A 144,179-nucleotide genomic window follows, 5' to 3' on the forward strand; every position below is an offset into this window, starting at 1 on the left:
GGGGAACACTTCAGCAGTCAAGGACATTCAGCCACCGATCTTCGGGTAAGCATTCTCCAAGGCGGCCTTTGAGACACACGACAACGCAAAATCGTCGAGCAGAAATTGATAGCTAAGTTCCGCACCCATGAGGACAGCCTCAACCGGGATCTTGAGTTCATGTCACGCTACACGTAACCCCACAAGCAAAAAAAAAGTTATCTGTTTTTAATACAACTGGTCATTCTCTCTCTTTCTCTTCCTTTCAGATGTCTCTCTCTCTCTGTCTTTGGGTTCTGACCGTTTGTATATTCAGTAGTCTTGTATGTAATGTCTCTCTGTCTGAACACTATTCAACTCCTTTGATTGCCTTGATAACGGGCAGTTGGAAAGATGATCTGTAATCACCAGGCATTGTTCTCTGACTATATATGCGGTACCTTTCATGGAATCCCACACTCACCTGATGAATGAGGAAGCCTCCGAAAGCTTGTGATTTTAAATAAAGCTGTTGGACTATAACCTGGTGTTGTAAGACTCCTTACAAATGACCATTGCCTGGCACTTGCCTGGTGGGAATGTTACTTGCCACTTATCAGTCCAAGCCTGGATGTTGTCCAGGTCTTGCTGCATGTGGGCACAGACTGCTTCATTATCTGAGGGGTTGTGAATGGAACTGAACAATGTGCAATCATCAGTGGACATCCCCATTTTTGACCTTATGATGGAGGGAAGGTCATTGATGAAGCAGCTGAAGATGGTTGGGCCTAGGACACTGCCCTGAGGAACTCCTGCAGCAATGTCCTGGGGCTGAGATGATTGGCCTCCAACAACCACTACCTTCTTTGTGCCAGGTATGACTCCAGCCACTGGAGAGTTTTCCCCCGGATTCCCATTAACTTCAATTTTATTACGGCTCCTTGGTGCCACACTCAGTCAAATGCTGCCTTGATGTCAAGGGCAGTCACTCTCACCTCACCTCTGGAATTCAGCTCTTTTGTCCATGTTTGGACCAAGGCTGTAGTGAGGTCTGGAGCCGAGTGGTCCTGGCGGAACCCAAACTGAGCACCGGTAAGCAGGTTGTTGGTGAGTAAGTGCCGCTTGATAGCACTGTCGATGACACCTTCCATCACTTTGCTGATGACTGAGAGTAGGCTGATGGGGCGGTAATTGGCCGGATTGGCTTTGTCCTGCTTTTTGTGGCCAGGACATGCCTGGGCAATTTTCCACATTGTCGGGTAGATGCCAGTTTTGTAGCTGTACTGGAACAGTTTGTCTAGAGGCGCAGCTAGTTCTGGAGCACAAGTCTTCAGCACTACAGCCAGGATCTTACAGAATCTGCTAGATAAATAGGAACATGAGTAGGTCATTCAGCCACTCAAGCCTGTTCTACCATGCAATTAGATCATGGCTGATCTGTACCTCAACTTCATTTACCTGCCTTAGCTCCATATCTCTTGATACCCTTACCTAACAAAAGTCTACCTATCTCAGTCTTGAAAGCTCCAATTGACCCAGCATCCACAGCCTTTTGACAGAGAGAATGACAGATTTCTAGTACCCTTTGTGTGAAAAAGTGCTTCCTGATTTCCCTCCTAAATGGCCTAGCTCTGATTTTGAGATTATGTTCTTCATTCCCCCATCAGAGGAAATAGTTTCTCGGTATCTACCCTATCAAATCCTTTTAACATTTTAAACACCTCGATCAGATCATCTCTCAATCTTCTATATTCAAGGAAATACAAGCCAGGTTTATGCAACTTGTCCTCATAATTGAACCCTCTAAGGCATGGTGTCATTCTGGAATACGCCTTTACACTGCTGTTGAGCCATTTTCTACCACAGTCCTGTGCTCCAGAGTTGGATTCTGGAAAATTTGGATATTTATCTGGGTTAAGTGCATGGCTAATTGCTTGAAAAGCACGAAGATATCATTTTTGCTGATGTATGTGATTGACTGATCCTTTTTTTTGCTGCCGTTTATGAATTGGACTTTTCCTCACGCAAGGAGTGCTGCGTGTTCCGCTCATTTAATTAGTGGATTCATTAAAGTCGTTAACCACATTATGTCTTATTTTAACGGAATGAACAATACCAGGCGTGTATGTTCAATACAGCCCAACACCGCAGTAGAGTGGGGTTTGAGTGACAGTATATCACCATGTTTAAAAAGAATAGACATAATATGATGTAAATTAAAATTACATCATGCGATGCTGTGTTTTAATTTGCATGATGCCAAGAACTGCTGAGTCTCTTCGGAATCAGGAATGAGTGGATCATGTGAGCCTCATTCCCAAAGGTCACATTAGTATATGCATAAACATTAGCTCATACATTTATAAAGATAATAAAAGTGAGTAATTTTTTTCCTCAAAATCGCATAAATATTAAAATCCCCAGTCACGAGATGTCTGGCTCGCCGTGATCATTGTTGTACGGGGAAAGTGCTCAGGGAATCAGTTCAAAGTCTGGTGGATGTGAGCTCCACACTAGCGCCCTTCAGAAGTGAATCGAAACTTAATGATGCTCGCTTTCGCTGCTGGTTTCATAATTTAAGGCGCGTTAGCAAACAGTAAGGAAGTGCATAAAAATCACAGTACATGTTCGCTAATTTTTACAATACTACATGAATCCACATTGCATGAGCAGAAATATAAGTGGGAATTAATTCATAAACTGCACAGTTGTTTCCCCCACCGGACTATAGCACCTAATAATAGGAAATTATATTTTGGTTACAATATTATAACGAAGTTCACAGTTAATCCATCTAAGTGAAGGAAAGCATATCTACGATAGTGATGAAGTGGTATTTTTCTCATGTACTTCCCCCGCTATAATATGGAAAATGGGAAGCCCCTTGTTTCGTTTCTGCTAAACCTAACACCCTTTAACCTACATTCCACGTGGGTTTCAATAAAACATGAAAGAATGGATCATTGCTTCAGATTTGAGTGTTTCTGAAGGATTGATAAAGGTGAGGATTGTTGGTACTCGAAAACAGAACGTTCTATATTGCACCAAGTCACAATATGGGTTAAATACAAAGCCAAAACAATGTAGCTCTCACTATATTGCCCAATATACCTGAACTTCAGCACCTTGCAGCACATTCTGTTCCTACAGCATCTCAGGGTTTCATTTATATGACGGCCAGTGTGCTGAGGCCAGTACTTGTTTAGAGATGGAGCCTGCCTGATCCAGCTTTGTAACACGTTATGGCTTTGGGTAATGAAATCCCATGAATCCTATGCACAGAGCTCTCGTGCACTGACATCTGCCTGCTAGTTATTTTTACTGTTAACAAAGAGTCAACATCCAGTCGGTGTTTTGCTAACATTAAAAAGATTTCAGAAAAATGATTTTTACAAATTCCTAGGTAGTTTAATGCACTGCCTGGGGATTTCATAAAGTTTGCTTTGTACCATCTACAGTTACATGACAGGTAATGCACAGGCCAAGCAGGGCGAGACTACAACTTGAGATAGCAAATCATATAGACTGCTTATGTAAGAACCACATAAGAACATAAGAACATAAGAAATTTGAGCAGGAGTAGGCCAATCGGCCCCTCGAGCCTGCTCCGCCATTCAATAAGATCATGGCTGATCTGATCCCAACCACAAATCTAAAGAACACAAGAAGTCGGAGCAGGACCCGGCCACATAGCCCCTGGGCCCTCTCCGCCACCCACAGGGCATTGACCGATCCGAACTCAGCTTCATGTCCAATTTCCTGCCCGCTCCCCATAACCCCTAATTCCCTTTACTTCTAGGAAACTGTCTATTTCTGTTTTAAATTTATCTAATGATGTAGCTTCCACAGCTTCCTGGGGCAGCAAATTCCACAGACCTACCACCCTCTGAGTGAAGAAGTTTCTCCTCATCTCAGTTTTGAAAGAGCAGCCCCTTATTCTAAGATTATGCCCCCTAGTTCTAGTTTCACCCATCTTTGGGAACATCCTTACTGCATCCACCCGATCAAGACCCCTCACAATCTTATATGTTTCAATAAGATCGCCTCTCATTCTTCTGAACTCCAATGAGTAGAGTCCCAATCTACTCAACCTCTCCTCATATGTCCGCCCCCTCATCCCCGGGATTAACCGCGTGAACCTTCTTTGTACTGCCTCGAGAGCAAGTATGTCTTTTCTTAAGTATGGAGACCAAAACTGTATGCAGTATTCCAGGTGCGGTCTCACCAATACCTTATATAACTGCAGCAATACCTCCTTGTTTTTATATTCTATCCCCCTAGCAATAAAAGCCAACATTCCGTTGGCTTTCTTGATCACCTGCTGCACCTGCATACCAACTTTTTGATTTTCTTGCACTAGGACCCCCAGATCCCTTTGTACTGCAGTACTTTCCAGTCTCTCGCCATTAAGAAAATAACTTGCTCTCTGATTTTTCCTGCCAAAGTGCATAACCTCACATTTTCCAATATTATATTGCATCTGCCAAATCTCCGCCCACTCACCCAGCCTGTCTATATCCCCTTGCAGGTTTTTTATGTCCTCCTCACTCTCTACTTTCCCTCCCATCTTTGTATCATCTGCAAATTTTGATATGTTGCACTCGGTCCCCTCCTCCAAATCGTTAATATAGATTGTAAAGAGTTGGGGACCCAGCACCGACCCCTGTGGAACACCACTGGTTACTGGTTGCCAGTCCGAAAATGAACCATTTATCCCAACTCTCTGCTTCCTGTTTGATAACCAATCCTCCACCCATGCCAGAATATTACCCCCAATCCCGTGATTTTTTATCTTAAGTAATAATCTTTTATGTGGCACCTTGTCGAATGCCTTCTGGAAGTCTAAATACACTACGTCCACTGGTTCCCCTTTATCCACCCTATACGTTATATCCTCGAAGAACTCAAGCAAATTTGTCAGACATGACTTCCCCTTCATAAAGCCATGCTGACTTTGTCCTATTAAATTATGCTTATCTAAATGTTCCGTTACTGTCTCCTTAATAATAGACTCCAAAATTTTACCCACCACAGATGTTAAGCTAACTGGCCTATAATTTCCAGCCTTCTGCCTACTACCCTTTTTAAATAACGGTGTTACATTAGCAGTTTTCCAATCTGCCGGGACCTCTCCTGAGTCCAGGGAATTTTGGAAAACTATCACCAAAGCATCCACAATCCCTACTGCCACTTCCCTCAAGACCCTAGGATGGAAGCCATCAGGTCCAGGGGATTTATCCGCCTTGAGTCCCATTATTTTACTGAGTACCATCTCTTGAGTGATTTTAATCGTATTTAGCTCCTCCCCCCCGAGAGTCCCCTGTTTGTCCAGTGTTGGGATATTCTTAGTGTCCTCTACTGTAAAGACTGAAACAAAATATTTGTTCAGCATTTTTGCCATCTCCATGTTTCCCACCATTAATTTCCCGGTCTCATCCTCTAAGGGACCTATGTTTGCCTTAGCCACCCTTTTTCTTTTTATATAACTATAGAAACTCTTGCTATCTGTTTTTATATTTTTTGCTAATTTCTTTTCATAATCTAACTTCCCTTTCTTAATCAATCCTTTAGTTACTTTTTGCTGTCTTTTGAAGAATTCCCAATCATCTATCCTCCCACTAAGTTTGGCTACCTTATATGTCCTTGTTTTTAGTCGGATACTATCCTTGATTTCTTTACTTAGCCACGGGTGGCTGTCATTTCTTTTACACCCTTTTTTCCTCAGTGGAATATATTTATTTTGAAAGTTGTAAAATAACTCCCTAAATGAACACCACTGCTCATGTACCGTCTTACCCTTTAATCTATTTTCCCAGTCCACTTTAATCAATTCCGCTCTCATACCATCATAGTCTCCTTTATTCAAGCTCAGTACGCTTGTTTGAGAATCAACCTTCTCACCCTCTAATTGGATATGGAATTCAACCATGTTGTGGTCGCTCGTTCCAAGGGGATCCTTAACTAGGACATTATTAATTAATCCTGACTCATTACACAGGACCAGGTCCAAGGTTGCCTGCCCCCTTGTAGGATCAGTTACATACTGCTCAAGAAATCCATCCCTGATGCACTCAATGAACTCGTCCTCATAGAATCATAGAAAGGTTACAGCACAGAAGGAGGCCATTCTACCCATCGAGTCCGTGCCAGCTCTTTGCAAGAGCAATCCAGCTAGTCCCAGTCCCCCACCCTATCCCCGTAGCCCTGCACATTTTTTCCTTTCAAGTACTTATCCAGTTCCCTTTTGAAGGCCATGATTGAATCTGCCTCCACCACCCCCTCAGGCAGTGCATTCCAGATCCTAACCACTCGCTGTGTAAAAAAAGCTTTTCCTCATATCACCTTTGGTTCTTTTGCCAATCACCTTAAATCTATGTCCTCAGGTTCTTGACCCTTCTGCCAGTGGGAACAGTTTCTCTCGATCTACTCTGTCTCTGCAATGATCCCAAAATAACCCATCGTAAGTTAAAATATACCCCCCACCCCAACACCTCCCCAGGCTTCTCTTTGCTGCTGCAAGGATCCTGAGCAAAATTAACTTTTATTTCTCAAAAAGGACCAGTAGTACTTTTTGTCAGCAACTAGGAATGGACGAGAAATGCCAGTGTCACCAACATCCCGAAAGCAAAAAAAAACATTGTCAATCTCAACTGCCCAAACAATGCATGATGCGGCACTGAGAGATGCAGGTTAGGTAGCACCCTACTCCACTATTTGTGATGTATAACATATTAGGATCATTGCTTTAGGAATGTTCTGTTTGTATTTTTCACGCCAGACATTCTTTCTTTCCCAATGTTTTTCCCTTCCTTTTTTGAAGGCAGTGACTTATACTGGAAGTTCCATAGGTGATAGCAGTCGGAAGCCCTATAGTAACTTTCCCCTTTGCCTTGTCCAAGTGGATATTGGATTTTCCTCATATGTGCATCTGGACAGTGATTGATGACAGAGTGTGCGGATATTACACAGTGTGCTGAGAGTTCGGTAAGTGTGGGAGTTTGGTGAAGTGGGGGAAGGAGGTGCTGCTTTGCCTTGCTTTTCCAAACTTTTCCTGCAGAGCGGTAGTGGACCTGAGAGTAGAAGACTGAGATTGTGGAATAAAAGCAGCAGCAGACCTGCACCAAGAGACAACTACTGTGCGACATCACAGGGACTTAACTCCTGGACCTAAGATAAATAAGAAGCAAAAAGTAATCCAAGTGGGACGTCACCAAGTGATTGGCTGGTGAGTATTTTCCTGCTGAATTTGTCTAAGGTTAGAGTTTGTGGATTCTCTGGTCTCTGTTGTGTAGTGGGGGACTGCTGTTCAGCAAGGGCCCTTGAGTATACCTTTTTAATTGAAGTGAAATTGGTGGGATTCATTTAATTTGAATTAATTAGTTAAAGGGTAAGTCATGTCAGGACAGCCCAGCCCCGTGTTATGCTCTTCCCGCTCCATGTGGGAAATCAGGGACCCTTCCGGTGTCCCTGACGACCATGTGTGCGGGAAATGTATCCAGCTGCAGCTGCTGACAAACCGCATTGCGGCACTGGAGCTGCGGATGGATTCATTAAGGAGCATTCGCGATGCTGAGAACGTCGTGGATAGCACGTTTAGTGAGATGGTCACACCGCAGGTAAAGGTTGTACAGGCAGGAAGTAATTGGGTGACCACGAGGCAGAGTAAGAAGAGCAGGCAGGCAGTGCAGGGGTCCCCTGTGGCCGTCCCCCTCTCAAACAAATATACCGCTTTGGATATTGTTGAGGGGGGTGACTTATCAGGGGAAGGCAGCAGCAGCCAACTTCCTGGCACCAGGGGTAGCTCTGCTGCACAGGCTGGGAGGAAAAAGAGTGGAAGAGCTATAGTGGTAGGGGATTCTATCGTAAGGGGAACAGACAGGCGTTTCTGTGGCCGTAAACGTGACTCCAGGATGGTTTGTTGCCTCCCTGGTGCCAGGGTCATGGATGTCACTGAGCGGCTACAGGGCATTCTCAAGGGGGAGGGTGAGCAGGCAGAGGTCGTGGTCCACATTGGGACCAACGACATAGGTAGGAAGGGAGATGAGGTCCTGCATCAAGAATTTAGGGAGCTAGGTAGCAGATTAAAGAGCAGGACCTCAAAGGTTGTAATCTCTGGATTACTCCCAGTGCCACGGGCTAGTGAGTATAGAAATAGGAGGATAGAACAGATGAATGCGTGGCTAAAGAGTTGGTGCAGGAGGGAGGGTTTCAGTTTCCTGGATCACTGGGCCTGCTTCTGGGGAAGGTGGGACTTGTACCAGAGCGGGACAAATATCCTTGCGGGGAGGTTTGCTAGCACTGTTGGGGGGGGTTTAAACTAACTTGGCAGGGGGATGGGATACAGAGTGGAGCTACAATAGGGGGTGATGTGCAGCCAAATATAGAGAAAAAAACAAGTCAGCTTGGAAGACAGGGCAAATATGTGAGGGCAAGGCTGGATGGCATCTATTTTAATGCAAGGAGTCTTGCGAATAAGGTGGATGAACTGAAGGTGTTGATAAACACATGGGAGTATGATATTGTTGCTGTCACAGAGACATGGTTGAGGGAGGGGCAAGACTGGCAGCTCAATATTCCGGGGTACAGAATCTTCAGGCGAGACAGAGGGGGAGGTATAAGAGGAGGGGGGGTCGCAATATTAATTAAAGAATCAATTACTGCCATAAGGAGGGATGATATATTAGCAGGTTCCTCTAATGAGGCCATATGGGTGGAGCTTAAAAACAAAAAGGGGGCAAGCACTTTGATGGGAGTGTACTATAGGCCCCCAAACAGTCAGGGGGAGATAGAGGAACAGATATGTAGGCAAATCTCAGAAAATTGTGCAAATAATAGGGTAATAATAGTGGGGGATTTCAACTTCCCCAATATTAACTGGGATACTCAGAGTGTAAAAGGCTTAGAGGGTACAAAATTCTTAACGTGCATCCAGGAGAGCTTTTTGAGCCAGCATGTAGAAAGTCCTACAAGAGAGGGGGCGGTACTGGACCTAATTCTAGGGAATGTGGCCGGCCAAGTGGAAGAAGTGCTAGTAGGTGAGCACTTTGGTGACAGTGACCATAATTCGGTGAGATTTAAGGTGGTCATGGAAAAGGACAGGGAGGGGCTGGAAATAAAGGTTCTAAATTGGGGGAAGGCCGATTTTAATAGGATAAGGCAGGATCTGGCCAAAATGGACTGGGATCAGCTGCTTGTAGGAAAATCCGCATCGGAGCAATGGGAGTCTTTCAGAAGGGAGATTGAGACCATACAATGGCAACATGTTCCCGTAAAGGTCAAGGGTGGTTCCAAGAACTCCAGGGAACCTTGGATGTCAGGGGATATACGAGAATGGATTAGGAAAAAAAGGAGGGCTTTTGGCAGATACAAAAGGCTAAAGACGGAGGAAGCCCTAGAGGAGTACAAAAAGTGCAGGGGGATACTTAAAAAAGAAATTAGGAGATCAAGGAGGGGCCATGAAATAACACTGGCGAGCAAAATAAAGGAAAATCCTAAGATGTTTTATAAGTATATTAAGGGTAAGAGGATGACTAGGGAAAAAATAGGGCCCATTAGGGACAAAAATGGCAATCTGTGTGTGGAGCCGGCAGATGTAGGAGGGGTTCTAAATGAATTTTTTGCATCTGTTTTCACTATGGAGAAGGACGATGTAGACATAGAAATACGGCAGGGGGACTGTGATATACTCGAACATATTAACATCGAGCGGGAGGAGGTATTGGCGGTTTTAGCAGGCCTAAAAATGGATAAATCCCCAGGCCCGGACGAAATGTATCCCAGGCTACTGTGTGAGGCAAAGGAGGAGATTGCGGGGGCTCTGACACATATATTCAGAACCTCTCTGGCCACAGGGGATGTGCCAGAGGACTGGAGAACCGCTAATGTAATACCATTATTCAAGAAGGGGAGTAGGGAAAAACCGGGGAACTACAGGCCAGTGAGCCTAACATCAGTGGTAGGAAAATTATTGGAAAAAATTCAGAAGGACAAAATTAGTCTCCACTTGGAGAAGCAAGGATTAATCAGGGATAGTCAACATGGCTTTGTCAAGGGAAGATCATGTCTGACTAATTTGATTGAATTTTTTGAGGGGGTGACTAGGCGTGTGGATGAGGGTAACGCAGTGGATGTGGTATACATGGATTTCAGTAAGGCCTTCGATAAAGTCCCCCACAGGAGACTGGTCAAGAAGGTACGAGCCCATGGAATCCAGGGTGCCTTGGCACTTTGGATACAAAAATGGCTTAGTGGCAGAAGGCAGAGGGTGATGGTTGAAGGTTGTTTTTGTGACTGGAAGCCTGTGGCCAGTGGGGTACCACAGGGATCGGTGCTGGGTCCCTTGCTGTTTGTGGTCTACATTAATGACTTGGATATGAATGTAAAAGGTATGATCAGTAAGTTCGCTGATGATACAAAGATTGGTAGGGTGGTAAATAGCGAGGAGGATAGCCTCAGTCTGCAGGACGATATAGATGGGTTGGTCAGATGGGCGGAACAGTGGCAAATGGAATTTAACCCGGAAAAGTGCGAGGTGATGCACTTTGGAGGGACTAACAAGGCAAGGGAATACACAATGAATGGGAGGACCCTAGGCAAGACAGAGGGTCAGAGGGATCTCGGTGTGCAAGTTCACAGATCCCTGAAGGCGGCGGAACAGGTAGATAAGGTGGTAAAGAAGGCATATGGGATACTTGCCTTTATTAGCCGAGGCATAGAATATAAGAGCAAGGAGGTTATGATGGAGCTGTATAAAACACTGGTTAGGCCACAGCTGGAGTACTGTGTGCAGTTCTGGTCGCCACACTACAGGAAGGATGTGATCGCTTTGGAGAGGGTGCAGAGGAGATTCACCAGGATGTTACCAGGGCTGGAGCGCTTCAGCTATGAAGAGAGACTGGGAAGATTGGGTTTGTTTTCCTTGGAGCAGAGGAGGCTGAGGGGGGACATGATTGAGGTGTACAAAATTATGAGGGGCACAGATAGGATGGATACTAAGGAGCTTTTTCCCTTCGTTGAGGGTTCTATAACAAGGGGACATAGATTCAAGGTAAAAGGCGGGAGGTTTAGAGGGGATTTGAGAAAGAACTTTTTCACCCAGAGGGTGGTTGGAGTCTGGAACTCACTGCCTGAAAGGGTTGTGGAGGCAGGAACCCTCACAACATTCAAGAAGCATTTGGATGAGCACTTGAAATGCCATAGCATACAAGGCTACGGACCAAATGCTGGAATATGGGATTAGATTAGACAGGGCTGATGGCCGGCGCGGACACGATGGGCCGAAGGGCCTCTATCCGTGCTGTATAACTCTATAACTCTATGACTACTTAACTGTGGGGGCAGCACAACAGAGTTCAATCTTGTTTTCATGCAAACACATTTACTCACCAGTAGTAATGGAACTACTGCTGTATTTCCCTTTCCCAAGAATGCTGAGGCCAATTGTAGTACCACTCCACCATCATCAGGGATCTGATAGGTCTTCCTAACCTGCATCTCTCAGTGCTGCATCATGCATTGTTTGGGCAGTTCAGATTGACAAGGTTTTTTTCCTTTGTTCTCAGAATCTGGGTGACAGTGGCAAGGCAGCATTTGTCGCCCATTTCTTGTTGCTGAGAAAGGTAATATTGGTCCTTTTTGAGAAATAAAAGCTCATTTTGCTCAAGATCATTGCAGCAGCAAAGAGAAGCCTGGGAAGAGAGGGTGGAGGGTATATATTAAATTACGATAGGTTTGGATGTTTTACTAAGTTAAAGGCACTATATAAATGCAAGTTCTTGTTGTTGTTATTATCAACCCTAAACAGGTGGGCAGAAGCTCACTATAATGCATCACCTGAAAGATGGCATCTCTGACAATGCAGCACTCTCTCAATCCTGCATAAGAGTGTCAGTCTAGAATATGCACTCAAGTTGGATATTCTGATTAAACCCAGCACCTTCTGACCCAGAAGCAAAAGTGCTAACAACTGTACCAAGCTGACAACTCATGACCAAAAGATAAGGGGATAGAATTTCTGGGGCGTTCTCCCGATCTCCTGCCGTAACTTTGGCAGAACTGTAAGAAGTCGGTTAATATTGATTTCTTTTCTATTAATTTCTTTCATTTCTGGCTTTTGCCTGCTAAGTGAGTTTCTGTCAGAAGGCTGGTAATGTCAGTTTTGTTTCCAGTGAAATGTTCAGTGGGAATTAAAAGTTACCAGACAGAGACTTTAGCTGATAAGCCTTCAGCTACAAGCTTTCTTTGTCCTAGCCCAAAGATGTCCTCCTAGGGATTAACTCCTCCAAGGACACATCTGCGCAAGACAAGTGGCCCGTAGGACTCTTGGGTGCCTGTAACTGTCTCCAGTTGAATGACTTGATTGACAGTTCAGTCAAGATGAAGGCAGGGGAGTGATTCTTGTTAAAACTGGAAGTTATTGCAGCTAATTGGATAAGACAATGTATAAACATGTGATTCTCAGGTAGCCAGAGTGAAAGAAAGGTTTAAAAGGTGGGTGATTGGAATAGATTCTTCAGAATTCAACAAGGCCTGGCCAGCCATTTCCTTCGAGCTTGAAACCTGTGAATTCTCCAGTAATTTGTTTTTACCATAAGTGTCTCAAGTATATGTGTAATTATTATCAGTAATGGTTATCACTGTATATGTGTAGTTATTGGTAATAATAGTTATCATTGTATTGAAAAAATAGGAACAGGAGTAGGCCATTCGGCCCTTTGAGCCTGCTCCGGCATTCAATATGATCATGGCCGATCCTCTATCGCAATACCATATTCCCGCTCTCTCCCCATACACTTTAATGCCTTCTGGGTCTAGAAATCTATCTATCTCCTTCTTAAATAAATTCAGTGACTTGACCTCCACAGTCTTCTGTGGTAGAGAATTCCACAGGGTCACCACCCTCTGAGTGAAGAAATTTCTCCTCATCTCAGTCCTAAATGTCCTACCCCGTATCCTGAGACTGTGACCCCTTCTGCAAGACCCCCCAGCCAGGGAAAATATCCTCCCTGCATCTAGTCTGTCTAGCCCTGTCAGAATTTTATATGTTTCAATGAGATCCCCTCTCATTCTTCTGAACTCTAGTGAATACAAGTCCAAGATTTTGATTAAGAGGGGAAAAATAGAGTATGAGAGTAAACTTGCAAGGAACATAAAAGTGGACTGTAAAAGCTTCTACAAGTATGTAAAAAGAAAAAGATTAGTGAAGACAAATGTAGGTCCCCTACAGTCAGAAACGGGAGAATTTATAATGGGGAACATGGAAATGGCAGAGCAATTAAACCAATACTTTGGTTCTGTCTTCACGGAAGAGGACACAAATAACTTCCCAGAAATGCTGGGGAACCAAGGGACTAGTGAGAAGGAGGAATTAAAGGAAATTAGTATTTGTAAAAAAATAATACTGGAGAAATTAATGGGTCTGAAAGTCGATAAATCCCCAGGGCCTGATAATCTGCATCCCAGAGTACTAAAAGAGGTAGCCATGGAAATAGTGGATGCATTGGTTGTCATCTTCCAAAATTCTATAGATTATGGAACAGTTCCTGCAGATTGGAGGGTGGCAAATGTAACCCCACTATTTAAAAAAGGAAGGAGTGAAAACAGGGAACTACAGAACGGTTAGCCTAACATCAATAGTAGGGAAAATGCTAGAGTCTATTATAAAGGATGTGATAACAGGACACTTAGAAAATATCAATGGGATTAGACAAAGTCAACATAGATTTATCAAAGGGAAATGACAAACCTAATGGAGTTTTTTGAGGATGTAACTGGTAGAATAGATTAGGGAGAAACGGTGGATGTGGTTTATTTGGATATTCAGAAGGACTTTGATAAAGTCCCACATAAGAGGTTAGTGTGCAAAATTAAAGCACATGGGATTGGGGGTAATATACTGGCATGGATTGAGAATTGGTGAACAGGCAGGAAACAGAGAGTAGGAATAAATGGGTCTTTTTCGGGGTGGCAGGCGGTGACTGGTGGGGTACCGCAGGGATCAGTGCTTGGGCCCCAGTTATTCAGAATATATAAAAATGATTTTGATGAGGGAACCAAATGTAATATTTCCAAGTTTGATGACGACACAAAACTAGGCGGGATCATGAGTTGTGAGGAGGATGCAAAGAGGCTTCAAGGCGATTTAGACAAGTTGAGTGAGTGGGCAAATACATGGCAGATGCAATATAATGTGGATAAATGTGAAGTTATCTACTTCGGAAGGAAAAACAGAAAAGCAGAGTATTATTTAAATGTTGATAGATTGGGAAATGTTGATGTACAAATGGACCTGGGTGTCTTTGTACACCAGTCACTGAAAGCAAACATGCAGGTGCAGCAAGCAATTAGGAAGGCAAATGGTATGTTAGCCTTCATTGCAAGAGGATTTGAGTACAGGAGCAAGGATGTCTTACTGCATTTATACAGGGCCTTGGTGAGATCACACCTGGAGTATTGTGTGCAGTTTTGGTCTCCTTACCTGAGAAAGGATATACTTGCCAGAGAGGGAGAGCAGTGAAGGTTCACCAGACTGATTCCTGGGATGGCAGGACTGTCATATGAGGAGAGATTGGGTCGACTCGGCCTGTATTCACTAGAGTTTAGAAGAATGAGAGGGGATCTCATTGAAACATATAAAATTCTGACAGGGCTAGACAGACTGGATGCAGGGAGGATGTTTCACCTGGCTGGGGGGTCCAGAACGAGGGGTCACAGTCTCAGGATACGGGGTAAGACATTTAGGACTGAGATGAGGAGAAATTTCTTCACTCAGAGGGTGGTGAACCTGTGGAATTCTCTACCACAGAAGGCTGTGGAGGCCAAGTCACTGAATATATTTAAGAAGGAGCTAGATAGATTTCTAGACGCAAAAGGCATCAAGGGGTATGGGGAGAGAACGGGAATATGGCATTGAGATAGAGGATCAGCCATGATCATATTGAATGGCGGAGCAGGCTCGAAGGGCTGAATGGCCTACTCCTGCTCCTATTTTCTATGTTTTGTATGTTTTCTATGTTTAATTCCTAGTCCTCTCTGTTTCTCAAGTTTTATATTTTTCAAGTTTTTTTTGTTTGTTACTTCTTCTTTATCTCTTACCTCAGTGGAGAATTATGGATGTGCTGCATTGGCAGAGGTGTTGTCTTTTAAATGAGACATTAAACCAAGTCTCTGTCTGTTCAGGTGCATATAAAAGATCCCACATCAGTATTTGAAGAAGAGCAGGATAGCTCTCCTAATGTCCCTCAAACAACAACACCGAAAAAATATAGATTATCTGGTCATTTATCTTATTACTGTTTGTGGGTTCTTGCTGTGCAAATTCGTTGCCGTGTTGATCAGATGTAAAATACAACAGACATGGGCTTTTGAATGCTTGACTAGAGAAAAGTCAACTATGCAGTGTTTTGAGTACCGCTAAGTTCACCCAGTTCCTGCTCGTAAAAGACAGTTGCAGGCTCTACTGATAACTTAATAGCTAAATGCACTGTGTAGTCTACTGGACAATACAGACTATGAAGGTTTGATCCCTAATCGGTGCTTAATATTTGTTAGGTCTTCTAAGTTTAATCAACTTAAGAGAAGTTAATTAAAAACTACTCATAAATTTATACATTTTGCTTAAAAATCCCTTTTCCAAGTCGTTATAACTATAACAGGGCCAGCGAAGAACATGAGGTAAAAATTTGTTCATACCACTAGGCCGGCATGAACTGGGCACAGGGAATGATCCCTGTGCCCAAAGAGGTAGGCCCAATCACATTGGGGCGAGCTGCCGGCATCTGTCGCGCCTCCAAAGGCAGCTCGCCCGTGTGGTCTGATCCAATTTTGGCCGCTTGCCTCATTGGCAGCGGCCCTAAAGTAAGTCCTGTTGGGGGGGCTGATCATAGGCTGGTAACAACCCACAGTAGTGCTGTGGAGCTGGGAGGAGCAGGAGCGTTCCTCATTAAAGTAAGTTTTAAAAAGAAAAACTAACCTTTTTGTTGGTGGCTGCTGGCTCGGCCACAGCAAACTCCTGAAAGCCTGAAAAGAGCAGGTTCGGTGCTGATTAATATCTTCAAGGAGTCCTTAAACAGGCGTTAGGCCCCTCATTATGTAGTCAAGAGGTCTAACATCTGTTTAAGGCAGCTGCCTGGGACGCCTGAATGTTGTCCGAGGCAGCTGGACATCCTTGGGGCGCAGGACATTGCCCTGCGAAATTGGTCCTTTTTGCCTCCGATTTCCACTAGAAACGGATGCAACAAGGACCTATTTTTAACCCATTATTTCTAATCATGGAGGCATAAATATTAAGGATACAACATTTATCCAATGGAAGCCCACTGAGTAGTACACAACTAACTTTACCTGGTCTGTACATTAAATAAATATCATAAGCAATGATTCCAACATTTTTATATACCATAGTACATGTAGAAATTATTTGAAAAATGGAAACTTTCCACAATCTGCCATGGAACTGCCTGTGGAGTTAAAGGTTTTTTTGGGGGCTGGATGGGAGGGAGGAGGAAACTGGGTGGTGCAGAAAGTTGCACACACATCTTTTGCCTCTGGGATCTGGGTTTGAATCCAGATTGATGGATCTACTATCAGACTCTCCCCGCTGTGAATTAGTGCAAGTCACCAAGTTTGGAAGAGAATGAGCATGAATTAGAAGAAAAATAAACCATTAGCCCAGGCCTGAGTCAATGAGAAACAACTGAAGTAATTTCCCCATTTTGTTGCAAAATCAAAAGTCTTCACTGTCTGATGCATGAAGGTGTCTGTAAGAAATAAGTTGAACAGTCTCAACTCAGATTCTGGTGGGTATGAATCCACAGCAAAATTTGCCCCAATTTCAGCACTAATTTCACACAGTGGGGGAGGGGTGGTGATGGGTGGAATTTAATCTCCAAGAACGGGTGGGAAGGAAAAATTGCATAAGTTTGAAGTGCGACCACAACCAAGCTGTAAAAAAAAACCCTTACTTCTGGGTTTTCCGTCCGAAAATTCTCCCCCCCACCCCCACTCTCTTCCCGGCTCCAAGTTAATATCCAGGACTTCTACAGAATGCCTAATGTTGGAAATGGAAAATGTGGGATGTGTGCAGTAGGGGGCGTTTATTGGAGCAGAGGAGAGGAAGGTGCAATCTGCATCTAGCCTGGCTATATCTGACCTGGGGGTGCCTGATGCTAACACCAGAGCCTAGATTTCCCACTATGGGGTAGATATTGACTTTGTGCGATAGTATAAAACAGGTGACAGCGAATCGGCAGCTCGTTTTACATCGCTTCTGATTTCGTTTTCCACCAACTTCAAAATCAGTAGCTGCTGCCCTGCATATACACTCTACCACGTGATTCAGACCAGGAAGATCCCAGTTTCAACCCCTGAGTTAGTTGGAATAAGTCAGAAGAGCATCAGGGTTGATTTACTTTGCCTCACTGTCTGACCTAGGGAGGGGAATAAAAAACAGATGGTTGAATAGTTTGCTGATGCTCACTGTCTAGGTTGACACATGAAGAATGCCTACTTTGGCCGGGTAGCAGAGATCCGACAGCACCTGTAGAATCATAACTCAGCATGAATCACCTGGACAGACGTGGAGGGGAGGAAAGAGAAGGGTAAATTGAAAAAAAATGTGAAGAAGCAGAATTCTTTTAAGGGATTGATTGCATTGTGCTTCCATACATTAAAAAAAATACTACCTTCTCAAAGGGGCAGTGTCATGATGTTTATATCTAAAAGAGGGTACAGTGCTACATTAAATATTCATAATTGCTAGCTTAGTTTTGAAATTTAAAAAAATGAAAATACACATTGCTATTGCTTTGCTGCAGCACCAACTTGCCAGTGTCCAATAGGACAAATTTGCACTTGAGTTCTTTTAAAGAAAGATGTACAGGAAATCTGCACATAAACCATAAAGCAATACTCCACTATCAGACTCTCCCCACTGTGATTTAGTGCAAGTCACCAAGTTCGGGAGGAAATGAGCATGAATTAGAAGAAAAGGAAACCATCAGCCCAGGCATGAGTCAATGAGAAACAATTAAAGTAATTTCCCCATGTTGCTGCGAAATTAGAAAATGCAGGGATTCCAACCACCCAACTGCTCTTGGGGGTTTCTGACTGGGCCTTCATATTAAGTGATAGTATTGAGAAATGGATCACTTTACCCAGTGACAGCTTGAAGTTCTCTCAGGTAAAGCACACCTCGCTACAAACTAAGGCTTCTTTTAATCCACCCCAATTTTGTACTTTACCTCAATCTTATGAGGAGCACTCCCTACTGCAACAGTGCAGCATTTCCATTTCTCTCACCTTTCAGCTTTGTGGCTTTTCCAGTCTTGCGTCAAATTAAGGCCAGTTTTTTTGTGCTGTGAATCTACATCCACTAGGATGTCCAAACATTTATAAAAATTAATTCTCAGGATGTGACCATCGCTGGAAAGGCCGACATTTATTGCCCATCCTAGTTGCCCTGAGAAGGTGATGGTGGGCCTTCTTCTTGAACTGCTGCAGTCTGTGCAGTGAAGGTGCTCCCACAATGTTGTTAGGTAGGGAGTTCCAAGATTTTGATGCTGCAGTGATGAAAGAACGACGATATAGGTCCAAATTAGGATGGTGTGTGGCTTGGAGGGGAACTTGGAGGTGATGGTGTTCCCATACAGCGGCTGCCCTTGTCCTTCTAGGCAGTGATGGCTTGGGAGGTGCTGCCGAAGAAGTCTTGGCAACTTACTGTAGTGCATCCTGTAGATAGTACACACTGCAGCTATGGTAGAAGGGATGGATGTTTAGGCTAGTGGATGAGGTGCCGATTAAGTGGACTGCTTTGTCTTGGATGGTGTTGAGCCTTCTTGAATTTTGTTGCAGCTGCACCCATGCAGGCAAGTGGTGAGTATTCCATCACATTCCTGACTTGTGCCTTGTAGGTGTTAGAAAGGCTTTAGAGAGTCAGGGGTGAGCCACTCACCACAGAATACCCAGCTTCTGACCTGCATAATAACCATGGCATTTATGTGGCTGGTCCAGTTGAATTTAGGGTCAATGGTGAGCCCCCAAGATGTTGATGGAGGGGGATTGGGCGATGGTAATGCTTTGAATGTCAAGGGGAGTTGCTTAGACTCTCTTGTTTCCTATTTCATATAGGAAGACCCTCACAGCTCATTGAAAGAGGAAACTTACATCCTATCAATTTGATCCGGTCCCAGAAAAATTCTCTCTTGCTCGCCCTCTCTTCTATCCCGATGAATTGCATGTATTAAAACAACAGTACAGAATTAATAATGTAATCTGCAACCCCTCCACCATTTGCACACTGTGGCTGCAGTAAGTACTGTCTAGAAGATGCATTGCAGCAACTCACCAAGGTAACTTCAACAGCACTTCTCCCTCCTGCGACCTCTACCAATGAAACATAAGAAATAGGAGCAGGAGTAGGCCGTACGATCCCTCAAGCCTGCTCCGCTATTTAATAAGATCATGGCTGATCTTTGACCTCAACTCCACTTTCCCGCCTGATCCCCATATCCCTTGATTCCTTTAAAGTCCAAAAATCTATTGATCTCAGGTCTTGAATATACTCAATGACAGGAAGCTAGGGAAAGGTGGAGGGGTAGCTCTGTTAATTAAGGATGACATGAGTGTAATTGAGAGAAATGACCTTAGTTCTAAAGACCAAGAAGTGGAATCAGTTTGGGTAGAGATAAGAAATAGAAAAGGCAAGCAGTCACTTGTGGAAGTAGTTTATAGGACCCCTAACAGTAACCACACTGTAGGACAGGGTATACAGGAAGAAATAATGGGGGCTTGTGAGAAAGGAACAGTGATAATCATGGTTGATTTTAATCTACATATAGATTGGAAGAATCTGATTGGCAAAGGTAGCCTGGATGATGAGTTCATAGAGTGCTTTTGGTACAGTTTCTTAGAGCAGCACGTTCTACAGCCAATCAGAGAGCAGGCTATTCTAGATCTGGTAATGTGTAATGAGACAGGATTAATTAATGACCTCATTGTAAAGAAGCCTCTAGGTAGCAGTGATCAGAATATGATTGAATTTCGCATTCAGTTTGAGGGAGAGAAGAGTAAGTCTAAGACTAGTGTTTTAAACTTAAATAAGGGCTGGCTAAAGTGAACTGGGAAATTAGGTTAAGAGCTTTATCAGTAGAGATGCAGACATTTAATGAGCTATTTCATAACACTCAGCAAAGATACATTCCAGTGAGAAAGAAAGACTCTAGGGGAAGGATGTACCATCCGTGACTAACGAAGGAAGTTAAAGATAGTATCAAATTGAAAGAAAAAGCATACAATTCTGCGAAGATTAGTGGCAGGTCAGAAGATTGGTCAGAAAATAAAAAACAGCAAAGAATGACTAAAAGAATAATAAGGAGGGAGAAATTAGAGTACGAGAGAAAGCTAGCTAGAAATATAAAAACAGATAGTAAGAGTTTCTACAGGTATTTAAAAGGGAAAAGAGTAAGTGAAGTGAGCGTTGGTCCTCTAGAGAGTGAGTCTGGGGAATTAATAATGGAGAATAAGGAAATGGCGGATGAATTGAACAGATCTTTTGCGTCCGTCTTCACTGTAGAGGATACAAATAACATGCCAGAAATAATTGTGAATCAAGAGGTGAAAGGGATGGAGGAACTTAAAACATTTACAATCACCAGGGAAAGGGATCTGAAAAAAATATTAGAACTAAAAGCTGACAAGTCCCCAGGTCCTGACGGACTTCATCCTAGGGTCTTAAAAGAAGTGGCTGCAGAGATAGTAGCTGCATTGGTATTAATTTTCCAAAATTCCCTAGATTCTGGAAGGGTCCCATCAGATTGTAAAATAGTGAATGTATCTCCTCTATTCAAGAGAGGGAGACAGAAAGCAGGAAACTACAGACCTGTTAGCTTAACATCTGTCATGGGGAAAATGCTAGAATCTATTATTAAGGAGGTTATAACAGGGCACTTAGAAAATCTCAATGCAATCAGGTAGAGTCAACACGGCTTTGTGAAAGTGAAATCGTGTTTGACTAATTTATTAGAGTTCTTTCAGGAAGTAACAAGCAATGTGGATAAAGGGGATCCGGTGGATGTGGTGTACTTGGATTTCCAGAAGACTTTTGACAAGGTGCCACATCAAAAGCTACTGTACAAAATAAGAGCTCAAGGAGTAGAGGGTAACATATTAGCATGGATAAAGGATTGGTTAGCAAACAGGAAACAGAGAGTAGGCATAAATGTTTTTTTTTCAGGTTGGCACGATGTAACAAGTGGAGTGCCACAGGGATCAGTGCTTGGGCCTCAACTATTTACAATCTATATCAATGACTTGGATAAAGGGACCGGTTGCTAAATTTGCTGATGACACAAAGGTAGGTAGGAAAGTAAGTTGTGAAGAGGACATAAGGAGTCTGCAAAGGGATATAGAGAGGTTAAGTGAGTGGGCAAAAATTTGGCAGATGGAGTATAATGTGGGAAAATGTGAACTTGTCCATTTTGGCAGGAGGAATAGAAAAGCAGTATATTATTTAAATGGAGAGAGATTGCAGAACTCTGAGGTACAGAGGGATCTGGGTGTCCCAGTACATGAATCACAAAAAGTTAGTATGCAGGTAAAGCAAGTGATTAGGAAGGCAAATGGAATGTTGTCATTTATTGCAAGGGGAATGGAATATAAAAGTAGAGATGTTTTGCTACAATTGTACAGGGCATTGGTGAGACCACAGCTAGAATACTGTGTGCAGTTTTGGTCTCCTTATTTAAGAAAGTTCATAATTGTTTTGGAGGCGGTTCAGAGAAGGTTAACTCGACTGATTCCTGGAATGAGGGGGTTATCTTATGAGGAAAGGTTGGACAAGTTAGGCCTGTATACGCTGGAGTTTAGAAGAATGAGAGGTAATCTTATTGAAACATATAAGATCCTGATGGGACTAGAAGGGGTAGATGCTGAGAGGATGTTTCCCCTTGTGGGAGAGACTAGAACTCGGGGCCAGTTTCAAAATAAGGGGTCTCCAATTTAAGACGGAGATGAGGAGAATTTTTTTCTCTCAGATGGTCGTGAGTCTGTGGAACTCCCTTCCCCAGAGAGCGGTGGAGGCAGGGTCATTGAATATTTTTAAGGCTGAATTAGATAGATTCCTGATTAACAAGGAAGTCAAAGGTTATAGTAGGTAGACGGGAAAGTAGGGCTGAGGTCACAATCAGATCAGCCTGCTCTTGTTCGTATGTAACGACTGAGCATCCACAGCCCTCTGGGGTAGAGAATTCCAAAGATTCACAACCCTCTGACTGAAGGAGTTCCTCCTCATCTCAGTTCTAAATTGCCCATCACTTATCCTGAGGCTATGTACCCTAGTTCTAAACTCTCCAGCCAGGGGAAACAGTCTCTCCGCCTCTACTCTATCAAGCCCTCTAAGAATTTTATACATTTCAATCAGATCACCGTTCATTCTTCCAAACTCCAGAGAATATAGGCCCATTCATCTCAATCTCTCCTCATAGGACAACCCTCTCATCCCAGGAATCAATCTAGCGAACCTTTGTTGCACCCCTACTAAGGCAAGTATATCCTTCCTTGGGTAAGGAGACCAAAACTGTACAGAGTACTCCAGGCGTGGTTTCATGAAAGCCCTGTACAATTGTAGCAAGACTTCCTTACTCTTATACTTCAACCCCCTTGCAATAAAGGCCAACATACCATTTCCCTTCCTAATTGCTTGCTGTACCTGCTTGTTAACTTTCTGTGTTTCATGTACAAGGACACCCAAATGCCTCTGAACACCAACATTTAATAGTTTCTCACCATTTAAAAAATATTCTGTTTTTCTATTCTTCCTACCAAAGTGAATAACCTCACATTTCCCCACATTATATTCCATCTGCCACCGTCTTGCCCACTCTTTTAACCTGTCAATATCCCTTTGCAGACTCTGTGTCCTCCTCACAGCTTACTTTCCCACCTACCTTTGCATCGTCAGCAAACTTGGACACATCACACTCAGTCCCTTCATCTAAGTCATTAATATAGATTGTAAATAGCTGAGGGCCAAGCACTGATCCTTGCGGCACTCCACTAGTTACAGCCTGCTAACCTGAGAATAACCCGTTTATTCCTATGGGGGGACAAGAGAAGGACAAGAGCAGCAATGTCATGGGAACATCATCACCTCTGGTGGAAAGACTCTCACCCCCTGTTTAGTTTTAGAGTCAGGTTGAACCCTAACTCTAGATTTACATTTGTTTAAAAGTGTAAACCACTTTGCATGGGCACTAAACTTGTGTAAATGCAACCGTAGAAACTTGCTGCAGTGGTGTTTGATCCTGGAATGGAAACTGGGATGGTTCCCTTATGCAGAGATTCTCTTAATTCACAATGGGAATTCAGTTCTGTACTATGTTGTATAGTGCTCAGTTTGAGCAGCAAAACGTAACAGGAAGTGAATTTTTTAATAAAGACAGCAAGCAGTATGTATATTAAATGAACTGCTGGACCTACCAGATCAGATGTAAATATATTAATTCACATGTGTGGCCTTGCATCTAATGGCTTCATCCTTAGTCCTTCATATATTAACATTCTTGGCCTCCGTATCTCCTCAATTACCAAAGCTGTCTCCAAGAAGCTTGGTTTCTTCTTTCATACTAAATACTTGTTTTCCCTTCAACAACTCCTAACTCTGTAAAAAGCCAAAGTCTTATCAAAACTTGATTATAGCTTCTGTAACTCTAGCCAAACTGTTCCAGTACAGCTACAACACTGGCATCCACTCGACAATGTGGAAAATTGCCCAGGTATGTCCTGTCCACACAAAGCAGGACAAATCCAATCCGGCCAATTACCGCCCCATCAGTCTACTCTCAATCATCAGCAAAGTGATGGAAGGTGTCATCGACAGAGCTATCAAGCGGCACTTACTCACCAATAACCTGCTCACCGATGCTCAGTTTGGGTTCCACCAGGGCCACTCGGCTCCAGACCTCATTACGACCTTGGTCCAAACATGGGCAAAAGTGCTGAATTCCAGAGGTGAGGTGAGAGTAACTGCCCTTGACATCAAGGCAGCATTTGACCGAGGAGCCCTAGTAAAATTGAAGTGAATGGAAATCAGGGGGAAAACTCTCCAGTGGCTGGAGTCATACCTAGCACAAAGGAAGATGTGGTTTTTGGAGGCCAATCATCTTAGCCCCAGGACATTGCTGCAGGAGGTCCTCAGGGCAGTGTCCTAGGCCCAACCATCTTCAGCTGCTTCATCAATGACCTTCCCTCCATCATAAGGTCAGAAATGGGGATGTTCACTGATGATTGCACAGTGTTCAGTTCCATTCACAACCCCTCAGATAATGAAGCAGTCCGTGCCCGCATGCAGCAAAACCTGGACAACATCCAGGCTTGGGCTGATAAGTGGCAAGTAACATTCACACCAACAAGTGCCAGACAATGACCATCTCCAACAAGAGAGAATCTAACCACCTCCCTTTGACATTCAATGGCATTACCATCACCGAATCCCGCACCAACAACATCCTGGGGGTCACCATTGACCAGAAACTTAACTGGACCAGCCACATAAATACTGTGGCTGCAAGAGCAGGTCAGAGGCTGGGTATTCTGCAGCGAGTGACTCACCTCCTGACTCCCCAAAGCCTTTCCACCATCTCCAAAGCACAAGTCAGGACTGTGATGGAATACTCTCCACTTGCCTGGATGAGTACAGCTCCAACAACACTCAAGAAGCTCGACACCATCCACCACCCTAAACATTCACTCCCTCCACCACCGGCGCACAGTGGCTGCAGTGTGTACCATCCACAGGATGCACTACAGCAACTCACCAAGGCTTCTTCGACAGCAACTCCCAAACCCACAACCTCTACCACCTAGAAGGACAAGGGCAGCAGGTACATGGGAACAACACCACCTGCACGTTCCCCTCCAAGTCACACACCATCCCGACTTGGAAATATAACGCTGTTTCTTCATCATCGCTGGGTCAAAATCCTGGAACTCCCTACCTAACAGCACTGTGGGAGAACCTTCACCACACAGACTGCAGTCGTTCAAGAAGGCGGCTCACCACCACCTTCTCAAGGGCAATTAGGGATGGGCAATAAACGCTGGCCTGGTCAGCGACGCCCACATCCCATGAACGAATTTTTAAAAAACTTTATTTTATTAATGCTGTTATGGCCAGCATTTTTCATGTTTATCTATATGTTTTACATGTTCTTCCTGCCTCCTTAACAACCCTGCTGTGTTGAAATCAAAATACATTGTACATCGCCATACTCTAATTCATTCTTTTGGAGGGACTGGCCTTGTGTGTAAGTTCAATGGTTTTTGATTTGATAAATTTGTAAAGTTTCTTGCATCATTTGTTTTGTCTACTTATGCCTCTAAAATGCTACGGATGTCTTTTGGTAAGAGCTGATCAACAATATACTGGCTAGAAAGTCTGGTATAGAATTTGGAAAAAAGTTGGTAAGGACAGAGAGTGAATGTCTAATGAAGTGAATTGCTAACAGAGTGAGGACTTTCAACTGGGAATTTGGCGAGTATGGGAATTAGGTGCAGAGGGGGAAGGAGGTGCTAAGTGATTTAAACCAAGGGACTATAAACTAATGTATCAACTTTTAAAACTTAAATAAAGATACATAATTTTTTTTAAACTAAGTAATTACTAACTATTTTGAAATCAAGCTAGATCCATTTACTAAATATAATCTAGATCTCAAGTGATTCTATTAGTCCTCGAAATAAACTACTGATTAAATAAATAAAAATTAGAGCTAGCAGTACAGGCTGAGTGTCAGGACTGCAATATGTGGGAGTTTGTGGACAGCAAGTTTGTCCCAGATTGCCACACCTGCAATAAATGCCTCTAGCTTGAGACACTCTGGCTCAGAGTCTTTGAGCTGGAGTGTGAGCTAGAGACAGTCTGACACATAAGGGAGGGGGAGGTAGAGAAGGAGGCCCCGCATACACTGGTCCTATCCAACAGGTATGAGGTACTTGATACTTGTGAGGATAAGGATGAAGGCTGTAGGGAGAATGCCCAGAATGCAAACCGTGGCACCATGGAGCATGAGGCAGACCAAGGCGGGGAGGATCAGAATGGAAAAGTTGTAGTCATAGGGGATTCTATAATCAGGGGGATAGATAGCATCCTCTGCATTCGCGACCGAGAGTCCAGGAGGGCAAGGGTAAAGGACACCTCGGAGCAACTGGAGAGGAACGTGGAAAGGAAGGAGGAGGATCCGGTTGTCGTGGTCCATATCGGCACCAATGACATAAGGGAGAACAAGGAGGAGGTCCTGCTAAGGGAATATCAGAAGCTAGGAACTAAATTAAATAGCAGGACCTCATGGTGGTAATCTCGGGGTTTACTACCCAAGCCACATGCAATTGGCATAGGGATAGGCAGATCAGAAAGGTGAATGTGTGGCTGAAAGAGTGGTGTGGGAAGGAGGGGTTCCATTTCATGGGACACTGGCAACAGTACTGGGACAGGAAGGAGCTGTTCCACTAGGACGGGCTCCACCTGAACCGGAATGGGACCAGAGTCCTAATGGAAAGGATAAATGGGGCGGTGCATAAGGCTTTAAACTAGCAAGGGTGGGGGGGGGGGGCGGAATCTGGTAGAAATAACAAGAGCTGAAAGATAAAAGAAACAGAAGGTGAGTGTAAAGGTCAGACTAGAGTAAGGAATAAAGATAACATAAATGGTCAAGGAACAAATACAGTTATAAAACAGAAGTATCCAAGGACTGTTTAAAAATAAAGTAAAAGGAACAACTATTAAAGATGAATTATACTGCCTGTACAGCAATGTGCCCAGCGTCCAAAATAAAACAGGGGAATTGGAGGCAATAATCTGTATCGAGGAACCAGATGTAGTGGGAATAACTGAAACATGGCTACAAAAAGAACAGGACTGGCAACTAAATATAGCAGGCTATAACATAAGCAGAAAGGATAGGGAAGGAAGAAGGCGGGGGGGGGGGGGGGGGTTGGAGTGGCTGTACTAATCAGAGACAACATAATGACAGTAGAAAAAAGGGACATAACTAACAGAAGGAAACAGAATCCTTATGGATTGAAATAAAAGATAAGAAGGGATCGATCATGCTAATAGGGGTATATAACAGACCAACTAATAGCGGAAAGGAAGTGGAGGAAGAAATATGTAACAAGTATGTGAAATGAGTAAAGGACATAGAATAACAATCATGGGAGATTTTAATTATCCCCAAATAAACTGGCAAGAAGAGGTAGGTAAAGGGATACAGGGAATGGAGTTTTTACAGTGTGCAGGATTCCTTTCTTACCCAGTATGTAAAAAGCCCAACAAGAGAGGAAGCACTTCTTGATCTAGTAATGGGAAATGAACCAGAACAGATAAGAGAAGTAAGTGTGGGGAACATCAAGGCAATAGCGATCGCAACATAATAAGGTTCAAGATAAAGATTTAAAAGGACATAAGTGAGACAAAGACCAAAGTAATAAATTGGAAAAAAAGCTGATTTTCAGGGGATGAGAATGGAACTAGGGAAAATAAACTGGAAAAATTAACTGATAAACAAAGAAATAAACAAAGCAGTGGGAAACATTTAAAACAGTGATCAATAGAATCCAGGAGAAATATATCCCACTAAAAAGCAAGAACAAACTAGCCAGTAATGATACACCATGGTTGAATAAAGAAAAAGGCATACACTAAGTACATAGACAACAAAGGAAAGGATGCTAAAAAGGAATAAAAAAAGGTTAGGAAAGAAGTTTAAAAAAATTAAGAAGGCAAAAAGAAACTACGAAATTAAATTATCAAGGATTATAAAAAGAAATGGTACTCTACAGACACATAAATAACAAAAGAAAAATCAGGATAGGGATAGGGCCACTAAGGGATACACACGATAAACTCACAGGAATGACAGCAAAATGGCAGAAATATTAAATAATTACTTTGCCTCAGTATTTACCAAGGAAGCTAACATGGTGGACATGACATTAGAAGAAAAGATCAAAAAAGATATAAAGACATTTAAGATAGAAAGGGGGGAGATAATTGATAAACTAATCAAACGTAGAGAGGATAAGACCCCTGGTCCGGATGGATTGTATCCATACATATTAAAAAGAAGTTAGGGAAGAGATAGCAAAGGCACTTTTACATATATATAAAAATTAATTAGAAAAGGAAATAGTGCCAGAGGACTGGCGGACATCGAATGTGATTCCTATATTTAAAAAGGGAGATAGAACCTGTCTAGGGATCAATTAGCTTAATGTCAGTCGTAGGAAAGATAATGGAATCCTTACACAAAAATGTAATAGAAAAACATCTAGAAACCAAAAATATAATAAAGAATAGTCAGCACAGATTTCAAAAGGGAAGGTCATGATTGACCAACCTTATTGAATTCTTTGAAGAAGTAACAGAAATGGTAGACAAGGGTAATGTAGTAGATGTAATATATTTGGATTTTCATAAGGCTTTCGATAGACTCATGGCTAAGGTCAGAGCATGTGGAGCACCTGCAGAATGGATAGCAAGCTGGATACAAAACAAAAAACAGAGTAGGGGTTAAAGGTAGTTACTCAGACTGGCACAAGGTGGGAAGTGGTGTTCCACAAGGATGGTGCTGGGGCCACTGTTGTTCCCCCATTTATATAAACGATTTGGACTTGGGAATCGGATGTGCAACTTCAAAATTTGTGGACGACACCAAATTGGGGGATATAGTTAATACATAGGAACAGGAGTAGGCCATTCAGCCCCTCGTGCCTGCTCTGCCATTTGATAAGATCATGGCTGATCTGTGATCTAACTCCATTTACCTGCCTTTGGCCCATATCCCTTAATATCTTTGGTTGCCAAAAAGCTATCTATCTCAGATTTAAATTGAGCAATTGAACTACTATCAATTGCCGTTTGCGGAAGAGAGTTCCAAACTTCTACAACCCTTTGTGTGTAGAAATGTTTTCTAATCTCGCTCCTGAAAGGTCTGGCTCTAATTTTTAGACTGTGCCCCCTATTCCTAAAATCCCCAACCAGCAGAAATAGTTTCTCTCTATCCACCCTATCTGTTCCCCTTAATATCTTATAAACTTTGATCAGATCACCCCTTAACCTTCTAAACTCCAGCGAATACAAACCCAATTTGTGTAATCTCTCCTCGTAACTTAACCCTTGAAGTCCGGGTATCATTCCAGTAAACCTACGCTGCACTCCCTCCAAGGCCAATATGTCCTTCCGAAGGTGCGGTGCTCAGAACTGCTCACAGTACTCCAGGTGCGGTCTAACCAGGGTTTTGTATAGCTGCAGCATAACTTCTGCCCCCTTGTACTCTAGTCCTCTAGATATAAAAGCCAATATTCCATTTGCCTTTTTGATTATTTTCTGCACCTGTTCATGACACTTCAATGATCTATGTACCTGAACCCCTAAGTCCCTTTGGACATCCACTGTTTTTAACTTTTTACCATTTAGAAAGTACCCTGTTCTATCCTTTTTTGATCCAAAGTGGATGACCTCACATTTGTGTACATTGAATTCCATTTGCCACAGTTTTGCCCATTCACCTAATCTATCAATATCTCTTTGTAATTTTATGTTTTCATCTACACTGCTTACAATGCCACCAATCTTTGTGTCATCGGCAAACTTAGATATGAGACTTTCAATGCCTTCATCTAAGTCGTTAATAAATATAGTGAATAATTGAGGCCCCAAGACAGATCCCTGCGGGACTCCACTAGTCACATCCTGCCAATGTGAGTACCTTCCCATTATCCCTACTCTCTGTCGCCTTTCGCTCAGCCAATTTCCTAACCAAGTCCGTACTTTTCCCTCGATTCCATGGGCTTCTACCTTAGCTAACAGTCTCTTATGTGGGACCTTATCAAATGCCTTCTGGAAGTCCATATAAATAACATCCATTGACATTCCCCTGTCCACTACTTTAGTCACCTCTTCAGTACTGAGGAGGACTGCGACAAAATACAGGAAGACATTAATAAACTTGCAGAATGGGCGTGTAATTGGCAAATGAATTTCAATATAGATATGTGTGAAGTATTACATTTTGGTAGGAAGAATAAGGGGGCCACATATTGCTTGGATAATAGTCTAAATGTGGTGGAGGAGCAGAGGGGCCTGGGGATACAGATACACAAATCACTAAAAGTAGCGACGCAGGTTAATAAGGCCATTAAAAAGGAAACCAAGCACTGGGGTGCATTTCTAAAGGGATAGAATTGAAAACCAGTGAAGTTATGCTAAGCTTGTATAGAACCTTGGTTAGACTATACCTGGAATACTGTGAACAGTTCTGATCTCCATATTATAAAAAGGATATAGAGGCACTGGAGAAGGTGCAAAAAAGATTTACTAGGATGGTACCAGAACTGAGAGGTTATACCTATCAGGAAAGATTGAACAGGCTGGGGCTCTTTTCTTTAGAAAAAAGACTGAGGGGTGACCTGATAGAGGTCTTTTAAAGATTAAGAAAGGGTTTGGTAGGGTAGACGTAGAGAAGATGATTACACTTGCGGGGGAGACCAGAACTAGGGGCCATAAATATAAGATAGTCACTAATAAATCCAATAGGGAATTCAGGAGAAACTTCTTTACCCAGAGAGTGGTTAGAATGTGGAACTCGCTACCACAAGGAGTAGTTGAGACGATTAACATAGATGCATTTAAGGGGAAGCTAGATAAACACGAGGGAGAAAGGATTAGAAGTATATGGTGATAGGTTTAGATGAAGTAGGGAGGGAAGAGGCTTGTGTGGAGCGTAGACCTGGCCGTAGACTTGTTGGGCCGAATGGCCTGTATCTGTGCTGTACATTCTATGTAATTCTATGTAACTGACTTATCTTGTAACCTATCTGCGCCCATGGTCTCAACCTCTGACAAGGCTGTCTCTGAACACTACCTTATCAGCCGTACCAAATTTCCTAGCCTTCTACAATCCCACTACTTTCACCATCCACCCATCACAAAAACTCTCTCCCAGGGCCCTTAAAACTTCACTCTCAAATTTCCAAATCCCGTGCCACGATCCCTCTGGCGCGGTCAAATTTCTTAACCGCTCCTCTCTTCCCACCTCTGTAACATCACCTCTGAAATCCTCCAGGGATATATCCTTGGCCGCCTCCTCCTCCTCTTGATCTACATGCTGCTCCTCACCGACATCATCCACAGACAAGGGTTCAGTTTCCATTTGTAGTCCAATAATACCCAGCTCTGCCTGTCCACTATCTCTCTCAATCTCTTGACTGCTTCTTTGCTGTTAGACAGATTTCCGACATCAGCCTTGTATAATTCTTAACTTCCTGTAGCTCAGAATTAGGCAAATTTCATTGTCATTGTCGTCAGCTCCTGCCACAAACTTCACTCCCTGGCCACTTTGACAAGCTGAACCACACTGTTTGACCCCGAGTTTAAAATCCTTGCCCTCATCTTTAAATCCTTCAGTGGTGGGGTTGCCAACTCTGGTTGAATGTATTCCTGGAGGTTTCATCACATGACCTCCTGCCTCCAACCACCCTGCCCAGTTAAACAGCTTTTTTTCACCCATCTCCAATATTTTCATAATTAATAAACATTAGTGTTCAAAGAAAATGATAAAAACACAAAAAACAATTTGCGCCCCTATGCTGTTTCTCCTGGGTTGCTCGCAACATAGTCCTGGAAATTAACGTTAAATTCCTGGAGACTCTAGGACAATCCTGGAGGGTTGGCAACCGTTTTCCATGGCCTTAACGGTCCCCATCTCCATACTCTCTTCCAGCTTATACCACACTCACCCCGAATTCTCTGCTCCACCATGGGCGCTAGAACCCACAGCTGCCTGGATCCCACTCTCTGGAATCCCCTTCACCTCTGTCTTTCCTCTGAAAACCACCTGAAAACCTATCCCTTTCGCTATGCTTTGGCCTCCCTTCCTAATCTCTTTGTTCTACATTTGTTTTCCATATAACTATCTGTGAAGCGCCTTGGGATGTTTATTGTGTTAAAGATCCTACATAAATGCAAGTTATTGTATGTCCACGTTCATCCCTTTGAAATTTGTTCCCTTGCCTTTACATGGTCTTATTCTTGGACGACTTGTTTTGATGAGGAGAGCGCTCAGCCCGCGCCAGACGTTTGACAGCTGCTGCGGTCCGTACAGATTGTGCGCAGGCGCGAAGGGGCTGGTCGAGATGGCGTCCTCCATCTGGTTGCGGAGATTCGAGGCCGCGATTCGGCGCCTGCGGCTCACCGGGTCTCACAGGAGGAACGCCGGAAGCTCGGTTGAGACAGCGCCGGTCCTCGACGGCAGCGAGGAGACAGGTAACGGCTAATCTCAGGGAGGGGTGGTGGAAGACGGTTCCCGGGGCCCGATCCTCGGGGCCCGATCCTCGGGGTAGCGGGTCACTGTGAGCCCGGGGCCTGGGTTGATGTGTCGGGTGTGGGCGGATCAGCCAAGACCCGCTCTTTCTGGCTTAAAACTGTTCCCTGTCGTTGTGTATCTCAGAGCCACACGGGCGTGGGATCGGGTTCAGTTCTTTCAATAGCCGGGGAGGGGGCACAACACAGCAGCAACACAATGAAGTGAAGCGAGTGTAGTTTGTGCCAGTGTTAAATATAAAGGTAGAAAAGGTCGGGGTAAGTTTCAGTCGCTGGGAATAGCCTCCGTACACTTTAGTTTAATTTGATCTACTTTGATGTACCTCACTCTTGAAAATAAACACAATTCCCATGAATGGATTTCAAATCACTGGTTAGGCTGGCGTATTGTATCCAATTCTGGGCACCACACCTTAGGAAGGATGGCAAGGCCTTAGAGAGAGTGCAGAAGAGATTTACTAGAATGGAGCCAGTGCTTAGGGATTTCATAGAATCATAGAAAGGTTACAGCATGGAAGGAGGCCATTCGGCTCATTGAGTCTGTGCCGGCTCTATGCAAGAGCAATCCAGCGAGTCCCACTCCCCCGCCGGTAGCTCTGCAAATTTTTTCCTTACAAGTACTTATCCAGTTTCCTTTTGAAGGCCATGATTGAATCTGCCTCTATCACCCCCTCAGTCAGTGCATTCCAGATCCTAACCACTCAATGTGTAAAAAAGTTTTTCCTCATGTCACCTTTGGTTCTTTTGCCAATCGCCTTAAATCTATGTCCTCTGGATCTTGACCCTTCCGCCAATGGAAACAGTTTCTCTCTATTTACTCTGTCTAGACCCTTCATGATTTTGAATACCTCTATCAAATCTCCTCACAGCCGTCTCTGGTCCAAGGAGAACGACCCCATCTTCTCCAGTCTATCCACGTAATTAAAGTCCCTCACCCCTGGAATCATTCTAGTAAATCTCCTCTGCACCCTCTCTAAGGCCTTCACATCTTTCCTAAAGTGTGTTGCCCAGAACTGGACACAATACTCCAGTAGTGGCCAAACCAGTGTTTTATCAAGGTTCATCATGACTTCCATACTTTTGTACTCTATGCCTCTATTTATAGAGCCCAGGATCCCATATGCTTTGTTAACCACTTTCTCAATGATTTGCGCACATATGCCCCCAGATCTCTCTGTTTCTGTACCCCTTTTAGAGTTGTGCCCTCTAGTTTATATTTGCCTCTCCTCGTTCTTCCTACCGAAATGTATCACTTCGCATTTTTCTGCGTTAAATTTCATCTGCCATGTGTCCGCCCATGCCTCTTGAAGTCTATCACTATCCTCCTCACTGTTTATTACCCTTCCAAGTTTTATGTCATCTGCAAATTTTGAAATTGTGCCCTGTACACCCAAGTCCAAGTCATTAATATATATCAAGAAAAGCAGTGGTACCAGCACTGACCTTGGGGAACACCACTGTACACCTCCCTCCAGTCCGAAAAACAACTGTTCACCACTACTTTCTGTTTCTTGTTCCTTAGCCAATTCTGCATCCATGTTGCTACTGCTCCCTTTATTCCATGGGCCGCAATCTTGATGATAAGCCTATCGTGCGGCACTTTATCAAACGCCTTTTGAAAGTCCATATATAGCACATCAACTGCGTTGCCCTCATCTACCCTCTCTGTTACCTCATCAAAAAATCTATCAGGTTAGTTAAACACGATTTGCCTTTAACAAATCCGTGCTGGCTTTCCCTAATCAATCCACCCTCGTCCAAGTGACTGTTAATCTGTCCCGGATTATTGTTTCTAAAAGTTTCCCCACCACTGTGGTTAAACTGACTGGCCTCTGGTTGCTGGGCTTATCCTTACATCCTTTTTTGGGTGTAACATTTGCAATTCTCCAGTCCTCTTGCACCAATTTCAGTTATGTGGAGAGATTGGAGAATCTGGGGTTGTTCTCCTTAGAACAGAGAAGGTTAAGGGAGGTGGAAGCAGATTCAAAAGTAATTTTCAAAAAGGAATTGGATATATACGTGAAAAGGAAAAAATTGCAGGGCTACTGGGAAAGAGCGGAAGAGTGGGTCTAATTGGATAGTTCTTTCAAAGAGCGTGCACAGGCACGATGGGCTGAATGGCCTTCTCTGCTGTATAATTCCATAATACACCTGTGATGACACGTTGATACCTGGGGGGGGGGGGGGGGGGGGGTCTGAAATGGGTTTGAGGAACTTGGTTGCCTCTTTAATATTGCCTCCCCCTTTGGCTCAGTGGTCATTTTTTTTGATTACCTCTCCATGAAGCACTTTGGGCTGTTTTTTACGTTTAACACAATAGACAAATGAATGTTGTTGGAATGGTCATATTCTGAGACACATCGAAACACTGTTACCATACTTAAATACAGAATGTATAACATGAAGGGAAGTCAAGTTTTGGTTTATGTTAAGACGTAGCCATAGCAACAAAAATAGTAACAGGAAGGAGAAAGGATTAATGGGACTTAATATAGATATAGAAGTGGATGAACACATCACACCAGAATTGCAGCATGCAACAGTGATGCTTCTGGGTTTACCAGGTTTAACCCCAATTTTTTGAATTAATATTTTGGTTGTAATCATTAGGTTTAGTCCTAAAATTAGAGGCCATAAATATAGACATTAAAATGGTGAATTATTATAAATGACTAGGAGTGAGTATTACATTTTGTGATTAATTAGTTCTTGCCTAATCACCTCTAAACATCTCAGTGCTTCACACAATGTAATGCTTTTGAAGTGCAGTTACTTTTATCTCAGCAAATGCACCAGGAATATCTCCCAGACTGAAGTGAGGGACCTTGGAATGTATGTCCACAGATCCCTGTAGGTAGCAGGACAGGTAGATAAGGTGGTTAAGAAGGCACATGGAATGCTTTCCTATATTAGCCGAGGCATAGAATATAAAAGCAGGGATGTTATGCTGGAACTGTTTAAAATGCTAGTTAGACCACAGCTTGAGTACTGCGTACAGTTCTGGTCACCACATTACAAGAAGGATGTAATTGCACTAGAGAGAGTGCAGTGGAGATTTATGAGGATGTTGCCAGGACTGGAGAATTTTAGCTATGATGACAGATTGGATAGGCTGGGGTTGTTTTCTTTGGAACAGAGGAGGCTGAGGGGTGATTTGATTGAGGTGTACAAAATTATGAGGGGCCGAGATAGAGTGGATAGGAAAGATCTATTTCCCTTAGCGGAGGGGTCAATAACCAGGAGGCATAGATTTAAAGTGATTGGTAGAAGGATTAGAGCAGAAATGAGGAAAAATGTTCTCACCCAGAGAGTGGTGGGGGTCTGGAACTCACTGCCTGAGAGGGTGGTAGAGGCAGAAACCCTCAACTCATTAAAAAAAAACCTGGATGTGCACCTGAAGAGCCGTGACCTGCAGGGCTATGGACCAAATGCGGGAAAGTGGGATTCGGCTGGGTGGCTCGTTTCTCAGCCAGCGTGGACACAATGGGCCAAATGGCCTCCTTCTGTGCTGTAAATTTTCTATAATTCTATGATTCTATTTGCAATGAATGGTTGGTCTTTTTCCAGTGGTAGTTGAAGGAGGAACAATAGCCAAGCTAGTGGGAAAACTATGTTCTTCTCCAAACACTGCCATGAACTGAGGGATCTTTAACAACAACTTGCATTTTTGTAGCCCCTTTCATGTAATATGCACTTTGCATATGGCAGAGCAGTCCCTGAGCAGTAATAGAGTTAGAAGATGGCCAAAAGCACAGTTGAACAAAGGTTTTAAAGGTGGGAAGTTGAAGAGGTTTAGGGAGGGAGTTTCAGAGAATTAGGCTGGGTCAGCTGAAGGCTGTGCCACCAAAGGAGCTGCATTGTACAGTTTGATCACACCCTCAACCTCCTCTGACTTGTATTCAACTGTTTTCTACATTCTATTTTGTTGGAAAAGTTTACATCTTTTGCATAGCTTTTGATTTATGAAGGGATTTCTGTTAGTAATCTGCTGTTCAAGATTTTATTCTACCATAACTACATGGCATCTTCAAAAGATAACTATTTAGGTGCTTTTTTTTAATCCCCAAGGTCAATCATGTTAGTACTGGAGAATGGAACAGTTTTCAATTTCAGGTGCCTACTTTCTTGGGTCATGGAATTGCAAAAATATGCCTTGTACCCCACTGTACCGCTATGATATTTCAATTTTGAACATAAGCTATCCTTGTAAAGGTTTTGAGTGCAATTGTTTTTGGTGCAAACTTTGTGATATGGGCACATGCTCATAAGAAACTGGATTGAGACTGCCCAAATATCTCTCTCACAGTTGGACATCATTCTGTTGTGTTACACTGACCAAGAGTAACATACCTGTATGCACTTGTTGAAGATTTCAGAATTGACGTTGATGTTTTCAGTAATTATTCCCAGATTAAATCACTTTACCTTAAACATCTTTTTAACTGATTTTTAAATTTAGATCACCAACTGATCACAGAGGTAAAACTGTTCAGCCAGTAACTCCTAAATTTAAATTCCACCCAAGCTTTCATAATGCTACATACATAAGAATTAAGAGCAGGAGTAGGCCCCTCGACCCTGCTCTGCCATTTGATAAGATCATGGCTGATCCGATTGTGACCTCAACTCTACTTTCCCGTCTACCTACTATAACCTTTGACTCCCTTGTTAATCAGGAATTTATCTAACTCAGCCTTAAAAATATTCAATGACCCTGCCTCCACCGCTCTCTGGGGAAGGGATTTCCACAGACTCATGACCATCTGAGAGAAAAAAATTCTCCTCATCTCTGTCTTAAATGGGAGACCCCTTATTTTTAAATTGTGGCCCCTAGTTCTAGTCTCTCTCACAAGGGGAAACATCCTCTCAGCATCTACCCCTTCTAGTCCCCTCAGGATCTTATATGTTTCAATAAGATCACCTCTCATTCTCCTAAACTCCAGTGTATACAGGCCTAACTTGTCCAACCTTTCCTCATAAGATAACCCCCTCATCCCAGGAATCAGTTGAGTTAACCTTCTCTGAACCGCCTCTAAAGCAATTATGTCCTTTCTTAAATAAGGAGACCAAAACTGCACACAGTATTCTAGCTGTGGTCTCACCAATGCCCTGTACAACTGTAGCAAAACATCTCTACTTTTATATTCCATTCTCCTTGCAATAAATGACAACATTCCATTTGCCTTCCTAATCACTTGCTGTACCTGCATACTAACTTTTTGTGATTTCATGTACTGGGACACCCAGATCCCTCTGTACCTCAGAATTCTGCAATCTCTCTCCATTTAAATAATATACTGCTTTTCCATTCCTCCTGCCAAAGTGAACAAGTTCACATTTTCCCACATTATACTCCATCTGCCAAATTTTTGCCCACTCACTTAATCTCCATATCCCTTTGCAGACTCCTTCTGTCCTCTTCACAACTTACTTTCCTACCTACCTTTGTGTCATCAGCAAGTTTAGCAACCATATATTCGGTCCCTTTATCCAAGTCATTGATACAGATTGTAAATAGTTGAGGCCCAAGCACTGATTCCTGTGGCACTCCACTCGTTACATCTTGCCAACCTGAAAAAAAACCCATTTATGCCTACTCTCTGTTTCCTGTTAGCTAACCAATCCTTTATCCATGCTAATATGTTACCCCCCTACACCATGAGCTCTTATTTTGTGTAGTAGCCTTTAATGTGGCACCTTGTCAAAAGCCTTCTGGAAATCCAAGTACACAAATCCACAGGATCCCCTTTATCCACGTTGCTTGTTACTTCCTGAAAGAACTCTAATAAATTAGTCAAACACGATTTCCCTTTCACAAAGCCGTGTTGACTCTGCCTGATTGCATTGAGATTTTTTAAGTGCCCTGCTACAACCTCCTTAATAATAGATTCTAGCATTTTCCCTATGACAGATGTTAAGCTAACTGGCCTGTAGTTTCCTGCTTTCTGTGTCCCTCCTTTCTTGAATAGAGGAGTTACATTCGCTATTTATGTTTCTTCGTTGTTTACGTTCAATATTCTTTCCTTTTCTTATTTAGTGCTACTGTAATTACAATTTTAAAAAAATAGTACAATAAGGAGGACTGCCAGTCCTAACCTAGACTAACATTTAAACTGGTCTTTTCTCATCGGGTAAGATCTGTCTGTTTGCAGACTTGTTCAGTGGAGCATTAAACGACCTTCCCATCCTGGGGCTTGCTTCGGTTGGCTGGCATTTGAGCTGTGTTGATGATATGTCTGTCGGAGAATGTTCTGCTTTTCACGTTGAAATGGGAAAGGTTGTTGTCGGGGAAGCTAAAAGGATGGATGAGGGAGGGGTGATCTAAATTTAAAAATGAGTTAAAAGACGTTTAAGATAAAGTGGTTTATTCTGGGAATAGTTACAGTAAACATCGCCTTCAGGTCTGAAATCTTCAACAAGTGCGTACACTTCTGCAGTGTAACATAATGTAATGATTTCTGATTGTGGGAGTGATCATTAATCTCATACATGGTAAATCCCTTGTATTCTGTGTGTTACTTATGCTTTCAAATCTCTGTCATCACAGTTGAAGCCTAATTATTTGAGGATGTTTCAATCTGCACCGTTACCCATTTTCACTCAGTGAAGATTCACGATAGTAGTCAGAAACATCTAAAAGTAATCAGTTTTCAGCAGCATTGAAGGTGAGAAAAATTCAGTGTTAAAAATTAAATATTGTCCTTAAATTGGCTTTTTAAAGCCCTTTGTAAGCAAACCTAACTAAATAGCAGCTGTGCTGTGTAAATGAAACGGAACCAGTGACTCCTTTTGTTTACCCGTTGTGGTAAGCTTTTTAAACAGTTGCTACTGAGCGGTAAGAAAGGAGCTGTGTAAACAAACATGTTCCCATCTAATTTCTCTGGCTGCCATTTTAAACAGGTAAGGGCACACCTTAAATTGGCAAAGAAAGGAATCTTGTATGAATGTGTTTGTATGCTAATATTGCAAAGTGCAATTTAACCCCTATCTTAGCCTCTTTCTGCTTTTTTAACATCCATCAAAAAGACTATTGTTAAAAGTGTACCTCATTTCATTTTTGAGCACTTACCAACTTTATATTTTCAGATTTGTCTGAGAAAACTACTGTAAAGACGTGTTCTGCATTGCAAGCAGAAAGGCATGAACAAGCAGAACGGACCATTTTGATTAGCTGTCCTCCTAATATCAGTGAAAAGAAATTCTACAAATACTTATCAAGCCATGGAACGATCAGTAATTATTTCTTCTATGAAACTTTTGTAAGTGTTGCAGAACAAAGACTGAATGTTGAGCCTTTCACCAGTATGAATCCGTGTATATAGGTTTAGTAAAATGCTTATTTGACTGCATAGATAGAATAATGGCGAGACATGAGGGTAATGACATGGTTCGACATTCATATGTGCCTCAATTTTGTAAGAGCAGAACTTAAGTAGTTCATGCACATCATGAGCCTCGAGATCATGTGACTGCCTTTAAATCCAGCCTACCTCCTATTGATTATAATATGTACAGTTTTCATTTGTAGAGGTTATATACATTCCTAGTGACTTACTTATATTCAGAGCTTCTTCAAATCCTGTTGGAGTTGGTGACCTCAGTAAGTTGGACCGAAACAGCTGCATGTTTTTGCTCGTGTCTTTGATAGAAACACAGTTCTTTTGTAAGCTGGAATATTAAAACCTATATAATTAGAAAAGAAAACAGAAAATGATCGAGTTATGCAGCAGGTCCATCAGGATCTGAAAAGATAGGTTAACATTTTGGGTAGAGGGCCTTCATCAGAACCAGTTACACTGAAACATTAACTTCTCTTTTCTCTTTACTGATGCTGATAGGCCTGCATTTTCTCCAGAATTCACAGCTTTTCTTTTCATCTCAATATTTAAACAGTTGCATCTATGAATTCTTACAAAAACCCATGTAAACAATGCAGTTCAACAAAGACGCCAACATCAAGGCAGAAAGCCACAAATCCCATTTGCACTAAAATAAGCAACATTGTGGGTTATTTCAGTAGTTTTGTATCAGGGTATGGCTGATACCTTTCATCATAATCATAAAATCTGGAAAAATCAATTTTAAGAAGGATTGGGTTTGTAACTAAATCTGTATATTTTTCCTTAGAGATAAATTTATTGTGAATGTTGGGGCTTGCAACTGCATTCTTAACTGTCGTCATTTTAATTGCAGTGCAAACATGGTTACATTAAAAACTGGTGCAGTTGGCTTCTCTAATAAGACATTGGGTAAATGTACTGTGTGGCTTGGTACTGGGTGATACAAACCAGAAGATTCCCCAAGCTTATTGGGAGCATTGCATTTCGTCTGTGTACGTGTCTATAAATTAATAAATAAATATATATATATAAAAAATGTATTATGTTGGTCAACTAAGGTTTATCTCTGAAACATAGAAGATGGGAGCAAGAATAGGCCCTTCTGACCTGCTCCGCCATTCAAAATGATCATGGCTGATCGTCTAACTCAGTACCCTGTTCCCGCTTTTTCCCCATATCCCTTGATCCCTTTAGCATTAAGAAACATATCTATCTCCTTGAATACATCTAATGACTTGGCCTCCACTGCCTTCTGTGGTAGAGAATTCCACAGGTTCACCACCCGCTGAGTGAAGAAATTCCTCCTCATCTCGGTTCTAAATGGCATACCCTGTATCCTGAGACTGTGACCCCTGGTCCTGGACTCCCCAGCCATCGGGAACCTCCTCCCTGCATCTAGTCTGTTAGTAGTCCTGTTAGAATTTTGTATGTTTCGATGAGATCACCTCTCATTCTTCTAAACTCTAGTGAATCCAGGCCTAGTTGATCCAATCTCTCCTCATACATCAGTCCTGCCATCCCAGGAATCCCTGGTAAACCTTCATTGCACTCCCTCCAAGGCAAGGACATCCTTCCTCGGATAAGGAGACCAAAACTGCACACAATACTCCAGATGTGGTCTCACCAAAGCCCTGTACAACTGCAGTAAGACATCCCTGCTCCTGTACTCAAATCCTCTTGCAATGAAGGCCAACATACCATTTGCCTTCCTAACTGCTTGCTGCACCTGAATGCTTGTTTCCAGCGACTGGTGTACAAGGACACCCAGGTCTCGTTGTACCTCCCCTTTTCCCAATCTATCACCATTCAGATAATAATTTGTCTTTCTGTTTTTACAACCAAAGTGGATAACCTCACATTTATCCACGTTATACTGCATCTGCCATGTTCTTGCCCACTCACCCAACTTGTCTAAATCACATTGGAGCCTCTTTGCATCCTCCTCACAGCTCACATCCACTCCAGCTTTGTGTCGTCTGCAAACTTGGAAATGTTACATTCCGTTCCTCATCCAAATCATTGATATATATTGTGAATAGCTGGGGCCCAAGCACTGATCACTGTGGTACCCCACTAGTCTGCCTGCCACCCGGAAAAAGACTCGTTTATTCCTACTCTCTGTTTCCTGCCTGTCAACCAATTCTCAATCCATGCCAGTATATCCCCCAATCCCATGTGCTTTAATTTTGCACACTAACCTCTTGTGTGGGACCTTATCAAAAGCCTTCTGAAAATCCAAGTACACCACTGGTTCGCCCCTAACTATTCTACTAGTTACCTCCTCAAAAACTCCAGTAGATTTGTTAAGCATGATTTCCCTTTCATAAACCCTTGCTGACTTTGTCCAATCCCATTAATGCCTTCCAAGTGTTCTGTTAGCACATCCTTTATAATAGACTCTTAGCATTTTTCCCACTACTGATGTTAGGCTAACTGGTCTGTAATTCCCTGTTTTTTCTCCCTCCTTTTTTAAAAAGTGGGGTTACATTTGCCATCCTCCAATCTGTAGGAACTGTTCCAGAGTTTATAGAATTTTGGAAGATGACCACTAATGCATCCATTATTTCCAGAGCTACTTCCTTTAGTACTCTGGGATGTAGATTATCAGGCCCTGGGGATTTGTCAGCCTTTAGCCCCATTAATTTCCCTAGCACTTTTTTTACTAATAGCTGAATGAGAACTTTTCATTTTTTGGACAAGCGACTGCTGATTTCTTAAATTGGGTTACTAATATAAATTGTGTCAAATTTACATCATGGCAACAATGGACATGGTTTTGCATTTCAAACTGATCTACTTTCACTGAAGTAATACAGATGTATTAGCTTTAGAAAATTAGTGGTTTGGATCTGGAATACACTGCCTGAAAGGGTGATGGAAGCAGGATCAAATGTGGCTTTCTAAAAGGAATTATATAGTTACCTGAAGGAGAAAAATTTGCAGGGCTGTGGGGAAAGAGGGGGGGAGTGGGACTAGCTGGATTGCTCTTGCAGAGAGCTGGCGCAGGCTTAATGGGCCGAATGGCAGCCTCCTGTGCTGTAACCATTCTATGATTATAATTGTTTATAAAGATGCTACTTGTCTAATGTACACGACTCATGTGCTCTTCACTGGTCTTTGGGAAAATTCTGAATTTTCTCAATCTGCCTTTTTCACATTGGTGGGGGGGGGTTTGTGAGCATTGCTTACTTTCCTAATTTTTAGCAGGAGGGGAACATGATGTAAGACAGTGAAATACATCAACCTGGTTCCTGCGTATTATGGTAGGTCCAAGATGATGACATTTCGAATGCGCTAATCAGAATTTCAGAAATGTAATCCCTCAACCCTGATGTGAAATTAAACAAAAATATTTCATCAGCTGTACCAAAAAAATCCCTGAAGAATCTGAGACTCTCAACTTGATGGTATGATGAAACTGCTAAATATTTCCCTTGAAATGAAGGCCTTGGATCAAGACACCTAACTCATTTAGAGCCCAAAACTGTGTAGAGGATGGAGAATCATTGTAGCTACAGTTCCCGATACCCAATTGTTGGAAAATGATGCCAACCAATAATCTTTTGCTGTTGGACAACTTTTGGCCCATCTAGTTGGGCTGGTTTGAAACTGAGCTGTCAGATGTTATGCTGCCCTGAGTAAGAGAACAGTACTATAAGGGCTTCGGCTGAGCAATATATCTGTGTTTTTGTTTCCCATATGCAATACACCATGAATATAACACTTGCTGAGAACCTGTCACACTGTGGCACAACAGGAGTTTCAGAAGCTATGCATCTTTTAATTTTCAATAATATTAAGAATGTTAATTTTGGATGAAATTGAGTTGATTAGGGACTTTTTTTTTACATTGAATGAAAAGTAAATGCTTCAAACTGACACTGTGAAAATTTTACTTTCCCCACCAGTGACATTTCTCACTTTGACATGTAAGCTTAAGCTTTTCACCCCCCATCCCTCGAGTGGGACACATCTCTACTGGGGTGGGACTTCCGCCCACTGTGGAAATGCCCCGCTGACCTCAGCCATATTTCTGACCCCACGGTTATTAAACATACGGTAGGCCGCTTCCTGGCCTTCACCACAGAGTCCTGCCTGTATGGGGGCAGAGACTAGCTGAGGTAGCTGGCAAGCTGCCTGTTTAAAAATGCTGGGAGCACTTGCACAGGCCCTTTTACAAATTTTTAGCCCCAGTGCCTCCTCTGCCAACTCCTGGATGCTGGGGCCCAAAAAGCAGCCACTGCGTCCAGTGTTCAAAGATTGTAATTTGCATGACTTCACCATGAGATCCACCACATGTGGGTGGATGCAGTGTCCCCAATGGCATTGGCCACCAGAAAGCAGTGGGGGCTGCGGGGACACAGCAGAGCTCATCCTGCTTCTGTCTGCCTAGAGCCATCAAAAGATTATCCAGGGAAGAGGAAGTGGAAAACATAATGTTGCAAAGTCACCAACATAAGTTTTAAAATCTAGCTTTAGAAAGCTATAGAATTCTCCTCCCCCATTGTCTTTGGTTACAAGGCATTAGGTGTCAGCTGTGGCTCAGTGGGAACACACTCTCCTGAGTTAGAAGGTTGTAAGTTCTAGTCCCGCTCCAAAGACTTGAGCACAAAATTGAGGCTGACACTCCAGTGTGGGGGAGTGCTGCGCTGTCAGAGGTGCCTGCTTTCGGATCAGATGTTAAACCAAGGCTCCATCTGCCATCTCAGGTGGACATAAAAAATCCCATGACACTATTCGAAGAAGAGCAGGGGAGATCTTCCCAGTATCTTGGCCAATATTTATCTCTCAACCAACATCAGTAAAACAGATTCAAAAGCAAAATACTGTGAATGTTGGAAACCTGAAATAAAAACAGAAAATACTGGAGAAGCTCAGCAAGTCAGGCAGCATCTGTGGAGAAAGAAACTTCTGTCAGTATAACAGATTATCTGGTCACTATCACATTGCTGTTTGTGAGACCTTGCTGTGTGCAAATTGGCTGCCACGTTTCCTACATTACAACAGTGACTACACTTCAAAAGCACTTCATTGGCTGTAAAGTGCTTTGGGCCACCCTGGGGTTGGGAAAGGCACTATATAAATGCAAGTCATTCTTTCTTAACATTCTTAAATTAATTTGTGTATTTTAAGAGATAGAAAACAGTATTTGTGTAGGAATTGGAGCTTAGCTACATGAGTTAGTGGATTTAATATTTTGCAAATTACTTGGAGGTAGCAACTTAAATGGGTGGTTTTACTGTTTTTTTAAAAATGAAGTGGTGACAAACTACTAACATTATTAGTATTATCTTAATCTACAGAATGTGATCTTTAATTAGATTCTTAGTTTTAAAAAGCTACCTAATGTTAATACTATGGTTTGAAGTATAAATGGGGCCATACCAGATTAAAATTTAATTGAAATTATTTTTACCCAAAAACAGTTCATTTTGTGACAAAAATATTCAAAATTAACCAAAATCAATCATTTTAATGTAAAAATTCAAAATTTTGCCTTTAACATTTGGATTTCCCCCTTAAAGTTTTCATATACTTATGACAAGTGATTTTTTTTCTCTCTCCCTTAATACAAGTGAAGGAATGTTGGGTGCACCTACAGCTTGAGTTACAAAGCTTATGTTGTTTTCACGTCAGGCCCATGCTTGAGATGCCAGTTGTTCGAGGGCTGTGCCAGCTTGGTTGAGGGTGTTGGACAGGTTTTACTAGTTTTCTAGGTTGGCATGTTTGCAACAGGAAGTTTAAGTAAGTCATTTGAAGTAAAAGTACACATTTAAAAGTTCACGGTTTTAGCTGAAATTTTAACTAAATGGAAACTCTGGTCCTGATCAAGCCCTGGGCCTCTGCCCCAGTGTAGGACTCAGTTTATGAGCAAGCCAGGTCAGAGCTGTGAGCTGCTGAGGCTACTCTGTTTCAAATGTTCTTATTTTGTCCATGAGCAATGCCAGAGAGCATCAACTTGTTTGATAAAATAAGGGAACGATACTAACTTCTAAAGGGCAAAAATTTACAGGACGGTGGTGATTAGAAAGAACAAACTTCATAAAATGTAACCAGCTCAATTCATATTATATCTCTCCCCTTTAGGGGTTAATGTTTCATTCTGAAGGGGCCAGTTGATGAAAGGTCTCCACATGAAACTTTACCCTCTCTCTTTTCAGATGCTGATGGACCTGGATGTGCTTTTCCAACATTCTTGTTTTTCTTTCACATTCCCAGCACTATATTCTATACATTTGTTTCTACAAAGGATCGAGGAAAATCCAAGAGCTTCTTATTTCTCTACTAAGTTTTCTCCCCTCTCAAGTGTTGACTACTTACTGGGGTATGGTTCCATTGAACTGGGTGCCCCTCGGTGTCTTTCCCAGTTGGTTTTGATTCATTTGCGCGCCTTGGCGGTGAGTGTCAGCAGGTTGTTTGACAGTAGGGTGTATCACTGCCAAGCATGATCCTGTCCTCACCCAAATTTCCCACAAACACTCTTTTTCAGCAGGGGTCATTGGATAGGATTTTGTTTCCCCTCCTTAACCCAGGGGCATTGAGATCAGTTATTGTTCCTTATCACCACCCGCGGATCCAACCTGAAACCTTATGGTCTGTGTGGCTTAGCCACTCACAGCACTGAGCATGAAGAGATCTTTTTAGCATAGCTACTGTGTATACTGTATATTGAAATGTTACAAAACCTGGCTTTAGCAACATGACATTCACTACTGTTTTGCTAATACCTGTTTTGCCATCTCATATAAATTTATAAATTATTGCAATTTTTATTAATTTCTTCTTTTTGCTCCACAGGGTATTTATGCAGTGGTGGAGTTTTCTGATAAGGAAAGTATAGGAACACTCAAAGGTTTTTCCAGTATCCCGAAACTCCAGCATGAATGTGCTGTTCCGTTCAAATCCAGGTTTTTCAACTTAAGAAATAACCCTCCTAGGGAGCTGTCTGCTGCACATTCTTCTGTACCACGCCTTAAGCAATCTGTCATCCCTCTTAATGAACTTTTACAGAAGCTTTCTGGTGCTGAGAATGTAAGTTTGCCGTCAGATTGCTCAAACGCACTGAGACTTGGTTTGTTTAACTTTAGAACTCTAGATCTATGGGGCATAGTCGCAGGATAAGGGGTCGGCCATTTAAGACTGAGACGAGGAGGAATTTCTTCACTCAGCGGGTTGTGAATCTTTGGAATTCTCTACCAGAGGGCTGTTGATGCTCAGTCGTTGAGTATACTCAAGGCTGAGATAGATAGATTTTTGGACTCTATGGGGATCGGGCAGGAAAATGGAGTTGAAGTCGCAGATCGGCCATGGTCTTATTGAATGGCGGAGGAGGCTCGAGGGGCCGTATGGCCTATTCCTGCTCCTATTTCTTATGTTCTTAACGTTTGGAGAATTAAACTAACCTATTTAACAAAATGAACGTGAGAAGATTAGATTTTTTGATCAATGCTATGTTGTGGGTGTTATATTTTAATTTGCTACTTTGAAATCCAGATTAATATTCTTTGCCTAATTTATGTTTTGTACTTAAAGCATTATTAAACCAGTATTACTAGGATTGGTAATGATGGAAGTGTGAAGTTTTTTGTACTATGTCCAATTGGATTGTGGAAAACAGCCAGCAGTACAGTTAGATTTTGCCCCTCCAAACTTGGGTTGTGTCCAGAGCATTTTGAACTATATAAGATTAGGGTGAAGTTCAGGCATTAGTAATGATCGGTACAATTTCAGGTGATAATTGAGTGTTACACTTTGTCCAGTGAGTAGTTGATACAGATCATGAAAGACCCAGGTCTGCGCTGAGTTAGCTGATCTCGGGCACAGTGTTGGTAGAGATGCGACAATCAGCTTCGGCTGTCTAGTTCAGGAAGGAAAAAATCAGCCAGGTTTCCTGCTCCTGAACACTATTCAGTGACCCTTGCTGGAAGTGCCGGCATGTGAAGGACCATATTGGACTTGGTTGTGATGTCCCTGAAGTTGAATAGCCAATCAGTACTAAATATTAAGAATTGTACATGACTAATGGCCACAGGAGGTAACCTGTGTCCATAGAACTATCGCCCAAGTCATTATTAGCCTTAGGAGAGAAGGGAAGGAGAGGGAAGTGAGAAAAAACAAAGACTATCATATGAAACATATTGACACCACATTGAAGGATGTGTATTCAAATGTGATTTCCCCCTCCCCCCCCCCACACACACATTGTATTGATAGCAATATGATAAATAGTCCTACTAACACCACCAAAAATTCTTGAGTAGCATGTTTCTTATTTGAATTGTGGAAATATATTTTTCATCATCGGAAATCCAGACTGCAATTAATGATTGAGTCTGTTGTGGAATTTTTTTAAAAACAGCTCTTCGCCATATAAATACAATAGAGTTGGTTGAAAAATAAAGTCAAACAGTTGCATTACCATGAATTCAAAAATGACTGATATATGCCAGGAAAAAGACAAGATCATTTTATGTATCCATTAAAGTTGCTAATTTGGCAGTCAGTAGGAGTGCTGTCTGAATGCTGTAAACCCACTGTTTACATTGAAAGATGTAAGTTTTTTCAGTGCTGTGACGATTATCTCAGTTTCTTATGATGCGCTACTTTGTACGTGGAAAGGTGTTTTTCGTTCTAAAATATTGCTACTGTCTTTTCTGTCTTAGATAGATGAACAATTATACACAGTCTGCAAAGAGTACCAGCTTACTGAAGAGAATACCCGTCTTCGTTTTCTTGTGTGCTCCCTAGTAAAGGACATTGCAGCTGCTTACTTTCCGGAATGCTCAATTAAACCATTCGGATCATCTGTAAATAATTTTGGGAAGATGGGCTGTGACCTAGACATGTTTTTGGATCTAGATGGCGTTAGTGGAAGAAATAATATTCAGGTAATAAGCACATTATTTCAATGGCGGAAACTGAAATTCTGCGCTCTTCAATAATAAATAATAGTACATATATAATTTAAAAGAAAAATAGACTTTTTTTTTTAGGTGCTTGTATGACTATAGTAGTCAAACCAGTGAAGCTGCTACTCCGTGACTGACAGTAGCGGTTGTTTGGTTGGGTCGGGTAGCCTTGGAGTAGGGAGCAGTGTTTTCATGGGGCTAGGCAATGCGAAATTTAGCAGGTGGTAATTTTAGTTGATTTTTAACAGAGCGGGAGCAGTGGCTTGGTGAGCTCAGGTGGTGGGAGGTTATGGGGATGAAGGTGAAAGGCCGAGGAGAAGTGGGAATAGCGGCAAGTCTGGGAGTAGTGGTTTGGGGAGAGTCGGAAGTGGAGGGATAGGAAAAGCAGGAGTAGTCTCAATGGAGGGCAAAGGTCAAAAAGGGAAAAGAGGAAGTTGAGGGAAGGACTGGGGTAGAGAAGTATGTGGTATTAGTTGGTGTGAGGCACAAGAGTTGAGGAGAAGGAGTGGTGGGAGATGGCTTAGAGGAGCAGGCAGTTGGCCTGGAAAATGCAGGTCGCAAGAGGTGGGATCAACGGGAACTGCAAGAGGCGGCGAAGGAAGATGTTGGCTTCAGAAATATAGGGGCAGGCCTGCACGGGCTATCCTAATTATCTATTTTGGCTTTGCAACACCGGGGGAAGAAAAGGCACTGTATTTTCCATCCCCATCATCCTGTATGCTCTCACACATCTGTGCTGCTCTCTGCGCCCTTCGCATTCTCCCACACCTCCTCAGCTGCTCTGTCTCTACCAATCAGGGCTATAAAGCTCTTTCTGTCCCCTTCCCACAGTGTGCCTTGTGACCCTTGTGTTCTATCATGAGCTTAAAACATCTTGAAGAAGTGTACGGTTGATCCGAGCAGAAATCTTGTTACAGGCATGTTAAAAAAATATATTTTTTTTAAATGCCCGCCCCGAACCAGCAGTGCTGCACTGTTTGGCCAGGGCCTGCTGCAACCTAGTATCCGGCCATGGCCTGACACTTTTTCCCCCAGATGGTGTTGATCGAGGAGAGAATATTGGCCAGGATACCGGGAGAACTCTCTACTCTTCTTGGTGGCATGAGATCTTCAAATGTTCACCTGAACGAGCAAACAGGGTTTTAGTTTAATGCATCTCCAATAGTACAGCACTCCTTCAGAATTGCACCGGAGTGTCAGCCTGGATTACGTGATCATAATCATCCAGAAACTTAATGAGGATCTTTCTTTCTGACATCATTGGACCATATCCAGTATCCTGCTGGCTGAATAAAATGCCTGTGTTCTGGGTTCTACAAAAGAGTTTTGCTAAGGATCCTTCAGTGAAGAAATGAGGCAGTTAAAAGTTAATGATGTGGAGCACGTAAGAAATTGACATTTGCATCAAAAAGATCTTCCCCACCTCTATTGCTTCCTCCTTTTGAAACAAGACTAAACTAAACAATATTAGGGCTATAAAAATTCCAAAGCTTTCAAAGTTCAACACATGCTAAGTTCTTTTGAGAGAGAAAGGAGTATTTTAACAATGCTTTGAATATAAACAGTGATGTGTAAAAGGAGTGCTGTCTTCTTAAAGCATTTTGCAAATCCTTTTAAAATTTATAATGTAAGGAACAATACAGTGATGGAAATCATGTTGAAATGCATAATTACATCAGTTGTGTGTGACACTGTCATGAGAAAAATGACTCACAACTTTTCGGGCTCGCCAGATAGAAAGGTTTGCCAAGCACTTTTCATTAAAACCGTGCCTTCCCAGTATACATTAGTGGGTATATTACTACATGAGATAAAGGCTTAATTACCTGTGTTTTTAACATTATAGTAAATTATTTAATGCTTGAATTTGTAAATTTATATTAACCCTTTTGATGGTACAAAATGAACATTTACATTTGTTCAAACATCATTAAAAACAGCATTAAGTATAATTGTTTGCTCTGTTGTTTTCCTAAACTATTTTACAACAATGGCATTTTGTATAATTGATGCAATAAATGTAGCAAAATGTTTCCATAGTTACTGGACAATAATGGACCGATCGTCCTAGAAAAATAACAGCGTGTTAACGCCGCACGCCGTTATTAATGTGCAAATCCTCCAGCAAGTTCAGGGGATTCAGAGACACCATGGGCTCGATTTTACCAGCGGGTTTCGTGTGCGTTTCCAGCGGGGGGGGCCCCCGAAAATCCCGATATCCAGGCATGTGACCAGATCGCGCCACGATCCTGCCCACTTCTGGGTTCCCCGATGACGTGCGGGGGTGCGTGCGCAGCCCCCGCTGGTGGGAATCCTGCAGGCAATTAAAGCCAGCGGGATGCCACTTGAGTGTATTTATTTTGCTTGTTCAGGTCATTAACTGACCTGATTAAGGGACTGTGTGTGATTTTGGAGAAACATGGGACTGTTTCCCACACTGGGGGAAACAGTCCTAGTTGAACTGGACGTGTTGCAGCCGTCAGCCTGTGGCAGCTGCAAAGGTCCATTTGACAGGTGGTGGGGGGGGGAGACCCTCACCCATTGCAGGAGGCCGCTCTGTCACTTGGGACAAAGTGTGGCCTCCACCACCCCGCTCCTGACGGTCAAAGTCACCAACCTGCACACTCACCCCGGGGTCCGGAGACATGTGCCTACCTTGCGGACCCCCTCAGATGTACATATTACGGATGGGGGCCGTCGTAGCTGCAGTCATGACCCCCTCGGAGGGCAAACAGCATCACCAGCCTTGCCATCCACGCTGTCCACCTCTGACATGTGGAGCTCCACAACAGAGTGCTGTGACACATCCACCTGTACAGCAGGAGGGAGGGCTACCGCAGAGAGAGACGCGTCGCAGAGGGCACTACCCTCGCCACAGGGTCTACAGACCGAGGCGCAGCTCCCCGGACCTCTCTGAGCAGCAGTGCACACGGAGGCGCAGATTCACTCGACATGTAGTCGTGGACATCTGTAGCCTCTTTCATGCCGAGCTGCTCCTGGCTGGCCCCAGCACCATCTGCTTACCTGTCGCTGCCAAAGTCACCACTGCCCTCCACAACTTCTCCTCCGCATCCTTCCAGGGTGCAGGCGGGTACACCGCCGATGTCTCTCAGTCGTCTGCGCGGAGCAGCCCTGCAAACACACCTGCACCTACTCTGCAGTAACACACTGGGTGGCATCAGTGGTGGGTCCTCATAGTGATACCCAGGAGCGGGCATTATTGCACAAAACAGACAGGATTCGCAGAGACATGGCAGTGGTGGTGCCAATATAATGTGTGATGTGAGTTGTTCTGAAATTCAATATAGGTAACACCCATGACAAACCCTCAAACACCCTTGTGCATCCCCTTCATGCTCACGACACGTTTGCCTTACGCTGCCTACTGCACATGTGTGATGCATGCCCTGTGGCTGCAGCACAGGTGGTGGCAGGTTGAGTGAGGCTGGCCATGAGGGAGATACACGAGAGGGTGAGTATGGGATAGAGCCATGAGATTGTATGAGGATTGGGTTACGTGTTAGTGGCGGGGTGAGTACTCGCGAGGTGAGTAGGTGCAGGTAAGATGAGGATGGGGTTTGAGTGGGTATGAGGGGTGATGTGACAGAGTAGTGTTGGCAGTGCCGAAGGAGATGTGGGGTGGGGGCAGTGTTGTGGCAGACGGAGTGTAGGGGAAAGACTACGTGTTCTCACTGTGGCTGACCTACTGAGGTCATTGGAGCGCCTCCTGCACTGTATGCAGGTGGGCGATATGTTGGTGGTGCAGGTGACCTCCACTGTCACCTCGAGCCAGGCCTTCTTGGTGGCAGAGGCAGGCCGCTTCCTCCCGCCCGCCGGGTGGAAGAGCTCTGTCCTACCCCTCCTCCTCACCCCATCTGATGATACCTGGGGTGAGGCATCATTAAACTGGGAGCAGCCTTCCCCCTGGGCTGCTCCATGCTGTAATTTGTTCTATTGGTTGCAGCATCTGTCAGTGGAGGACTGCCCCTTTAACTAGAGAGCCTCCAGCTGACAGATCTTACTGTGCATGCGCAGCCCGCCCGACGCGCAGACCAGCAGCGGGGAACCCGGAAGAGCAGGTAAATGGATCTAATTAGTGTGTTGCCTGCTACGATCGCGCGGGCAACCCACTAATTTCACCGAGCGTGTTGACCACGCTCCCGAAACCCAACCCGCCGGAAACCCGCAGGCCTGGTAAAATCAAGCCCCATAAGTTGCGAATCTCCAGAACTTGCTGGTCGCTTTTATGGTACTCCGTCCTTTGTCTCGCACAAACGGCATCTCCCCTTAGCCTCCCCGTTATTTGTAAGAACTTGCGGGATTTGCACATTAGTTGCCCATTAAACTCATCGCAGAACGTTAGGGCTGGAATTTAACAGAGTAAGTACATTTTTAACAACTTAATAATTGTTAATGCACTGCCAATCAACCTCTCTGGCCCAGAAAAGAAACAATTTGAACTGGAGTTTCATTCCTGCATGTAGTAAATTGTTGGAGATTTTAAAAAAGTCAAATTTTAAATTGTTTTCTTACTTTTCCTTTCTGTCTCTTTTTTTCTCTCTCTCTCTCTTAATCCAATCTTTCTTCCCTCTCTTCATTTCTCTTTACGTACCTAATTTGACATTGAATTCACCCACTCTAATTCATCCTCCTCCTCAGTCGTTTCTCTGTTTCTTTCTCCATCCTTAAATCTCATTGGTTAAGTAGATACACTGTTCACTAAGGTCCCAGATGCCCCATTGCCCCCGACACGCTGTTAGAAGCTCGCACTTCCAGCAAGTTACAGCACAAAACAATTTGGAGCTCAAGGGTGCAAGAAAAAGTCTTAACTAACGGCGTACACCGTGAGATGCCCCGCGCCAGCAAGATCTGGCCTAATACGTCAAGAATTAATAACTAGACCATACTGCTTGCTCTAAGAGTGGCAAAATTGCTAGAGTGGATCAATGAAGGGGTTAACTACCTGAGAGAGTTCTAATGTCTTGTAATATCTATCAATTTCTTGCACAGTTCAGTGATAATTTAGCCATTCAAATCTGGCTCAGTGGTAACACTCTTGCATCTGATTCAGATGGTCATAGGTTCAAGCTCCATTCCAGAACTTGAGCACATAATCTAGGCTGACACTGCAGTACAGTTCTGAGGGAGTGCTACATTGTTAGACGTGCTGTCTTTCAGATGAACTGTTAAACCAAGGCCTCCTCTGCTTGTTCAGGTGGGCATAAAAGATCCTGTGGTACTGTTCAAAGAAGAGCAGGGAGTTCTCCCAATGACCTGGTCAACATTCATCTCTTAATCAACACCATTTAAAGAGATTAAGTGGCCATTCATCTCATTGCTGCCTGTGGGACTTTGCTGTGCATAAGTTGGCTGCTTAACAACAAGGAAGAGGATTTTAAATTTAATGTGTTGGGAATCTGAGCCAGTATAGGTCAATGAGAATGGCGTTGATAGGCGGGCGGGACAGGATACATGCGGCAGAGTATTGACAAGTTGGTCTTTCTGGAGGGTGCAGGATGGGAGATCAGCACAGATAATTAAAGTAGTCGAGTCTTGAGGTGACAAAAGCACGGATAAGGATTTCAGCGGTGAAGTGGCTGAGGTAGGGGCAGAAATGGGCAGTGCTGCAGAGGTGGATGTAGACATCTTGGTAATGAATAGCATGTGGTTTTAAAGTTCAGCTCAGGAATGAACAGGACAGTGAGGTCACAAAAGGTCTAGTTCAGCCTGAGACATTGGCCAGGGAGAAGGATGGGAGTCAGTAGCAAGAAGCATTTTCTGTTGGGAGCCAAATGCTTTAATCTTTCCATTGTTGAACTGGAGAAAGTTATGATTGATCCGAGAGGTAATGTCAAACAAATAGTCTGGTAGCACAGAGACAGTTGAGAGGTACAGCTTGCGAATGATATATCTGAGGGATGGCATGTGCAGATAAGGGTAAGGAGGGGAAAATATTCATATCATTGTGCCTATTTGGAGCCTGTTTTTCACTTCTTTAAAATAGTCATACGTCAGCAAATGGTTAAATGAAATGAATGTTGAGGGCAGAGTTACAATGTCTCATTTATCATTTGTGACATCCTGTTAATTTGAGATTGACCATCTGTCTCCATGTCCTTGGTGATAATTCAATGCTATCAGCTGGAACATCTAGAGCAATGTTTTTCTTTGACTGTTTGCCATTTGTTTATATAACATTTTCTTTAGCTTTTGACAGAACCAAGCAGCATTGTTTTCTTCAGAGCAGCCTGGACAAGCAGTCTGCACGTATAATGTTACACATTATGTTTGGCTCAGGAATGGTAGGAAGGTTAGCCAGGAATGCATCATGTGTCCAGTTTCTTTGAATGGCAATGGAGTATAAATAGAAGTGTGTCCATATTTGCAGGAGCACTTTTCTCAGTACATTGGTACAGGGTGTACTAAAGAAAATGCTAAATAATAAACCAAAACCATAACATACCTGGTGTGCTTGGGAGAGCAAAGTGACTGAAATTCTTCAAGTAGTATAATAGTGAAAGATTGGAGCTTGTATGGTATACAGAGACTGTAAGGATGACTGGATTGATTGTTTTAGTGTAAGATGTATATTTCATAACAAAGCCATATAGGTGGATAAAGTACACAGTTGGACAAAATACTGAAGTATCAATTCAGAGTTGGGAAACTATACTAATGAAGATGTATGATTTTTATAAGTAAAGTTTGTATGCTAAGTTAACTTACATATTGTAAAAAGCATTCATGAGCCTTATAAGGACAGAATTTGCTGCTATTGGGCATGTCAAATACAACACTGTATTAAACACTTTAGAACGTGTGATAACCCATCAGCTGTAACAATAAAGCAATGGGTTCGGTACTGCAAGGTGAGAGTTCAAGTCCAAGCATAGAATTCACCAGCCTTGTTGTGAGTGTTTCTCTGTTCTCAGCATTTTTTACTTGGTCATCTTCAGCCCTTGCAGAGACGTGTCCAATCTCAGGAAAAAAACAGCGAGATTAATTCTATTTGATAAAGCACATCACCAGTCAGCAGTATGAAGTCAATGGCTTTAGCTTACCCTCCTACTAAAGGAGGAAGAGTGCCAATAATGCAAGGAACTAGATGGGAAAATGTAGGGGAAAATAAGGCCTGTAAGGCCTGGGTTATCACACGTTCTAAAGTGTAGGCATTGTGTTTTACAGTGCCTTGTTTTCTGTGCTGCAGTATGTTTACCAAACTGTACATTATTTGTAGGAGAGAATCATGATCCAAGTGAGTAGTTCAAATTACTGTATGTTATAGATAGTACAGCTTAACTTAATCATTTGTGGTTACTGAAGGTCTTCTCTATTAATTTGGAAAAAGTGTACATGTAAAAGTTGCTCTTGATAAATCAGTACTTAGCAATTTCAATAAACACTCTCCAGACATTTTTGCACTTCAACATGGATTAATTGTGGAAACATTCACAGCCATTGAGACAAATGCCTCATTTTTCTAGGAAATCCAGTCATGGATGTGATTGTATTTATTGAAACAACTGAAATATGACTACTCATGAGTGCAGAGTGCAGGAGGGAGGGATTTAGATTCCTGGGACATCGGGACTGGTTCTGGGGAAGGTGGGACCTATACAAGCGGGATGGGTTGCACCCGAGCAGGACGGGGACCAATGTCCTTGCGGGGGTGCTTACTAGTGCTGTTGGGGAAGGTTTAAACTAGAGTGGCAGGGGGATGGGAACGTGAGCGGGGAGTCAGAAGGGAGTAAAGTTGAGAGCAGCATGAGAGGGGAAGACCCAGGGGAAATTTACAATACAAATAGTACGAACAGTTGTTCAAGAACAAGTGAAAGGGAAAAGCGTAGAGCAGCAGAAAGAAAGTGTACTTTAGGCATTACAGATAAAGTGAAAACTAGAAGTCTAAAGCGATTAACCCAGCATCAAAGCTGAAGGTCAGGCTAGGGTGTGTGGCCCAACTAAGAGTTCTATATACAAATGCACGGAGTATAAGGAATAAATTAAATGAATTACAGGTTCAAATTCAAATTGGAGGGTATGACATGATAGCTATTATTGTGACATGGCTGCAGGATGGTCAGGATTGGGAACTAAATATACCAGGTTATAAGGTCTACAGGTGAGATAGGGAAAATGGAAGAGGGGGAAGAGTAGCCTTAGTGATTAGAGATGAAATCACTTCAATGATAAAGGAGGATATAACGAGAGGTAAGCAGCCAACAGAGACTTTATGGGTTGAATTGAGAAATAGGAAAGGATCTAAGACTACAGTGGGAGTTATATATAGGACCCCTGGCAGCAGCTCTGAAGCGATGGATTATATAAGTGTAGAGATTAGACAAGCATGTAAGAAAGGCATAGTGGTCTTAATGGGGGACTTTAACCTTCACATAGATTGGGAAAAGCAGACTAGCAACTGTCAGAAAGATAGTGAATTTCTTGAGTGTGTCCGGGATAGTTTTCTACAGCAGTATGTCCTAGAGGCAACAAGGGGGCAAGCCATACTAGATTTAGTAATGAGTAATGAACCAGATTTAGTTAACAGCTTATCTGTGCGTGAACATCTATCCAATAGCGATCATAACATGATCGAGTTCAATGTAGTGTTTGAAAGGGAAAAAAGTGAATCAGCTGCTAAGATTCTAGACTTGAGTAAGGCTGACTTCAATGGGATGAGACAGAGACTGTCCACAGTAAACTGAGCAAATCTGTTAATGGGTAAAATGACTGATGATCAGTGGGAAATGTTTAAAGAAACATTTAACGTGATACAGAACCGGTTTATACCCCTGAGGGGCAAGAACTCTACTTGACAAAAAAAAAGACATGGACAACTAAAGAGGTAAGGGACAGTATAAGACATAAGGAAAGGGCATTCAAAAAGGCAAAAAATGGCACAGATCCTGGCGAATGGGGAAGATACAAAGATCAACAAAGGGTCACAAAACAGGGCTACAAAAAGAGAGTATGAAAAGAAACTTGCAAGGGATATCAAAAGCAATACGAAGAACTTTTTATAGTTATATTACGAAAAAGAGGGTGGTCAGGAGCAGTGTTGGCCCCTTAAAAACTGAAAGTGGGGATATTGTCATTGACAATGGGGAAATGGTGGACATGTTGAACAATTACTTTGTGTCAGTATTTACAGTAGAGAAAGAGGATAGCATGCCAGAAATCCCAAGAAAACTAATATTGAATCGGGGACAGGGACTTGATAAAATTAACCTAAGTAAAGCAACAGTAATTAAGAAAATAATAGCACTAAAGAGTGTCAAATCCCCAGGACCAGATTGTTTTCATCCCAAGGTTTTAAAGGAAGTAGGTGAGCAGATTGCAGATGCCCTAACTATAATCTTTCAAAGTTCTCTAGATTCAGGAACCGTCCCTCTAGATTGGAAAATTGCACGTCACTCCGCTTTTTAAGAAAGGAGAGAGAGGGAAACCAGGGAATTATAGACCAGTTAGCCTAACATCTGTTGTGGGGAAAATGCTGAAGTCTATAATTAAGGATAGGGTGATTTGAACACCTCAAGAATTTTCAGTTAATCAGAGAGAGCCAGCATGGATTTGTGAAAGGTAGGTCGTGCCTGACAAACCTGATTGAGTTTTTTGAAGCGGTGACTAAAGTAGTGGACAGGGGAATATCAATGGATGTTATTTATATGGACTTCCAGAAGGTATTTGATAAGGTCCCACATAAGAGACTGTTAGCTAAGATAGAAGCCCATGGAATCGAGGGAAAAGTACGGACTTGGTTAGGAAGTTGGCTGAGCGAAAGGTGACAGAGAGTAGGGATAATGGGTAGGTACTCACATTGGCAGGATGTGACTAGTGGAGTCCCGCAGGGATCTGTCTTGGGGCCTCAATTATTCACAATATTTATTAACGACTTAGATGAAGGCATAGAAAGTCTCATATCTAAGTTTGCCGATGACACAAAGATTGGTGGCATTGTAAGCAGTGTAGATGAAATCATAAAATTACAAAGCGATATTGATAGATTAGGTGAATGGGCAAAACTGTGTCAAATGGAATTCAGTGTAGATAAATGTGAGGTCATCCACTTTGGATCAAAAAAGGATAGAACAGGGTACTTTCTAAATGGTAAAAAGTTAAAAACAGTGGATGTCCAAAGGGACTTAGGGGTTCAGGTACAAAGATCATTGAAGTGTCATGAACAGGTGCAGAAAATAATCAAGAAGGCTAATGGAATGCTGGCCTTTATATCTAGAGGACTAGAGTACAAGGGGGCAGAAGTTATGCTGCAGCTGTACAAAACCCTGGTTAGACCGCACCTGGAGTACTGTGAGCAGTTCTGGGCACCGCACCTTCGGAAGGACATATTGTCCTTGGAGGGAGTGCAGCGTAGGTTTACTGGAATGATACCCGGACTTCAAGGGTTAAGTTACGAGGAGAGATTACACAAATTGGGGTTGTATTCTCTAGAGTTTAGAAGGTTAAGGGTGATCTGATCAAAGTTTGTAAGATATTAAGGGGAACAGATAGGGTGGATAGAGAGAAACTATTTCTGCTGGTTGGAGATTCTAGGAGTAGGGGGCACAGTCTAAAAATTAGAGCCAGACCTTTCAGGAGTGAGATTAGAAAACATTTCTACACACAAAGGGTGGGAGAAGTTTGGAATTCTCTTCCGCAAATGGCAATTGATACTAGCTCAATTGCTAAATTTAAATGTGAGACAGATAGCTTTTTGGCAGCCAAAGGTATTAAGGGATATGGGCCAAAGGCAGGTAAATGGAGTTAGATCATAGATCAGCTATGATCTTATCAAATGGCAGAGCAGGCACGAGGGGCTGAATGGCCTACTCCTGTTCCTATGTTCAGATGCAGGAGAGAACATTCCTGTGCCCTAAAAAAACTTAGTGCAGTGAGACTGAATCTCTGAAATTAGTTGTCGTAGCAAGTAGTCCCCAATGACTCACGAGAATATTTTCTTCTCTATTCACCTTGGGGAATTCCCACTCGAGCCTTTTTTATAGGTTTCGTGCTCTAGTTACATAGGTAAATATTTTCCCGTAGCCAATGAAGTTTGTTTTGGAAGAAGCTTGTGATAGAATAATCATACATGGCCAAATGACCATTCCTCATTCTGAACTTTATAGAATCATATGATGGTTACAGCGCTGAAGGAGGCCATTTGGCCATCGAGCCTGTGCCGGCTCTTTGTATGAGCAATCCAGTTCGTCTCATTCCTCCGCTCTTTCCCGATAGCCTTGCACATTTTTCCCTTCAAGTACTGATCCAATTCCTTTTTGAAAGCCATGATGGAATTTACTTCTACCATCCTTTCAGGCCGCGCATTCCAGATCTTAACTACTTGCTGCGTAAAGAAGTTTCTCCTCATGTCACATTTGGTTCCTTTGCCATTCACCTTAAATCTGTGTTCTCTGGTTCTCGACCATTCTGCCAATGGGAATATTTCTCTTTATTTACTTTATCTAAACCCCTCATGCTCAACACTCAGCACCCCTCAACACTGCCATCAAGTCTCCTTTCAACCTTCTTTGCTGTAAGGAGGACAACCTCAGCTTCTCCAGTAACTTATCCATGTAACTGAAGTCCCTTATCCTTGGAATTGTTCTAGTAAATCTTTTCTGCACCCTCTCTAAGGCCTTCACATCCTTTCTAAAGTGCGGTGCCCAGAATTGGACACAGTACTCCAGTTGTGGCCAAATCAGTGTTTTATAAAGGTTCAACATAACTTCCTTGCTTTTGTACTCTATGCCTCTATTTATAAAGCCCAGGATCACATATGCTTTTTTAACTGCTTTCTCAACCTGTCCTGCCACCTTCACAGATTTGTGCACATATACCCCCAAGTCTCTCTCTTCCTGCACCCCCTTTAGAATTGTACCATTAAGTTTTTGGTATCTCTCCTCATTTTTCCTGCCAAAATGTATCACGTCGCACTTCTCTGTTAAATTTCATTTGCAAGGTATCCGCCCATTCCACCACCCTGTCTGTATCCTCTGTCTGTATCCTCTGTCTGTATCCTCTGTCTGTATCCTCTGTCTGTATCCTCTGTCTGTATCCTCTGTCTGTATCCTCTGTCTGTATCCTCTGTCTGTATCCTCTGTCTGTATCCTCTGTCTGTATCCTCTGTCTGTATCCTCTGTCTGTATCCTCTGTCTGTATCCTCTGTCTGTATCCTCTGTCTGTATCCTCTGTCTGTATCCTCTGTCTGTATCCTCTGTCTGTATCCTCTGTCTGTATCCTCTGTCTGTATCCTCTGTCTGTATCCTCTGTCTGTATCCTCTGTCTGTATCCTCTGTCTGTATCCCACTGGGTAACGCGCCCAGTGAATTCGGGGTGCTCCGCACGTGATCGCAGCCTAATTGAAGGTACTTGTGCGTGCTTCCGGGTTTCCCGTTGCAGACCTGCGCACCCGCATCACAGGCTGTCAGCAATAGGAGCCCTATTTAAAGGGGCAATCCTCCAGTGCTCCTCCTGCAGCCAAGAACCATATTGGCAACATGGAACAGGCCAGAGGCAAGGCTGCTCCAAGGTTTTCTGACTCCTCACTCCAGGTGCTACTCGATTGGGTCAGGAGGAGGAGGGAAACGTTTTTCCCATCAGACAAGAGGAGGTGGCCTGCCTCTGCCACCAAGAAGGCCTGGCTCGAGGTGGCAGAGGAGGTCAGCAGCAGCGTCACCCGAACCTGGGTTCAGTGCAGGAAGCGATTTAATGACCTAACCAGGTCAGCCAAAGTGAGTATACTTACGCATTCTCCCACACTCCGTCTTCCACATCACCTCCACCACCACACAATTCCTTCTGCACTGCCAACTCAACGCTTTCACATCACTCCTCACATCCACTCAACGTACTCACCGCCCCAGTTCCCATTTGAACACTACCACGCAACCCAATCCTCATACAATCTCATGGCTATGTCTCACACGCACCCTCCCATGCATCTCCCTCACGGTCACCTCCACCCATACCAATGCATGCAGCGGGTCACTATGCAACCATCATTCAATCACGCCTCTCTGTGTTTTGCCTTGATAGGCATGATGTGGAGATGCCGGTGATGGACTGGGGTTGACAATTGTAAACAATTTTACAACACCAAGTTATAGTCCAGCAATTTTATTTTAAATTCACAAGCTTTCGGAGGCTACCTCCTTCCTCAGGTGAACGATATTTCCACATCGTTCACCTGAGGAAGGAGGTAGCCTCCGAAAGCTTGTGAATTTAAAATAAAATTGCTGGACTATAACTTGGTGTTGTAAAATTGTTTACAATTGCCTTGATAGGAGAAGAGATGCCGGAATGCCTGGGAGAGGGCAAGGACCGGAGGGGGCCTGCCACACCAGGTGGTCTTAACGGACGTGGAGCAGCAGGCAATGGAAATAAGCCACACGCTGGAGTGCCTGTCCGTGGCAGACGCCGAGACTGGGAGCGCACAAACGGCTGGTGACAGAAATCTAACACTCAGCACTCATGATAGCGAATGATCTTAACATCACTTGGCGTCTGCAGCACCTCAACATCTGTCCACATGCTTAATTCTCTTGCAGAGCCATCTGCGACCGCCGTGACTGCGGAGGGCGATTCTTCAGAGGACCTGCTGGCCTCTGAGGGGGCATCGTCACATCTGAGCCAGCCATCCACCAGCGCAGATACACACACCTCGGTGGGTCCCCGTCGTCAGTTAGTTGGGGTTGCACATGGTGAGTCATCACGCACATGTGCGCACGAGCAGACCCTGGTGGCAGGGGCAGCCGTGGAGAGTCCGCGTTGGTGGGAAGACTCTTCTCCAGGCTCTGCTCAGCTGGACCCAGATGCTGAACCCAGGGGGCCAGCCATGAAAAGGAGAGTCATCAAGGGCCAGTAGCACATTGCCGAGGTACTGGAACAGTTGCCACACGCACTCTCCACAATCGCGCAGAGAATGGAGGAGTCCAACTCCTGCATGAGTGGAATACTGTCACAGGGACATGAAGGCATCTCTGAGATAGTGTCGCGGGTAGGTGCGGGAATGTCTGCGATGGAGGGAAGGCTAGCCTCCATCGAGCTTCAAGCACGGCTCAACAATGAGTCCATTCAGGCCCTGACAACGGCCGTTTGGATTCAGGGTGAGCAACATTCTGCCGCCTTAAATAGGCTGACAGATGCGTTACAACTGGCCTTCCAAGGCTTCACCCAAGTCCTCCAAGCTGTCATCCAGCAGGGTGGAAGGAGTGATACGGGCCTGGGCCAGGAGAGGGATGATGGCGACAGGGGACATGGAAGTGGGGACACCACTCAAAGCGCTCCCCCGTCTCACCCGTTGCCCCCCTCTCAACCAGTACCTGCAATGCTGCCCCCTCTCCAAGTGGCTGAGTCTGCCCCCGCACAGGTGCAGGTGGAGCAGTCTTTGGAAGGGCCCTCACGGGCACTGAAACCCAGAGGGCGTCCGCGCAAAGCATCTCATCAGTCAGGGCATGGACAAGAGCAACCTGCCACTACCTCTGCTGAAGCCACAGGGGTAGCACCACGTAGGGGTTCCCATAAACGTAATGCTAAGGTTTTGTGAGCACAAAGGGGATGCACAAGGATGTATGACGGAATGTCATGTTTTTCATTTAGTTTTGTTTGCTTTGCCAACCACATCAAATTTTGTTATCACCACTACTGCCACGTCTTTGCAAATCTTGTCTGGTTTATGCAATAGTTCCCTTTCCTGAGGATCACCATGAAGACCCACACCTGATACAACCCATTGGGTTACTGCAGAATGGGTGTAGGTGTATTTGCAGGGCTCTTTTATGCAGACAACTGAGAGACGCCGGCGATGTCCCCGGTGGCACCCTGGAAGGATGCGGAGGAGAAGATGTTGAGGGCAGTGGTGACTTTGTCAACGACAGGTAAGAAGATGGTGCTCGGGCCAGCCAGGAGCAGCTCGGCATCACGGAGGCTGCAGATGTCCACGACTACATGTCGAGTGACTCTGAGCCTCTGTGTGCACTGCTCCGCAGAGAGATCCAGGAAGCTGAGCCTCGGTCTGTAGACCCTGTGGCGAGGGTAGTGCCCTCTGCGACGCATCTCTCTCTACGGTTGCCCTCCCTCCTGCTGTGCAGGTGGATGTGTCACAGCATTGTGTTGTGGAACTCCACAAGACTGAGGTGGCTGGCGAGGCTGGTGATGCTGTTCGTCCTCCGAGGAGGTCATGACTGCAGCTATGGCTGCCCCCATCTGGAAGATGTACATTTGAGGGGGTCTGCAAGGTGGGTAAATGTGTCTGCACACCGGAGTTGAGGTTCCATGTTGGTGAATTTTTGTGTTAGGAGGAGGATGGTGCAGGCCAAACTTTGTCCAAAGTGACAGAATGGCCTCCTGCAATGAGTTAGGGTCTCCCCCCGCTTCCCCCCCCCCACCCCCCAAACCTGTCAAATGGATCTTTGCAGCTCCCACAGGCTGGTGGCTGCAACACATCTTTTTCAACTGGGAGTGTTTCCCCCAGCACGGGAAACACGATCTGTTGACATGAAAATCCCACCCCTCCTAAAATATCCTCCAAATCAGGTCTGCAAACGACCTGAACAATGTACTTAAGTGGGATCCCACCGGCTTTAATTGCCGTTGGGAGTCCCGCATGCGGGGGCTGCGCGCGTATCTAAGTGCGTCATTGGGGAACCTGGAAGTGGCCGGGTTGGAGCCGGGCTCCGGACCCGCCCCGGGAATCCTCAATTTTAGCAGCCCCCCACCATGAACGCACCCGCTCGGCCATCGAAAATTGACCCCATGAAGTCTATTACTATCCTCCTCTCTGTTTACTGCACTTCCAAGTTTTGTGTCATCTACAGATTTTGAAATTGTGTCCTGTACACCCAAGTCCATGTCATTAATATATATTAAAAAAAGTGATCCTAGTACCGACCCCTGGGGAACACCACTGTACACCTCCCTCTAGTCCAAAAAACAACTGTTTACCACTACTCTCTGTTTCCTGTCACTTAGCCAATTTCGTATCTATGCTTCCACTGCCCATTTTATTCCATGGGCTTCAACTTAGCTGACAAGCCTATTATGTGGCACTTTATCAAACACCTTTTGAAAGTCCATATACACATCAACCACATTGCCCTTATCAACCCTCTGTTACCTCATCAAAAAACTCAATCAAGTTAAGTAAACACGATTTGCCGGGAACAAATCCGTGCTAGCTTTCCTTTATTAATCCACACTTGTCCAAGTGACTATTAATTTTGTTCCGGATTATTGTTTCTAATAGTTTCCCCACCATCGAGGTAAAACTGACTGGCCTGTAGTTGCTGGGTTTATCCTTACACCCTTTTTTGAACAAGGGTGTAACATTTGCAATTTTTCAGTCCTATGGCACCACCCCCATATCTAAGGAGGATTGGATGAGAATGGCCAGCACTTCTGCATTGTCCACCCTTACTTCCTCAGCAACCTAGAATGCATCCCATCAGGACCGGGTGACTTATCTACTTTAAGCACAGCCAGCCTTTCTAGTACCTCCTCTTTATCAATTTTTAGCCCATCCAATATCTCAACTACCTCCTCTTTTACTGTGAATTTGGCAGCATTTTCCTGTTAAAGACAGATGCAAAGTTTTCATTTAGTACCTCAGCAATGCTCTCTGCCTCCATGCATAGATCTCCTTTTTGGTCCCTAATCGGCTCCACCCCTCCTCTTCCTAACCGTTTACTATTTATATGCCTATCGAAAACTTTTGGATTCCCTTTTATATTACCGCCAGTCTATTCTTGTACTCTTTGCCCCTCTTATTTCCTATTTCACTTTTCCTGTGAACTTTCTATATTCAGCCTGGTTTTCGCCTATATTATCAACCTGACATCCTTCATACGCCCCCATTTTCTGCCTCATCTTACTCTCTATCTCTTTCGTCATCCAAGGAGCTCTGGCGTTGGTTGCCCTACCTTTCCCCTTCGTGGGAATGTACCTAGACTGTACCCAACCCATCGCCTCTTTAAAGGCTGCCCATTGTTCGATTACTGTTTTGCCTGCCAATCTTTGATTCCTATTTATCCAGGCCAGATCGGTTCTCATCCCACTGAAATTGGCCCTCCTCCAATTAAGTATTTTTACTCTAGATTGCTTCTTGTCCTTTTCCATAACTAATCCAAACCTTATGATACTATAATCACTTTTCCCTAAATGTTCCCCCACTGACTCTTGCTCCACTTGACCCATCTCATTCCCCAGAACCAGATCCAGCAATGTCTCCTTCCTCGTTGGGCCAGAAACATACTGATTAAGAAAGTTCTCCTGAACGCACTTCAGAATTTCCTCCCCCTCTTCGCTCTTTACACTATTACTAATTCAGTCTATATTAGGATAGATGAAGTCCCCTATTATCACTACCTTATAGTTCTTGTACTTCTTTGTAATTTCTTGCAAATTTGCTCCTCTATATCCTTCCCACTAGTGGCCTATAGAATACACCCAGTAATGTAATGGCGCCTCTGTTGTTTCTTAGCTCTAACCAAATAGATTCTGTCCTTGACCCTTCCAGGACATCCTCTCTCTCCAGCGCTGCAATGTTCTCCTTAATCAATACTTCTAGCTCCCCTCCTTTTTTTCCTTCCCTATCTTTCCTGAACACCTTGTCTCCAGGAATATTTAGTACCCAATCCTGCCCTTTTTTGAGCTAGGTCTCTGTTATTGCCACTACATCATATTCCCATGTGGTTATTTGCGCCTGCAACTTGTGTTCTTAATACGTCGTGTAGAGAGCCTTACAGAGGAGAGCTAGATTAGATTTAGTGGTTAGCAGTCCACGTTGATTTAATAATTTAGAAGTAGGTCAGTATATTTTGGAGCTATAGGAAAAGCTCTCTGGAAAATTAAGCAGAAAATCGAAGTAGAAAATAAAACAAAAGGAAAAATGATCCTTTTAAGGTCATTCTAAAGAACGTGGAAGGCAAGTATATCCCTATGATGCAAAGGATTAAAAAAAAACCTGGGTATCGGCCACTCACACCCGTTGCTTATGGAATCACCTCCTGACTCCCCAAAGCCTTTCCACCATCTGCAAGGCACAAGTCAGGAGTGTGATGGAATACTCTCCACTTGCCTGGATGAGTGCAGCTCCAACAACACTCAAGAAGCTCGACACCATCCAAGATAAAGCAGCCCGCTTAATTGGCACCCCATCCACCACCCTAAACATTCACTCCTTTCACCACCGGCGCACTGTGGCTGCAGTGTGTACCATCCACAGGATGCACTGCAGCAACTCGCCAAGGCTTCTTCGACAGCACCTCCCAAACCCGCGACCTCTACCACCTAGAAGGACAAGAGCAGCAGGCGCATGGGAACAACACCACCTGCACGTTCCCCTCCAAGTCACACACCATCCCGACTTGGAAATATATCGCCGTTCCTTCATTGTCGCTGGGTCAAAATCCTGGAACTCCCTAACAGCACTGTGGGAGAACCGTCACCACACGAACTGCAGCGGTTCAAGAAGGCGGCTCACCACCACCTTCTTGAGGGCAATTAGGGATGGGCAATAAATGCCGGCCTTGCCAGCGACGCCCACATCCCGTGAACGAATTAAAAAAAAAATCAGCCAAATAACGTCCCTCTCCTTCTACCTTCCAATTGTAAATAACATCCCATGGCCCCCTTAGGCTTCCTAATCAGTGTTGGCTTTAACATCCTTCAGAATATGCATACGCACTTTAAAATCTCTGCAAGGCTCTCTGTGATTTGTTCCCTTTGGAATAATACTGATATTCTCCGAGGGAGGAGGTTCCCAATGAGTGACAAGACCAGGGGTTATGTTGACCCCTTCAGTTATCAGATGATGACACAGAATGGTCCAGCCAACACCTGAGAGATGGAACCTTCCATAGAGATTTGTACATGGCATGCATTCTTACTGTCTCAGAAATCCCAGAAAGGATTTTTAGGCTCCTAAATGAATTTGAGAAGCCATTTCCTCAGCCATTCACCTCGTTGAGGGTACTATAACAAGGGGACATAGATTCAAGGTAAAAGGCGGGAGGTTTAGAGGGGATTTGAGAAAGAACTTTTTCACCCAGAGGGTGGTTGGAGTCTGGAACTCACTGCCTGAAAGGGTTGTGGAGGCAGGAACCCTCACAACATTCAAGAAGCATTTGGATGAGCACTTGAAATGCCATAGCATACAAGGCTACGGACCAAATGCTGGAATATGGGATTAGAGTAGACAGGGCTGATGGCCGGCGCGGACACGATGGGCCGAAGGGCCTCTATCCGTGCTGTATAACTCTATGACTCTATGACTCTATGACCTCCCTGTCCACGCGCTTTGAGAAAATAAGTAGTATGCGAAGGCATGAGTACAAAGTTTTGTCATCCATTGTAGCTGTCATTGTCGGGCAGTCATACAATCGGATATGTCTTTAACTGGGCATTGACTTGCCAGAATTATGTCTCGAGGCATTGCACAACGTTGTTCCAGCAAGTACTGGAATTTCTTGTAGACTGAGAGAAATAGAGGAAAACCAGCCAGAGTCAGGGCTTATCTGTCACAGACAGATAATTCTGGGCATAGTTTGGACAGTTTCAAGACCTTGCAGCATCTTCATTGCTGTGGTACAGCATATTATTTGCTGTGGGACCATATCTATACAGCAACACTGCAGCTGCACTTCATTTTTAAAAAAATCTAAATTCAGTTCCATTTCTGCATTCCAGGGCAGTAATGTGGCCTGCAGAACATTTCTGTGACTTAGGCATAGGGTTATTGAATCCATTCTGGTCCACCTATTAAAATAAAGAGTAGTAATAAATAAAAACTGTACAAGAGGGCCTGCCTAACAAATGCACTGGGATTTTCTTAAAAATGTAATTAGTGAATGAACAAATTCAGATTGGAATTATATATCTTGGCTATCAGAAAGCATTAGATGAAGTGTCACAAAACACTGATCAAGTTAAGGGTTTGTGGGATCAATGGTGAAGGGCCAAGGCCATAGTGCAGGACACCATCAAGATTGAAAAGAATGAAAGAAAAGGCAAGATAAGTCAGAAAGTAGGCAACACAAAAATTGGGATTTAGAACCTGCAGATGAGGGATGTAGAGAAAATGTTTCCACTTGTGGGGGAATCCAAAACTAGAGATCATAAATATAAGATAGTCACTAATAAATTCAATAAGGAATTCAAGAGAAACTTCTTTACCCAGAGAGTGGTAAGAATGTGGAACTCGCTACCACTTGGAGTAGTTGAGGCGAATAGCATAGATGCAATAAAGTGAAAGCTAGATCAACACATGAGAGGGAAAGGACTAGAAGGCTACGCTAATAGTTAGATGAAGAAGGGTGGGAGGAGGCTTGTGTGGAGCATAAACACTGGCATAAACCAGTTGGGCCGAATGGCCTGTTTCTGTGCTATAAATTCTATGTCATTGTAGGAGTAAGGAAAGTTGAGAGGAGTAAGAAGTCCCACATTTTTTTGAAGACCTAGAAATGAATGATTTGATATAGGGATGATTGTTTTCAACACAACAGGGGTGTAGGAAGAAAGACAAGCACATGGGAACGTATATTTGGAGTTCAGAAAGAAGAAAAGAGGAAGGTTCAGAGAAGCACTGACCATTGTAGTAGCAAGAAAGTAGTTACTAATTTGATTTTGTCTGTGAACAAAATAGAGGAAAGTTAGTGGAAAATTAAGACTTCATTAATTGTTAGTTAGTTGGATAATTCAGCTGCCAAAAAGTGAAGAAAATACAATTTTTTAAAGACGTAAAGTAGTATTATTACAGCATTCTGCTTCACTACTTACTGTGCATACTTTTGCACATATTAAAAATTCCCTTTGGTACAAAACTAAAATGTATATAATCATAAGGAGCTATTTAGATGGAACTATTTTGAAGAATTACAAGTAGCAGCTGCAAACTTGTGCTGTAGATTGCTGCAAATTAAATAAATATGTTAATAAAGTATAGAGTCAGGATTCTTAAACCTTGTAAGAGTGCAACTCTTCTCCTCCCCTCCCCCCCCTCCCCCCCAAAACTGCTACAAAAAAAACTGACCTCTTTCCCCAGTTGTTCGATAAAGCAAAATGAGGAAATGTAAAAACACTGCATTTTCCAACCATATAGAGCAAACCCATCCTGAACAGGTTACTTCATTTAACTATTGCAACTAGAGGAGAAAAGTTCTTAATTTTGCTCAGTAAAACACTTAAAATTTATAAAAAGACTTGGTGGCATTGAATAACAAGATGTAATTGTATTTAAAACACAATACTTCTATGAAAATTGGGGTTTATTCAGCATGATGTTTTCCCTCTCACATTGTAGCTGTTCAATCTATGATTTTGCTTGCAATTGACATATTAATATTTCAAAAAAATTATTTTCAAGCCAGCATTTCTTCAGGCATTCACCAGGACCTCCCTGCCCATGAGCTTTGAGGAAATACGCAGTATGTGAAGGTGAAGGTACAAGTACAAAGTTTTGTTATCCATTGTAGCAGACTTTGTCCGGTCACACAATAATATACAATCAGTAATTTTTTTCCTGCTCTTTAGTTGAACCTCTACTGATGTACACATATTGGGAGGCTGGAGGTGCTCGGTTTGCAGTTGCTCATTGATTGCTCTGAGGTCTGCTGTTGTCACTTGATGCACAGACTGCTCTTCTCTGACCTCAGTCACTATTCCCTTTCAGAGTTGTAGGCGATACATTCAGGGGTTGCATGCAATCCAGCTTTTTTTTTATTCGTTCATGGGATGTGGGCGTCGCTGGCGAGGCCGGCATTTATTGCCCATCCCTAATTGCCCTTGAGAAGGTGATGGTGAGCTGCCTTCTTGAACCGCTGCAGTCCGTGTGGTGAAGGTTCTCCCAAAGTGCTGTTGGAAGGGAGTTCCAGGATTTTGACCCAGCGACGATGAAGGAACGGCTATATATTTCCAAGTCGGGATGGTGTGTGACTTGGAGGGGAACATGCAGGTGGTGCTGTTCCCATGTCCCTGCTGCTCTTGTCCTTCTCGGTGGTAGAGGTCGCGGGTTTGGGAGGTGCTGTCGAAGAAGCCTTGGCGAGTTGCTGCAGTGCATCCTGTGGATGGTACACACTGCAGCCACAGTGCACCGGTGGTGAAGGGGGTGAATGTTTAGGGTGGTGGATGGGGTGCCAATGAAGCGGGCTGCTTTGTCCTGGATGGTGTCGAGCTTCTTGAGTGTTGTTGGAGCTGCACTAATCCAGGCAAGTGCAGAGTATTCCATCACACTCCTGACTTGTGCCTTGTAGATGGTGGAAAGGCTTTGGGGAGTCAGGAGGTGAGTCACTCGCCACAGAATACCCAGCCTCTGACCTGCTCTTGTAGCCGCAGTATTTATGTGGCTGGTCCAGTTAAGTTTCTGGTCAATGGTGACCCCCAGGATGTTGATGGTGGGGGATTTGGCGATGGTAATGCCGTTGAATGTCATGGGGAGGTGGTTAGACTCTCTTGTTGGAGATGGTCATTGCCTGGCACTTGTCTGGCACGAATGTTACTTGCCACTTATCAGTCCAAGCCTGGATGTTGTCCAAGTCTTGCTGCATGCGGGCTCGGACTGCTTCATTATCTGAGGGGTTGCGAATGGAACTGAACACTGTGCAATCATCAGCGAACATCCCCATTTCTGACCTTATGATGGAGGGAAGGTCATTGATGAAGCAGCTGAAGATGGTTGGGCCTAGGACACTGCCTTGAGGAACTCCTGCTGAGATGGAGCTGAGATGATTGGCCTCCAACAACCACTACCATCTTCCTTTGTGCTAGGTATGACTCCAGCCACTGGAGAGTTATCCCCCTGATTCCCATTGACTTCAATTTTACTAGGGCTCCTTGGTGCCACACTCTGTCAAATGCTGCCTTGATGTCAAGGGCAGTCACTCTCCCTCACCTCCGGAATTCAGCTCTTTTGTCAATGTTTGGACCAAGGCTGTAATGAGGTCTGGAGCCGAGTGGTCCTGGTGGAACCCAAACTAAGCATCGGTGAGTGGGTTATTGGTGAGTGAGTGCCGCTTGATAGCACTGTCGACGACACCTTCCATCACTTTGCTGATTGAGAATAGACTGATGGGGTGGTAATTGGCCGGATTGGATTTGTCCTTTTTGTGGACAGGACATACCTGGGCAATTTTCCACATTCTGCCTAAGAGTGGAAGATCATTATGGACCCTAGGTCATGACTGGAGCTGACCAATAGAAAATAGCTTATAAGCATGAGTGGCCAATGGGAAGTAAGTCAGTGGCAGTGGATTAAGTCAGATCTGTGCTCACGAAACCCTTAAACGGTGTAAGGATTTGAGTATTTAGAGGATTTACACACAGTACAATTAATACTTCAGATACATAACTCATGATTTGGAGAGAATGTTCACCCCAAGTGCATATTGCACAAATTCCATACCTTAAATGGTACATGCAAACTAAAAATAGGGAGGATTGGGAGTCCTACAAAAGGCAACTGAAGATAACAAAAGAAGTCTTAGAAAATGTAAAGGAAAATTTGAGAGAGGCTTTTTCTCACTCTTAGTTTTCTATGCTTTAGAGTTATTTTTAAAATGTATAAACTATTTTTACTGTTTTACCTCTTTTTAATCAAATTTATTTTTATTTTCACACGTTATACCAACATTTATTGTATTATTATTGATGAACGTTCTCTAGATATGGAAAACGTACAAGGATATATATAAAGAATGAGCTAGCCTTTATACTCACAATTTAAATGACATCAGTTCACTGCAGTGGGGTTCATTGTCCCAAGACGTGATATGGAAAGGAGCCTAGGTGACATGTTTCTGAATACATTTTCTTCAGTCTGTAAATCAACATTAGCTGACTTACCATTTTGATTTTATGGGGACGGGGGTGCATTTAATCTTGGCCCTCTACCGCTACCAAAAAATATAGATTGTTTATCTCTTTGCTATTAGTGGAATGTTGCTAGCACAAAATGTCTGCCACATTTGCCTACATAATACTCGTAAACAATTTTACAGCACCAAGTTATAGTCCAGCAATTTTATTTTAAATTCACAAGCTTTCGGAGGCTTCCTCCTTCCTCAGGAACATTTACCTGAGGAAGGAGGAAGCCTCCGAAAGCTTGTGAATTTAAAATAAAATTGCTGGACTATAACTTGGTGTTGTAAAATTGTTTACAATTGTCAACCCCAGTCCATCACCGGCATCTCCACATCATACATAATACTCAGTGCACCTGAAATGCTTTGAGGTATGAAAAAGCAATATATATAATATTTGGCAACTGTCTGTCTCAAAAGACAATGGTGTAAGTGCCAGAGCAGTTCAGTTACTTTTACATGCTACATAAAGGTATAAATAGTGGCTCCTGGTGATAGAATTAAGGTAATGTCTTCCAGGGTGGCTGTGGAATGGTTTAAAATACATCTGTGTGAGGTACTCAGTTGAGTTGTTATTTCTCACCAAAATATGACTTTAGGATGCTCCCACGATAACACTTGTGGATCTTTTGTAAATATTTGAGGGTAAACCACCCCACTGGACTTGTAATACATTGTGTTCCAGAAGGCAAAGGCAAGAACAAAATTTAGCTATTTTGAAAATGAATAATGATTGGTAGCTTGAGGGTTAATGAGCTCTGAAGCCTTGACAAAATCAAACACTAATGCTATGAATCAGCACATCTTCACATAATACAAGTGAAATCTATGTTCGAGTTATTTTGCCAAATGTCACAGAATTGTATGCTGTGATATCAGAAACCTCTTCAGCCTTTTAAATAGTTCACATTTTTGCTGCATGTTATTGTTGGCATCTCTTGACATTTTAAAAATAGTTTCAAGACATTGTGCTTAATAGAAACTTGAAACAAAATTTAGCAATTTTTGTATCATTTGGTCTAAAAGAAGTTGACCAACTGGTGGTATTAAAATAGATAAATATAATTAAACTGTCCCTTTTGAGAGTTATTTGAAAGTGTAATTTCTGCTTGTTTAGGGGATGGAACTTGGGACTATTCCAGTCTCTGTGGTTCAGCTGCTACTTACTGTCATAAACAGCTGAGCCATCGAGGACCCAAGAATAACTCTTTTAATGAACTTTAGAGTAATTACTGCATTACAAAATGAATTATTGAAAGCAGTAATGATTAATATTCTTTTAAATAAAACCTCTTGTGTTTTGGGATATTCCTTATTTTCAAAATAAGGTTAATGCACAGACTGCAAATTTGCTTGCAGAAAAATAAAAGCAGTGAAATGAATTTCAGACTGAGCAAAATGTGCTATCTATTTACAACCAGAGTTTACATCATCAAAAATATTCATTGCTGACATTTATTATATTTTTGTGGGGGGGGGAAATAATAACCCTAAATATTCTATAAAGATTATAACTAAAAGACTAAAATTTAAAATAGAGATGTGACTGAATCTAAAGTTAATATGATTTGTAGGACTAAAACAACAAAGGTCAATAGTTCACAACTTCAGGAATGGTTGCTGGATATCGAAACAGATGAATAAAATCTCATTTTCGTTCAAGCAACAATTTTTAAAAATTTGTTCATGGGATGTAGGCGTCGCTGGCAAGGCCAGCATTTATTGCCCATCCCTAATTGCCCTCGAGAAGGTGGTGGTGAGCCGCCTTCTTGAACCGCTGCGGTCCGTGGGGTGAAGGTTCTCCCACAGTGCTGTTAGGTAGGGAGTTCCAGGATTTTGACCCAGCGATGATGAAGGAACGGCGATATATTTCCAAGTCGGGATGGTGTGTGACTTGGAGGGGAACATGCAGGTGGTGTTGTTCCCATGTGCTGCTGCCCTTGTCCTTCTAGGTGGTAGAGGTCGCGGGTTTGGGAGGTGCTGTCAAAGAAGTCTTGGCGAGTTGCTGCAGTGCATCGTGTGGATGGTACACACTGCAGCCACAGTGTGCCGGTGGTGAAGAGAGTGAATGTTTAGGGTAATTATTACTTAACATTTTGTGTACATTGTGTGAGAAGCAAAATAACAATTATAACACTTTAAAAATAAATTTTGAAAAAAAAATTGGAGACAAATAAAATATGGAAAGCAAAACTCTACTAAAACTAAAATAGGATTTAAAATTGGAACACAAGACTAGACTGAAATTAGGATTACATTTCTTATAAAGACTATAAATTCAAAATAAGAGGCAAGACTAAAAGAAACTGTTTACAACTATAGAAAACCATGCAAATAAGCTGCTGTGGTTGTTCTGACTGGGTGAGGTTATATGAGCTCTTGTAATTTTATCATTTAGGATAAATATTTTCTACAATTGAACAAACTCATAAAACCTGATATCCTAACTCCTTCCTATGAATAGTTAACAGGTCTTATTATAATACAATCTTGTTTCTCCGGTTTTCTTCCTTTTAAGCTTCCTTTTTTGAAGTCTCTCTCTTCCTGGAATACTTTATTCAATTGGCCATGCATCCCTTTGAGTTTTATTTGTGATTACGGGATCATCACAGCCATGCTCAATCTTGTCTCCATTGATGTCCATGTACTGTTCCAACATGGATTGCAGGATGTCGGTCAAGAGGAGGAAACTAGGGCAGTTTTAATCTCTACCCCATTCTAACAGACATGTTTTAGCACTGTTTCAAAAGGGACCAGCGCTCACAGCACAGAGGGCCTACCTGGTCCTTCCTAGTATTGCACCACTTGGTAACTTTGTATTTTCTGAGGCTATTGGTGAAGCATCACTGAAAATATCTTGAATGTTTTCTGCTTTCTTAATGTTGCAGGCTTTATTATCACAAGGTTTGTGACCACATGATGTGTTGTGACTTTATTCAAAGATGATTTATTGCATCATTAAGCTCCATCTGTACAATGGCATATCAGTGCTTATTATAACATAAAGATCCCACACTACATCGGTCAATGTCTGAAGGGCCAGCATTACATGTTTTTCGCAAGGGTGGGGTACCTTGATCTGATATCCACCTCCTTTCTTTTGTTTAAATTAGGATTTGTTTTTGTTATTGTTGGAGCGTCTTTTATTCTGCAAAAAAATAAATTTTATTAAAATAAATAGTTTTAAATCATCCTGGTAAAAAGTACAACATCTTGTACACTGACAATGTACTATCCACCTTACATTTTCTTTAGGTGTTTACAGAACCAGTAAGCAGCTCAGGAAGATTTAGTCCTATTATTGTTCATTAAAGCAAGTGTATGAGATAGGTGGCAGTTCATCAAAGTTGACTTATGAATTTGGAATTTTTATCGTGCTGATGCATCAGTCTGATATTTTAGAATCCTATGATTCCTTTGATATTTTGGAAAAAGCTCACCGACTTTATTCAGTCCTTTCTCCTGTGTTCCCTCCATTCCCTCACAAAAAAGGGATGGGAGGAAGTGTAATCAAGGTAGCTGTGGGTTTATAATAGATATTGGTTGACAGCCTATCCCCAGAAATGGAGATAGAGAAGTCGAGGAAGGGAAGGGATGAGTCAGACCCCTCCGCTTCCTGTAAGGACTCTATTCACTTCTCCCAGTTTCTCCATCTCCATCGCATCTGCTCTGATGATACCATCTTCTGCACCAGTGCTTCCGACCGGTCTTCCTTTTTTACCACAACCAAGGATGCCCCTCCACTGTAGTTGACAGGGCCCTCAACCGTGTCCATCCTATTTCCCGCACTTCTGCCCTCATCCCTTCCCTTCCCTCCCAGAACCATGACAGGGGTCCCCCTTATCCTCACCTTCCACCCCTCCAGCCTCCACATTCAACGTATCATCCTCCACCATTTCCGCCACCTCCAGCGCTATCCCACCACCAAACAGATCTTCCCCTCATCTCCCCTTTCAGCATTCCGAAGGGACCAGTCCCTCGTGACACCCTGGTCCACTCTTCCAACACCCACTCTCCAACACCCACTCTCCTCCCCACGGCACCTTCCCATGCGAGCACAGGAGATGCAACACCTGCCTCTTCACCACCTCCCTTTCCACCGTCCAGGGCCCCAAACACTCCTTCCAGGTGAATTCCTTCAGATTAGCATACGATATCTGCTGCACACAATGTGCTCTCCTCTACATTGGGGAGACCAAATGCAAATTGGGTGATCGCTTTGCTGAACACCTCCGCTCTATCCGCAAGCGTGACCCTGACCTCCCAGTCGCTTGCTATTTTAATTCCCCTTCCCACTCTTTGTCCTCGGCCTCTTACACTGTTCCAATAAAGCTCAACGTAAGCTCGAGGAACAGCATCTCATCTTTCGTTTAGGCACTTTACAACCTTCCGGACTCAACACTGATTTCAGTAACTTCAGATCATAACCACTGCACCCATTTTTTCGGTCAGCTAGTGCTGGTAATGGTTCTGCTGCTGCCATTTACAGCCAGTCCTAATCAATCTTTTGTTTCTTAAACTGTCCCATTGCCACCTTCCTTGCCTTGCACCATCATCCCTTTTGTTATTTACTCACTCGTGCAATGTACCCCATCACAGACCTTTCCTTTTGTTCTTTCCTCCCCTCCCTTTTCCCCGGCTCTGTACTTGCTTAAAAACTTTAACTCTTTTCACATCTTCCAGTTCTGATGAAAGGTCTTCGACTTGAAACGTTAATTCTGTTTCTTTCTCCACAGATGCTGCCTGACTTGCTGAGCTTCTCCAGCATTTTCTGGTTTTATATTAGTGTTATGTGCTTACTAGTTTCTTTTTTCTTTAGACAGGAAGTGGCTTCTCCATGGAATACCAAACAAAAAGGGTGCCATCAGAGCGGGTGGCAACACAAAGCACCCTTTCAGTGATCGGGGAATGCATTGATCAGTTTGCCCCAGGATGTACAGGATTGCAGAAGATACTTAATGCTCGTTGCCCGTTGGTGCGGTTTTCTCATCAGCCTTCAGGATTTCAGTGTGACCTCACTGCCAATAATAGGTGAGGAACACCAAAATCAATTTATGTGTATTACCATATGGCTCTTACTGTGCGAAAAAGAAAATGAACATCCAAAATAGCCCCTACCAGGACGAACTATTAGGAACCTGCGTTGGGTGAGACTCACAACTGTATCACCCTATTGGTTAATATGATCATTGCAAATAGATCATTGTAGATGTCCATTTTGAAAGATATGTATGGAACTTGGATGTGAATCTGAAATAGAGTAAGAAAGGAGTTTTCATTTTATTAAAATTACTTTTAAGCTACTGCTCTTATTTATCAGTGTAGCACATGGATTCTCATTTCCTTAGAGGTGAGAATGCTACACCTCAGCCAAGGTGTCAGTCTTGGTTTAGCACCTCTGAGTCATAAGGCCGTGAGTTCAAGCCACAATCCAGAGACTTGAGCACAATCTCGTCAGAGGTCTCTGTCTGCTCTCTCAGTTGGTCGTAAAGGATCCCCTGGCACTATTGGAAGAAGATCACATAAGTTCTCCTGCTGTCCTGGTCAATACTTATACCTCAACCAACATCACTGTTTGTGGGACCTTGCTGTGCAGCTATATTGCTGCATTTCCCTACACTTTCCCAGGATGTATAGGAATGCAGAAAATATGCAACAGTGACTACACTTCAAAAATACTTCATTGGCTATGAAGTGCTTTGGGATGCCCTGAGGTCATGAGAGGCACTATATAAATGCAAGTTATTTTTTTTTAATCTATTGATTTTTGAAATCTAATTTTGGTAAGAGATATCTGGAATCTATATTTACACTCGTTATTCAGTCCGTTTCTTGTGTAGCTCTTTGTTTTCTATTTTTATATGTGTACTTTTGTGAATTTTTAAAAAAGTTTTTAACCATTCTTACAAGGGAGAGGAAGCAAAAAGATTAAAAATTAAAATGGCTTCCAATGTGAAAGACTTCCAATCCTGCAAGTAATGTTTTTCTGCCCTTTTATATGGCGGAGATGAAAATTTTCAACTCTTCTAATTTGTTTAACCTCCACACATACAAGTAGAATATGTCTAATAGGGAAAGAGACTTTTTCATGGCTTCTTTGGTTAGTGGTCTTCTCTGCTCCAAAGCCTCATTCTGAACTTCACCTCTAGCTCTTTTTCTCCTGTTGAAAGCAACAGTCTTGTGTGTCTCGAAAATAGAGGTTTGAGTTCACCATTAAGTGTTTTCTGCACTATTATTGAAGTTTTATAGGTCTGTTCTTTTTGGGTTCGGTAAAAGTTTTGACAAGTTTTACTTGGCTTACAATGGTGTTTTGATTTTGGAAGCCATTGACACCTGCAATCAGCTAGCACGTGTGTTACTGTTTGCATGCTGCCAATAACAGTCTACGTTGAGTAAATGTGCTCCAGCTGAATTGTTGTTGGTTTCATTCAGTTTCAAATTTTGTGTCAAATATCATTCATAATTCTATTTTTGCTTCCTCTTTCCACACTGTGCCCACCCTCTCTCCCAGCTGTCCATTTATCAACCAATTAAAGCATATTACTTTAGGCTTTATTTTCAGTCATCAGTCATCGTCATTGCAGCTAACATCTCTAACAACAGTACATCCAAACAGCAGAGACTTTTAAATTGTCTGCATTGGCTAGCCTAGTAAGCATCCTTCTGCAGTAAAGCACTCCTTTCAGTGTTAACTGGTATTTCATCCCAGCTTGTTAGAGTGGCACACACTTTAAATATGAACCTCTGATTTCTTTGTTTACAAAACTCAAATGTTTTTGACCCATGCTAACTGAGTTCTGGAGCACTCCACTTGCTTTGAATCATAAAAGCAAGGTGCTATCAATGAGAATACATGCTGCCACAGTAAATGCAATAGCATTCTTTGAAAGGTATACCAGCAGTTAAGTGTGTGTGGAGTGAGCACCTTTCTAAATGGTTAGAAGGAAGGTTGAAGTTAAAATAACAATATGCAGCAAAACCCTATTGAAAAATTATTAGCTTAGAGTTTACTTCCAAGCGATACCTTATTCACAGTAAATATTGTCAGTTCTGACCTGTTATATAAGCACATTAAACTAATCTCAACAGTTGTTTCAAATCTTTTTGAAATAACTTTTCAAGAGATCTGTCTGAGGTAGTTTGTTTTCCTGTAATAGGATATCGAATCACGAAATTTGCTGTGAACAAGGTATTGCTTTCAACTAAATCATGATTTAACTTATTAAAAAAATTCAAAATAATAAATCTACATTTCAAATGTTCTTGCCAAAATTATGTTCAGTGCTTTTCTTTCGGAGTTAATGTTAGGCAGAATGCTTCATGACTATCTATTCATGTTAGCATGCCTTAGGCTTAACCCATGACATGTTCACGTTCCATTCAGATCAAGAAAGCACCATTTTTAAATAAATGAAGGTATGCATAAGGTTTCATTAACTTGTCAGAATTTAATAAGTACAGTTGATAATTGAGGTTGAGGATTTACATGTTAATTTTTTTTAATCAGTTTTTAAAATGTGCTCATTGATCTTTTGTTATAGAATTGCTATGAGAAGCACTGAACTCCTATATATTTATTCTAATATCGACCCTCGGGTACGGGCCCTGGTGTTTGGTGTTCGGTGCTGGGCCCGTGTTCAGGGGATCACTAGCAGTATTCCCGGAGCCTGGATCACTAACTTCTCCTTGACCATAATGGTTCTTTTCCTGCTGCAGAAGAGAAATCCGCCAATCATACCGACAATCGACCAGCTCAAAGACCTAGCAGGTAATGCAGGCTAAGAGATTTCAGTATCCTTTACACGTCACTGTTCCACAGCAGCATGCGAGAGTCACATAACAACTTAGAGTCACAGATTATTACAGCACCAAAGGAGGAAATTTGCCCACCGTGCCTGTGCCACCTCTCTGAAAGAGCTATCCACTCAGTCCTATTCCCCTGCTCTTTACCCATGTACCCTCAAAATTGTCGTCTTCAAATACTTGCTTGCTTTTTAAAAGCTATTGTGGATTCTGCTTCCATCACTGTTTCTGGTAAGGCAATTCTATGTCCTAACAAACCTCTGCATGTAAATAAAAATTCTTCTAACCTCTTCCTTTATGCCTCTAGTTACTGACTCACTGAACAATGAAAATAGCTTTTCCCTATTTACCTTATCAAATCTTATAATTTTGAACACCTCAACCAGATCTCCTCTTAACCTAATGAAAAATGCTCCAGTTTCTTTAGTTTTTCCTCATAACTAATGCCTCTCATTCCTTTCTTTTAATTGAGCCAGAATTTGTTGTCAAAATAACGGTGAGGTTAATGGCACTCACCATTATTTATGTGCAAATGGTGCAGCAACATCAGGCGAGGGGCAGATGCGCGGTTAAACGCGGAAATCCAAAAGTTGCTGTCCAGGTTGCGCCACTCCACCGTTAGCTTCGTGAAAACGGCATCTTGCTGTCTGCCTCACCATTGAAATGCGGTAGATACGAACTAAGCTCGCCACAGAAAGTTAAGTCTTGTCCATTTCAGTGTAAGTACACTTTTAACGACCTGATAAGTGTTAATTTCAGCAAGACCTGGACAACATCCAGGCTTGGGCTGATAAGTGGCAAGTAACATTCGCGCCAGACAAGTGCCAGGCAGTGACCATCTCCAACCAGAGAGAATCTAACCACCTCCCCTTGACATTCAACAGCATTACCATTACCGAATCCCCCACCATCAACATCCTGGGGGTCACTAGGACCCCCCCAGATCCCTTTGTACTGCAGTACTTTCCAGTTTCTCGCCATTAAGATAATAACTTGCTCTCCGATTTTTCCTGCCAAAGTGCATAACCTCACATTTTCCAATATTGTATTGCATCTGCCAAATCTCCGCCCACTCACCCAGCCTGTCTATATCCCCTTGTAGGTTTTTTATGTCCTCCTCACTCTCTACTTTCCCTCCCATCTTTGTATCATCTGCAAACTTTGATATGTTACACTCGGTCCCCTCCTCCAAATCGTTAATATAGATTGTAAAGAGTTGGGGACCCAGCACCGACCCCTGCGGAACACCACTGGCTACAGGTTGCCAGTCCGAGAATGTACCATTTATCCCAACTCTCTGCTTCCTGTTAGATAACCAATCCTCCACCCATGCCAGAATATTACCCCCAATCCAGTGATTCTTTATCTTGAGCAATAATCTTTTATGTGGCACCTTGTCGAATGCCTTCTGGAAGTCCAAATACACTACGTCCACTGGTTCCCCTTTATCCACCCTGTACGTTATATCCTCAAAGAACTCAAGCAAATTTGTCAGACATGACTTCCCCTTCGTAAAACCATGCTGACTTTGTCCTATTAAATTATGTTTATCCAAATGTTCCGCTACTGTCTCCTTAACAATAGACTCCAAAATTTTACCCACCACAGATGTTAGGCTAACTGGTCTATAATTTTCAGCCTTCTGCCTACTACCCTTTTTAAATAAGGGTGTTACATTAGCAGTTTTCCAATCTGCCGGGACCTTTGCCGAGTCCAGAGAATTTTGGAAAATTATTACCAAAGCATCCACAATCCCTACTGCCACTTCCCTCAAGACCCTAGGATCTAAGCCATCAGGTCCAGGGGATTTATCCGCCTTGAGTCCCATTAATTTGCTGAGTACCAATTCCTTAGTCATTTTAATCGTATTTAGCTCCTCCCCCGCTAGAGCCCCCTGTTTGTCCAGTGTTGGGATATTCTTAGTGTCCTCTACCGTAAAGACTGAAACAAAATATTTGTTCAGCATTTTTGCCATCTCCATGTTTCCCACCATTAATTTCCCGGTCTCATGCTCTAAGGGACCGTCGTTTGCCTTAGCCACCCTTTTTCTTTTTATATAACTACAGAAACTCTTGCTGTCTGTTTTTATATTTTTTGCTAATTTCTTTTCATAATCTAACTTCCCTTTCTTAATCAATCCTTTAGTTACTTTTTGCTGTCTTTTGAAGAATTCCCAATCTTCTATCCTCCCACTAAGTTTGGCTACCTTATATGTCCTTGTTTTTAGTCGGATACTATCCTTAATTTCTTTACTTAGCCACGGATGGCTGTCATTTCTTTTACACCCTTTTTTCCTCAGTGGAATATATATTTTTTGAAAGTTGTAAAATAACTCCTTGAATGAACACCACTGTTCATGTACAGTCTTACCCTTTAAACTATTTTCCCAGTCCACTTTAATCAATTCCGCTCTCATACCATCATAGTCTCCTTTATTCAAGCTCAGTACGCTTGTTTGAGAACCAACCTTCTCACCCTCTAATTGGATATGGAATGTAACTATGTTATGGTCACTCATTCCAAGGGGATCCTTAACGAGGACATTATTAATTAATCCTGGCTCATTACACAGGACCAGGTCCAAGGTTGCTTGCCCCCTTGGAGGTTCAGTTACATACTGCTCAAGAAATCCATCCCTAATACACTCAATAAACTCTTCCTCAAGGCTACCCTGCCCAATTTGATTTGTCCAGTTAATATGATAGTTAAAATCCCCCATAATTATAGCTGTTCCCTTATTACATGCCCCGACTATTTCCTGATTAATACTTCTTCCAGCAGAGTTGCAACTATTAGGAGGCCTATATACTACGCCCACGAGTGTTTTTTGCCCCTTATTATTCCTTATCTCTACCCAAATTGTTTCATTATCCTGATCCTTTGTCCCAATATCTTTTCTCTGTATTACAGTCATTCCTTCCCTTATTAACATAGCCACCCCGTCTCCCCTTCCTTCCTGCCTGTCCTTCCTGATTGTTAAATATCCTGGCATATTTAATTCCCAGTCATTGTCACCCTGCAGCCATGTTTCTGTAATGGCCACAAGATCATACCCATACGTCGTTATTTGTGCCATTAACTCATCCATTTTGTTACGAATGCTACGTGCATTCAGATAAAGAACTTTCAAATATGTTTTATGACACTTAGTTCCTGCTTTTTCCTTTTTTAACACTTTACCTTTTACTCCATACCTTCTGTCCCTTCCTGATACGCTTTCCTCTGTCTCCTTGCTCAGGTTCCCAACCCCCTGCCACAGCTTTGATGCTGGGTTAATCGCCTTACGCCTTCTAGTTTTTACTTTATCTGTCGTGCCTAAAGTACACTTTCCGCTGCTCTATGCTTTTCCCTTTCACTTGTTCTTGAACAACTGTTTGTACTATTTGTATTGTAGATTTCCCCTGGGTCTTCCCCTCTCTTGCTGCTCTCAACTTTATTCCCTTCTGACTCCCCGCTCAGGTTCCCATCCCCCTGCCATTCTAGTTTAAACTTCCCCAACAGCACTAGCAAACACCCCCGCGAGGACATTGGTCCTGGTCCTGCTCGGGTGTACCCCGTCACGCTTGTACAGGTCCCACCTTCCCCAGAACCGGTCCCAATGTCCCAGGAATCTAAATCCCTCCCTCCTACACCATCCCTGCAGCCACGCATTCATCCTGTCTATTCTCCTGTTCCTATACTCACTAGCAAGTGGCACCGGTAGTAATCCTGAGATCACTACCTTTGAAGTCCTGCTTTTTAATTTATCTCCTAACTCCTTAAATTCACCTTGCAGGACCTCATCCCTTTTTTTACCTATGTCGTTGGTACCAATATGGACCATGACTACTGGCTGTTCACCTTCCCCCTTGAGAATGCCCTGCAGCCGCTCCGTGACATCCTTGACCCTAGCACCAGGGAGGCAACATACCATCCTGGAGTCACGTTTGCGGCCGCAGAAACGCCTCTCTGTTCCCCTTACAATGGAATCCCCTATCACTATAGCCCTGCCACTCTTCTTCCTCCCCTCCTGTGCAGCAGAACCACCCGTGGTGCCCCGAACCTGGCTCTTGCTGCTTTCCCCTGATAAGCCATCTCCCCCAGCAGTATCCAAAGCAGAATATCTGTTTGAGAGGGAGATGGCCCCAGGGGACTCCTGCTCTACCTGCCTAGTCCTTTTACTCTGCCTGGCGGTCACCCATTTTCTTTCTGCCTGCGTATTCTTTACCTGCGGTGTGACCACCTCACTGAACGTGCTATCCACGATAGTCTCAGCATCGCGGATGCTCCACAGTGAGTCCACCCGCAGCTCCAGCTCTGAAAGACGGTTAGCCAGTAGCTGCAGCTGGACACACTTCCTGCACACATGGTCGCCAGGGACACTGGTAGTGTCCATGACCTCCCACATAGTGCAGGAGGAGCATATCACGGGTGCGAGCTGTGCTGCCATGACTTGCCTTAGACTCTTAGACTCTCTTCCCGCTCTAGGTCTCCCCTTTTATACTCTGCTCACCTCTCGGACTCTCCTGCTTCACCTGTGATGTCGCACAGTAGTTGTCTCTTGTTGCAGGTCTGCTGTTGCTTTTATTCCACAATCTCAGTCTTCTACTCTCAGGTCCACTGCCGCTCTGCGGGAAAAGTTCGGAAAAGCAAGGCAAAGCAGCACCTCCTTCCCCCACTTCACCGAACTCCCACACTTACCAAACTCTCAGCAGCACACTGTGTATCCGCACACCGTGCAGTTCGCGCACATATACAAAGAGAAACCCATGGCCTTCATGCTTGGGGCATGCAGACAGAAAGAGGTGCCTTTCGCTCCAAAAGGGGCATCAGCAGGCCTTCCACAACTGTCTCGGGGTCTACCACCACCTCTCTGCTGGCAGTCCTTGAGGTCGATGGAATCGGCGGTGGAAGGCAGGGAAATCAGCCAGGTTCTCGGGCCCCACCTCCCTGCCACTATTTGCATGCACACGGGTGATCTGGGCTTGGGCTGGGGAGGGAGAGAAATTGAGGTCGGCCCTGATAGGGGGCGGGGGTGTGGCAGTGGGCCTCCTCACCCAATTTTCCTACATGTTTGGGTGGTAAAGCAAAGAAAAATCCAGCCCAATATATCTAGTCCTCCGGATTTGTCTTGGGATATCAAGCTGCACCAAATCACTTGCCCCTAATTATGCTGCACCACTTTGCTGATTCTCATTATGACATCAATAACACCTCTTTCAAACAGTTTTTAAAAACAGTAACGGATTGCAAATCTCTATTTGCATCCAAATTTTACAGAAATATATGTACTTTTAATTATTTCAAACTCATGTTTAACTCTTCGATATATAGAACCAAATAGAATATTAGTTGTATGTCATTTTATCTTTCTCTTTGTATATGTGTGAGAGAATCTAAAATGAAATGTGTACTTCATAATTTCTTTATATATTAACTTTATCAAAATTCAATAGACAAGTTTTTGATAACCTGGACCGTTACTGTTTGGTTTCTTAATGCTGCAAATGACAATTTTTTTCGCTGAATCTAATTTAAACTGCTGTGTAATATGTACCATGTGACTGGAATAAGCTAATCTTTTCATGACTTCATCCCACATGCCCCCTCTTCCCAGAATTAAGGCAATTATGTATGTCCTGAGTACAGACTGAATACGGTAATTGGTTGTATAACTCCAGAAAAAAAGTCCAAAAACTTTGACACCTGGGAAAAGTGTATGTATTTCCAGGCACACCAGCTGAGGATTAATACGACCACTGGATTGTATTCATCCACAATAAATAACATATATGGTTATTGCAGTTCTGTTGCTAGTGGAGAGCATAAAACCAGTGCAAGAATTTAATGGAATTTTAACTTTACCTCAGGGAATCTTACAGTAGTGCCTGGTTTAGAGTTTCAGATTTTCCCAGAAACCTACTGGCCAGACTTAGAGATGACTGGCGAGGGAAGACTCTCAGGAGAGGTTAATTTCTTTGTTTTACAAGAAATTATGCTGAGATTGAATGGAGTAACTTTTTTTAAGTCAGCAGTGCAACCAAAGAATTTTTGGTCCTAGAAATGCGCCAGTTTCTGCTGTCCCAGGTGATAGAGAAGGTAGCTGTAGGCCACGAAAATTCAGCGTTAAACTCCCCCTACCTTATGGTTTTGGAGAGATGGGAATCTTTGGGCTCATTGTGGACCTGAGGGTTTTGAACTTCATTCTGAAGGAGAAGCACAATTTAGCAATGCTGGTCACCTTCCAACGGCTCTGTGGGTAGATGAATTGTACGGTGTGACAGTAAGCTTTTAGTCTAGGGCAGTGCCAAGTTTGATATCAGGTCTGAGCTGAATGAGCCAACATCAGCAGAGGCTGCTTTGGGAGCTCTACAATTGGCCCCAGGATCCCCAGGCTGAAAAGAGGAAATTTAACTAAACTTCTACTTACTGCTCTTCAAAGATCCCTGTTGGAAGTGCATTTGTACAGACTTCAGGCAAGGACAAGCTCGGGTTCAATTTCAATATAGAATCATAGAAAGTTTCGGCACAGAAGGAGGCCATTCGGCCCATCGTGTCCGCGCCGGCCAAAAAAGTGCTATCCAGTTTAATCCCACTTTCCAGCACTTGGTCCGTAGCCCTGTAGGTTACGGCACTTCAAGTGAAGCCCCTCACTGTCTATCACTTCACTGTCTGTCTAAGCTCTCATGAGTCATGGCCACTTTGGTGAAATGCAGGAGGGCTGCAATCATGTTGTGTGAGACCATGGGCTCGATTTTAGCACCCGCTATCGGGTGCGTTCTCGGCGGGGGTGCCCCAAAAATCTCGAAATCCAGGAGCGGGACAGGATCGCGCCTCGATCCCGCCCACTTCCGGGTTCCCCGCTGACGCGCCGGCGTGCGCGCGCAGCCCCCGCTGGTGGGAATCCCGCAGGCAAATAAAGCCAGCGGGATGCCACTTGACAATATTTACTTTGGTATTTCAGGTCATTAACTGACCTGATTAAGGGACTGTGTGTGATTTTTGATCAACATGGGACTGTTTCCCACACTGGGGGAAACACTCCCAGCTCGAATGGACGTGTTGCAGCTGTCAGCCTGTGGCAGCTGCAAAGGTCCATTTGATAGGTGGGGGGGAGACCCTCACCCATTGCAGGAGGCCACTCTGTCACTTGGGACAAAGTTTGGCCTCCACCACCCTCCTCCTGACGGTCAAAGTCACCAACCTGCACACTTACCCCAGGGTCCGGAGACATGTACCTACCTTGCGGACCCCCTCAGATGTACATCTTGCCGATGGGGGCCGCCGTAGCTGCAGTCATGACCTCCTCGGAGGGCGAACAGTATCACCAGCCTCGCCATCCACGCCGTCCACCTCTGACACGTGGAGCTCCACAACAGAGTGCTGTGACATATCCACCTGTACAGCAGGAGGGAGGGCTACCGCAGAGAGAGATGCGTCGCAGAGGGCACTACCCTCGCCACAGGTTCCACAGACCGAGGCTCAGCCTCCTGGACCTCTCTGAGCAGCAGTGCACACGGAGGCTCAGAGTCACTCGACATGTAGCCGTGGACATCTGCAGCCTCTTTCATGCCGAGCTGCTTCTGGCTGGCCCGTGCACCATCTTCCTACCTGTCGCTGTCAAAGTCACAACTGCCCTCCCGAACTTCTCCTCCACAGCCTTCCAGGGTGCAACCGGGGACATCGCCGATGTCTCTCAGTCGTTTGCGCAGAAGAGCCCTGCAAATACACCTACATCCACTCTGCAGTGACACAATGGGTGGCATCAGTGGTGGGTCCTCATAGTGATACCCAGGAGCGGGCATTATTGCACAAAGCAGACAGGATTCACGAAGACATGGCAGTAGTGGTGCCAATATAATGTGTGATGTGAGTTGTTCTGAAATTCAATAGAAGTAACAACCATGACAAACCCTCAAACACCCTTGTGCATCCCCTTCATGCTCACGACACGTTTGCCTTACGCTGCCTACTGCACATATGCGATGCATGCCCTGTGGCTGCAGCACAGGTGGTGCCAGGTTGAGTGAGGCTGGCCGTGAGAGAGATGCACGAGAGGGTGAGTATGGGATAGAGCCATGAGATTGTATGAGGATTGGGTTGCGTGGTAGTGGCGGGGTGAGTACTGGCGAAGTGAGTAGGTGCAGGTAAGATGAGGATGGGGTTTGAGTGGGTATGAGGGGTGATGTGACAGAGTAGTGTTGGCAGTGCCGAAGGAGATGTGGAGTGGGGGCAGTGATGTGGCAGACGGAGTGTAGGGGAAAGACTACGTGTTCTCACTGTGGCTGACCTACTGAGGTCATTGGACCGCCTCCTGCACTGTGTGCAGGTGGGCGATATGTTGGTGGCGCAGGTGACCCCCTCTGCCACCTCGAGCCAGGCCTTCCTGGTGGCGGAGGCGGGCCGCTTCCTCCCGCCCGCCGGGTGGAAGATCTCTGTCCTCCCCCTCCTCCTCACCCCATGTATTGATACCTGGGGTGAGGCATCATTAAACTGGGAGCAGCCTTCCTCCTGGGCTGCTCCATGCAGTCATCTTTGCTATTGGTTGCAGCATCTGTCAGTGGAGGACTGCCCCTTTAAATAGAGCGCCTCCAGCTGACAGATCTTACTGCGCATGCGCAGCCCGCCCGACACGCAGATCAGCAGCAGGGAACCCGGAGGAGCAGGTAAGTGAATCCAATTAGTGGGTTGCCTGCTACGATCGCGCGGGAAACCCACTAATTTCACCGGGCGCGTTACCAACGCGCCCGCTTGCCCACCCGCTGAGAACCCGCACCCCTGCTAAAATCGGGCCCCATGTTTCAGGCGTCATGCCGTCTTGAGAAGAGGGGTGAGGAGAGAAAAATAAAGATAAATTATGGTACTGTTATTAAAGGGACAGGGGTCCAATTTTTTGTTCCCCCCCACCCAATTCTATAACACCTATTCATTTGAATATGTAAAATGATCAATGTTGAAAGAACAAGGACGACCATAAGTACATTTCCATTCTCTTCCTGACCTTCCAGCCCACCTGCTGCTGTCCTGTGCTAACCCATTGCAATTGCTTTTTGGTGTGAAAGGATTTTGAGGAATTGTAGAATTTACAGCCCAGAAGGCCATTCAGCCCATCATACCTCTGCCAATAATAGAGCTTTAACTGGAGCTGCTGACTGTAATCACGTTGCTCTGCCCTTGCCCGTTATCCCTTATATTAGGAACACTGATAATGACTGACTGTTCTTTTTCAGAAGCAAAAGATAAATACGTTATTGAAAGTCATGACTGCACGTTTATTTCTGATGTTAACAAGATAAAGCCTACCCAAAACACAGAGACATTGGGTAAGTAAGAAGATGTAGAATTGACCATATAAAGTAATATGTAATTCTGGTTTGCAAATTAAATGACTTTCAGTTTGGGATTCTTTACAGAGCAACTCCTACAAGAATTCTTTGAATTTTATGGCACTTTTGCTTTCAATAGAATGTCCATCGATATCAGAAAGGTTAGTATGTTGCAGACTTTTGAATTTTTATATTTCTTTGATTTATCTAATGTAAAGATCCCAGCGATCTAGTTTTGATCAAACATTAACCCAACGTTGTTACAGTGGAACTTTTAACAAAATCTTAGTGCATCAAGATGATCACTCTTGGGAGTTTCAGTGTGAATCGTGAGGAAGACGTTAAACTAGAAAGGTCAGAGCTAGATCAGCCCAATGATAACCCATTAGTCAGTGCATCTTAAAGCTGTAGAATTGGACAGTTGTTAAAAGATAAATAATTCTGAACCACTTTTAAGGATAACCCTAATTTGAAAATAGAGCCTTGATTTTCTTTTTAATTAATCAGCTGCAGCAAGTAAAGTTTGTAGTGTTTTCAGACAGGCAGTTGGGTGTGACCGTGACCACAGTCTGTAACTGGTCTGTAGTTGAGCTCACAGGTCAGGATCTTGAAATGACTGGAATCAACCCATCTCTCCCAGCTTCCTCCCTGAGGTGACAACCATTGAGGCATTTGCTGGCATTCTTCCTTCACAGTATTAAACCTTGTGCTACTCTTTCTCCATCTTTTCTGTTACATTCAACAACTGTGTATGCTGGCAACCAGTGCAGCTGCAGATAGTCTGGTGACACTTTCTGATACATCTATACCATTGCAGGTGTTTGAGTTACCAGTTCCAGTAACCTCAATCTGAGATTAAAGGCTTAAGAGTATTTTATTGTTGCATAATCTGTAACTTCATGTCAACCCAAGGATATGGCAAAGGCAGAACATTTCAGATGTCAGGTGCTACTAGTCGTCCTTCTTTAGTGTATATCTCATTGCGGTATAAATGACAAGATTATACAACATACCTTGAAGGTACTTGTGATGAGTTCGATTTACAAATCATTCGGTGACTCCAATTTAAAATATATACATTCATTAGAAATTACCATTTTCTTTTATACAATGGTGGAATATTTTGAACAAAAATACCCTCTTTCCCCACCCCGCCCAAAGACTTTCTGTCCCCTTTAATAAGTGTATAAAATGGAGGGGGTGGGATGCTTGCTGTGTACCCCTGTATCCACTTGAGACCTAGGGCCCGATTTTACCAGGGGTGCGGGTTCTGGGCGGGTGGGCCAGCGGGCGCGTTTTCAACGCGCCCGGTGAAATTAGTGGGTTGCCCGCGCGATCGTAGCAGGCAACCCACTAATTGGATCCACTTACCTGCTCCTCCAGGTTCCCCGCTGCTGATCTGCGCGTCGAGCGGGCTGCGGGCTGCGCATGCGCAGTAAGATCTGTCAGCTGGAGGCGCTCTATTTAAAGGGGCAGTCCTCCACTGACAGATGCTGCCACAAACAGCAAAAATTACAGCATGGAGTGGCCTGCCTCTGCCACCAAGAAGGCCTGGCTCGAGGTGGCAGAGGGGTCACCTGCGCCACCAACATATCGCCCACCTGCATACAGTGCACGAGGCGCGCCATTGACCTCAGTAGGTCAGCCACAGTGAGAACCCTTACTCATTCCCCTACACTCTGTCTGCCACAACACTGCCCCCACCCCACATCTCCTTCGGCACTGCCAACACTACTCTGTCACATCACCCCTCATACCCACTCAAACCTCATCCTCATCTTACCTGCACCTACTCACCTCGTGAGTACCCACCCCGCCACTACCACGCAACCCAATCCTCATACAATCTCATGGCTCTATCCCATACTCACCCTCTCGTGCATTTCTCTCACGGCCAGCCTCACTCAACCTGCCACCACCTGTGCTGCAGCCACAGGGCATGCATCACATATGTGTTGTAGGCAGCGTAAGGCAAACATGTCGTGAGCATGAAGGGGATGCACAAGGGTGTTTGAGGGTTTGTCATGGGTGTTACTTCTATTGAATTTCAGAACAACTCACATCACACATTATATTGGCACCACTACTGCCATGTCTTCGCGAATCCTGTCCGGTTTGTGCAATAATGCCCGCTCCTGGGTATCCCTATGAGGACCCACCACTGATGCCACCCAGTGTGTCACTGCAGAGTGGGTGTAGGTGTATTTGCAGGGCTCTTCTGCGCAGACGACTGAGAGACATCGGGGATGTCCCCGGTTGCAGCCTGGAAGGCTGTGGAGCAGAAGTTCGGGAGGGCAGTGGTGACTTTGACAGCGACAGGTAGGAAGATGGTGCACGGGGCAGCCAGGAGCAGCTCGGCATGAAAGAGGCTGCAGATGTCCACGACTACATGTCGACTGACTCTGAGCCGCCGTGTGCACTGCTGCTCAGAGAGGTCCAGGAGTCTGAGCCTCGGTCTGTGGAACCTGTGGCGAGGGTAGTGCCCTCTGCGACGCATCTCTCTCTGCGGTAGCCCTCCCTCCTGCTGTACAGGTGGATGTGTCACAGCACTGTGTTGTGGAGCTCCACGTGTCAGAGGTGGACGGCGAGGCCGGCGAGGCTGGTGATGCTGTTCGCCCTCCGAGGAGGTCATGACTGCAGCTATGGCGGCCCCCATCCGCAAGATGTACATCTGAGGGGGTCCGCAAGGTAGGTACATGTCTCCGGACCCCGGGGTAAGTGTGCAGGTTGGTGACTTCGACCATCAGGAGGAGGGTGGTGGAGGCCAAACTTTGTCCCAAGTGACAGAGCGGCCTCCTGCAATGGCTGAGGTCTTCCCCCCCCCCCCCCCCCCCCCCCACACACCTGTCAAATGGACCTTTGCAGCTGCCACAGGCTGACTGCTGCAACACGTCCATTTCAACTAGGACTGTTTCCCCCAGTGTGTGAAACAGTCCCATGTTTATCCAAAATCACACACAGTCCCTTAATCAGGTCAGTTAACGACCTGAACAAGCAAAATAAATACACTCAAGTGGCATCCCGCTGGCTTTAATTGCCTGCGGGATTCCCACCAGCGGAGGCTGCGCACGCACCCCCACACGTCAGTGCGGAACCCGGAAGTGGGCGGGATCGAGGCGCGATCCGGTCACGCTCCGGGATTTTGGGATTTTTGGGGCCCCCCCGCCGAGAAAGCACCCGGTAGCGGGTGCTAAAATCGGGCCCCTAAAGTGTGCACACAAGCAGTCGGATTGAATGCTTGCATGGCTCTGTCTCAGGGATAGAGCGGTTTCTCTGCTGCTATGGATGATGGGTAACGAGATCTCCATTAAACAAAAGCCGGGAACTGCCAGTCGGGGGGGAGTCGGGAATCGGGGGCACTGAAATCGCACAGGGTGGGGGGGTTAAGAGTTGGGGGAAAAGGGAGATTGGGGAATGGGGGCTCAAGGCAGAGATGGAGACTGAAGAATAGGGGGATAGGGGGGAGAGATAGAATGGTTTCCCCCTTTTCCACACCTTCTGTTTCCCCTCTTCACCTGCTCATGGTGACCTCCTGGTTCTTGAAACTTCTCACACAACAGCTGCTGGCGCGAAACCACAAATAAAGATTCTTAACTACAGGGGACCCAACCTTTATAAGGTAAATCCAGTAACATTTGTAGAAGTCAAGTGATCCGACCTCCAGGAATATGGTCCGAACATCATGTGATCAAACCTCAAGGAATGCCTCCAACCAGAGTTGGCAACCCTACTCCACCAATACGTCAGGTACTAATAAGCTGCTAACAGCCCCCTGCCCACTGCCCAGCACTTCTAACATTAGCAACCGCAGCACATGGACGGAGGTAGTCCAGGACAGGGGTCTGCAGGACATTAATTCCACCCCCCCCACCCCCCAATTTGGCTGGGATCTCCCAGGCACTCCTGTCCTACAGCAGCCACCTCGCCCTGTGCAGGAGAACCCAGGATTAGGACATCCCTCCCTCAATGGAAAAGGGCCCCGGGATGGCAATGAACCCCGGGATGGCAATGAACTGGGAAACCCAACAAACAGAAAATAAACTGAAATTACATCCTGCTGGCAGTGCACCAGAATTAGGCATGACCCCAGGTGAGTGTGAGGAAAAGAAGGAATGCTGCAGAAGATACAGCCGATCCCGGGATATTTGGCTCATCTGGTTTACTGTACATACAATGACCATTTTGAAATTAAGGACACCTGCAAATAAAGGACACCGGATGCAAGTCCCTAATTTACAGGTTTCACTGTATCTACAATTGTGTTGTCTGTGTCTCAGTTTTAAATATTATGCCAGGTGCTGCTGTGATTTAGAGATGGTTCTTATTATTCACAAGTAGTTGCAAGAGGAAGTTGAGAATATACTGGAATAATATGAATTGGCATTAAATCAGTTTTTAAAAAATGATCGAATGACAATGAATGATAAGGCATGTGTATATAATGCATAAAACAAACCATAGCAATGAGTGCTTTAACATAAGACTAAACAATCGCGAATGTGATATAACAGATTAAGTAATGCTTCTGTACTTTATGGCAATGCACAAAGGCTCCATTAACAATATAGTATCACTATCAGCAGTAGACCATGTTCACTCATGCTAGGGAGACTGGAATAGCTCTGTCTCTTAATTTCCCTTTTCACTCACTGAGAAACAATGAAAGGGAGCAATGCTGAGTCACAGGCCAGGTATTGGAGTGAGGACAGGGAAGAGGAATGAGTAGCAGATGCAGGTTGGAGAGAAAGAAAGGGAGATGGACCGGGAGGGAGGGGGGTCAACACCCTTCCGAATTTCCTTTCTAACAAATTGTTAGATCATTTGTCTTTACTTTTATACAGCCCTTATTGAGTGACTTGTGGACTACTTCATATCAACTTTAACATCAGAGATCTTGTATTGTTGCAGTATATGGATTCGCTTGTAACAAGAAGCCGAACATACTTTTCACCAAATGTGGCTGTTTGTATGTCTTTCCTTAAAAGTATGCAGGTTTTGAGCAAGGCTGGAATAAACTTTATTTTTCCTTTCATTTTTCTAGTTGGCTGGTGTAGTGCTAGAAATAGTGCTAGATATTTGTTTAGTAATCTTACTAAGCTGCAGTATTTAACATAGTTGGGATAATGCAGCAGGAACATGGTTAGTAGCTGACAGAATGCAAGTTCAATAGATGCTAGATCACCCAATGTGTTAACTCCAGTTTGATGATTTCTCTATTAAAAGTTTAGCGAAACATCTATAGAAGCACCAGGTTTTCATAGTGCAGACCTATCCTGGATTCACATAAGTGTCCAAGTAATTTACAACATTTGCTTTTTGAGAAAATTCACTGAAATTGCAAATAAAGAATGTGAAAGAAATACTTTGCATTTATGTAGTGCTGTATCACATTGTTGAAATATCTCAAAGTGCTTTGATTCCTCGAATAAGGATCATTAAAATCAGTTTTTACAGATTTCCACTAATAAATTCTTGGATTTTTGGGGCGAGGTGAATCCTCCCAAATTTGAGAGGAAAAATGTCCCATTGTTTTTTTACAAAAAGTCAGGTCTGTAGGCGCATGTGCATAGTGTCTGTGGTCTCAGCACACACGTGCATGCTGTACTTACCAAGCTGACGTCACAGATTCCACCTGTGCACATCTCTGGAGACTATTTTTTAGCAGGAAAAGAAACGAAAGCTGTGCAATTTGGATTTCTTTTCAAGGGGATCTGGATCATCTATTATGTCCTGCTTTGAAGACAACATTCTCAATCCTGCAGCAAACATTAGTCTTTAATTCCTAGTTAGGTATGGAACAAGGACAACAGTTCACTGGCAGTCACCACGCTGATGGTCCCTTTAAAACTGAGGGCAACAATCAAAGGCTGACTCTCCCATGAGATTATGTAGGTGGGAGGTGGGGGGGGGGGGAGACGGTGGGGAGGGAAGAAGTGTTTAGCCATGATGGCCCGACCGTCATGGTGTGAGTCAGGTTTGATGGAGCATCTGGCCTTTTCCTGCCCGTCAATTTCGTATGGCTCAGGTCACACTCCAAGGCATTGTTTACTAAAAGTAAAATCGCAACTGTTCCCTTGCACATAAATCTCAACGTTTTTTTATTCCATCATCACAGTGGCAGCTACGTGGCTGGAGTCACAATAATAAACATAGGTTCTTTGATTTTTTAATTCTTCAATTTTTAAATGATCAATAATTAATTTTAATTATCTTTAGCAATTAATTATTTTGAAGTGAAATGATTGTTGTTTTGTAGGAAAATGTGACATTTTCTGCATGAGTAATATCTCATAAGTAGCAATGAGATGAATGACCAGATGATCTGTTTATGGTAGTGGTGGTTGATGGGGCATTGTTCTCTAGGAGACCAGGAGGAAACCATACTATTTCTCACATGGAATCTTTAACATCCACTTGAACCACCAGAGAAGGCAGAAGGGATCTCTATTAATGTCTCATCTGAAGAACGGATGTGCTTTGGGTCTTTTCAACCTGTTAATGAAGCAATTGTGTCTTTTTTTCAGTTTAGGGTGTGAAAATGGTATTTTCTTAAGCTTCACATTAGATTCCTCAGACCAGTATTCATACCCATTTGTCTGTCAGTTTCAACTTTTATTATTTTAAAAATTGCTAGGCGTAGATACAACCACGAGCAAAATATCTTCTGAAAAAGCAAGCTACTGTCAAATGCATTTTTATAATTTTTAAAAAATATTTGAAGTATGTACTGGCATTTGGTCCTGTAAAATAAAATTAAGTAATGCTATGTGACACCAGCATTTTAAATGTAGCCAGTACTGTTCTAAATGTACAGGAGCTGTATGTGGGTTTGTACAAGGAATGCTGTGACAACACTGTTTTAAGGCTGTTATTACATAATTCCTGAACAATTTGGAGTGACCTCTGGGTTCATGAGATGACATATAGAGTTTGATGAATATGCCAAAAGCCTACGTTGTAAAATTTAAACAAACTTAGAATTCCAAACACGCACCAATTCATTTCAGGGAAAACTCCAGTTTACTTACATAGGACAAAACTGCCTTGTTCCTTCTCAAATTTAAGCAGATTTTTCTGTTTTAAAACATATGCAAATAATACGTGGAATGGAAGGAGTCCTGTTATATGTGGATGAACAAAAACTTTGAAGATGAATGTAACTGTAATAACTGCATCAGTACAAAGTTCATGATTTGGGGATTTGCTTATTTGCACATGTGGATTTCTGGAAGTTCTCGATGTCCGTTTGGTGATCTCTGCTCCCTTCTGCACTGAGCTGATCCAGTACATGGGAGAGAAATAAATCAATAGGTTATATAGAAGAGCCAGACAATACTGTGAATTCCTTGGTAAATTACAGTGGCATATTAAACAATGTTAGATGCTGTAAATTAATTTTTTTTTCTGAAACCATTCCAGGGAAAAGAACAAAATAAACCTGAAGCGTCTCCACTGTACATTCAGAACCCATTTGAACAGACTCTAAATGTGAGCAAGAATGTCAATCAAACCCAGCTGGAGAGGTTTGTGACAGCAGCTAGAGAGAGTGCATGGATATTACAGCAGGCAGGTCTGCAACATCCTATGACCAAGACCAGCCCCTGGGGATTAGCAGCCCTGCTTCTTCCTACCACACACTCCTCTGGAGGGAAGGGCAAGAAGAAGAGGAGGCAACCAGCTAGCGAGAGGATTAAAAGTTTGTTGGATTCACTAAAGACAAATAAACAAACCAGTGACAATTTAAACAGGCCAAACGGTGGTAGGAGGTACATTAGCACTGTTGCACGGTAGCAGCCCTCTATAAATAAAATTAATTTGTGTCGGCATAAACACCGTGAGCACTAAGACAGCAGAAATCTCAAGACTCTAAATTAATGGATTTTCACAAAGTGCTGCAAGAATTATTGAATGATACAGCTAATTTCCAGTAAGAACTTTTACTTGCTTTAAGTTTCCTAACTTCTAGTCTGAACGTGCTATAATGGGAATAGTTCATGAACTGGATGGCACTGGAGCTAATAATTTGAAGGCAAACCATTAAACAGTATTGGCTTGGAATCCAACAGGTGACCTAGGAGACCATTCCTACATGCTTCTACTTGTCCAAATGAAACTTAATGGCTGTCTCCAGACCTTATTTTTAGAAAGCTGCTGAATCCACAAATGTTTCATGTTGTAAATTTATATTAGCAGCAGTTACATTTTAAATCAACTGCTGGATGGTGATCAGTAAAAGTTTATGACCTTTTTAAGCATTTGGTTTCTTTGCATTTGTTCATTCCCAGTTGGATCTGTGTTTGTGAAAATGTGAATCATAATTTACTGATTTGCAAAACTATTGTCTCTGACTGGATTTAGTAATCCATTCGCCTTGTAATTGCTTCAGAGTCTTTTACAAATGTCTGACTTCCTTTCCCCAATGGAATCCATTTCATTTTGCTTCGTAAGGAAGAGACTGTGGCATCACAAGAACCAGTTCACTTAGCGTTGTACAAATCAGTTCAATTCAAACAGTACAAGAAAAACATTCTATAATAAAATAAATCATTGATTTTGCTAAAGCATCCAGATGAAGATTGAATGAAATATGAGACACCTTTCATATCTACTGACAAAGTGGCCTTGTAGAAGAGCAAAGACAGTGATCATGGACTGGACAATACAGTTCATATCAAGGAGGTTAATTACTTAACAAAGCAACACATTGAGTAATGCCAATAGTGACCTTGAGTGAAGGGAAATAAAATATGATTAGAACTCTCACTGAGCATTAGGAGGGATGAGTTGATCATCAAAAATGTAGTGCAAGTCAATAGTTAATAAGGAAAGGATGTACTCAGATTTTAATTGTGACACTATGTATTAATTGTAACTTTTCTCCATGGTTATGCCATCCAGTGTGTTTGGTATTTTTGGGCTGCAGATAGTAAATATATATGATCATTAATGTTTGTATAATGTCAGTGCGTTCTCTATTGGGAGGTCAAGAACACAGACTGGGTTTCATCTGGAAATGTGAGCCTACTAACTAGTTATAATCAAATGAAGTCTTCCCAGAAATGCTGACGAACTAGGCATTGGCAAAATACATGGAAGAGTGGACCAGTGTCATCGCACTCCCAAAAAGTCTCCAAATTGTTTGTCCTTCCTATTAATGTGTTCAGTGTATAATAGTTGCTGCAATGTAACCTCCCCTAACTTTGGCTGGACGATGCCTTGCGTGAGACATTGACTCATTGCACAGCTTATTTTAGTTGTTTGATTTAATCTTGATGAATGAAATAGCACAATATTTTTTGTACTATATTTCTTTGTCCCATACCTACCATATTGCTGTGATGTACAAGTAACACCAAAGTTTAGGAAGTCTTGATTATTTGCCAGTTTCCATTATCTACCATGGAGCCCCTCAATTATGGTAGACAATACAGGTTCCACTATTTTGAGTTGAATCTCCATAAGCTTGATTAGATATTGTGAACCAAAAGTTCAATTATCTCCTGCACCTGCTCCAGTGTTTGTGGGCATCCAGTATCTGTTGCTGGGTGACAATATGAAAATCATTTAGTGAAGAAATTGGATCACATTATGACTGAGTTGCTGTAGTTAAAATTTCCATTACAGTGCATTGTTGGTATGTTTAGACTGTTGTACAGTGACTGACCCCATGAGCCCTCTCAATGACACTGATAGGCTCAACATGGAGAATCTGCTGGGCCACCTTATAATATCCCAATGATGTGGGAGACTGAACATCGTAGAGCACTGATAAATGGCCTCGTCCAAAATCACCATGTATACAGAGGTTGGAGAATTTCAGCTCAGCATTACCCTCATTGAAGCAGAAAGGTTGTAGTGATCCACCCAACTGAAAGAAACCCACAAGGGCACGGTTTTGTTTTATTTAAAAAAAGGGAAATGAGTGCACGGCAATGATTTTCTGACCACTGTCCAAAAAGGAAACACCCCAGAGGCATCTCCAACTGTATACGCGATGTCAAGTTTGGATAATGCATGACAATGTCACGTGTATGCAATATATAGTATACCATAACAGATTGTAGCTGCAGAATATTTACAAATTAAAGTTTTTTTTTTAAACAAGTGTCCTTCCTGGGGACAGTAGAAAAAGTTGCAGCTGATCTGGTCAGCACTAGGGATCTTCTAGGAGGTTGGATGGTTGATTTTTCGGCATCCATCATAGAAAGTGAGTAAGTGGCATATCTGGGGGTAAAACCTGGATTTGGAGTAACTGGGGCCAGCGATTCTACCCAATAAATAGCATCTTGTTACCTGGGCTGTTTGAAAACACAATGGTGGTGGACACTACGAAGTTGCTGAAGAGGAGAATGTTTCTTGCAACCCATTGACTGCTATATGCAGCTGCAATCATATTGCTGCTCTGCTGCTTCCACAACTATGGTCCCACATACAGCCAGCTTTGACCCTAATGCAGCTTTCTACCCTATCTGAGTAAAAATGTTGAAGTGTAAAAGTTGCTGTTGGTGTATCTGGCAAAAGTGAAACCCTTGTTTTTATCCTTTTGTTACAAGCACTCAAATTTACCTTTAAGTACTCAGTAAAAGTAGTCATCTTTAAAAGAGGTTAATTTTGATTTTGCTACTGTGCGACAGAAGTGGCGAGTTGTATGTGAGAGACATTCGGTTGGGTAGCTGAGACCATTTTTTGGGGAAAAAAACATACCCATGAAGTTGTCTAACAGCCAAGTTCAGATGCAATTGAGTTTCAATCATTTTTTTTTATTCGTTCATGGGATGTGGGCATCGCTGGCAAGGCCAGCATTTATTGCCCATCACTAATTGCCCTTGAGAAGGTGGGTGAGCTGCTGCCTTGAACCGCTGCAGTCCATGTGGTGAAGGTTCTCCCACAGTGATATTAGGTAGGGAGTTCCAGGATTTTGACCCAGGGACGACGAAGGAACGGCGATATATTTCCAAGTCAGGATGGTGTGTGACTTGGAGGGGAACATGCAGGTGGTATTGTTCCCATGTGCCTGCTGCCCTTGTCCTTCTAGGTGGTAGAGGTCGTGGGTTTGGGAGGTGCTGTCGAAGAAGCCTTGGCAAGTTGTTGCTGTGCATCCTGTGGATGTTACACACTACAGCCACAGTGCGCCGGTGGTGGAGGGAGTGAATGTTTAGGGTGGTGGATGGGGTGCCAATCAAGCGGGCTGCTTTGTCCTGGATGGTGTCAAGCTTCTTGAGTGTTGTTGGAGCTGCACTCATCCAGGCAAGTAGAGAGTATTCCATCACACTCCTGACTTGTGCCTTGTAGATGGTGGAAAGGCTTTCGGGAGTCAGGAGGTGAGTCACTCGCTGCAGCCTCTGACCTGCTCTTGTAGCCACGGTATTTATGTGGCTGGTCCAGTTAAGTTTCTGGTCAATGGTGACCTCCAGGATGTTGATGGTGGGGGATTCGGCCATGGTAATGCCGTTGAATGTCAAGGGGAGGTGGTTAGAGTCTCTCGTTGGAGATGGTCATTGCCTGGAACGAATGTTACTTGCCACTTATCAGCCCAAGCCTGGATGTTGTCCAGGTCTTGCTGCATGCGGGCACGGACTGCTTCATTATCTGACTGGTTGCAAATGGAACTGAACACTGTGCAATCATCAGCGAACATCCCCTTTTCTGACCTTATGATGGAGGCAAGATCATTGATGAAGCAGCTGAAGATGGTTGGGCCTAGGACACTGCCCTGAGGAACTCCTGCAGCAATGTCCTGGGGCTGAGATGATTGGCCTGTAGCAATGTCCTGGGGTTGAGATGATTGGCCTCCAACAACCACTACCATTTTCCTTTGTGCTAGGTACGACTCCAGCCACTGGAGAATTTTCCCCCTGATTCCCATTGACTTCAATTTTACTAGGGCTCCTTGGTGCCACACTCAGTCAAATGCTGCCTTGATGTCAAGGGCAGTTACTTTCACCTCACCTCTGGAATTCAGCTCTTTTGTCCGTGTTTGGACCAAGGCTGTAATGAGGTCTGGAGCCGAATGGTCCTTGCGGAACCCAAACTGAGCATCGGTGAGCAGGTTATTGGTGAGTAAGTGCCGTTTGATAGTACTGTCGACGACACCTTCCATCACTTTGCTGATGATTGAGAGTAGACTGATGGGGCGGTAATTGGCCAGATTGGATTTGTCCTGCTTTTTGTGGACAGAACATACCTGGGCAATTTTCCACATTGTCGGGTAGATGCCAGTGTTGTAGCTGCACTGGAACAGTTTGGCTAAAGGCGCAACTAGTTCTGCTGCACAAGCCTTCAGCATTACAGTCGGGATGTTGTTGGTGCCCATAGCCTTTGTTGTCATAACTAGACTGGTTATAGTTAGCATAACACCTTGCCATTGCTGTCAACCCACTGCCAGCTGGTAAAGCAGGCTACTGGTTGTTGCACTTTCATTCAGGTCGTCACACACACAACCCCATCTTCTGCTTTGGGCTCATAAGAACATAAATAGGAGCAAGAGTCGGCCAAATGGCCCCTCAAGCCTGCTCAGCCATTCAATAGGATCATGGCTGATCTTCGACCTCAACCACTTTACCTCCGGGTACGGTAGCATGGTGGTTATGTTACTGGACTTGTAACCCAGAGGCCTGGACTAATAATCTGGAGTCATGAGTTCAAATCACAGCAGCTGGCAAATTTAAATTCAATTAATTAAATAAAATTCTGGAAAAAAAAACTAGTATCAGTAATGGTGGCCATGAAACTACCGGATTGTCGTAAAAACCCATCTGGTTCACTAATGTCCTTTCGGGAAGGAAACCTGCCATCCTTACCCGGAGTGGCCTATATGTGACTCCAGACCACAGCAATGTGTTTGATTCTTAAACGCCCTCTGAAATGGCCTAGCAAGCCACTCAGTTGTAAAATCTCGCTATGAAAAGTCATAATAAGAATAAAACCGGATGGACCACCCAGCATCAGACCACTAGGCACCGGACACGATAAAGGCAAACCAAGCCCAGTCGACCCTGCAAGGTCCTCCTCACTAACAGCTGGGGACTTGTGCCAAAATTGGGAGAGCTGTCCCACAGACGAGTCAAGCAACAGCCTGACATAGCCATACTCACAGAATCACACCTGTCAGCCAACGTCCCAGACTCTTCCATCACCATCCCTGGGTATGTCCTGTCCCACCGGCAGGACAGACCCACCAGAGGTAGCGGTGCAGTGATATACAGTCAGGAGGGAGTGGCCCTGGGAGTCCTCAACATTGACTCTGGACCCCACGAAATTTCATGGCATCAGGTCGAATATGGGCAAGGAAACCTCCTGCTGATTACCACCTACCGTCCTCCCTCAGCTGATGAATCAGTCCTCCTCCATGTTGAACACCACTTCGAGGCAGCACTAAGGGTAGCAAGGGCACAAAATGTACTCTGGGTGGGGGACTTCAATGTCCATCACCAGAGTGGCTCAGTAGCACCACGACTGACCGAGCTGGCCGAGTCCTGAAGGACATAGCTGCTAGACTGGGCCTGCGGCAGGTGGTGAGCGAACCAACACGAGGGAAAAACCTACTTGACCTTGTCCTCACCAATCTACCTGTCGCAGATGCATCTGTCCTTGACAGTATTGGTAGGAGTGACCACCGCACAGTCCTCGTGGAGACGAAGTTCCGTCTTCACACTGAGGATACCATCCAACGTGTTGTGTGGCATTACCACCGTGCTAAATGGGATAGATTAAGAACAGATCTAGCAGCTCAAAACTGGGCATCCATGAGGTGCTATGGGCCATCAGCAGCAGCAGATTTGTATTCCAGCACAATCTGTAACCTCATGGCCCGGCATATTCCTCACTCTACCATTACCAACAAGCCAGGGGATCAACCCTAGTTCAATGAGGAGTGAAGAAGAGCATGCCAGGAGCAGCACCAGGTGTACCTAAAAATGAGGTGCCAACCTGGTGAAGCTACAACTCAGGACTACATGCATGCGAAACAGTGGAAGCAATATGCTACAGACAGAGCTAAGCGATCCCACAACCAACGGATCAGATCAAAGCTCTGCAGTCCTGCCACATCCAGTCGTGAATAGTGGTGGACAGTTCAACAACTAATGCGAGGAGGAGGCTCTGTAAACATCCCCATCCTCAATGATGGCGGAGTCCAGCACGTGAGTGCAAAAGACAAGGCTGAAGTGTTTGCAACCATCTTCAGCCAGAAGTGCTGAGTGGATGATCCATCTCGGCCTCCTCCCGACATCCTCACCATCACAGAAGCCAATCTTCAGCCAATTCGATTCACTCCACGTGATACCAAGAAACGGCTGAGTGCACTGGATACAGCAAAGGCTTATAGGTACCGACAACATCCCGGCTGTAGTGCTGAAGACTTGTGCTCCAGAACTAGCCGCGCCTCTAGCGAAACTGTTCAAGTACAACACTGGCATCTACCCGACAATGTGGAAAATTGCCCAGGTATGTACTGTCCACAAAAAGCAGGACAAATCCAATCTGGCCAATTACCGCCCCATCAGTCTACTCTCAATCATCAGCAAAGTGATGGAAGGTGTCGTCGACAGTGCGATCAAGCGGCACTTAATCACCAATAACCTGCTCACCGATGCTCAGTTTGGGTTCCGTCAGGACCACTCAGCTCCAGGTCTCATTACAGCTTTGGTCCTAACATGGACAAAAGAGCTGAATTCCACAGGTGAGGTGAGAGTAACTGCCCTTGACATCAAGGCAACATTTGACTGAGTGTGGCACCAAGGAGCCCTAGTAAAATTGAAGTCAATGGGAATCAGGGGGAAAACTCTCCAGTGGCTGGAGTCATACCTAGCACAAAGGAAGATGGTAGTGGTTGTTGGAGGCCAATCATCTCAGCCCCAGGACATTGCTGCAGGATTTCCTCAGGGCAGTGTCCTAGGCCCAACCATCTTCAGCTGCTTCATCAATGACCTTCCCTCCATCATAAGGTCAGAAATGGGGATGTTCGCTGATGATTGCACAGTGTTCAGTTCCATTCGCAACCCCTCAGATAATGAAGCAGTCCGTGTCCGTATGCAGCAAGACCTGGACAACATCCAGGCTTGGGCTGATAAGTGGCAAGTAACATTCGTGCCAGACAAGTGCCAGGCAATGACCATCTCCAACAAGAGAGAATCTAACCACCTCCCCTTGACATTCAACAGCATTACCATCGCCGAATCCCCCACCATCAACATCCTGGGGGTCACCATTGACCAGAAACTTAACTGGACCAGCCATATAAATACTGTGGCTACGAGAGCAGGTCAGAGGCTGGGTATTCTGCAGCGAGTGACTCACCTCCTGACTCCCCAAAGCCTTTCCACCATCTACAAGGCACAAGTCAGGAGTGTGATGGAATACTCGATTGTCAAACACGATTTCCCTTTCATTAAACCATGTTGACTCTTTTTTTTTATTCGTTCATGGGATGTGGGCGCTGCTGGCGAGGCCGGCATTTATTGCCCATCCCTAATTGCCCTTGAGAAGGTGGTGGTGAGCCGCCTTCTTGACCCGCTACAGTCCATGTGGTGACGGTTCTCCCACAGTGCTGTTAGGAAGCGAGTTCCAGGATTTTGACCCAGTGATGATGAAGGAACGGCGATATATTTCCAAGTCGGGATGGTATGTGACTTGGAGGGGAACGTGCAGGTGGTGTTGTTCCCATGTGCCTGCTGCTCTTGTCCTTCTCGATGGTAGAGGTTGCGAGTTGCTGCAATGCATCCTGTGGATGGTACACACTGCAGCCACTGTGCGCCGGTGGTGAAGGGAGTGAATGTTTAGGGTGGTGGATGGGGTGTCAATCAAGCGGGCTGCTTTGTCCTGACTCTGCCTAACCATATTATGATTTTCTAAGTGCCCTGTTACCACTTCCTTAATAATGGATTCCAGCATTTTCCCGATGACTGATGTCAGGCTAACTGGCCTGTAGTTCCCTGTTTTCTCTCTCCCTCTCTTGAATAGCGGTGTTACATTTGCTACCTTACAATCCACTGGGACTGTCCTGTAATCTAGGGAATTTTGGAAGATCACAACTAATGCATCCACTATCTGCAGCCACCTCTTTTAGAACCCTACAATGTAGGCCATCAGGTCCAGGGGATTTGTTGGCTTTTAGTCCCATTAATTTCTCCAGTACTTTTTTCTTACTCTTTTCTTAGAACTGTGGGCTAAGTTACAATAAAACCAGGTAACAGAACCACATTTATAATTAACTAATTAACTAAACTTAAGGTCTGCAGGTTTTATAGCAGGTAGTGTTTTTTTTAGTGAACCTAGGTCCCTAGTATAGTTAACATTTTCTAATTTCAACGTAATTTAAAAGGGGTAACTAAGCTAAGGCAAGTCATAGCAGCAGACCTCGCACCCGTGATATGCCCCTCCTGCAAGATGTGGGAAGTCATGGACACTACCAGTGTCCCTGCCGACCATGTGTGCAGGAAGTGTGTCCACCTGCAGCTACTGACCGATCGTATCTCGGAGCTGGAGCTGCGGGTGGATTCACTGTGGAGCATCCGCGATGCAGAGAAACTCGTGGATAGCACGTTTAGCGAGTTGGTCACACCGCAGGTAAAGGGTGTACAGGCAGGAAGTGAATGGGTGACCACCAGGTAGAGTAAGAGGTGCAGGCAGGTAGTGCAGGGGTCCCCTGTGGCCATCCCCCTCTCAAACAGGTATACCGTTTTGGATGCTGTTGGGGGAGATGGCTCACCAGGGGAAGGTGACAGCGGCTAGGTTCATGACACTGTGGCTGGCTCTGCTGCACAGGAGGGCAGGAAAAAGAGTGGCAGAGCTATAGTGATAGGGGACTCGATTGTAAGGAGAATAGACAGGCGTTTCTGCGGACGCAACCGAGACTCCAGGATGGTATGTTGCCTTCCTGGTGCAAGGGTCAGGGATGTCTCGGAGTGGCTGCAGGACATTGTGGAGGGGGAGGGTGAACAGCCAGTTGTCGTGGTGCATATAGGTACCAACGATATAGGTAAAAAACGGGATGAGGTCCTACAAGCTGAATTTAGGGAGTTAGGAGTTAAACTAAAAAGTAGGACCTCAAAGGTAGTAATCTCAGGATTGCTACCAGTGCCACGGGTTAGTCAGAGTAGGAATGACAGGATAGCTAGGATGAATACGTGGCTTGAGAGATGGTGCAAGAGGGAGGGATTCAAATTCCTGGGCCATTGGAACCGGTTCTGGGGGAGGTGGGACCAGTACAAATTGGATGGTCTGCATCTGGGCAGGACTGGAACCAATGTCCTAGGGGGAGTGTTTGCTAGTGCTGTTGGGGAGGGTTTAAACTAATGTGGCAGGGGGATGGGAACCGATGCAGGAAGTCAGTGGGAAGTAAAGTGGTGACAGAAACAAAAGGCAGTAAGGGAGAGTGTACAAAACATGACCGGACAGATGGTCTGAGAAAGCAGGGCAAAGACCAAGGGAAGTCTAGATTAAACTGCATTTATTTCAATGCAAGAAGTCTGATGGGCAAGGCAGATGAACTCAAGGCATGGATGGGTACATGGGACTGGGATGTTACAGCTATTACTGAAACATGGCTAAGGGAGGGGCAGGACTGGCAGCTCAATGTTCCAGGGTACAGATGCTATAGGAAAGATAGCGCAGGAGGTAAGAGAGGAGGGGGAGTTGCGTTCTTGATTAGGGAGAACATCACGGCAGTAGTGAGAGGGGATATATCTGAGGGTTCGCCCACTGAGTCTATATGGGTAGAACTGAAAAATAAGAAGGGAGAGATCACTTTGAATGGATTGTACTACAGACCTCCAAATAGTCAACGGGAAATTGAGGAACAAATATGTAAGGAGATTACAGACAGCTGCAAGAAAAATAGGGTGGTAATAGTAGGGGACTTTAACTTTCCCAACATTGACTGGGACAGCCATAGCATTAGGGGCTTGGATGGAGAGAAATTTGTTGAGTGTATTCAGGAGGAATTTCTCATTCAGTATGTGGATGGCCCGACTAGAGAGGGGGCAAAACTTGACCTCCTCTTGGGAAATAAGGAAGGGCAGGTGACAGAAGTGTTAGTGAGGGATCACTTTGGGACCAGTGATCATAATTCCATTAGTTTTAAGATAGCTATGGAGAAGGATAGGTCTGGCCCAAAAGTTAAAATTCTAAATTGGGGAAAGGCCAATTTTGATGGTATTAGACAGGAACTTTCAGAAGTTGATTGGGAGAGTCTGTTGGCAGGCAAAGGGACGTCTGGTAAGTGGGAGGCTTTCATAAGTGTGTTAACCAGGGTTCAGGGTAAGCACATTCCTTATAAAGTGAAGGGCAAGGCTGGTAGAAGTAGGGAACCTTGGATGACTCGGGAGATTGTGGCCCTCGTCAAAAAGAAGGAGGAGGCATATGACATGCATAGGCAGCTGGGATCAAGTGGATCCCTTGAAGAGTATAGAGATTGCCAGAGCAGAGTTAAGAGAGAAATCAGGAGGGCAAAACGGGGACATGAGATTGCTTTGGCAGATAAGGCAAAGGAGAATCCAAAGAGCTTCTACAAATACATAAAGGGCAAAAGAGTAACTAGGGAAAGAGTAGGCCTCTTAAGGATCAACAAGGTCATCTATGTGCGGAACCACAAGAGATGGGTGAGATCCTGAATGAATATTTCACATCGGTATTTACGGTTGAGAAAGGCATGGATGTTAGGGAACTTGGGGAAATAAATAGTGATGTCTTGAGGAGTGTACATATTACAGAGAGGGAGGTGCTGGAAGTCTTAACGCGCATCAAGGTAGATAAATCTCCGGGACCTGATGAAATGTATCCCAGGACGTTATGGGAGGTTAGGGAGGAAATTGCGGGTCCCCTAGCAGAGATATTTGAATCATCGACAGCTACAGGTGAGGTGCCTGAAGATTGGAGGGTAGCAAATGTTGTGCCTTTGTTTAAGAAGGGCAGCAGGGAAAAGCCTGGGAACTACAGACCAGTGAGCCTGACATCTGTAGTGGGTAAGTTGTTAGAGGGTATTCTGAGAGACAGGATCTACAAGCATTTGGAGAGGCAGGGACTGAATAGGAACAGTCAGCATGGTTTTGTGAGTGGAAAATCATGTCTCACGAATTTGATTGAGTTTTTTGAAGGGGTAACCGAGAAGATAGATGAGGGCTGTGCAGTAGACGTGGTCTACATGGACTTTAGCAAAGCCTTTGACAAGGTACCGCATGGTAGGTTGTTACATAAGGTTAAATCTCACGGGATCCAAGGTGAGGTAGCCAATTGGATACAAAATTGGATTGACGACAGAAGACAGAGGGTGGTTGTAGAGGGTTGTTTTTCAAACTGGAGGCCTGTGACCAGCGGTGTGCCTCAGGGATCGGTGCTGGGTCCGCTGTTATTTGTTATTTATATTAATGATTTGGATGAGAATTTAGGAGGCATGGTTAGTAAGTTTGCAGATGACACCAAGATTGGTGGCATTGTGGACAGTGAAGAAGGTTATCTAGGATTGCAACGGGATCTTGATAAATTGGGCCAGTGGGCCGATGAATGGCAGATGGAGTTTAATTTAGATAAATGTGAGGTGATGCATTTTGGTAGATCGAATCAGGCCAGGACCTACTCCGTTAATGGTAGGGCGTTGGGGAGAGTTATATAACAAAGAGATCTAGGAGTACAGGTTCATTGCTCCTTGAAAGTGGAGTCACAGGTGGATAGGGTGGTGAAGAAGGCATTCAGCATGCTTGGTTTCATTGGTCAGAACATTGAATACAGGAGTTGGGATGTCTTGTTGAAGTTGTACAAGACATTAGTAAGGCCACACTTGGAATACTGTGTACAGTTCTGGTCACCCTATTATAGAAAGGATATTATTAAACTAGAAAGAGTGCAGAAAAGATTTACTAGGATGCTACCGGGACTTGATGGTTTGACTTATAGGGAGAGGTTGGATAGACTGAGACTTTTTTCCCTGGAGAGTAGGAGGTTTAGGGGTGATCTTATAGAAGTCTATAAAATAATGAGGGGCATAGATAAGGTAGATAGTCAAAATCTTTTCCCAAAGGTAGGGGAGTCTATAACGAGTGGGCATAGATTTAAGGTGAGAGGGGAGAGATACAAAAGGGTCCAGAGGGGCAATATTTTCACTCAAAGGGTGGTGAGTGTCTGGAACGAGCTGCCAGAGGCAGTCGTAGAGGCGGGTACAATTTTGTCTTTTAAAAAGCATTTGGACAGTTACATGGGTAAGATGGGTATAGAGGGATATGGGCCAAGTGCAGGCAATTGGGACTAGCTTAGTGGTATAAACTGGGCGACATGGACATGTTGGGCCGAAGGGCCTGTTTCCATGTTGAAAATTTCTATGATTCTATGATTCTAATATTGATTACATTAAGTTCCTCACTCTCATTAGACCCTTGGTTTCCCACTATTTCTGGTATGTTTTTGTGTCATCTACTATGAATACAGATACAAAATATTTGTTTAATGTCTCTGTCATTTCCTCATTCCCCATAATAATTTCTCCTGTCTCAGCCTCTAAGGGACCCATGTTTACTTTCGCTACTCTCTTCCTTTTTACATACTTGTCAGAGCTCTTACAATCTGTTTTTATATTTCTTGCTGGTTTACTCTCATATTCCATTTTCTCCCTCTTCATCAATTTTTTGGTCATCCTTTGCTGGTTTCTAAAACTCTCCCAATCCTCAGGCTTACTACTCTTCTTGGCAACATTATAAGCCTCTTCTTTTAATCTAATACTATCCTTAACTTCTTTAGTTAGCCACAGATGGATCACTTTTCCCCTGGAGTTTTTATTTCTTGATGGAATGTACGGTTGTTGAGAATTTTGAAATATTTCTTTAAATGTTTGCCATTGCTTATCTACCATCATAATTTTTAATCTAATTTCCCAATCTACCTTAGCCAACTCACCCCTCATAACTATGTAATTGGCTTTATTTAAGTTTAAGACTCTAGTTTCGGATTTTAGAACATCACTCTCGAACTCAATGTGAAATTCTATCATATTATGATCACTCTTCCCCAGACGATCCTTTACTATGAGATTACTAATTAACCCTATCTCATTACACAAGACAAGATCTAAAATGGCATGTTCCCTGGTTGGTTCCACGACGTATTGTTCTAGCAAACCATCTCAACTGCATTCCATGAACTCGTCCTCCAAACTACCTTTGCCAATTTGATTTGTCCAGTCTATATGAAGATTAAAGTCCCCCACGATTATTGCATTACCTTTGTTACAATCTCCTATTATTTCTTGATTAATACTCTGTCCAACAGTGTAGCTACTGTTAGAGGGCCTATAAACTACTCCTACTAGTGTTTCCTGCCCCTTGTACTTCTTATCTCCACCCATACTGATTCTACTTCCTGATCTTCCGAGCCAAGATCCTTCCTCACCACTGTCCATGGGTCCTTTCCAGCTGGGACCCATTCCATTACTACCTACTTTTTACGTGGTACGCCACAATTTTCTTGCTGTAACATGCTCCATTTAACAGAAAACACACTTTTTTTCACAGAAGGCGATCATTGATTCAAAACATTTACATGTGCAAAAGGATGTGGAGTAATTTTACTGAAATATGTTATGCCTAAAGTCTCGGGGAATAAGTAATCATACACAGTGAAACTCCTGAGCTTGTCGTCATTCAGAGAGTTACTGCCACCAAGTGTTAGAAAGATACATAGCAACCAAGAGGTCAGGCTACCTTCTCCATGGGTAACTACTGCCTACTTTATACAAGAAGGAAAATGAAAATGAATGGAAAGAAGGCAAGATTGCCCTTTAATCACTTTGTTTCATTTTTGAAAGAGTCACAGTGAAGGATTGTAAAGTACCATGAATGGGACATAGGATGCTGGTGAATGCAGTAATTATTGCTTGTTGCATCTGTTAAACCAACTAGATGAAAGAATTTAGCGAGATTTTACAATTGATTGGCTTGCTTGGCCATTTCAGAGGGCAATTAAGAATCAACCACATTGCTGGGTATTCTGCGGCGAGTGACTCACCTCCTGACTCCCCAAAGAACATAAGAATATAAGAACATAAGAAATAGGAGCAGGAGTAGGCCAATCGGCCCCTCGAGCCTGCTCCGCCATTCACTAAGATCATGGCTGATCTGGTCCTAACCTCAAATCTAAAGAACACAAGAAGTAGGAGCAGGACCTGGCCACTCAGCCCCTGGGCCCGCTCCGCCACCCACAGGGCATTGACCGATCCAAACTCAGCTTCATGTCCAATTTCCTGCCCGCTCCCCGTAACCCCTAATTCCCTTTACTTCTAGGAAACTGTCTATTTCTGTTTTAAATTTATTTAATGATCGAGCTTCCACAGCTTCCTGGGGCAGCAAATTCCACAGACCTTCTACCCTCTGAGTGAAGAAGTTTCTCCTCATCTCAGTTTTGAAAGAGCAGCCCCTTATTCTAAGATTATGCCCCCTCGTTCTAGTTTCACCCATCCTTGGGAACATCCTTACCGCATCCACTCGATCAAGCCCCTTCACAATCTTATATGTTTCAATAAGATCGCCTCTCATTCTTCTGAACTCCAATGAGTAGAGTCCCAATCTACTTAACCTCTCCTCATATGTCCACCCCCTCATCCCCGGGATTAACCGAGTGAACCTTCTTTGTACTGCCTCGAGAGCAAGTATGTCTTTTCTTAAGTATGGACACCAAAACTGTATGCAGTATTCCAGGTGCGGTCTCACCAATACCTTATATAACTGCAGCAATACCTCCCTGTTTTTATATTCTATCCCCCGAGCAATAAAAGCCAACATTCCGTTGGCCTTCTTGATCACCTGCTGCACCTGCATACCAACTTTTTGATTTTCTTGCACTAGGACCCCCAGATCCCTTTGTACTGCAGTACTTTCCAGTTTCTCGCCATTAAGATAATAACTTGCTCTCTGATTTTTCCTGCCAAAGTGCATAACCTCACATTTTCCAATATTGTATTGCCTTTCCACCATCTACAAGGCACAAGTCAGGAGTGTGATGGAATACTCTCCACTTGCCTGGATGAGTGCAGCTCCAACAACACTCAAGAAGCTCGACATCATCCAGGACAAAGCAGCCCGCTTAATTGGCACTCCACCCACCACCCTAAACATTCACTCCCTTCACCACCGGCGCAGTGGCTGCAGTGTGTACCATCCACAGGACGCACTGCAACAACTCGCCAAGGCTTCTTCAACAGCACCTCCCAAACCTGCAACCTCTACCACCTAGAAGGGCAAGGGCAGCTGGCACATGGGAACAACACCACCTGCACGTTCCCCTCCAAGTCACACACCATCCCGACTTGGAAATATATTGCTGTTCCTTCATCGTCGCTGGATCAAAATCCTGGAACTCCCTTCCTAACAGCACTGTGGGAGAACTTTCACCACACGGACTGCAGCGGTTGAAGAAGGCGGCTCACCACCTCAAAGGCAATTAGTGATGGACAATAAATGCCGGCCTCACCAGCGACGCACACATCCCATGAACGAATAAAAAAAAGATGAAAGAATTCGCATTTATCTAGAGCTTTTCACAAACTCAGAGCATCCCAAAGCGCTACATAGCCAATGATGTACTTTTGAAGTGTGGTCACTGTTGTAATGTAGGGAAACATTACAATTTGGATATCCTAATGTAGTAGATGTTCATGAGCAGGAACAAGCTCTGGCTCATTTTCCCTTTCTATCTCGAGGACACAAGCCAATTCTGATTGTCTCACTGGCACCCCAGTTGAGATCAGTTAGTTCAGCATAGAGCAGTGATTGATTCTGGGACCCTCCAGATTGGTTTGACTACACTGGAGCAATTTAAACATTCTTGGTACATTTCCTGTGTTTTGCTTAGTGAGGGTCTGAAGAACTCCCTCCATTCCAAGAGAATCAACTGAACCTATACTTAAAGTTTTCCTGAGCCTAATAGAATCAAATAAATTACACTATCAGAGGAAGCCATTTGCCCATCATACTTGTGCCAGTGCTAGTTCTTCAACTGGTGCTATCTACTCTAATCCCAATTCCCTATCACTTTTTCACATCCTTTTATATTCTCCTTAACAAATTCCCACCCAATTCCCTCTTAAATTATGTTATAGTATCTGCCTCAAATCATTTCCATGTTCTAATAAGCCTCTGTGTGAAATAGATTCTTTGAACTTCCCCTTTCTTCTAGTGATACTCTTCAGTCCATGGCCCCTTGTTACCGATTCACCAACCAGTGGAAACATTCTTTCTCTTTATCCTTCAAAACCTTTCCTAATTTTGGAAATCTCTATTAGATTCTCAATCGCCTTCTCCATTTTAGTGATGGAAATCCATATTTACAATATCCTCAACATTCCTTTTATCATTGTGATTTATCATTTGTGAGTAATGAACCAGATTTAGTTAACGGCTTAACTGCGTGAACATCTATCCAAAAGCGATCATAACATGATTGAGTTCAATGTAGTGTTTGAAAGGGAAAAAAGTGAATCAGCTGCTAAGATTCTAGACTTGGGTAAGGCCGACTTCAATGGGATGAGACAGAGACTGTCCACAGTAAACTGGGCAAATCTGTTAATGGGTAAAATGACTGATGATCAGTGGGAAATGTTTAAAGAAACATTTAACGTGATACAGAACCGGTTTATACCCCTGAGGGGCAAGAACTCTACTTGACAAAAAAAACAGCATGGACAACTAAAGAGGTAAGGGACAGTATAAGACATAAGGAAAGGGCATTCAAAAAGGCAAAAAATGGCACAGATCCTGGCGAATGGGAACGATACAAAAATCAACAAAGGGTCACAAAACAGATAGGAAGAGCTACAAAAAGAGAGTACGAAAAGAAACTTGCAAGGGATATCAAAACCAATACGAAGAACTTTTATAGTTATATTAGGAAAAAGAGGGTGGTCAGGAGCAGTGTTGGCCCCTTAAAAACTGAAAGTGGGGATATTGTCATTGACAATGGGGAAATGGTGGACATGTTGAACAATTACTTTGTGTCAGTATTTACAGTAGAGAAAGAGGATAGCATGCCAGAAATCGCAAGAAAACTAATATTGAATCAGGGACAGGGACTCGATAAAATTAGCATAAGTAAAGCAACAGTAATGAAGAAAATAATAGCACTAAAGAGTGACAAATCCCCAGGACCAGATGGTTTCCATCCCAGGGTTTTAAAGGAAGTAGGTGAGCAGATTGCAGATTCCCTAACTATAATCTTCCAAAGTTTTCCAGATTCAGGAACTGTCCCTCTAGATTGGAAAATTGCACGTCACTCCGCTTTTTAAGAAAGGAGAGAGAGGGAAACCAGGGAATTATAGACCAGTTAGCCTAACATCTGTTGTGGGGAAAATGCTGGAGTCTATAATTAAGGATAGGGTGACTGAACACCTGGAGAATTTTCAGTTAATCAGAGAGAGCCAGCATGGATTTGTGAAAGGTAGGTCGTGCCTGACAAACCTGATTGAATTTTTTGAAGAGGTGACTTAAATAGTGGACAGGGGAATGTCAATGGATGTTATTTATATGGACTTCCAGAAAGCATTTGATAAGGTCCCACATAAGAGACTGTTAGCTAAGATAGAAGCCCATGGAATCGAGGGAAAAGTACGGACTTGGTTAGGAAGTTGGCTGAGCGAAAGGCGACAGAGAGTAGGGATAATGGGAAGGTACTCACATTGGCAGGATGTGACTAGTGGAGTCCCGCAGGGATCTGTCTTGGGGCCTCAATTATTCACTATATTTATTAACGACTTAGATGAAGGCATAGAAAGTCTCATATCTAAGTTTGCCGATGACACAAAGATTGGTGGCATTGTAAGCAGTGTAGATGAAAACATAAAATTACAAAGCGATATTGATAGATTAGGTGAATGGGCAAAACTGTGGCAAATGGAATTTAATGTAGGCAAATGTGAGGTCATCCACTTTGGATCAAAAAAGGATAGAACAGGGTACTTTCTAAATGGTAAAAAGTTAATAACAGTGGATGTCCAAAGGGACTTAGGGGTTCATGTACATAGATCATTGAAGTGTCATGAACAGGTGCAGAAAATAATTAATAAGGCTAATGGAATGCTGGCCTTTATATCTAGAGGACTAGAGTACAAGGGGGCAGAAGTTATGCTGCAGCTATACAAAACCCTGGTTAGACCGCACCAGGAGTACTGTGAGCAGTTCTGGGCACCGCACCTTCGGAAGGACATATTGGCCTTGGAGGGAGTGCAGCGTAGGTTTACTAGAATGATACCCAGACTTCAAGGGTTAAGTTACGAGGAGAGATTACACAAATTGGGGTTGTATTCTCCCGAGTTTAGAAGGTTAAGGGGTGATCTGATCAAAGTTTATAAGATATTAAGGGGAACAGATAGGGTGGATAGAGAGAAACTATTTCCGCTGGTTGGGGATTCTAGGAGTAGGGTCACAGTCTAAAAATTAGAGCCAGACCTTTCAGGAGTGAGATTAGAAAACATTTCTACACACAAAGGGTGGTAGAAGTTTGGAATTCTCTTCCGCAAACAGCAATTGATACTAGCTCAATTGCTAAATTTAAATCTGAGATAGATAGCTTTTTGGCAACCAAAGGTATTAAGGGATATGGGCCAAAGGCAGGTATATGGACTTAGATCATAGATCAGCCATGATCTTATCAAATGGCGGAGCAGGCACGAGGGGCTGAATGGCCTACTCCTGTTTCTATGCTATGTTCCTATGTGATTTCCCTGATAAACGCAATTAAATTAGTCAGGCAAAACCTGCCCCTTTATAAATCCATGCTGACAGTATCCAATATGTCCAGTCCTTTCTAAATGTTGTTAGAATAAATGGAGAAGGATCCCCACCAGCTTCAGCATCCTGAAAATTCTGCATTGGTGGTAGAGATTGTTGTTCATTCCCAATACTAGTTTACTTGCTTCAGTAAACAAGCCATCCTCTGAGATAGATTGACTTTGAGTCAGCACAATGCTCAGCAATCTCAAATCCATTTGCCTAATAATTTAAGGGTATTTTCTTATCCCTTAAAGTGATTACGATTTCCCTTTTGAAAGGATCCTATCTCCAGTTAAATTGCCTGCACATTTGAGAGCTTACTTTCTCTTCTGGGCAATCTCCTCCGCAGCAACCTGTAAGCACTGAGGTTACTCATGGTCATCCTATAAACAATGCTCCTTACACTTGTTTTCTGCTTTGCCAAAAGATGTTTCTGTGCAGCTTAAACCATTTTCCTATTTACGGCCCAAACGCTAAAATCAGCTTCAAAATATGGAACCAAAGCAATTGTGATGACTTAATAAATAGTAAATACTGTTTGTTTCACAGTTAGTCATTATTTAATGCTGAGAAACACCTCTTTCAGACTGCAGGATTTGGATTGTGTTACCTACCCAGTCCAGATTGTGTTGTCCTATCTATCCAGTCGTAACCAGAGAATCTCCTGCAATGGCTTCTCTTCCCACTCCTGCACCATTGCCTCTCGAGTCCCCCTAGGATCTATCCTTGGCGGCCTCCTATTTCTCATCTATATACTGCCCGTCAGCGACATCATCAGAAAACATGTCGGATTCCACATGTACACTGACGACACCCAGCTATACCTCACCACCACCTCTCTTGTCACCTCCACTGCCTCTGATTTGTCATGCTGCTTGTCCGATATCCAGTAGTGGATGAGCAGAAATTTCCTCAATTAAATATTGGGAAGACCGAAACCATTGCCTTTGGTCCCCAACACAAACTCTGTTCCCCAGCCACCAACTCCATTACCCTCCTTGGCCACTGTCTGAGGCTGAACCAGAGTGTTCGCACCCTCGATGTCCTATTTGACCCAGAGCTGAGCTTTCGACCCTATATCCACTCCATCACCAAGAACGCCTACTTTGTAGGTAGTTGTGGTAACATCGCCCATCTCCACCCCTGCCTCAGCCCACCTGCTGCTGAAACCCTCATTCATGCTTTTGTTACCTCCAGACTTGAATATTCCAATGCTCTCCTGGCCAGCCTACCACCTACCACTCGCCGTAATCTTGAGCTCATTCAAAACTCTGCTGCCTGTATCCTAACACAGACCAAGCCCCGTTCACCCATCACCAGTGTGCTCGCTGACTTACATTGGCTCCCGGTCCAACAACGCAGTGATTTTAAAATTCTCATCCTTATGTTCAAATCCCTGCATTGCCTTGTCCCTCCTTATCTGTGTAACCTCCTCCTACGCTACAACCTTCCTAGCACACTGCGATCCTCCAAACCTGGCCTCTTGCACATCCCCGATTACCTTTGCTCCACCATTGTCGAACGTGCCTTCAGTTGCCTAGGCCCCAAGCACCAGAATTCCCTCAATAAATCTCATTGCGTCGCTACCTCTGTCTCCTCCTTTGAGTCACATTAGATGGGGTAAATTGATTTGGATTGTATTACATTGGATGGAATAAATTGATTTGGATTGTATTACATTAGATGGGGTAAATTGATCTGAATTGTGTTACATTAGATGGGGAAGATGGATTTGGATTGTATTACATTAGATGGGGTAAATTGATTTGGATTGTATTACATTAGATGGAATAAATTGATTTGGATTGTATTACATTAGATGGAATAAATTGATTTGGATTGTATTACATTAGATGGAGTAAATTGATTTGGATTGTATTACATTAGATGGGGTAAATTGATTTGGATTGTATTACATTAGATGGAGTAAATTGATTTGGATTGTATTACATTAGATGGGGTAAATTGATTTGGATTGTATTACATTAGATGGAGTAAATTGATTTGGATTGTATTACATTAGATGGGGTAAATTGATTTGGATTGTATTACATTAGATGGAGTAAATTGATTTGGATTGTATTACATTAGATGGGGTAAATTGATTTGGATTGTATTGCATTAGATGGAGTAAATTGATTTGGATTGTGTTACATTAGATTACCTTCGATCCAGACCTTCAAAGCGTCCTACGCGCTCTCATCCCACGTACTCCCTGCGTGGGAGACTTCTACTGCCTCCCAAAGATACATAAAGCCAACACAACGGAACCCTGTGTGAGAACCTCTCTGGATACGTCGAGGGCATCCTAAAACCCATCGTACAGGGAACCCCCAGCTTCTGTCGCGACACTACAGACTTCCTACAAAAACTCAGCACCCACAGACCAGTTGAACCAGGATCACTTCTCACCACGATGGACGTCTCGGCACTCGACACCAGTATCCCCCACGATGACAGCATCGCTGCAACAGCCTCAGTACTCAACACCAACAACAGCCAATCTCCAGACGCCATCCTACAACTCATCCGCTTCATCCTGGATCACAATGTCTTCACCTTCGATAACCAGTTCTTTACCCAAACACACGGAACAGCCATGGGGACCAAATTCGCACCCCAATACGCCAACATTTTCATGCACAAGTTCGAGCACGACTTCTTCACTGCACAGGACCTCCAACCAACACTATACACCAGATACATCGACGACATTTTTTTCCTATGGACCCACGGCGAAGAATCACTGAAGAGACTACACGATAACATCAACAAGTTCCATCCCACCATCAAACTCACCATGGACTACTCCTCAGAATCAGTTTCATTCTTGGACACACGAATCTCCAACAAAGACGGGCATCTCAGCACCTCACTCTACCGCAAGCCCACGGACAACCTTACGATGCTCCACTTTTCCAGCTTCCACCCTAACCACGTCAAAGAGGCCATCCCCTATGGACAGGCCCTGCGAATACACAGGGTCTGCTCAGACGAGGAGGAACGCGATGGACACCTACAGACGCTGAAAGACGCCCTCGTAAGAACGGGATATGACGCTCGACTCATCGATCGACAGTTCCGACGGGCCACAGCAAAAAATCGCATAGACCTCCTCAGAAGACAAACACGGGACACAACCAACAGAGTACCCTTCGTCGTCCAGTACTTCCCCGGAGCGGAGAAACTACGCCATGTTCTTCGCAGCCTTCAACATGTCATCGATGACGACGAACACCTCGCTAATGCCATCCCCACGCCTCCACAGCTCGCCTTCAAACAGCCACCCAACCTCAAACAGACCATCGTTCGCAGCAAATTACCCAGCTTTCAGGAGAACAGCGTCCACGACACCACACAACCCTGCCACGGTAACCTCTGCAAGACATGCCAGATCATCGACACAGATACCACCATCACACGAGAGGACATCACCCACCAGGTACATGGTTCATACTCCTGTGACTCGGCCAACGTTGTCTACCTCATACGTTGCAGGAAAGGATGCCCCGGAATTGGCGAGACCATGCAGACACTGCGACAACGGATGAACGGACACCGCGCAACAATCGCCAGATGGGAGGGTTCCCTCCCAGTCGGGGAACACTTCAGCAGTCAAGGACATTCAGCCTCCGATCTTCGGGTAAGCGTTCTCCAAGGCAGCCTTCGAGACACACGAAAACGCAAAATCGTCAAGCAGAAATTGATAGCCAAGTTCCGCACCCATGAGGACGGCCTCAACCGGGATCTTGGGTTCATGTCACGCTACATGTAACCCCACCAGAGAAAAAAAGTTATCTGTTTTTAATACAACTGGACATTCTCTCTCTCTCTCTCTCTCTCTGTCTTTCGGGTCTCTTTCTCTCTTTGTCTTTGTAATCTGACCCATTGTGTATTCAGTATACTGGGATGTAATGTTTTCCGTGGCTAACCTGTCTGAACACCAACGACACCTTTGATCGCTGTGATCGTCTCCCAGCCGAGATGTGATAGGGGGCAATTGGAAAGATTATCTGTAATCACCAGGCATTGTTCTCTGACTATATATGCTATGCGTTTTTAGAACCCTTCACTCACCTGACGAAGGAGGTAAGCTCCGAAATCTTGTGATTTAAAATAAAACTTTTGGACTATAACCTGGTGTTGTGCAAGTCCTTACATTTGTCCACCCCAGTCCATCACCGGCATCTCCACATCATTAGATGGGATAAATTGATTTGGATTGTATGACATTAAATGGGATAAATTGATTTGGATTGTGTTACATTAGATGGGATAAATTGATTTGGATTGTGTTACATTAGATGGGATAAATTGATTTGGATTGTGTTACATTAGATGGGATAAATTGATTTGGATTGTATTACAATAGATGGGATAAATTGATTTGGATTGTATTACAATAGATGGGATAAATTGATTTGGATTGTATTACATTAGATGGGATAAATTGATTTGGATTGTATTACAATAGATGGGATAAATTGATTTGGATTGTATTACATTAGATGGGATAAATTGATTTGGATTGTATTACAATAGATGGGATAAATTGATTTGGATTGTGTTACATTAGATGGGATAAATTGATTTGGATTGTATTACAATAGATGGGGTAAATTGATTTGGATTGTATTACATTAGATGGGGAAGATGGATTTGGATTTTATTACATTTGATGGGGTAAATTGATTTAGATATTGTTACAACAACAACTTGCATTTATATAGCCCTTTAACGTAGTAAAATGTCCCAAGGTGCTTCACAGGAGCATCATCAAACAAAATTTGACACCGAGCCACACAGGAGTTATTAGGACCGGTGACCAAAAGCTTGGACAAAGAGGTAGATTTTAAGGAGCGTCTTAAAGGAGGAGAGAGAGGTAGCGAAACGGAGCGCTCTATGGAGGGTATTCCAGGGTTTAGGGCCTAGGCAGCCACCAATGGTGGAGCAATTAAAATCAGCGATGCGAAAGAGACAAAAATTGGAGGAGCGCAGAGATCTCGGAGGGTTGTAGGGCTGGAAGAGGTTACCGATAAGGAGAGGCTAGGCCACTGAGGGATTTGAACACAATGATGAGTATTTTAAAATCGAGGCATTCCCAGACCGGGAGCCAATGTAGATCAGTGAGCACATGGGTGATGGGAGAACGGGACTTGGTGAGAGTTAGGATACAGGCAGCAGAGATTGAATGAGCTCAAGTTTATTAAGTGTTGAAGATGGAAGGCCAGCCAGCATAGCATTGGAATAGTCAATTTCAGAGGTAACAAAGGCATGGATGAGGGTTTCAGCAGCAGTTGAGCTGAGGCAGGGGCAGGGACGGGCGATGTTATGGAGGTTAGCCAACGTCCCAGGTTCTTCCATCACCATCCCTGGGTATGTCCTATCCCACCAGCAGGACAGACTGACCAGAGGTGGTGGTACAGTGATATACAGACAGGAGGGAGTGGCTTTGGGAGTCTTCAACATTGACTCTGGACCCCATGAAATCTCATGGTATCAGATCAAACATGGGCAAGGAAACCTCCTGCTGGTTACCACCTACCGTCCTCCCTCAGCTGATGAATCAGTCCTCCTCCATGTTGCACACCACTTGGAGGAAGCACTGAGGGTTGCAAGGGCACAAAATATACTCTGGGTGGGGGACTTCAATGTCCATCACCAAGAGTGGCTCGGTAGCACCACTACTGACCGAGCTGGCCGAGTCCTGAAGGACATTGCTGCCAGGCTGGGCCTGCGACAGGTGAGCGAACCAACACGAGGGAAAAACTTACTTGACCTCATCCTCACCAATCCACCTGTCGCAAATGCATCTGTCCATGACAGTATCGGTAGGAGTGACCACCGCACAGTCGTCATGGAGACGAAGTCCCGTCTTCGCACTGAGGACACCATCCAACGTGTTGTGTGGCACTACCACCGTGCTAAATGGGATAGATTCAGAACAGATCTAGCAGCTCAAAACTGGGCATCCATGAGGCGCTGTGGGCCGTCAGTAGCAGCAGAATTGTATTCCAGCACAATCTGTAACCTCATGGCCCGGCAATTAAACAACTAACGGAAGGAGGAGGCTCTGTAAATATCCCCATCCTCAATGATGGCGGAGTCCAGCATGAGAGTGCAAAAGACAAGGCTGAAGCGTTTGCAACCATCTTCAGCCAGAAGTGCCGAGTGGATGATCCATCTCGGCCTCCTCCCGATATCCCCACCATCACAGAAGCCAGTCTTCAGCCAATTGGATTCAATCCACGTGATATCAAGAAACGGCTGAGTGCACTGTGTACAGCAAAGGCTATGGGCCCCGACAACATCCCGGCTGTAGTGCTGAAGACTTGTGCTCCAGAACCAGCTGCGTCTCTCGGAAAGGTGTTCCAGTACAGCTACAACACTGGCATCTACCCGACAATGTGGAAAATTGCCCAGGTATGTCCTGTCCACAAAAAGCAGGACAAATCCAATCTGGCCAATTACCGCCCCATCAGTCTACGCTCAATCATCAGCAAAGTGATGGAAGATGTCATCGACAGTGCTATCAAGCGACACTTACTCACCAATAACCTGCTCAACGATGCTCAGTTTGGGTTCCGCCAGGACCACTCGGCTCCAGACCTCATTACAGGCTTGGTCCAAACATGGACAAAAGAGCTGAATTCCAGAGGTGAGGTGAGAGTGACTGCCCTTGACATCAAGGCAGCATTTGACTGAGTGTGGCACCAAGGAGCCGTAAAAATATTGAAGTCAATGGGAATCCGGGGGAAAATTCTCCAGTGGCTGGAGTCATACCTAGCACAAAGGAAGATGGTAGTGGTTGTTGGAGGCCAATCATCTCAGCCCCAGAACATTGCTGCAGGAGTTCCTCAGGGCAGTGTCCTAGGCCCAACCATCTGCAGCTTTTTCTTTTATTCGTTCATGGGATGTGGGCGTCGCTGGCGAGGCCAGCATTTATTGCCCATCCCTAATTGCCCTTGAGAAGGTGGTGGTGAGCCGCCTTCTTGAACTACTGCAGTCCATGTGGTGAAGGTTCTTCCACAGTGCTGTTAGGAAGGGAGTTCCAGGATTTTGACCCAACGATGATGAAGGAATGGCGTTATATTTCCAAGTCGGGATGGTGTGTGACTTGGAGGGGAACGTGCAGGTGGTGTTGTTCCCATGTACCTGCTACTCTTGTCCTTTTAGGTGGAAGAGGTCGCGGGTTTGGGAGGTGCTGTCGAAGAAGCCTTGTCGAGTTGCTGCAGTGCATCCTGTGGATGGTACACACTGCAGCCACAGTGCGCCGGTGGTGAAGGGGGTGAATGTTTCGGGTGGTGGATGGGGTGCCAATGAAGCGGGCTGCTTTGTCCTGGATGGTGTCGAGCTTCTTGAGTGTTGTTGGAGCTGCACTCATCCAGGCAAGGGGAGAGTATTCCATCACACTCCTGACTTCAATAAATGAACTTCAATTGATATTATTGTACTTTTTCCAAACATTACAAAATGATTATTTCCTACAGTCTATTCTAAAAGTAATACAACTACGAATTATTTCAATATACTACCAGTCGTATCATTTAATGCTGGGACTTATAGGAACCAGGCATTCCTTTACTACAGGTACCTGTGAATAACTGGAGAGTAAAGGGTACTGCTGAAAGCCATGTTCCTCAAAGTGTTAGAAGGGGACCATGTTTCCGAGGAGCAGATCATGATATTTACCACCATTGTTGGGTGGAAACCAGTGTTGTAGCTGTACTGGAACAGTTTGGCTAGAGGCGCAGCTAGTTCTGGAGCACAATTCTTCAGCACTACAGCTGGGATGTTGTCGGGGCCCATAGCCTTTGCTGTATCCAGTGCACTCAGCTGTTTCTTGATATCACGTGGAGTGAATCGAATTGGCTGAAGACTGGCTTCTGTGATGGTGAGGATATTGGGAGGAGACGGAGATGGATCATCCACTCGGCACTTCTGGCTGAAGATGGTTGCAAACAGTTCAGCCTTGTCTTTTGCACTCACCTGCTGGACTCTGCCATCATTGAAGATGGGGATGTTTGCAGAGCCTCCTCCTCCTGTTAGTTGTTTAATTGTCCACCACCATTCACGACTGGATGTGGCAGGACTGCAGAGCTTTGATCTGATCCGTTGGTTGTGGAATCGCTTAGCTCTGTCTATAGCATGTTGCTTCCGCTGTTTAGCATGCATGTAGTCCTGAGTTGTAGCTTCACCAGGTTGGCCTGTCATTTTTAGGTACGCCTGGTGCTGCTCCTGGCATGCTCTTCTACACTCCTCATTGAACCAGGGTTGATCCCCTGGCTTGTTGGTAATGTTGGAGTGAGGAATATGTCGGGCCATGAGGTACAGATTGTGCTGGAATACAGTTCTGCTGCTGCTGATGGCCCACAGCGCCTCATGGATGTCCAGTTTTGAGCTGCTAGATCTATCCCATTTAGCACGGTGGTAGTGCCACACAACACGTTGGATGGTGTCCTCAGTGCGAAGACGGGACTTCGTCTCCATGAGGAATGTGCGGTGGTCACTCCTACCAATACTGTCATGGACAGATGCATTTGCAACAGGTAGATTGGTGAGGACGAGTTCAAGTATGTTTTTCCCTCACCACCTGCCGCAGGCCCAGTCTGGCAGCAATGTCCTTCAGGACTCGGCCAGCTCGGTCAGTAGTGGTGCTACTGAGCCACTCTTGGTGATGGACATTGAAGTCCCCCACCCAGAGTACATTTTGTGCCCTTGCTACCCTCAGTGCTTCCTCCAAGTGGTGTTCAACATGGAGGAGGACTGATTCATCAGCTGAGGGAGGACAGTCGGTGGTAACCAGCAGGAGGTTTCCTTGACCCATATTTGATCTGATACCATGAGATTTCATGGGGTCCAGAGTCAATGTTGAGGACTCCCAAGGTCACTCCCTCCTGACTGTATATCACTGTACCGCCACCTCTGGTGAGTCTGTCCTGCCGGTGGGACAGGACATACCCAGGGATGGTGATGGAAGAGTCTGGGACGTTGGTTGAAAGGTATGATTCTGTGAGTATGGCTATGTCAGGCTGTTGCTTGACTAGTCTGTGGGACAGCTCTCCCAATTTTGGCACAAGTCCCCTGATGTTAGTGAGGAGGACTTTGCACAGTCGACTGGGCTTGGTTTGCCGTTCTCGTGTCCGGTGCCTAGTGGTCCGATGCCGGGTGGTCTGTCCGGTTTTATTCTTATTATGACTTTTTTAGCGAGATTTTCCAACTGAGTGGCTTGCTAGGCCATTTCAGAGAGCAATTAAGAATCGACCACATTGCTGTCGGTCTGGAGTCACATATCGGCCAGACCAGGTAAGGACGGCAGGTTTCCTCCCCTTAAGGGCATGAATTTAAATTCCCCAACTGCCATGGCAGGATTTGAACTCATAACTCCTGATTATTAGTCCAGGCCTCTGGATTACTAGTCCAGTAACATAACCACTATGCTACCGTACCCATAAATGTTTCAGCAATGGCCTTGCCTCCATCATAAGGTCAGAAATGGGGATGTTCGCTGATGATTGCACAGTGTTCAGTTCCATTCGCAACCCCTCAAATAATGAAGCAGTCCGTGCCCGCATGCAGCAAGACCTGGACAACATTCAGGCTTGGGCTCATAAGTGGCAAGTAACATTCACACCAGACAAGTGCCAGGCAATGACCATCTCCAACAAAAGAGAGTCTAACCACCCCCCCCTTTGTATTCAACGGCATTATCATTGCTGAATCCCCCACCATCAACATCCTGGGAGTCACCATTGACCAGAAACTTAACTGGACCAGCCATCTAAATACTGTGGCTACAAGAGCAGGTCAGAGGCTGGGTATTCTGCGGCGAGTGACTCACCTCCTGACTCCCCAAAGCCTTTCCACCATCTACAAGGCACAAGTCAGGAGTGTGATGGAATACTCTCCACAACACTCAAGAAGCTTGACACCATCCAGGACAAAGCAACCCGCTTGATTGACACCCCATCCACCACCCTAAACATTCACTCCCTTCACCACCGGCGCACTGTGGCTGCAGTGTGTACCATGCACAGGATGCACTGCAGCAACTCGCCCAGGCTTCTTCGACAGCACCTCCCAAACCCGTGACCTCTACCACCTAGAAGGACAAGAGCAGCAGTACATGGGAACAACACCACCTGCACGTTCCCCTCCAAGTCACACACCATCCCGACTTGGAAATATATCACCGTTCCTTCATCGTCGCTGGGTCAAAATCCTGGAACTCCCTTCCTAACAGCGCTGTGGGAGAACCATCACCACACGGACTGCAGCGGTTCAAGAAGGCGGCTCACCACCTCCTTCTCAAGGGCAATTAGGGATGGGCAGGAAATGCCGGCCTTTCCAGCGACGCCCACATCTCATGAACGAATAAAAAAAGACGGATTTGGATTGTGTTACATTAGATGGAATAGATGGATTTGGATTGTGTTACATTAGATGGAATAGATGGATTTGGATTGTGTTACATTAGATGAGGTCGATGGATTTGGATTGTGCTATGGATAGATTGTAGGGAACTGCTATCCAAAAGATGATGTCACTTCTAGTCAACCAGACAATTGTTAAAGGTCAGTAGTAGCCCAGTGGGAATTTTCTGAGCTGCTGCCAGTCACACTGGAAAGTAATCAATTTAACGTCTGGCCTTATCCACAGGGCATAGTTCACACTGTGATCTGGTTTGCCCTAGTCCTGTGAATGCTGCACACAAAACAAAATGCAATAAGCTAATAAGAACCACAAACGTTTCTGGAAAAAGTTGCGTTGTTCATTTGGAAATGAGCATTTCAATAACTGCCCTCCTGTCATGATGCATTTGCTTGTGACTGCTGGCTTTGTTCTGCCGCCTCTCATGACTCTTACTAATATTATCAACAACAAATTGTTGTGGGCTCTAGGAAAGCAGCTGGCACTGTTGGAGAAAGCTGGCATTAGTGCTAGGATCAGGATTGATGGGGGGAGGGGTGGGGTGGGGAACAGGGAACCTAATGCAATGACATCATGTTTAAGATCTTGCTGATCCCACCGCTTAATGACATTTTATTTGCACAACAAAATACTTAAAGATTAATAAACCTCTCTTTTCCCTTTACAGGTGATGACTAACCCTCTGTGTATTCATACGTACCGACCTTGTAAATTAGTAAATGCTGACCAAATGCTGGCACAATTGCCAAAAAACTGACAGCTCAAAACCAGTTCTGAATATAAACCTATGACAAGGAAACAGGGAGGTGGACTGAAAGTACATTGAAACTTGGTCTTGGCATAACCTATCCTGCCGGTACATCCATCATTTTCATCGCAGTAAATAAAAGCACAGTTAACAGCGGGGGTGATTTAGGGATTACTGAAGAGAATGTTGAAGGTATGAGTTGTTTTCTGTGAGAGTATTCCCTCCTCCCCCCTCCCCCGACCCACCCCAGCCCTTGAGCACTTTGACTTTTGACCCCTGATTTGGTACATTTTGGTAATTCTGAATGTGAATCTCAGAATAATTTTTAAAATTAAATAATCTATCAACACTTCAACTCCATGACCTATCTTATTTCCAGACCTTGGTAATTCTACAAAGGCAGTGACTAGAAGGCTCATATAAAGGAAGTTAATGCATTCACACCAGGGGAGATCCATCCTGTCTCACAAAAGCATCTAAAACCAGTAATAAAGAAATTAAACCTTTACATACGACAACAGCCAGGCATGCCCCAGAATGTTCCTTCTTTGGGGACAAACACCAAATAAACACACCTGTAATTGGGATTCTCAGAAACCAAGAGCTAGTTTTAAATTTTTCTCCCCCAAGTTTGTGCAGAACAATTCGTTCCAGTCCCATTCTGTTCTGACAGGCTCCATCTCATCTTCCAAATTTTGTTTAATTATTAATTCTCTGGATCTGACCGTTGCTGACAAGGCCACATTTATTGCCTATCCCTTCTTGCCCTGAGGAGGTGGCAGTGGGCCTTCTGCAATTCTTTGTAGTGGTTCTTTTTTTTGACACAACTGAGTGGCTTGCTAGGCCACTTCAGAGGACAGTTAAGAGTGAACCACATTGGTGGGAGACTGACAGTTCCATATAGGCCAGACCATGTAAGGACAGCAGGTTTCCGTCCCTAAAGGGCATTAGCAAACCACTTGGATTTTTACAACAATCCAACAGCTTCATGGTCACTTTTACTGACACTAGATTTTTATTTCCATATTTCTTTTTAGCTGAATCCAAATTCTCAAACTGCTATGGTGGGATGTAAACTCACATTCTCTGGATTACTAGTCCAGTAAATTAACCACTACACCATCGTAGCCTTCCCACTGATCTAACTGTCAGTATCAACCACACTCCAATGCCAGTGAAAAAAGATGTTTTTCTCGGTAAGACCCTGGCGAGCTGGCATGCTGACTGTCAGTTTAAAATTGCCAGTGGCTAGCATGTATGTGTATCCAGCATTTTCTGTTTTTATAACTCAGAGACTATGTTGATTTCCATCAGAATCAGTGTTAGAGCAAGGTTTGATTTCATAAATATAAAATGGCTTCAATTTCCATTCTTTTCTGTACAAGCTAGATAATCCTTCTCTTCTCCACTACAAACCATCTTCTTAAACCCCTTTCCCCTGCCTCCTCCACCCTCAGCCCCAACAAGTGCGAGGAGCTCATGGACTTCTTTGTCATTAAGATTGAGACCATCTGTTCAGCTGCCTCTGCTGCTTCCCTCCCTTCCCCTAGCCCACCAAGCCAAACTTTTCCTATGGTTCCACCCTGCCCTAGCCCTGAACTCGCATCTTTCTCCAGTTTCTCTCCTATCTACCCTCATGCCCTCTCTGAGCTCATCTTAACCATGAGACCCACCTCCTGCTCCTTCAACCCTATTCCCACCAAAGTGCTGACCACCCAACTTCCCTTCCTGGTCCCCATGTTAGCTGATATTTTTGTCGGTTCCCTCTCGTCAGGTACTGTCCCCCTCCCCTTCAAATCTGCTGTCATCACCCCACTCCTCAAAAAATCCACCCTTGACCCCTCTGTCCTTGCAAACTACCGCACCATCCCCAGCCTCCTTTTCCTCTCCAAAGTTTTTGAACGCACTGTTGCTTCCCAAATCCATGCCCACCTTTCCCACAATTCCATGTTTGAATCTCTCTAATCAGGTTTCTGCCTCTGCCACAGTAGTGAAACGGCCCTTATCAAAGTCACAAATGACATCCTATGTGACTGTGACGATGGTAAACTATCCCTCCTCATCCTTCTCGACCTGTCTGCAGCCTTTGCACAGTTGACCACACCATCCTCCTCCAACACCTCTCCTCCATTGTCCAGCTGGGTGGGACTGTGCTCACCTGGTTCCATTCTTATCTATCCATAATATCCAGAGAATCACTTGCAATGGCTTCTCTTCCCGCTCCCACATAGTTACCTCCGGAGTCCCCCAAGGATCTATTTTTGGCCCCCTCCTATTTCTCATCTACATGCTGCCCCTCAACGACATCATCCAAAAACACATCAGGTTCCACATGTATGCTGACAACACCCAGCTCTACCTCACCACCACCTCTCTTGACCCCTCCATGTTCTCTCATTTGTCATATTGCTTGTGCAACATCCAGTACTGGATGAGCAAAAATGTCCTCCAACAAAATATTGGGAAGACCGACACCATTGTCTTCGGTCTCCGCCACAAACTCTGTTCCCTAGCCACTGACTCCATCCCCCTCCCTGGCCACTGTCTGAGGCTGAACCAGACCGTTCACAACCTTGGTGTCCTGTTTGACCCTGAGATGAGCTTCCGACCACATATCTGTTCCATCATCAAGACCGCCTACTTCCACCTCCGTAACATTGCCCGTCTCCGCCCCTGCCTCAGCTCATCCATGCCTTTGTTACCTCTAGACTTGACTATCACTATGCTTTCCTGGCCGGCCTCTCATCTTCCACCCTCCATGAACTTGAGCTCATCCAAAACTCAGCTGCCCGTATCCTAACTTGCACCAAGTCCCATTCACCCCTCACCCCTATGCTCGCTGACTTACATTGACTCCCAGTCCGGGAATACCTCGATTTTAAAATTCTCATCCTTGTTTTTAAATCCCTCAATGGCCTCGTCCCTCCCTACCTCTAGCACTACAAAGCTCCAAGATCTCTGTGCTCCTTCAATTCTTGCCTCTTGCGCATCCCCAATTTTAATTGCTCCACCATTGGAGGCCGTGCCTACGGCTGCATAGACCCTAAGCTCTGGAATTCCCTCCCTAAACTGCTCTGCCTCTCTCATGGACAGGTACAGAAAATAATCAAAAAGGCTAGTGAAATACTGGCCTTTATATCTAGAGAACTAGAATACAAAGGGGTAGAAGTTATGCTACAGCTAAACAAAGCCCTGGTTAGACCACACCTGGAGGACTGTGAGCAGTTCTTGGCACCGCACCTTAGGAAGGATATATTGGCCTTGGAGGGAGTTCAGCGTAGATTTACTAGAATGATACCTGGACTGCAAGGGTTAAATTACGAGGAGAGATTACACAAACTAGGGTTGTATTCCCTGGAATTTAGATGATTAAGGGGTGATTTGATCGAAGTTTTCAAGATATTAAGGAGCACTGATAGGGTAGATAGAGAGAAACTATTTCCGCTGGTTGGGGATCTAGGTCGAGGGGACACAGCCTAAAAATTAGAGCGAGGACTTCCAGGAGTGAAATTAGGAAACACTTCTACACGCAAATAGTAATAGACTTCAAGAGGGCATAGACGGGCTGGTGGAACGGGCGGACACATGGCAGATAAAATTTAGCGCAGAGAAGTATGAAGTGATACATTTTGGCAGGAAGAATGAGGAGATACAATATAAACTAAATGGTACAATTCTAAAGGGAGTGCAGGAACTCTCTTTCGCAAATGGAAGTTGATGCTAGCTCAATTGTTAATTTTAAATCTGAGATTGATAGATTTTTGTTAACCAAAGGTATTAAGAAATATGGGGCTAAGGCGGGTATATGGAGTTAGGTCACAGATCGGCCATGATCTCATTTGAATGGCGTAACAGGCTCAAAGGGCTAAATGGCCTACTCCTGTTCCTATATTCCTATGTTCCTATGTTCTACATCTCTCTCCTCCTTTAAGACGCTCCTTAAAACCTACCTCTTTGACCAAACTTTTGGTCACCTGTCCTAATATCTCCTGGCCCGGTGTCAAATTTTGTTTGATTATGCTCCTGTGAAGCGCCTTGGAACATTTTACTTCAGTAAAGGCGCAATATAAATGTGAGTTGTTGTTGTTGTTGTTGTGAAGCCATCACCTACTTAGTCATATAGACAAGAAGGTCCCAGATTTGATCCCTGGATTCTCAGCATTATCTGAGGGGTTGCGAATGGAACTGAACACTGTGCAATCATCAGCGAACATTCCCATTTCTGACCATTTCTGCTTTCCCCTCTTCTGTTTTGGCGGAAAGACTACTTGTGCCAGTCACGCACGTAGCTAAGCAACGACTGATTTGTGTCCCACCATTCACTGGTGCCACGTACTGGTGCTCCAACACACGGTGCCATTAAGTATATTGTTCGTAATCCAATGCTTCAACAAATAATACTGCTTCTGAAAATTACCCCACCTTTAGCAAACCCACATTTAAAAGCAACTTCAAATTCTGTGTCCAGTGAATTTGAAAGGCAGTGTCGATTCAGTGCAGTGACTATTACCCAAATAGGCTTTTCTCGGAACTTTAATAATCAAATGAAACTACTAAAAGCACAGCTACTTGTGTTAGAAATGTGCTGAGCCTGACTTGTGGTGGGATTAGATTTATCTCCGATCTTTGTGAGTTTTAATAGATGGGAGTGTCGGTCGAGGCAGATTTACAATGTTTTTGTTTACTCTTCCCCTCCCTCTCTCTTGACCCCACCCTGATTCCATTGATTCTTCCTCGGATACAGTTTCAGGAGTGCCCGCCACCCTCTTGTACCTCATTTGAGTGGCCATTTTCATGTATGCACCTGGACAATGTGGGAGGCATCACAGCCAAGCGTAAGTCCTGTCCTCAATCATACTGCAGGATGATTTCACTGAAAGGAGTAAAAAAAATAACTGCAGTGGTGGTGGAACATGGCCATGGTCTCACTTGATTCCTGCTGTTCCCATTCTCCCTATAAATAATGCTTTAAAAAATATTAGCCATGATGTGGAGATGCCGGTGATGGACTGGGGTGGACAAATGTAAGGAGTCTTGCAACACCAGGTTATAGTCCAACCGTTTTATTTGAAATCACAAGCTTTCGGAGGCTTCTTCCTTCGTCACCTGACGAAGGAGGAAGCCTCCGAAAGCTTGTGATTTCAAATAAAACTGTTGCACTATAACCCGGTGTTGTAAGACTCCTTACATTAAAAAATATTTACAGCATTTATTCATTTTCTTCCATTTACTCTCCTGAAGATGGCAGCTCGTGCTAGGTTATGCCTCCACAGATGGAACCAGTTTTCCAGTACCTCAACCAAGTAACCATCCTTCTTGTGTGACCCCAGGTTACTCAAAAGAAGGGGTCACGCATTACAACCAAGGCCAATTCTGTCCTCACCTGATATGCAACCCACTTGCACTTCTATTAGAGTCTCTGATAGAGATTTGGAACCCTGGATCAATTTCTTTTTTCCCACTTCCATAGGCAAGGTACTCAAACTTGGCCACTGGGCCACATGTAAGACCATAAGAACATAAGAAATAGGAACTGGAGTAGGCTACATGGCCCCTCGAGCCTGCTCCGCCATCAATCAGATCATGATGTGGAGATGCTGGTGATGGACTGGGGTTGACAATTGTAAACAATTTTACAACACCAAGTTATAGTCCAGCAATTTTATTTGAAATTCACAAGCTTTCGGAGGCTTCCTCCTTCCTCAGGTGAATGTGGAAATGAAATCGATTGTGATGCTGTCCCAACATAGTATAAGATATGCGATTTGAGAACCTTTTCATTCATTCATCTGACGAAGGAGATAATCTCCGAAAGCTTGTGATTTTAAAATAAATTTGTTGGACTATAACCTGGTGTTGTAAGATTCCTTACATTTGTCCACCCCAGTCCATCACCGGCATCTCCACACCATTTTAGAATGGCAGTGGTTGTTGGAGGCCAATCATCTAAGCCCCAGGACATTGCTGCAGGAGTTCCTCAGGGCAGGTCCGAGGCCCAACCATCTTCAGCTGCTTCATCAATGACCTTCCCTCCATCATAAGGTCAGAAATGGGGATGTTCGCTGATGATTGCACAGTGTTCAGTTCCATTCGCAACCCCTCAGATAATGAAGCAGTCCGTGCCCGCATGCAGCAAGACCTGGACAACATCCAGGCTTGGGCTCATAAGTGGCAAGTAACATTCGCGGCAGACAAGTGCCAGGCAATGACCATCTCCAACAAGAGAGATTCTAACCACCTCCCCTTGACATTCAACAGCATTACCATCGCCAAATCCCCCACCATCAACATCCTGGGGGTCACCATTGACCAGAAACTTAACTGGACCAGCCACATAAATACTGTGGCTACAAGAGCAGGTCAGAGGCTGGGAATTCTGCGGCGAGTGACTCACTTCCTGACTCCCCAAAGCCTTTCCACCATCTACAAGGCACAAGTCAGGAGTGTGATGGAATACTCTCCACTTGCCTGGATGAGTGCAGCTCCAACAACACTCAAGAAGCTCGACACCATCCAGGACAAAGCAGTCTGCTTGATTGGCACCCCATCCACCACCCTAAACATTCACTTCCTTCATCACCGGCGCACTGTGGCTGCAGTGTGTACCATCCACAGGATGCACTGCAGCAGCTCGCCAAGGCTTCTTCGACAGCACCTCCCAAACCTGCGACCTCTACCACCTAGAAGGACAAGAGCAGCAGGTACATGAGAACAGCACCACCTGCACGTTCCCCTCCAAGTCACACACCATCCCGACTTGGAAATATATCGCCATTCCTTCATCGTCGCTGCGTCAAAATCCTGGAACTCCCTTCCTAACAGCGCTGTGGGAGAACCTTCACCACACGGACTACAGCGGTTCAAGAAGGCGGCTTACCACCACCTTCTCAAGGGCAATTAGGGATGGGCAATAAATGCCGGCCTTGCCAGCGACACCCACATCACATGAACGAATAAAAAAAAAGCACATTAAAGCTATGGAGAACGAACGTACAGTGTAGATTTACCAGGATGATGCCAGGGATGGGAAACTATAGTTATGAGCAGAGACGAGATATTGGGGCTATTTCCACGGGAGGAGAGAAGGTTAAAAGGCGATTTAATAGAGGTGTTTAAAATTATGAAAGGTTTTTGATAGCGTGAAAAGGGAAAGACAGTTCCTCTTGTTGGGGAAGTCAGTGATGAGCATCATCAATTTAAAATTGTCATTAAGGGAGTGAAGAGAGAGCTTAGGAGAAATTTCCTCACACAAAGAGTTGTTGGGGCATGGAGCATTTTGCCACAGGGAATGATTGTAGCAGAGACCATTGCTTCTTTTAAGGAAAATTGGATAGATATTTGATCTTAAGGAAGATACAGGGCTCTGGGGAGAAAGCAGGGCTGTGGGATTAGTTCTGGATTGTTCTGATAAAGAGCTGGCACAGACAGCATGGGCCAAATGGCCTCCTTTTAGGCTATAAACTTCTATGGTTCTAAGCCAGTCAAGGCGACTACACCGAAAGCCCAGAATGTATTTTGGAAAAGGAACATTTTCCACAGCCAAGCATAAGAAAATGAGTATTAAATAAATAAATTGAACCCATCTAGCTTACATTATTGTTGAGGTTCTTGTGTACAACTTGTAATATTGGAAAGCCCTGTGATGTAATGTACCTACACCTCCTGGACACCTTTTGTAAAGTTCTTCATGAAAGCTTGCTACACAAGCTTATGGCATCAGGTATCTTGGTAAAACATGGATAAGGATTTGGCTGAAAGAGAGGAAGCAGGGGGTACCAGTTAGGGGCGTGCTATCAGGTTGGGCAGATGTACGGAGTAGAGTACCACGGAGATCTCTGGGGTGGGGGGGCCCTCACTGTTTCCGATCTGTGTTAATGATTTGGATTCAGCAACGCAACTTCAATTTGCAGATGATACTAAATAATTGAAGCAGTCTGAAAAAGCAGTCAAAAAATACAAAAGGACCTAGACAAAATTTTCAAATGGGCAGAGCTATGGCAGATAAAATTCAACACAGATTATACAATGGGAGAAAACGAGGGATGTTATAACTCAATGAATGTTAATGAACAGGCTAAGGAAGAGCCTGGAAGCAATAAATCACTTAACATTCACTATGTCCACTCATTCCAGAGCAGCAACTGACAATGGAAACAGAAGACCGAGAGGTGACCTAACAGACATCTTTAAAACTATGAAGGGGTTTGGTAGGGTAGACGTAGAGAAGATGTTTTCACTTGTGGGGAAACCAAAACCAGGGGCCATAAATATTATATAGTCACCAATAAATCCAATAGGGAATTCAGGAGAAACTTCTTTACCCAAAGAGGGTATGAATGTGGAACTCGCTACCACAAGGAGTGGTTGAGGCGAACAGCATTTAAGGGGAAGCTAGATAAGCACATGATGGTGAAAGGAATAGAAGGATATGCAGATAGGGTTAAATGAAGTGGGGTGGGAGGAGGCTCATGTGGAGCATAAAAGTCGGCATAGACCAGTTGGGCCGAATGGCCTGTTTCTCTGCTGTAGACTGTTTGTAATTCTATATAAATGAGTACAGTCTGGATTTTCTGCTCCCCGGCTCCCATTGTACTGGCGTAAATTGGGCAGCCAAGAGCAGAAAATAAGCAGCAGTTCTGTTCCAGCACAATTCTGCCCACAGTATATCCTTGCTCCATTTTCCTCTGTAATTTATGGCAGCCAGGGGAAGCGACTGCTATTAAAGTACACACAATTCCTACATTACTCCATATTTTAGTTAGCAACAAGCGGTGTGTTTTTTTTACCTGATGACTCATCTCCACAGCAGTCATCCGTTTGGAAATATTAACATTAAAAGTGAATTAATGCTAGAAAGTTAGCAGAGAAGTGTTCTGCACATTAGCTGCATGTAAACTGTTAAATGTCTTGTATCTGCTAAGAATGCATGATTGTAGAAAGTGTATGATGGCAGAGTGCTTGCAGCACTGCTGATTGTTCCATGTTAACCATGTGGTCTTATCAGCCACGTGGCCATTAAGCTTTTAAACTAATTTTATTATAGCTTTTCTATTGCTACACCATGCAAAATGAGAAAGTGATTTATCCTAAGATAAATTTCAACCCACCTGAATCATGCATGAAGATGTATTAAAAAATACTTGATTAGTACTGGATCTACCACTAGAGGTCACAAGAGGACTTTACAAACAAGGACACTTTACAAATCATCAGGAGACATCAGGGGGCCAATAATGTGTTGCTCGGTGTTTGTGGTAGAGATGCACATCAGTCATAAGGCACCAGGCTTCAAGAAGAGGTGATATGCATTGGATCTTTTTGCATTTTAGTTCAATTTTTTTCTCTTTTTACCACCTACATTTCAAGGCAATTTCACTGTGATTTGCAACTAGTTGCCGCTGGTAGGCTGGGCATTCCTTTTGGAACTCCTTTTGCCCTCAGGTTACTAGAAAGCAAGGAGGAGTTCCAGAGGAATAACCAGTGGGGTGTGTCTGTACCTGAGGTGGGTTGCACTGAACTACAGTTTTCCAAGTATATGGGTTCACTCAACTTCATCAGAACCAACTGGGCAGGAGAGGACATGCCTTCACCAAGTACTCTTAACCAGGTTGGGATTGTGCCCTTGAGATGCCATCTTGTTGTACAAGCAGAAAAATAGACTTCAGATGCTGGAAGTTGAAGGAGCATATACACAGTGTGAAATGTGCACAAACACATCTCAACCTGTGCATCAGTGAGTGACTGTGTATCATGTAGTTAGGTTATTTTACAAAGATTTGAGCTGTTACAGTCATGCAAGATGTGAGTGTGGCAAGGTTTTAATTGTATGTTGCATCATGAATGTGTGCCCAGCTGAAATAAATATATCATTTGCAGGAAACAATGCTGAAAGAGAAAAAGATCTTGGTGTTATTGTGCCCAGATCACTAAAGATTCATGGCCAATGTAGAAAAATCGTAGCTAAACCTAACAAGGTATTAGGTTGTATTAATAGAACCATTCAGTATAAATCAAAAGACACCATTTTGATTCTATACAGGTCGCTGGTCAGGCTGCATCATAACACTGGGCCCAGTTTTGGTTCCCCCACATGGTGGGTGATATAATGGCCTTGGAAAAGGTCCAGAGGAGAGCTACAAGAATGATTCCTAGCTTAAAGAACCTCAGCTACTCAGATAGGCTCAGGGACTTTGATCTATTTACTTTAGAATAGCATAGACTTAGAGGTGACCTGATAGAGGCCTATAAAAGAATTAAAGGACTGGATAGCTTCCCAATTGATAGATTATTCCAGTTTAACAGATTGGGAAGGACCAGGGGACATGAGTTTAAACTATTTTAGACTAGGAATAGGCTGAATGTTAGGGGTTCTTCTTTTCCCAGGGAACTGTAAGCCTCTGGAATACATTGCCGTCTGGCGTGGTGGATGCTCACTCTCTGTACGACTTCAAGAGGGAGCTGGACCAGTTCCTGACTGGGTCAGAGATCGCATCATATAGAAGGTAAGTATCTTTATAGATAATACTGGGTCCATGTCATCTCCTGGAATGGGTTCAATCGCCTGAGGGGGTCGGAGAGGAATTTAATTTTACAGAGTATTTTTGTATTTTTTCCCTAATGGCCGTTTTTTCCCCTGTTTTTTTGCCTCCCAGGAGATTACATGGCTGCTGGTGGTGGGGGGGGGGGGTGCGGTTGGAGGGGAGAGAGGTTGGGGGAGGAAGAAATGTTTAGCCAGGCTGGCCATCATGGTGTGGGGCAGGCTTGATGGACCAGCTGGTCTTTTCCTGCCCTTCAATTTTGTATGTTCATATGTTCGTATGTCTGAGATGAAAGAGGTGTGAGGGCTTGGGTGGAACAGGCTCAAGGGGCTGAATGGCCTACTCCTGTTCCTTTGTTCCTGTGTAAGCAGTAAATGTGGAACAGATTGACAGGCAACACTGTGACTTGCAATCGTGGGCCATCTAGCCAAAACTGTCTTTCTTTCTGTACTAACCTTTTACACATCTGTTCCCAGGTGCTGCAGGTCGTGTACACAGCATTGAGCTGGCTTACCACCTGCTGCCCAAAACTGCCTTATTTTCCCAGGCCAGTGAATTCATCAACAGGCAGCAATTATTTGATTTCATCAGAATGGTCGGTCTCCAAACAACCTTCTTTTTCCAGATGCTGATGGACCTGCTGTGCATTTACAGCATTTTCTGTTTTTATTTGAGTCATTTGCTCCTTGTTATTATCTTGGTGCTTGAAGCATTACATAAGAAGCACTGCAAATGATGCTTTTACATAAAGAACACTGCTGTGTCTTGGCTTTAATTACCTGTCACGTAGTAACTGTGCTAAAAGAACAGTTCAGCCAAGTATTCCATCTGAAGCCAGAACAAAAAAAAAGGACCACAAGTGTAACTAATTACAATGTGACTCACTTCCTACAGAAAGTTCCATGAATTGTTTGTGCTATTGTGTAAATCCCAAGACTGTTTCCTATACCTTCATCTTCTGCTGGGAAAATCAGACACAAGTTATTGTTGTTTAAGAACTGGAGTATCCCGATGAGATAATGTGCTTGCAATGCTGTGGAAAATGTTATATCATTTAATTTTTCTTAGTGCACCAATTGAATGCTCACTAGTTCTCCAGTAATTTGCACATTAAAGGGCCCTACTTCACCAGTCTGTAGAGGTTACAATGAACCCCATGGGTATTATTGGTAGCCACTTTTTGTCTCAAAGATTATAGGCTAATAATGTTTTTAGCTCACTGAAACCTCTCTACACACACATGATTCTTCTTCCTTTGGACTTTATAACAATGAGACTCCTTTACTCGTGGTGAGAAAAACAAAGAAAAAGAGGGAGGTAATAACATGAATACAGAACTAGGAGAATAACGTCATTTTTAATATGTATGAAATAACCAAAACCTGTCATTTACATTGTACCAAAATAAGAAAACATTGTTCATGTCTTTTCTTAACTGTTGGTAATATTGTCCTTCCAGTGATGTATTTGATCTATTTGTTAAGGTGGCAATGCCAGAACTGTGTGTGCACTTCCTGTTAATTGATCCCTTTCAGCTCAGTTTCTGAACGACTGAACTGACGGAGGTGAGCTAGCTGTGCTTGCAAAGTAAGTGTAACCCTTGCAGTGCTATCTAACCTACACCTCAGAGGAAAGCTGTTTGACTCACTGTTACAACTGTTAATTTAACCCGGGCAGACAGGATTGTGGATCAGAATTTTTTTCTGATTGTAAACATCAGCCTGAGGTAAATCTCTGTGATGCTTCTCTCGATTGCCTGGGATTAACTGAGATTTCTTTCAGAGCCATGTTTCATTCAGGCTGAGTGGTATTTTATTCAGACTTGCTGGTATTTTGAGGATTGGTTTTGGCACTTCGATGGGTTAGCTTATGATACTGTGTTGCGCATTGTTGAGTTTTGTTGTAGAGTTTGTACAAAGGTGAATTTCTTCATGGTGATTTGTGTCACTGTTACACCAATGGAAAAAGATTTGTGCCCACTGATGGTCAGGAGAGGTACTGACATTAGGGATTCCTGGGTCAGCTCATTTGCATACCCATTGGAGTAGTGATTGGCATAAATCCTGTGTGAACAGGGGCCCGATTTTACCAGGGGTGCGGGTTCCCGGCGGGTAGGCATGCGGGCACGTACCAAACGCACCCTGTGAAATCAGTGGGTTGCCCGCACGATCGCAGCAGGCAATCCACTAATTGGATCCACTTACCTGCTCCTCTGGGTTCCGCGCTGCTGATCTGCGCGGCGGGCGGGCTGCGCATGCGCAGTAAGATCTGTCAGCTGGAGGCGCTCTATTTGAAGGGGCAGTCCTCCACTGACAGATGCTGCCACAAAAAGTAAAAATTACAGCATGGAGCAGCCCAGGGGGAAGGCTGCTCCCAGTTTAATGATGCCTCACCCCAGGTATCATTAGATGGGGTGAGGAGGAGGGGGAGGACAGAGATCTTCCCCCCAGCGGCCAGGAGGAAGCGGCCTGCCTCTGCCACCAAGAAGGCCTGGCCCGAGGTGGCAGAGGGGGTGAGCTGCGCCACCAACATATCGCCCACCTGCATACAGTGCAGGTGGCGCACCAATGACCGCAGTAGGTCAGCCACAGTGAGAACACGTAGTCTTTCCCCTACACTCCGCCTGCCACGTCACTGCCCCCACCCCACATCTCCTTCGGCACTGCCAACACTACTCTGTCACATCACCCTCCATACCCACTCAAACCTCATCCTCATCTTACCTGCACCTACTCACCTCGCGAGTACTCACCCCGCCACTACCACGCAACCCAATCCTCATACAATCTCATGGCTCTATCCCATACTCACCCTCTCGTGCATCTCTCTCACGGCCAGCCTCACTCAACCTGCCACCACCTGTGCGCCAGCCACAGGGCATGCATAACATATATGCAGTAGGCAGCATAAGGCAAACGTGCCGTGAGCATGAAGGGGATGCACAAGGGTGTTTGAGGGTTTGTCATGGTTCGTACTTCTATTGAATTAAATAACAACTCACATCACACAATATATTGGCTCCACTAGTGCCATGTCTTCGCGAATCCTGTCCGGTTTGTGCAATAATGCCCGCTCCTGGGTATCCCTATGAGGACCCACCACTGATGCCACCCAGTGTGTCACTGCAGAGTGGGTGTAGGTGTATTTGCAGGGCTCATCTGCGCAGACGACTGAGAGACACCGGGTATGTCCCCGGTTGCAGCCTGGAAGGCTGTGGAGGTGCCCTCACGGGCACCGAAACCCAGGGGGCGTCGGCCCAAAGCATCTACCAGGTCAGGGCATGAACAGGAGCAACCTGCCACCACCTCTGCTGGAGCCACAGGGGTAGCACCACGTAGGGGTACCAGGAAACGAGAACCCAAAGTTCCGTGAGCACACAGGGATTGCACCAGGGTGTTTGTCTATTTGTTATCTTTTTATTTCCAGTCTTTGAATGGCAACACGAAATAAACTCACTTTTTCTCACCAATGCTGCCACCTCTTGTCCATAATTCTGCGGCTTGTGCAATATGTCCCTTCCGTGCGCCTCATCATGACGACGACCACCCCGTCCCACCCATTGGGCATAATACAGTGGATGCAGGTGTACAGGCACCACTCCGTTGGCATATGAGTGCCTCCCTGGCCTGACGAGCACGCAGGTGAGCCGGTGTTCGGGCCATGGGTCGTTCCTCCTCCTCTCGCTCGTACTCCTCCTCTTCCTCCTCCCCCTCCTCCTCCTCCTCATTGTCGTCCTCAATGTGGGTGGCGGGTGTGCATGGGGCCTCCTCCAGCGGCACCCCTCTCTGTAGTGCCATGTTGTGCAGGGCACAGCAGACAACTATAATTCGTCCCACTCGGAGTGGCGTGTATTGGAGAGCTCCCCCGGAACGATCAAGGCACCTGAAGCGGATCTTGAGCAGCCCTATGGCCTGCTCAATTGTAGACCTGGTAGCAATGTGGCTGTCATTATGTCGACGATGTGGCTCGGTAATGGGGTTCCTCAGAGGTGTCATAAGCCACTTGTGCAGGGGATATCCCTTGTCGCCGAGGAGCCAGCCGTTGCCGGTGTTGAGTGCGTGGAAGAGGGGTGGGACAGTGGACTCCCTGAGGACGAAGGCATCGTGGCAGCTGCCAGGGTATCTGGCGCACACGTGTAGGAATCTCTGGCGGTGGTCACAAATGCGCTGGGCGTTCATGGAGTGTTACCCTTTCCTGTTGATGAACAGCCCTGGCTCACGTGGAGGTGCCCGTATTGCTATGTGGGTGCAGTCGATTACACCCTGCACCCGTGGGAAGCCAGCCACATCATGGAATCCAACCGCCCTCTCCATCTGGCTGCGCTCATCCATGGCGAAGTTGATGTAGGTCGAGGCCCTGCGGAACAGCCCATCAGTGACCTGCCTTATGCACTTGTGTGCAGAGGACTGACAGACCCCGGTGATGTCCCCCGTGGCACCCTGGAAGGATCCGGAGGCGAAGAAGTTGAGGGCAGTGGTGACTTTGACGGCGACTGGTAAGAAGATGCTGCTTGGTCCATCCGGGAGCAGCTCATCATTAAGGAGGCTGCAGATGTCGGCGACTACCTGGCGATTGACTCTGAGCCTCCGTATGCACTGCTGCTCAGAGAGGTCCATGAAGCTGAGCCTCGGTCTGTAGACCCTCTGCGGAGGGTAGTGCCTCCTGCGACGCAGCTCTCTCTGCGGTTGCCCTCCATCCTGCTGTGCCGGTGGGTGTGCCGCAGCAACGTGTTGGGGGGCTTCACGTCGATGAGGCGGACGGCGTGGACTGCGAGGCTGCTGGGGCTGGTGATGCTGTTCGTCCTCCGAGGATGTCGAAGCGGCCCCCATCTGGCAGGTGTTGGTCTGAGGGGTTGTGCACGGTAGGTAGGTGTTTCCTCGCACTGGGGCTGCGGTTCCACGTCAGGGTTTCCTCTGGCTTGGAGGGGGGTGGTGGAGGGCAGGCGTTGCCCTTTGTGACGGAGTGGCCTCCTGCGTGGGTGAGGGGTCTCCCCCCCGCCCTGTGGAGTGCACCTTGGCAGCTGCCACAGGCTGCTGGCTGCAACACGTCCGTTTGGAGTGAGACTGTTACCCCCAGTATGTGAAACAGTCTGAGTTGAAGGTAAAATCCCACACTTCCTAATAAGACAGCTGAATCAGGTCATTTAATGACCTCAACAAGCAAAGTAAATACACTCAAGTGGCATCCCGCTGGCATTAATTGCCTGCGGGATTCCCACCAGCGGGGCCTGCGCACGCAGCCCCGCACGTCAGCGTGGAACCCGGAAGTGGCCGGGATCGAGGCGCGATCCGGTCACACACCTCGATATCGCGATTTTCGACGCCCCCCCGCCGGGAACGCACCCGGAACCCGCTGGTAAAATCGAGCCCCAGGTGTAAGCTGCTGGAGTGCATGGAAATTAGAGTGCAGCCATTAAAAAGACAGTTCTGGTTGAACACTGCAGCAACAAACTGGGGGACCGCCAGGTAAGGGAGAAACACTGCTTGCCTCACTCAGTTGACTCTCAGATAACTTCACTGCAGGTTTCATCAATCTTGTACCATTACTACTTAAGAATGTCAACAGCAGGATCTGCTGAGACTCAGGCATAGAAGAAGTACCCAGAATTTTACAGACTCGGACCTCCAAGCCCTCCTGGAGGAAATCGAGCTAAGGGCGCACAGACTGCTGGGTGCCTGTGTCAGCAAACCTACCAGGAATCTCATTTGTGCCATGTGGAAAGAGGTGGCACTGGCACTGGACGCCAAGTATCTCCACCCCAGGACTGCAGACCAGTACCACAATAAGTTCCATGACCTCGCAATGGGAAAGCAAGATAACACACTGGACACTCTCCCGTTTCTTACATGTCCAACCTGGGCACCAGCACACTCCACACTCTAGAAGGAACACTTGTTGAACTAACCCTGGTTAAGAGAGGGGGCTTGAACCCAAGATCTTGCACAAGGGACACCCAGCTCCCCTAACAGCAATTATTTTACCATGTACAACTCTAAAATCCCTTATTCCATCTTAACAGGCTCATGCGCCCTCAAATCTTACTTCAGCTCTACCATGCCACTTGGCATACACTCCTCAACTGCTAGCCTTCCTCTCATTTACTCAATCATCTGGCATGAGAAATTGGCAAGTGATGACTGTGACAGGAAGGCCACTGGAGAGGACATCTCCACCTTAAAACAACTCACC

General features: G+C 44.3%; 1 protein-coding gene across 1 annotated transcript; it reads left to right on the top strand.

The window, feature by feature from the left end:
• The first annotated feature begins 32,123 nt into the window (after positions 1-32,123).
• Positions 32,124-98,090, top strand: mtpap (mitochondrial poly(A) polymerase). The gene is made up of 9 exons (XM_068007270.1): positions 32,124-32,272; positions 39,416-39,588; positions 46,468-46,701; positions 48,333-48,557; positions 77,241-77,452; positions 79,963-80,189; positions 89,434-89,526; positions 89,617-89,690; positions 96,949-98,090. Exons 1-9 carry the CDS (start codon positions 32,143-32,145, stop codon positions 97,318-97,320), a joined length of 1,740 nt encoding a protein of 579 aa, XP_067863371.1. The 5' UTR covers positions 32,124-32,142; the 3' UTR covers positions 97,321-98,090.
• Positions 98,091-144,179: the final 46,089 nt, after the last annotated feature.

This window comes from Heptranchias perlo, chromosome 2 (genome assembly GCF_035084215.1).
Source record: "Heptranchias perlo isolate sHepPer1 chromosome 2, sHepPer1.hap1, whole genome shotgun sequence".
NCBI lineage: Eukaryota > Metazoa > Chordata > Chondrichthyes > Hexanchiformes > Hexanchidae > Heptranchias > Heptranchias perlo.

Excerpts from the sequence above, each read along its gene's own strand:
- mtpap (XM_068007270.1), top strand. The coding sequence starts at position 32,143 with ATGGCGTCCTCCATCTGGTTGCGGAGATTCGAGGCCGCGATTCGGCGC. Across the intron at positions 46,702-48,332 it reads AGCTTTCTGGTGCTGAGAAT|ATAGATGAACAATTATACAC; the intron begins GTAAGTTTGCCG and ends TTTCTGTCTTAG. Across the intron at positions 89,691-96,948 it reads TGTCCATCGATATCAGAAAG|GGAAAAGAACAAAATAAACC; the intron begins GTTAGTATGTTG and ends AAACCATTCCAG.